The sequence below is a fragment of the Erpetoichthys calabaricus genome, chromosome 1 (assembly GCF_900747795.2).
Source record: "Erpetoichthys calabaricus chromosome 1, fErpCal1.3, whole genome shotgun sequence".
In the NCBI taxonomy this organism is placed as follows: Eukaryota; Metazoa; Chordata; class Cladistia; order Polypteriformes; family Polypteridae; genus Erpetoichthys; species Erpetoichthys calabaricus.
The window spans coordinates 159,000,541-159,144,719 of NC_041394.2; the positions used below are offsets into that span (position 1 = coordinate 159,000,541).

Genomic DNA, 144,179 nt, shown 5'->3' on the forward strand with positions numbered 1-144,179 from the left:
CCCAGTGACTCAGTCCAACAAGTCTGATTATGTATTTCATTGTCTGGGGGGCTCTGTGTGTATGAGGGCTGAGAACCAATGAATGCTCCTTCGGAAGTACAAAACATATAATGCATTGATGAAGCTTAAGGAACACAAGCATTTTGGACTTCACAAACAGAAGAGAGGCTTGTCTTTTTGATATGCCATCTTTTATGTGTAACAACAGAATGGAAGAAATAATGAAAAAAAAAACTCAACTTCCCAAAACTGTTAAACCTTTGTGCAGCACTGGCTCCCACAGTACATTACTGACTGTCAGAAAAAGGGACCATCGTGCTATTCTTTGAAAGTGTGGACTTGTGCTGGAAAGTCTTCATCAGTCATGTAATTTGATGTTTAGTCATATAAATGAACATACTCAAGTGATGAGATCAGCAACTTCAGTCTCTTAAATCTGACATCACCACCAACAGTAAGTCGTGTAAGGTGACTTTAGCTTAAGATTAACTTTTTCCTTGGAAGTAATGGATAGTCTTGAAAAAAAATGTAATGGAAGGAAATCAAATCTATTTACCAAACTCACTTATCTAATTTAGAGTTTGGGGGTATTCCAGGAGCATTAAATATGAGGAGGAAATAAACAGACACAGACCCAGGTAGGTCGGGCAGTGACATGGCAGGGATTGAGTGCCTGCTTCCAGTGGATGTGAGGCAGCAATGCTGATGAGAGTGCCACTGTTTCACCTCACTTAGCCAGTTTAATGTCACCCAACCTAATCTGTGTGTTTCTCATTCCAAATATATTTGGGCAGCTCAGACCCACACATAGATTCAGTGACATGACATGATTCTAATTTATAACACAAAACTGTAACTATGTACAACACAATTCAACAAAGCAAAGTATTGTTTCATTTCTTTGTCTAAATGCTATGATTCTAAAACTGTGAGTGTTGCTTGTGAATTTTTTTCAAAGGCTTTATCCTTTTTTTATCAAAGTTGCTATATCTCTTTTTCTTCAATATAGCTTAGCTTATTGTCACAAGACGGAATAAAAAACAATTTTAACACTGCCCCTTGAGCCCTAAATAATTCAGTTTCTGTGTGAATTAACTTCCATTAGATTCTTGTTTAAGTGTTTTGATTGGTGGTCTAGTGGACACGAGGATTGCGAGCATGAAAAGGTGGTGCAGAACAGACATGTCACACCAGAAGTCATAGGCAAACCAAAAGGGCTCAAAAAAGAGCAAATCTGATCAGGAGATGAAAAGCTTTCTTTAAGAAACTTCAAGAATTTGTACTCAAAAAAACAGACAGAGGTTTGAAATTAAAAATAAACACACACACACACTAAGGAAAAAACAAACATGTTATAAAGTTCAAAACAAGACCCAAAACTAGATCAAATAGCATACAGTATTTCATTTACCTCATAAGTCGGAGCTGGAAATGATGTCACACCTGAGTTGACTTTGTTCTAGTAAAACATCTGGAAAACCAATAGAGGCCTCCAGGAATACCTTTGTGTTGCTTGTTCTTTTGGAATATAGACAAGTACTGAACAAGTTGATAATAATGCATTACGTCTTATTTTGTACATTCAAAAACTGTAGCAACATGTCTGCAAATACAAATCGGACAGTACTGTGTGTACAACTGAATTAATGATGCACCAATAGACCGAAGTGCTACAGCTTTCACTAACAGTTGATGTGTGGTGCAGCCATCATGGATTTTGGGGTTGGGGATGATGAGACTCTCCCGACTTTTCTGAGTAGGAAATCCAACTTGTGTTGGCATTCCAGTTGAAACTTCCAACTTGGAACTTGGAAATTCCCAGTTCCAATGAAACGCAGTAGTCCAGAGCCTACAGTTGAAACAATTTCTAACTATGGCTTTTATATTGCTTTTTATTAAAAATCTAAATATGTAAATGTGTGGCAATGGTGCTGCCATGTTAAATAGCAGTGATGCTATGACATTACACATTTATAGTGCACCGATATGACTAGCATTTGGCATTGTTACCATTAACAATATGGTGGTGATTGTGTCTCACAATTGCAAGATGGCTTCCCCCATGCAAACTAAATGGTGATACTCTAGCACTGTAAAACAAAATGATAACAATAATAACTATATAATAAAAATAACAAAAAATAAATAAAATTACACTCTTAAACTATGGCAAACATTCCTTACAAGGAGAAGAGTTCATCAAGTCCTTAGCAAAGAAGGGGTAAGGTCAAGGGGCGATGTTAATGGGTTAAAATATCTTCTAGCCCATAAGGGGCAATCCATGGTCTTAACTTGAAAATGGAACCACGTCCACCCTTTCAATTTGAGGTCTAGATGGAGAGACCAAAGAACACCTCCAAAGGGCCTGTTAGGTGGTTGTACATGCCTCCTGACTGAGCAGTGCAGGACTTAAGTCCTGAAAAGAATAGCCTTACTGCCCTGGCCCATTCAGCACTCCAGGGGTTTCAAGAGTGCAGGTATCTCTGAACTATAATGACCTGCCTCTGATCCCAAGAAAGTAGTTAATCCACTGAACAGAAGTGTCTCAATGATGGGGGAAGATAAACTTGCTGCAATGATAGAACACCAAACATCTTGAAGTTTGGTGGAGGATTAAAGTTCTGAGGGGCAGGGAGAGTGAGGAGAAAAAGAAGTGCTTAATTTTATTTACCAAGTTTCAGGGGCATCAAATAAGATGATTTGTGTTTTCTAGTAAATAACATCAAGTTATGTATTTTACTACATTCTTGTAAACACTGTATCTGTACATTTGACAATACTAATACCACTACAACTTATATATGTAATAAATCACTTATTCTTGTATATTCTAGCTTCCTTGACATTTTCCTGGGTAGGAGAGTTACTATGAAAGCACAAACTCTTCCTAATATATGGGTAAAGGGTGCCCATTTAATCGTGCCACAGAAGGCTGCCCAGTTCTGAAGACACTTGTCTTAGAATGCTGTGCCTTTAGTTGCTGCCTGCTCCTTTTCATTGCTAGTCTTTGGAAATTATCATCCAGAAAAAATGCTGATCATACATATTTTTTCTGTCATGCCATAATATCCCATTTTTCTGCAGAGTTTCTCCAATGTGGAAATCTCCTCTTGTCTTATGGGAGTTTACTGGATGGACTACTTCAGTCAGCCATAGGATTTTAACCTTTCTGTTCTTGCCAGCGTTTTTTAGGACATTCAATTTCATTGTCTACTGGCCCTCCTTATTTTTACAAGATTTTTATAGTTCTTTCTTAAGCAACTCTCTGTGTCTGATTGTTTAAGCAAATTAGGATTTAGGCCTGTATAAACATTGCATCACTAATTTTTTAATGTGATTTTAATATTGTAATGTTTTACTTGATGTTTATTTCCCAGATTCCTGATTGTCAGGAAACCTGTAATTTAATGGGATACTGAAATGTCACTTTGAGAATATGTTACTATCTCTGCAGTGTAATTTGGAGGTATAAAAACATACATTAAGAACACACATTTTTAGGCAGACACACAATAGAAAAATCCAAGTGTAAACACAAACGCTGATCAGAACAGAAAACAAGCCTTCACCTTGATGTTTATTCATTCAACATGATTTATGGCATTTTTTGGTGTCAAGGGGGCTATCATTTGTTAAATTATAAAGTCCCTTAACCTTGTGGCTGCACCCTACTATTTTGTAGCTTTTGTTTGGTGTTGTGATCTGGTAATAGATACAAGATTGGCCTATTCACTAGATGAACAGAACAATATTTAAATATAACTAATTCTTAGTTTAAGAAGTAGATAATAGACAATTGTAAAGTATGAAGAATTTTCAACCTTATCAACAATGGAGAGTTTTAGACAGATCTTAGATAGAATTAAACAAAGTAGAGTATATACTCATGTATAAGTCGGGTCTTGAAACCCGAAAAATCAATCATAAAATCAGACCCCGACTTATACTGCCATTCAAAAATGTGACACTTAATTTATTTTTTTTTTACATCTTCTTGCCTCCTCCAATCTCGCACCAGTTTCTCAGGCGCATCGAATTTTGTTGCAGCAGTGCAGTTACCAATTTCTTTCACTACTTCAACGACGTTTAATTTAAAACCAGCTTCATATTTTCTTCTGATCGAACGCTCCATCGTAGAAAAGGGATGCTCTTATGATGAAAGTGTATGAGGGTGTGAGATACAAAAAACACAAATCAGTGCAAACATTGCTTCGGAATCGTTCAGGTATTACCGTGTGTTCACGAAAGCACAATAGAGAGAGAGAGAGAGGTTAGGAGCATGAGCTGATACAGCACATTGATGCACCCACACAGAAAATAAGGCAGCATGCTCCATGGTTACTCTCTCAGGTAGGTGTTAACATATCATAATCCCTCATACCAATAGTGTGAGTTTTCCGCATTCGACTTACTGTATACGACCGACATTACAAAATACCAGAAATTATACTGTAAAATCAAGTCCTGACTTATCCGCAGGAGAACTTATCCGCAAATATATACAGTATTGTAGATGTCTTAAAGATAAATTAGCTGAACAACGATGCTAGAGGCATTGAAAAACACAGCTTGTTGTAATGAACTACCCTAGACATCCCTGAATTTAACCTGCCTAAATGAAGAGCTATGTTGCAGGTTTTATAGATCAGTCTTACTTACCTGAGTATGTGAAGTCAAACATGAGTACCTGCTTAAACAAATTAGCCTCTAATGAGTATGAAAATTATCACAAAGCGAGGATAAAGAAGATAGCAAACTAATTACATAAAAATAAAACACACTGCACCACAAAACACTACAAGCAGGTGCAGATGAAAAAATGCTAAAAAAGTAGAGTCAAAAAAATAATGGAGTGACTGAGTGTGGCTTTCCAATAGAATTTGAAAGAGTCTGGTAAGGTTAATAATTTCCTTTCTTAGGGTACCCCATATATTCCCTCTTAGATCCTGGAAGTAAATGGGAGTTATGCAATCAAACATAACATGAAAAACAAAGAAAATGAAGGGAATTACGTAGCATTAATTTCAAGGTATTGAGAAAGCAGATGCTCAAGAAAAGAGCCCAACTTTTTAAACTAAGTCAGATGTCCCACCACAATTACAGCAGTTGTGTCTGCCAATATTTAATTATAGCAGTGAGCTTATCCAAAAAGCAGTGTGCATCAAGCATAGATCATAAAGTCATAAAGTTGATTTAGGTAAGCAACAGCATACAAATAAAACAAAGTGACTTATGCAAGTCAATTTTCTTAGTGGCAACAATTTAGCGTTAAAGAAGAGTGCATAGAACTTTGAGGAGCAGGGCAGGCAAGTAGCTACACTAAACAAACTCACTATTAAAATTAACAAGAATCATGTGAAAAAGTAGGTACACCCTATGGAAGCTGTTAACATTTACAATATATTTGAACAGGTAAACAGTAGATGTTCATGCAAAAAATGCCTACAGATAAAAATTACATACTTGAACAAAGGTACAAGCAAAAATTTCCTTCAATCATTTCTTCAACAAAAATATCAATGTATATAATGGTCTATTCTGAAAAAAGTACACACACCCTGGCCTCAGAAGCTAGTATTGCCCCCTTTAACAGAAATAACTTCTTGTAGAAGTTCTGCATAATGGCTCACTAGTCTCTGACATTGATTCTGTAAGATTTTTGAACTTTCCTCCATGGAAAATTATTTCAGCTACTAGATGTTTGTGTTTTATTTATTTATTTACATATTTATGTATTTGTTTATTTATTTATTTATTTATTCAATGTCAATGTCAATTTATTTATATAACACATTTAAAACAACATAGTAATGCTGTGGCCAAAGTGCTTTACAATAATAGAAAAAAAAAGAAAAAAAAACAAAACAATTAACATAAAAACATAAATAGAAATAAAATATATGAACATAAAATAAGATACATAATAAATAGAAGTAATATTATATAATCACAAAGAGGAAACCATCAGTATTACTGAAGGTCGCGGAATGCAAGTGAATAGAAATTAGTTTTTAATCTTGTTTTGAACAGTTCAATTGTAGACGACTCCTTTATGTAATGAGGTAAAGAGTTCCACAGACGAGGAGCAGCAGCTGCAAAGGCCCTGTCCTCCTTGGTTATACACTTGGTACGAGACAACTGACCAGAAGATCTAAGCACTCTGGATGGTTGGTGTAAAACACACAATTCAGATAAATAGGCAGGAGCAAGCCCATGTAAAGATTTAAAAACTAGCAGCAAAATTTTAATAATCAATTCGAAAACTGACAGGCAGCCAGTGTAAATAAGCTAAATTTAGGAGAAACAGAGTCATACATTCTTGCCCCAACCAGAAAGCGAGCGGCAACTGTAACCTGTGTATCAGAGATTTGTTAATCCCAGAATACAGTGAGTTGCAGTAATCGAGGCAAAAAAAAATAAATGCATGAGTACCTTTCTCAAGATCCCTAGAAGATAAAAAAGGCTTGATCTTACCTAATAGATGAAGTTGGAAAAAGCAACTCTTGACTACAGAATTTACTTGTTTCTCAAAAGAGAGGTTACTATCAAAGGTAACACCAAGATTGCAGACTTGAGGTTTGGAAAAGACAGAGAAAGAGCTGAGAAGTCCAAGACCAACTTGGGCTTTAGTTGATGGACCCACTATAAGCACCTCCGTTTTATTTTGATTTAGATCAAGAAAATTATTAGTCATCCAGGATCTTAGTTCGGGCGACACGGTGGCGCAGTGGGTAGCGCTGCTGCCTCGCAGTTAGAAGACCTGGGTTCACTTCCCGGGTCCTCTCTGCGTGGAGTTTGCATGTCCCCCCCGTGTCTGCGTGGGTTTCCTCCGGGTGCTCTGGTTTCCTGCCACAGTCCAAAGACATGCAGGTTAGGTGCATTGGCGATTCTAAATTGTCCCTAGTGCGTGCTTGGTGTGTGGGTGTGTGTGTGTGTGCGCGCCCTGCGGTGGGCTGGTGCCCTGCCCAGGGTTTGTTTCCTGCCTTGCACTCTGTGCTGGCTGGGATTGGCTCCAGCAGACCCCTGTGACCCTGTGTTAGGATATAGCGGGTTGGATAATGGATGGATGGATGGATCTTAGTTCAGACAGACAGTTATGGAGTTGATTTGTTGCAGAGTTGCAGACAGGAATATAGTATCATCAGCATTCATTCATGTACTTCATGAGTATTCATACATATACTTCCCATTTCAAATCCCCCCCAACTTTTCAATAGAATTAAAAGCAATGCTTTAACTCTTTTCATAACCCTCCATATCGAGCCATTCCTTACAGTGTGCTTCAGATCATTATTATGTTGAAAGGACCATAACCAGTACAACTTCAGCTATCGGACAGATGGCATCTCATTTTCATCAAGCACACATTGATATGATGCAGAACTCATAGTTGACTCGATGACTGCAAGCTGCCCAGGCTCTGATGCAGAAAAGCAACCCCAAACCATAACAGTTCCATCACCATGTTTCATAGTTAGTATGAAGTTCTTCTCCTGAAATGCTGCCTTCACTTTTCACCAAACATGTCTACTGTTATTGTGGTCAAACAACTCTGTCTTTGATTCATCTGTGTAGAGCACATTGTCCCGGAAGATCTTGCCTTTGCCTGTACACTCAAAGGCAAAATGTAGTCTTGCTCTATTGTTCTTTTTGGACAACAAAGGCCTTTTTCCTGGTGCACATTTCGTGCAGGTCAATATTGTGCAATCTCTATCTGATTGCAGATGCACGTTGGAATCAACTTTTGCAGTTAAATTTTGGGGTTCTTGGAAACTTCTTTTACTTTGAAACAGTCAGCTCTTGGGCTGACTTTGCTGGACAGATTAGCAATCATTTGAAATCTGCACCACTTGTAGTTGATTTTCCTTGTAGTGGAATGATTGATTTCAAATAATTTGGTGATCTTTTTAAATCACTTGCCAGACTCATAGGCACCCCCAAAACATTCTTTATGAGGATCTTAAGAGAGCTCTTTTGATTTTGGAATGATGGCACCCTGTGGTTTAAGTAAGACATACCCCCTAAGGAGATTCAAATAATTGGCACCTACTCTGGAACACCTGATTGTAATTTTATGAAGTGGTTATAAATGTAGAGGCGTACTTAACTTTTTCTACATGACAAATCTGCATTTTTGTTAATTTAGATTATGTGAATACACCTTGTCAATATTACGTCATTTCTTTAAATATATCACCATTATCAGCAGGCACAGTTTGCATGAAGATCTAATATTTGCCCATTTAAATATGCTGAAATTGTCAACAGTTTCTGTGAGGTATAGTTACTCTTCCACATGACTGTATAAGTTTGTGGAGCAGACTGAACACGTAGTGGGTTTCATTAATCCATCCATCCATCCATCTTCCAACCCGCTGAATCCAAACAGGGTCACGGGGGTCTGCCGGAGCCAATCCCAGCCAACACAGGGCACAAGGCAGGGAACCAATCCCGGGCAGGGTGCCAACCCACCGCAGGACACACACAAACACACCCACACACCAAGCACATACTAGGGCCAATTTAGAATCGCCAATCCACCTAACCTGCATGTCTTTGGATTGTGGGAGGAAACCGGAGCGCCCGGAGGAAACCCACGCAGACACGGGGAGAACATGCAAACTCCACGCAGGGAGGACCCTGGAAATCGAACCCAGGTCCCCAGGTCTCCCAACTGCGAGGCAGCAGCGCTACCCACTGCGCCACCGTGCCGCCCGGGTTTCATTAAGCCTTACTCAATTCTTAAGACACTTCAGCAAGCAGATGGGATGAACAGGCCTAAAAAAGAAAAGATATCAAAAATCAGCAACACAGGGAACACTCCAACATCAGATTTAAAGAGAAATTTCATTTTCATACAGGACAAGAGTCAATCTTCAGTTTGGTGAGGCCTGAACTCAATAATTGTTTTGTAGACATTGATACAAAGTTGAAATTGCACCCTGATTGTAGATATTTTTTACAGTAGCTTCTGTGTAGTGGATAAATGGGTTGTTTTTGAAGTAAATTGCAATAAGCAAAATCTCTAATCTATAAATAAGGAAAAATATTTTGTGCTGCAATTTTTACATGACAGTACAGTTCAACTGCCACAAAAGAGTCTGCTTCTTTGAAGACTTTAGAGTCTTGATTCCATACTCTTGCAAGAAGCAAATGGGTGCAAATTTTAAGTAAACAGGGTAGCACATGACCTGCTTTTAGAAGATCAAATAACAGTATTGGCGTTGAATCACAATGCTGCTCAAATTTGTACAAAGTTGTCGATTAGTTTTAAAAATGTGTAACTTTCCAACAGTTTACAGACAATAACACACACAAAGAATATACAAACCAAAGAAACACATGACTCATTTTTCACAGCAATCCAGGTAAGTGCAGGTTTAGAACAATGAAATTCATGACAGAATGCCATTGCCCAGGCACCCACTATGAAGTTAGACAGTGGAAAGGTCAGATGCACCAAACTTTCCTTCTTCTCAAAATATTTGTTTTAACTGAAATATTTATCTCTGCAAGTGAGAACTGTTTTTCATTATGCTTGGAATAGAATTTCATGCACTCCAAAAGAGGAATAAAATTTTACTTTATATACTTCTGTTAATGTGGGCATGGAACTGACACCCTGTTGAGGCATGGGTTTGTACTCAACCTATGAACCTGTCGTTAAAAATATGAGGACAAGAAATGGTTGGATTGAAAAATAATTCTGCTGTTATTAATAGTGCTTACCTAAGCATGTTAGACACAGCTTATTGAAATTCAAACATGAGAAGGCTTGTGTTCCTTTATGAGCAACATCAAATGGCCTAACTTTTCCTGTGCCTTTTGAACGCTGCATGGCTTCAGTAAATGCTTCCCACTTTGTCCAAGACACAGTACTGTAGCCAGACAAGCAAAGATGTATGTCCTTTTCAATTCTGACTATAGGATATAGAGAAGATTTTAGTTCTTCACTATCATCTATCTATCTTATCTTATGGTGCATCTGGGGTCATCATAAATGTCTTTTTTGACACCATTTTCTCTGCATCATTATCAAAGTAGACATCTCAGACATTTGTGATGACAAGTGTCCCAGAAGCCAGACATGTTGATCATTTGCGTCTATTGAGAGACAACAAGTAGGCAGCACAGATTAATAGGCCAATTGTCTAGCATCAAATGTAATATAAACCATCATAATCAGAAATAATCACTTTAACCTTCTGCTGCTGCTAGGACTGTAGGAAACTAAAGTTGCTAGAAACTATACCATTCCAAAGTAAACCATACCTGAACTAAACAATCTAGCCCACTATGGCTGAATCATGAAAAAGTGCTCGAATTGCTTTAGCAGAAATGAATTTAGTTATTTTTGCATTACAGTACATGGTTACTATAACAATGGGAACAGAAATTTTTGAATAGATTTCCTTTACAAAATAAATACAAGGTGTAAAAATAACCTAATTTGCTTATTCAGTGTGCTTCACAGCAAGTCACAGCCTACTTTGCTAGCATTGAGTGCATAGGAAGAAGGAACCCTGAGTAGGATAATAGTAGGGTGCACTTCCACACTCCCAAACTAGAGTAAGCTACAGTTGCTAAATACTTCAGAACACCCATACACACTCAGAGAAACTGAATAAACTCCACATCAGAGAATCAAGCTCAAGAGTCTGCAGTTATGAGGCAGCGGTGTATACTGTGTCATTGGGCCACTGGTATGAAAATATTAATTCCTTCATTCAGATTGTGATAGTAACATTATAAAAGACTTTACCTTTAGCACCAGCAGATTTCAAAAGTTGAATGCTCTTCACTAGTTATTATCCATCCATCCATTATCTAACCCGTTATATCCTAACTACAGGATCACGGGGGTCTGCTGGAGCCAATCCCAGCCAACACAGGGCGCAAGGCAGGGAACAAACCCTGGGCCAGGTGCCAGCCCACTGCAACTAGTTATTATGGATAGTGAATTCTTCTCCAGTTATGGGGTATTCCTCTGTTTATGTTTCTTTTCATTATTTTCAGATTAAATTTATAATAATTCCATAGAGCAAAGGAAGTTTACTTAATAAGAATATGTTCAAATTGAGTCATAATGAACAACCAAAGGAAGCCCATGGAACAGTACACTTGTACAGTGTACCAAATACCATAATACCAAATACTTCATAGTAGGATTACTGGCTTCACCTGTGCTCCTGCTATACTTGACATACAAGCATGGAAGAGAGATGATCTTCGAATAAGCTGTGGTGTTTTAACAGGGCGCCTTTTGTTTTATAATCTTGGGCCAGTTGTTTGTCATCTGGTAAACCATGGCCATGCGGAAACATTTTACAAGGAGGTCTTTCTCTCCCAGCTAAAGCAGGCATCTGATCATCCCACCTCCACATAATTTTTAGCCTGCTAGGAAAAAAAATCAAAAGTTCTTTTGTTCTAATGGTAGTTGGTGCCTTTTACCCCAGCCTTCTTTTTGCATAGCTTTTGTATTATTAAATGCTAAAAAAGAAGATCTTCAAGTAGACCAAAAATACATACACAATATATTTATGTAACATAACATTATGTAACAACACATTATTCTCAAACCCACTTAAAGCAACTCAGGTTTACAGGATACACATACAGGACATAAAATTAAGTTCTGTATTTTAATATATTCATGTTTATCACTGCACCGGAGAATAGTGATTTATTGCATGCTGGTTGAAGTGTGAACTTCAAAGTACTCTGTACATGTATAAATTCTATAACAACTACTACTACATATATGCAGGATAATTAGATTAGGCTTCCATATCATGGCAACATATTCATTACTAATTTTGATTATTTATCACCTGTAGCGAAACGTTCCAACTTTTGGAATTGATAAAACTCTTGAATTTTGACACATATAAAATATTCATAAAGGGATACTCAAGAAAATGGTGCATGTAGAATGTTGAGTTATGTGGTAAATCCAGAAGAATAACAATTATAAATATATATGAATAATTATATATATTGTAAAAAGAAAACAAACAAAGAAAGTGCTTTGGGGCAAATTTTGGCCAACCCCATAATATTAAACAAGTTGTAAATGAAAACAAAACTTGTGTTAACAAGGCAAAAAGCTGGGTCTTTCTGACAAGAGTTAAGGCAGACTGCAGAAGATGGCATTTCCTTGATTTAAGAGGCATTTGGGGAGGAAGAGGTGGGCCCAGGTGGACAGAGGAGAAGAGAGATCATTATTACACAGCACCACCTTATGTGTCGGTGCAGGCCCGGCCTTAGGCATAGGCGAAGTAGGCGACCGCCTAGGGCCCCGGCGTCCAGGGGGCCCTGGATCGACGGCGGCCAGGCCCCCGGCCCGCCCCTCCCCTCGCAATGCATTCCAAAAGTTTCAAATATCCCAAAAAATAAAAAAGGACAAAAAAACTAAAAAAATAAAAAAGGACAAAAAAACTAAAAAAAGAAAAAATACAAAAAAACTAAGCTGGGCTTAGCTACATACTGCCACGTGGTGCCCAGTGGAAACAATTCAAACTGGCTAAATTGTAGTAGCTAACTACTCCGGGCGAAAAAGGGACGCAGGGTGATGACCTCGTAACGTTACAAGAAAACGTCTCCTTGGTCAAATTTTTATGCATTTCGCAGAGCTTTCAGGGGGGCTCTGCCCCCCTCAGGGGACCCCTGGACCCCCCTTTCGCCTAGGGCCCCATAATACCTAAGACCGGGCCTGGTCGGTGGAGAACTATAATCACTCAAGCCCTCAAGCTGTTTCCCAGGCAGGCGTGTGTGACAATACACACACACACACACACATATAGATATATACACACACACACACATAAATGTGTGTATATATATCTATGTGTGTGTGTGTGTGTGTGTGTGTGTGTGCGTGTGTGTGTGTGTGTGTGTGTGTAAAAAAAAGAAAATAAACTGTCAGACATGCACAAGTAGGTAATGAGAGCATGACTTCAATATAGCCAGTACCATTCCTGAGCACGGCAGTGTGCTGTCAGTAACACCGTCTCTTCTTTTGCCTCTAGGACACATCCATAGCCAAAGTGATGTCACCTCCTCTGCTCACAACCCGTGTAATGCTTACAGAGTCTGATATTGTGAGATCTGAACAAAAAGTTAAAGACAAAATTGGAGCTTAATGTATATGGTTGTTGTCTTTACTAATGTACTAATGTGCAATTATCTAATATATAAACACAACAACTTGGAAGTTCCAATCATTCTATATTGAACTGCAGATACTGTAAAGGGCATCTATGCCAGAAGCTGACATTTATTCATGGAACCCATGTCTTAGTGTGAGGATGAACACACCATAAATGATCTTCCTCTTTAAAAATAAGCCATACTGTATTAGTTGTTTACATGACCTGTGTGGTTATTTTTGCTATCTGCTGCTTTTCTCTCTTTGCTCATTACATGGGGCATACCTTTGTAGCACCCCAACCCTCTTCCTTGTCTTTTAAATTTGATTACAATATATACTGCTTAACCTAATGGCTTAAAATTTGGTACATACTATATGTCAGCATTTATTACTTCTAAAGAAAACATGATAGGATTTAAAATAAAAATCATATTTCTTTCAAGAACATTTTCTGCAGAAAAAAAGTCCAGTGAATGCAAAATTTCTCTCTTAATTGGTCCTCTATTTTCTGTAGTTTTCTGTGAAGCCTGTGGCTTTATGAAAAAATAAATCTGTCAACAGAGACGATTGCTATGTTTTATATTTCATTTCTGTTTGGTTCAGTTTATTTTCTCTTCTCTTACTTTCTAACCATGAGGCATCAGAGCTTATTCCAACATCATCAGACATAAGGCAGAAATCTGGATGGAGTGCCAGTCCATGAGAGGGCACACACACTCATATCAGTCCTTTTTACAAATAACCTCACATGGACATCATAAGGAAGTGGGATTTACACTTACAATACAGTTCAAGTAAAACACAAAATCATTTTCTATAAAATACAAAAATTTCTTGAAGAATTAAAAAAACTTGCATGCGTGCTGATATTCCTCCAGACACTATTTAAAATTTTCCTTGAAAACAGAGAATTGTAAGACAGTGAAACTTGGATACTTGTGCTCTGTCTTATAAATAAGCCTTCTTGAAAATCTCTTGAGCACTGGCATGCTTTTGTAAAGGTCATGTTCATTCTCATGTGTCTTCCCCTCCTCCCCTACTAAACACAAATGTAATCTGAAACCTTAGGCTATATAGCCATGAAATGATCCTCTATAAAGAGTGTTCAAGACATGAGGCTTTCACATAATTTGACCCCTGCAAGACAGTTGATGATAATGCACAGATTTTTTTTTTTGTGTGTAATAATAAAAGTATTTTCTGGAATGAGACAGCATTACAGTATAGTATTTGGGACTACTGCTTAACAAATATATTATCCTGGATTCAAAACCCATTCCTGGTTAATGTCTTTGTGGAGTTTGTATGTTCTCTCTGTGTCTCTGTGAGGCTTTTTCGTCCACATTCTAAATTGGTCATGTTTGGGTGTCTACCCATTAGGTGGCACTAGCTCTAGGAGAATTTAGATCATTTAGACATAGTGAAATGCTTTTACTCTATTCTCCAAAAAGGGGTCAACTAATGGAAAACAAATAGTACTAAAGAATATTTAAGATTATTTTAAATGCTGATTCTCAACAAGTAGAACTGAAAGAGGCCTGTGGAGTAAATTTTCTTCAGCTCAAGCAAAAGATGTTCCAGGAGTTTCAATTTTGTCCATTGGCAACCTTCTGGCTTTTTTCCCAGAATCAATCAATCACATAAAGACACATCATTTAACTACTAGTAAGGGTATCCAGTTTCTCTTGTTCAGCCTACTAGCTAGAAACATCTAACATGTCCCAGCCTGCTAGAGTCTGTTCATTTATTGCCTTGTTGTAAACAGTATTAGGTTTTCAGTTAACATGCTTCATTTTATAATAATCCAGTTACAATTTGATATTCAAAATAAATAAATGCCAGTTATGCTTACAGATTACAGCAACATGTATAGTAAATTATTAACTGCAACAGGCTGTATGCACATTATGATGGTGTGGCACCTCATATATAGTTGGTTTCCACCTTACACCCAGTGCTGTCAGGGTAGGTTTAGGCCTCAGGCAGCCTAGAATTCAAATAAAGTGGGTTTGTGGACTTTATGTTGCACATTTTCATAAATCTATAATAGTCTGAAATGTGATCTAGATGAGAAGACAGATATATCTGCTTCTCTGAAAATGAAATTTCAGTAATTGTGGTGTCGGACACTGCCGTCATTATGAAATGGAGAGCTGCATAAGATACAGCACAGTAGACATTACATTAGTATCTGTTTATATTTTCACATTAGGTACTTGTGACACCCCGTGTAATGGGAAAAATGGCACCAGACCACACCCTGGGTGTCTTGTAGCTCAGGACTGATCGGGATCAGAATGGAGAGGTTTCAGACAGGGAGGCACAGACACAAAAAGATGGTACTGCAAAAACAAAGTGGGCTTTCTTTACAGGTGCATGGGAAAAAAGTATCAGGCAGGCATTTTTAACACAATCCTCACTGCAACTAACACATAAAACTCAAAGAAGCAATGTCCCAAAAAAACAGTAAAACTGTATAATATTTACAATGAATATTGCCAGTTCCCAAATGAAAAAGAAGCAAAGATAATAAATGGTATATACTTAAAAATTTGGTAGTCTTCCTAATAAAAATTCAGATAGGAACATACTGCACAAAAAAACAAACACAGCCCTCCAACAATACGATCCACCAAATTAATTTACAAAGGGAAAAATCAACGTATATACAAAAAGACAAAAAGGTGCACCACAAACCCTGCAAAATACCTCCACCAAAACTATACTGTAAGTAGGAGATATCCATCCATTTTCCAACCCGCTGAATCCGAACACAGGGTCACGGGGGTCTGCCGGAGCCAATCCCAGCCAACACAGGGCACAAGGCAGGAACCAATCCCAGGCAGGGTGCCAACCCACCGCAGTGTAAGTAGGAGATATTTATATCTATATTTACAAAAAGAAAATATATACAAAAGAAGGCACAAGAAGCTCTGCTTAATGTACTATAAGGAATTAGCTACACCAAACTCTCACTCACCAACCACGACCAAGTCAAAAGATGACCCCTGCATGCAGGAAATGCTTTTTATACTGGGGAGCATAAGTTCCAACCAATCCCCTGTCAAGCATCTCCCTTCCTTCAATTGCGTCTGATGCAGGCACACTCCATTTACATGATAAGCCCCTCCCCTGCAAGGTCTGTATTAAACTGCATGGCAGCCTCATTTGCAAGCGCAAGTGCAACCACGACATGTTTCATCCAGACAAGCCGATCTATTCTCCGAACTTAATAAAGTGTGATAAAAGTGTATGTGGGTTTTCTCACGTTCATTTTCTTACTTGTTAATTATTTCCAAATTAGGTCTGAGCCAGCAGAGATGGGTTCTAATTCACAATCAGGATGTGTTATACTTTGGATTTTGTTTTGCTTCTGGCAGCTATTTTGTATTCTGTTGTCTAGGTACATTTTTCTAGCACTAGTCGATGAGGTTAAAAGTTTGCCCAATTCACTGTGTTCTCGTCTGAGCTGCAGATAATAGACCTTGCTTTGTACCTAAAGAATATATTAATTTTGATATCTGGTTTTCTAAATTTAGCTATTTTCAGAGACTGATTTTTTGTTTCATATTTTGGTTTTGATGCTTTTTTTGTCTTTCATTTATGCTCCTGGTTGCCCTTTTAGAAAGAGTCAGCTTGCTGACATGACATACAGCTGTCATTTTCTGCAGTTGATAGTGCTACAGTCACCTGGGGGTACCATAAAAGAGTCTGGTTTGCTGTGGCTCTTCTCTGTGGCATTACTTTATTTTGCAATTGTGCTTTTGTCCTCTTTGCTGTTAGAGTTAACTTTAAGTAATGTTTTATTGCTTCAGAATTCTAGTTTATACCCATTTTTGTAAAGCTATTAGGTTGACTTGTGTTTTGTTCTACTTTTTCTGTATTCATTTCAAAAGTGTTTCTGGCCCTTGACCATTATTTTGAACTTAAGGTTTATAGTTTTGGATTCTTGTCTTAAGTTTTGAAAGATTATGTTAAGCCTCAAGAACGTCTGGCTCTTAAAAAGTAAGACAAAAGGATGGTCAAAAATACAGGTCTTAAATCATTACTAAAAAGTCTAAATGAACAAAACAAGACCAAAATGTGAGAAAAAATCTAAAAGTCAAAAAGGCAGGCAAAACAAGCGTAAAACAACTATAAGCCTTTTAGAAATGTCCCAATACTTGGATGACTAGAGTACTTAATCTTTAATATGCCTGCAATAATATCGTAAGTCATGAAATCACCAAAAACTATCAAGACACCAAAAAAAAAGAACATCTTTTAAGGGAAAGTGTACTTCAAACTCACACCTGAATGTATGTGTTAATTGTTAAATCAGATTTTTTATTCTTAGATGTTAGATGAGGAACAGATCACATTTTAGGAGTCATTCATGCAGAAAAATCAAAAGAGTTCACAAACATTTTCTCATTATCATTATGATTCCTGTCACAACAACACTTAAAAATGGAGTGTCTGCCTTAAAAAAGCATCAAAATCCAGACCTGTCTTCTTTGCAGGCATGGACTCATTGAGCAGTCATCACCCTAAGCAGCCTAGCCCCAAACTCAAAAAAGAAGCCATGTTCTGGACCAAAGGTTTTTAAAGTTCAAAAATGCTAAATTTCCACAAAACAGAGAGTTCAAAACCATAAAAAAAACTCTGGTTAAATGACATAAAGTTTCTTTGTTATATAAATATTTATTAAAGAAGATTCAAAAAGGATTGACAAAGTAAGATCAAAGAAATAAAGGAGCAAAAAGGAGCAAAAATCGGGTTGTCTGAATTGTACAACCTAAAAGCAAGCAATTCCAAAGATCACAAAATTGACCTGCCAAGGTATACCAGCAGATAGTCTCGCATAGCCAGACATGTCATATATGATTTGTGCTAGAATGTGGGTGGTAATAATGAGAAGGTTCACATTTCTAAACCAATCCAATATCTCATTGAAGGCAGAGCTCAAAGTAGGGGTGGTGATTTAAACACCAAAGAGCAATGGTGCTCTCTCTGCTCAAAATCACCAGACCAATACCAAGTCTATGGTTATGATAGATAAACCTTCCATGGCCTAAATGTCTCCAAAAAAGACCACTGTGAAACAAATAAATGTGTCTTGTGTGCAGAGAACACATTTCATGTATTAAAATCAAAAATAACCTGTTATGAGGGAAAAATCTTTCTGTAAAAACCACATTATAATTTAGCATTCAAGCACATCACTGCACTTGTAATAAAAGTGACTGATTCACTGCCTCTGACTGTATGTGGTTAATGTTGTTCACAATTATGATGGTACAGTCAGAGTCACTGTGAGGTTACAAGGAGTTGGCAGCTATATCTCTCTATTATAAAAAAAATCTTGGAAGGAGACAAGATGTGATTTTCTCAGAGAGACACTTTCACGTCCCACGAGATATGTCTTTGTGCTAAGAGATTTAACCATGTCCGGGTAAAACAATGGCGCGGTACACATTAGAGATAATGGAAAAAAAAGATAGTAAAGATCGCATTAGCGCAAACAAATGGAAATTATTACTCGGTGAAATAAAGGAACAGCGAAATGAGATTGAATATATTGTTTGGATTTAAACTTTAAGTCTGAGACTTGTAGGTCGTCTAATTCGTGTTGCCATTAGGGAAAAAAAAGTAGTGCTTCTTCCCAATGAAGAGGCGTATCCGTGAGAATTAAAAGATTCCAAGAACATTGGCACGGTACACATGCAGAGCAGGTTAGACATAATGGAAGTATGAAAATTCGAAAGTCTCACAAAAAATGATAGCAAAGATCGCATTAGTGCAAACAAACGGAAATTATTAATCAGTGAAATAACGAAACAGCGAAAAGAGATCAAATATATCCATCCATCCATCCATTTTCCAACCCGCTGAATCCAAACACAGGGTCACGGGGGTCTGCTGGAGCCAAACCCAGCCAACACAGGGCACAAGGCAGGAAACAATCCTGGGCAGGGTGCCAACCCACCGCAGGATCAAATATATTGTTTGGATTTAAACTTTAAGTCGAAGACTTATAGATTGTCTAATTCGTGCTGCCATCAAGGAAAAAAAGTACTGTTTCTTCCAAATGAAGAGGTGTTTCTGCAAGAATTGAAAGATGTGTTGTTTGGTGAAAGTGAAAGAGATCTGGAAAAGTCCTGCCCACATAACCACGTACACGGTTCAATCATTTCTCATTTGTGTGAATGCTATTGTCAGACACATTTCTTGTAGAGAGAAAGAAACAATATTCACTCACGGGCAGTTATATGTTGTGTTGTCACAATGTAATTCCAAATGCGGAATCAAAATTCAATGCGATATTAATAAAAAGGTAAAAGCAAAAAGAAATTGAATATATGGATATAGGTGATATGACAGAAGTGTGCCGTGTGATTTGTAGATCATGCGGCATGGCAGCAGCAGCAAGCCAGCAGCTGATCGGGCAAAGAGGAGGTAAAAAAAAAAAAAAAAAACTGTATTTGTTTCCCATTGTATCACCGTTTAAGAGGGGGTTTCAGAGGAGTGATCGCATCTCCTTGGGGTGCATTCAGCCCCCCTCTTCACAACGTAAGCGGCAGACACGTGAAAAAAACAGACTACAGATGAAGCTGCACAGCCTTCAAGAGTAACAAAAATAGGTTAATATTACAGTCTAATTGTAAATGTCAAACATGCCATAGCAGAATTTCGTGGCAACGCTTTAACATAGTACATACTGTGTATAGGACGTAATTAAATGTTGTTCTTAATACAACTTACTGTTAATGCTTTGCTTTTTTTGTTGCACTCCTGCCAGTTAAAGTGCATTGATTCGAGGAAACAGTGGGCAGATTTTTAGAAAGAAACCCTTTGGCCAGGGCCTTTTCAGCAGTGGATTCACTACAGTCTTTTTAATGAGTAGTCACTGGATGTGGATTCTTATTCCAGAGTCATGTCTGGCCCCTCGAGACTAATCAGACTTTTTAAGAATCTGCAAATGGAGCATAAGGCAGGCAACAAAAATTTTAAACTGAAAATAATTAATGCACAATACAATATTTAAGAAATAAAATAAAAAAAAAATGAAAGCAGAACATAATCAGTAAAACAAAATACAAAAAAAGATTAATTAAGGAAAAAAACATTTATGAGCCTGAGGTGAAATACAACAGTTATGAATGTATGTGAGTGTATGTAAGTAAAACATAAAAACAATTAGGTTCACAGACCAGACCCATACACTCAACATGATTATCCATTTTTAATCCTTCATACTTGTGTGTCAATGACCAATGGGCCTCCATTTCTGAAAGCAAATTACACATTATCATTGGGCTTAAAGTATCCCACAATCACATAAAAGATACGTCCTCATAAGGAAATGTGTCACCTTGAGCAAATTCCCTTTTGTTAAACTGGAAAATTACACCAAATATCCAATAAAGTCTGTACTACTATCAGCTTCTCATTGATTACACAGACCAAGTAGGTGTTAGAGTGTCAAATAACATAGAAGGCTCTGAAATCTGCAACCCCCTTCTGGATCACCTTAACAGTGACAATAACGTGCATTTGCAATGTCAGGGCATTTCCTTTTGTTTTAATTTTTTTTCCTTTTGTGTATTTCAGATGATCTGTACATATTTGCTGAAATGGACTGGCTCCCACTCTAATGCTTTTCTCCGCCTTGTGGCCGGTGCTGCTGATAGCATAGGCTCCAGTCCACAAAGACCCTGAACTGAATTAAGTGGATTTGAAAATGTTGTGCTATGTCTGTGCTTGAAGAGCAGGTCTTTCTCCATGATCGTCACTATACTGTTGCCAAAACCTAACAGGTAGTCAAGAAAATCATGCAGCCCTTGGGTTACTAGGCTTTATCACTAGGGATGTACCTTCAAGAGGGCCCTCCAGTTTAATCATACTTATTATCATTGTCACAATATAACACAGGTATTTTTGTGCTTCAGAGCTCTACAGTGCTGGGTTCAAATTCCACGCCCTAGCATTGACTGTTGTCTTAATTTTAGCATGGGATTTCATCACAGAGATGCACAGGTTAAGTATGAATGAGTGTGGGTCTGTGTTATAAACTCAGGCTAGAAAATGGATGAATGAATATTTTTTTACATACAAATATATAATAAGGAATTTGGCATTTCTTTTAAATGTATTACATTTGGCAATACTCTATATACAGTACAACATGTACAGCATGTTAAATGGGATATGAATTACATAAGAATACATTTACGTTGTTTCAACTGTGTGGACGCCTGTATGAACAATGTTGTTCTTTCCCACTGCCCACCCTAATCTCATCAGTTTCTGCAGTGTGTCATCAGGAATCCAGTATTTTGTTTTCTTCTGATGTTCAGCTATAACTGGACACTATAATACAGGAGACATCCCTAATCCTGTGATTGACTTGTTCACCTGATCTGATGATCTGTAACCCGCTGCTTTTTTTAATTTATTGCTGCCCCCTTCCTATACCCTGCTGGTAATTCCCGTTACATCTTCTAATTTGCCTTATTTCTATGCTGTCATTCATTCAACACTTGATCCAGTTCCAGCTCATCCAGCCCCTCTACATGGGTTTCAGTTTATCCTGTTGTTTATTTTTATATAAAGTAAATCATTTTCTATACCCCAGCTTCTTATACAGATAAGTGTTTTTTGATTTTAGCATGACCTTCCCAAAAAGGCGGTACATGGCTCCCCATTACAGATATGCAACAGTATTTTGATCTTGATGACAGTAGCCTTCTAAAATTTCTGTTTGCAGAATTGCCTCCTGATATTATGGTAATGTGCTCATTCATTATTTAAAGTTCAGTGCATTATCTGCTCTAATAAATCCTGCTGGTAATACATGAACTGTCTCTTGTCTGCAATCCATAACATGGGTGTCTTTCATTAACAAACTGCATGCATCAATACTCTGAGTGCCTCTTTTTAATGACAGCAGTCTTCAAGTAGACTGAGTCAAATGTTTCAAGATTTCCAACAGACTACGTAACCATTTGGGTGGCATGGTGACACAGTGGTTATCACTGCCTCCTTATGAATCCAGGGCCCTGAGATCTGTCACGGTTTCATGTGAGTCTCGCTCTGAGGGTTTGTTTTTTGCTTTCTTTTTATTTTGTTTTCTCTGCTTCAATTCTATTTCTGCTAATTGTCTCCTCGTTTTTTTTTTTGTTAGTTGAATTTATTTCTCTGCGTGTCTTGCTGATTGTTTTGTCTTTGATGGTGGTGGGATGAGACCCCTAATTAGATCATAGACCTCCAGGTGTTATAGCTGGTCTCTCTGTAGCACCTGTATGAAGTTACATATTACAGTAGCCACTGCTCAGTGCAATGATGTTAGCATCATGTTGTGTTGTTGCTGTGTATTTGGCTTAGAACTTTTGTCTTTGTTTTTTTTTTAGAATTTTGGCTTTAATATTGTTAATTATGTCACCAACAATTAATTAATGCACTTCAGAAGAGGTCATCCACCTTAAGGTAAGCATGTTTGGGCCCAGCCAGTACTTAGATGAGAAACCATCTAGAAAATGCTTGGGTTGCTGCTGGAAGAGGTGCTTACCCTGTGGTCTGCATGTGGATCCCAATGCCTCAGTGCATTGATGGTGACACTGTTGTGTAAAAATGGTGCAATCCCTTGGATGAGACATAAAACCAAGGTTCTGACTCTCTGTGGTCATAGAAGATCTCTGGACATCCTTTGTAAACAGCAGGGTCAGGGCCGGATTTATATGAAAAGAGGCCCTAGGCTATTCCACTTATGAGGCCCTTTCACCTTCCATTTTTAAGTTTGTAAATTACATGAGAGATAATAAAATTTTGCTAACAATTTGAATGTAGGCCCCTCTTGATCTTGAGGCCCTAGGCTGAAGCCTAGTTAGCCTATAGGAAAATCCGGCCCTGAGCAGGGTGTATCCTGATGTCCTACCATCCATGGCCTAGTCATTCTGGCCCCCTGATCATCCCTTGTCTCTGATTGGCTAACTATCTCTCACCCCTTCACCACCTAACAGCTAATGTGTGGTGAGCATACTGGCACAAAAATGGCTGCCATTGCATTATCCAGGCGGGTGCTACACATCAGTGGTGGTTGATGTGGCTCCCCACTCATTGAAGCACTTTGAATAGTGAGAAAAGAACTATATAAATGTAAAGATTAGCAGTATTTTTATTATATTTAATTCAAAAGCAGACACAGTAAATTAGTGTATATATTTCTCTCAGGATAACTCTTTAGAGGTATTCACAAAGTAACTGATGTGATGGTTTGTATTTCTGACCTTTGCTTCAATTTCAGCTTCTCTTTATGATTTGTCTTTTAAATTCAAGTCATTTGGTCTTTCTGTTTTTCTCCAGTACTGACCCTGCTTTCTCCTGACCATTCTTTGTCTTGCCCTTGTGTTCCATTTTAGTTCTTGCTCACACAAAAATCCTTGGGTGTTTCCATAACCATAATGTTCATTAACCAGAGAATCCTAATTGATTGCAAAATCTCAAAAAAAAACAAAACAAGTGACAGCCAAAAAACAGAAGTTTAACTTAATATCACCGAGGTTGGCTTACAGAAATCTGAAGGGGCTGTCCCACAGCTGTAGCATTGGGGGGTCCCACCACCTTAGGCTTATCCTGCAGTATGCAACACAGATAACATAAAGAACAAATAAACCAGTAACGCACAGTAATACAAAATTAATAAACAAAACATATACACAAAATAATAAGTATAAGTATAATAATAATTAATAGATAACAAAAACATCAAAGAACATATCTACAGCAGGGATAAAACTTAAAACTTAAATATATACTTTTTTTTTCGTTTTGCATTTGGAATTTTTGAAATTATTCTTTTGTTTTTCTTTTGGATTTTGTATTTTTGCATGATTCCTAAATTTAACATTTTGGATTTGCTTTTAATTTTTTTTTTCTTTATGTACTTTAAAAAATAAATAATTAAAAGTTTTGTTAGTGGTGAGAGTTTTGTTCTCCACTTGTGGCTTTATAGCAAGAATAACAAGTCGCCGTCTGAGTATTGTGGACTTTTTTTCTGAGTTTTGATCATTGATCATGATTGGATTGGTGCTAAGGACATGTTGGAGAGCCTGAGGATTATTGTGAGCACTAGAATAACAGAAGATGATCAAAAAAGTCAGAGATATGTCCTGGGACAACATCTGTCGTCCTTACCTGAAATATCTAAGAACACATTTGTCATAACCTAGTAACATAATAAAAAGTAGACAAAACACTTGATACCACTAATTGAAATCATCTATTAAATACATCATTAGAGGATAGGGGATAGTGAAAATATATCTAACATGAACACCAAAGGACTAATTCCAAAATAAAGCTGTTAAAAGTCACTGTGGGATTATTATGAAATGACATTTTGTGCCTTCTGACTTAATCAAGTCAGCAACCATGGATAGTGTTCCTTTCCCTTCTTTCAGTGATAAATACAGAATACTTAAAATGAATGAAAGGTTATTTGATGCATTACTATGCATTTGTTTTGTTCAAGTTCAAGGGTTTTTTGTTTAGCTATGTTTACAGAAGAAACATGAAATTTGCTTTCTCAGATACATCTATGTGCCCTGTATTGGCTGGGATTGGCTCCAGCAGACCCCCGTGACCCTGTAGTTAGGATATAGCGAGTTGGATAATGGGTGGATGGATACATCTAGTAACAGACAAAAATGAAACACATAGTCAAACAGGTTAAAAGTGACTCAGAATTAAGAAATATTTACATCAGTTGAAAAAACAGGGCTTTGTTAACTACTTCAAACAATTCAGCAGTTTTTTTTTTACCTAAAACAGTTACATAATACATGTGAAAAACATTACAGTCCTGGAAACTTTATTATCTTTGATATTCCTTATAAAAACTGAATTGCACTAGGATGAAAGGAGAGGTTTGTATGCTTCTTTAAAGCGACTCTCCTGCCCCTGATTTACTGAAGGAAAGTTGTACATGTAATGGATGTCTCTCATAAGTTGAGGTGATTTTTTCAATATTGCCTTCTGACACACACTTCCCAGATTATCTCCATTGGTTCCAATAGTGTTGGCTGCCTGTTGGATAACCTGCTGGAGCTTTTTATAAATTTTGGTTTGCCAGATCACTAAGCCAGCCCATGAAACTGAAAATGATGACAGACTGACATAAAAGGATAGCATGAGGTCCTTGTCTTCCTTAAAGTTTACAAAGAAGAGATTTGCGATGATTGTATTTAAAACACATACCTTTATGTTAATATTCAAATTTAGATTGTTGTCTAGGTGAGTTCCTAAGCACTTATTTTCAGTCACTATTTCTACATCCTCCCCCAGAACAATTCGGGTTGAACATGCAGATTTCTGCCTCTTAAAGTCAAGTATCAATTCTTTAGTCTTCTTGACATTCAGAGTAAGGGAGTTCTTATTGCACCAAATTTACCCAACAGTCCACTTCATTTTTTAAAAAAAGGCTTTCATTCTACCCAGATATATGGGCTATCACCATACTGTCATTAGCATACTTGAAAATTGAACAATGGTCAGTGTTATGTCTCTCTTTAGAGCGCAAATAATAACGGAGAAGGAAAACAACCTTGAGAAGCCCCCAGAATTTGAAGAAACGACCTTTGAAAAGTATCCCGTACCTTAACTATTTCCACACAATTTGAGAGAAAGTCTTGAATCCATTATGTAATGAGTGGGTTAGTATTATAATTTCTCAATCAGTATGGCTGAATGGTATTGAATACTAAAGAAAAATACAGAAGCCATGCTCTTACATAGGACCCAGTCTTATCAAGAAGAGAGCAGACATGATGTAAGATGACCATCTTCTACACTTCTGTTTGCACATACAGTAAGTCAATTGGGTGTTATCTTGAAAGAACCATACTAGGGTTCTGATATTGTGTAGTGTCAAAATATCTTTGAACACACTAAAACAACCCAATACCCACATATGACATAGACCTTCATCTACACTGTGCATGTCTGCATTGACAAAAAGTCCCTGAGGGGTTGGTAAGCCACTGGCCACAGAATTTACCACAGAACTGTAGTGACTGGTAAATTATTTGCTTTGTGTGCATGTATGCAGAATTCAAACTGTACAAAATGTAATTTTGATGCCTGCAGGTAAGCAACACAGCATGTGCCATGGAAAGCAGGTCTTTCATGCCCTCTAAGTTGGAAAATGGTTTTCTTCCAATCAGGGAATGAGCAGGATCCAATTAGAGTCTGCATTTTCAAAAATTTGCATTTTTTCCTGTACACATTACAATGCTGAGGCTGTACTTTCAGAACAATACAACTCTGAACAGCATTTTCAAAAATCTCTGTTTTTTGGGGATTGTAAATACCAGGGTACTGTGGACCAAAGGTGAAAACTGTGACTAATGTCTGCATTTTTAAACAGAAACATAGCAGTGTGAATTCTGACTTTGTCTGGCTTGTCTGAATGCTTTTTTACACTCTGGCAGTGATTCTACAATTAGCTAATGGACAGATATTGTTATTTGTTAGTTTTATTAATTACTTTATAGATTGTTTGTGATGTATTGAATACATCTAAAACCTCATATGTGATCTATTCTTGCATCTTGCCCAGAGAGATGTCATGGTACCCTTGCTGTTGTTCTTGCTTGTTTCAGGTCTACCACAATGTATCTCTTGGGTTTAGGTACAGACTTTCAATACGCCAGTCCAAAACTTTATTTCACCTATTCTTGCTTTTGTATTTTTTTTTTATTTATTAATTTTTATTGTAATCATTCCATACAAATAGATCAATTTATAACCAAACAAAATTGAAGACAAATCAAACCCCACCCCTGAGAAGGAGAGCTTAGCCAAAGGAGAATTGCTTAGGGCTTTTTAATAAGGCAACAATAAACAAAAGAAAGGGAGAAATAAATATAGGTAAATAAGAAATGGAGAAGGGAATTAAATGTGGTAATAGTTATTTCTCTTATTCTAAAATAATATTGATTAGATCCTGTCAGGTTTTGAAAAAATTCTGTACAGATCCTCTAACTGAGAATTTGATTTTTTTCCAATTTCAAATAATATAAAACATCGGTTTCCCACTGACTTATCAGAGGAGAGTTAGGATTCTTCCAATTTAACAAAATAAGTCTGCACGCCAAAAGTGTAGTGAATGCAATGACCGTTTGGTGCAGGCCCAGAACATGTGACCCAGTGAGGCAGGAGCTTGGTTGCAGCGTTGGATCTTGCCCTGGAAACATTTTGGACAGTTTTAAGTGACACAGATGAGCTCGATATATAATTTTTAGTTGAATAATTCTATGCTTTGTGCATATGGAGCTCGAGTGAATTCTCTGCTTTGCTACCTTCCATTCCTTTTCTGATATATTGATTAAGAGATCTTCTTCCCAATGTCCTCTTGGATCTTTGAAAGGTAGGGACTCTAATAGGATTTTATATAAAGCGGAAATGGTGTTTAATTCCTCGAAATTGAGTAGTATTTTTTCCAGCATTGTGGAGGGTACGAGGTGGGGAAAAACATGGATAAACATGGTAATTCCTAATGTATTAGTATAATGTAATAGTATATATGTAATAGTAATGTAATAGTAGAAATAGCAATAAACCAAGAGTATGATGTTAAACAGTCTACTTTAAGGTAGTAAAAAAAAAAAAAAAGACAAAAAAAAAAATCCTACTTTAATTACTTCCACACTCACGTCTATAACTATAATTAAGACATAAACATATGATGTCCAAGTAAAGAAAAGGATGTATAATTATAATACCAGTCTCTTTAAAAGTGGATCCGAGAGCAGATGATAGGTCCTTCCCATGCCTTGATAGAATACGGCTCCTTATTAACTTTCAGAAGAGTGTCGGAAACAGCTTCTTTAGTTCCTTTTCAGCTTCTTCCTTGCTTGAAAAAATATAATATTGGTCTTGAACTTCCACTTTCAGTTTGGCGGGATACAAGAGGCTGTATTTGATATCGGCTTTCTGTAGCAACGTTTTAATGTCAAAGTAGGCTGCGCGTTTTGCAGCTGTTAATGGTGAGAAGTCGGGGAAAATACGAATAAGATTATTTTTAAATATAATCTCTTGCTTGTGTCTGAGAAGTGCCATCACATCAAGCTTACATCGTAGTCGCACGAAGCGGACAATAAAAGACCTAGGTTTAAAGGTGCTTGATCTGTATGTGCGATAAGCAGCTGCTATCTCAATGTCGAGTTTAAAATCATCTCCAATTATTTTAGAGAGTAATTCTACTGCAAATTTCACTGGGCTTGAGCTTTCTCGTTTCTCAGGTATACCCTCAATTCTTATATTGTTTCTTCTGTACACATCTTCCAGGGCCGCAAGTCTGTCTCCGAGTTTTTGCATTTGGAATTCGCAGCTGTAGCTTTTTCATCAGCGTTAGACACCAATTGTTCCGCTGTTTCAACTCGAGCCATGAATGCCTGCTTAACGTCATCCAGCTGATCTGTAACGTCATTAATCTGGTCGGCAAGTATTTTCAGTTTGGATCTATTTTCTTCGATGTGTTCCTCTAATTTCTCCAACATGCCTTTAAAGTTCACGTCAAAACGTTTAAATAGACGCATTTCCCAGTCTTTGTTATCCTTTTTAATCTCGATGATATTCTTCTTAAGCTCATTCTTGTTATCCTTCTTAAGCTCATTTATGGCAGTAGCCATGGCGGCAGCCAGTGTAGCGATCATCTCTTTCAGTTCGGACAGTTCACTTCGGATTTCGTGCTCCGCGAGTGGAAATGCAGCTCCTGTTACAGCAGGTGCTGCGGGCTCGCGATGAGTAGATGAGAGCACATCCTGCAGGGCCTTTTCTAGTCTTGGATGATCCTCAGAAATCGGCGATCCATCGCGATCTGTATCACTTGCACCTTCGCTCCCATTTTCACTCTCGACTGGAGACGATACAATGGAGCGGGGTCCTAGAAAATCTGCACATTCGTCTGCTTGTTCCAGGTCAGTCTCCGAGAGGCCATACCTTGCACTCGAGCCAGATGTCTGTCCAGACTTTGAAGCAGCTTTAAGTTTCTTTTCCGGTTCTTTCTGACTTTTCTTCTTGTTACTCATGCTTGTATATTGTACTGGAAGTTCCTTGGTCGGGTTAAATACAGGATACTTCTAAATAATATGAAATACGTGGGAAAATAAAGCCGCTGCTAGCGGAGCTCTGCTTCAGACGTCCATCTCCTATAATGGACGAGACCAACTTTTACTCTTGTATTTTAATCATTGTCTTTCTATGTTACTCAAATAAGCTTCAATTTCAGTTCACACATGGATGATCAGACATTCTCCTTAAGAATTTTCTGATACACAGCAGATGACATGGCTCCTTCAATGGTGAGAGGTTGCTCAGGTGCTGATGAAGAAAGGAATTGTGTCACCATGTCTATATTTGACTGTTGGTAGGACGTTCTTAATATGGATTGCTGTATTTGTTTTACACTGGGCATATAGAGACCTATGTCATCTAAAAATGCTACACTTTGTCTCATCTGTCCACTGAATATTCTTCCAAAAGGCTTGGGAACCAACTAATCAAATGAGAGAACCATTTATGCTCTTCCTGGATAGTGCCAGTTTCCACTGTTGCTCTCCATTGAAGCCCAGTGTTTTACTCAGTGGCGTAGCCCGGGGGGGGGGGACAAGGGAGGACATCTGTCCCCAGGCGCAGCATCCAGGGGGCGCCGAATTAATGCTCCCCATTGCATTTTGGCAAACAGGAGGGGGAGTGAAATCTTCAGTTGTCCCCGGGTGCTGAAAACCCTAGCTACGCCTCTGGTTTTACTATTTGTAGAGCCATGAACACTGAATTTAGCAGAGCCAAGAAGAGTCTGCAGTTCTCTGCATGCTTTTATGGTCTTTTGTGGCTGCCTTGATGATATTATGCTGTGTGCTTGGAGTAATTTTGCCAAGCTGGCCACTCTTAGCGTAAATGTATATTCTCCACTATTTGAAGTGTTTTCAATATGATGTACACTGTTGTTCGTTCAAGTCTTCTACATGGTCATGCAGGCCTTTTCTAAATTGATAGATATCAACAACATTTTCCTAATATGTTCAGGAATTTCCTTTGTGGCATTATGGGCCTGTTGAATCTTTGTGCTGGCAACCTGATTGTATGGTGTGGCACCCAGACGGGGCTTATGCCCGGCCGGGACGCCCAGAAGGATGGGAGGAGGGCTCATTCCTCCTCCAGAACTCGAGGGGGCGTCTGCCCTGGTTGTATTGGGGGCCACCCCAATACCCTGTAGGGGCCCGTGGCCACCGCCAGGGGGTGCCCTGATGCCTTGGGGACCCTGGACCCCAGCGCTTCCGCCACACCTGGAAGTGCTGGGGGGAAGAGAAGAAGGGACACCCGGAGTGCTTCCGGGTACACAGCCAACACTTCCGTCACACTGGGGAGTGTTGGTGGAAGATTGCCGGGGAGCACCTGGAGCACATCCGGGTGTGTATAAAAGCGGCCGCCTCCCTCCAGTCATGGACAAGAATCGGGAGGAAGTATGATGACGTCGGGAGGAAGACAAGGAGGCGGCCTGAAGAAGGCATTGTGTTGTGGCCAGGACTTTGGGGTCTTTGGGGTTTGTGAACACAGTAAGACTGTAAATAATAATGTAAATAAACGTGTGTTGGGTGACATGAGTGTGTCTGCCTGTCTGTGTCCGAGCCAGTTCCCACAACGCATTAAAAAAAGTGAAGTTATATCGAGGAGGGCTGGCCTTAATCACATCTGGATAACTTTGATTATCCCTTTAACTGGACTTACAGTGTCACACACATTCGCTTAGGGGGCAGCCAAAGGGGCCAACAGGGAATGAAACTACAAGAGTTGAAGGGTTGGAAACAAGTACTAATACCTCTCTACCTCTTTCTGCAGACCAACGTCAGAATAACACCCTACTTCCTACCCGTTTCGGATGATGTCACTTCCAGTCCCTACAGATGACATCTCTTCCGGCTCCTGCCAGCAACGTCACTTCCATCTCTCCTGATGATCTCATTTCCAGAACAACTTCCTTCCATTCCCTATAAAAGCCTAACTATTGTTTTCTATTTTGTCTCTGTTTCTTATATAAAAGACCAGTATCAGTCAATTTTGATTAGATAGACAGATAGATAGATAGATAGATAGATAGATAGATAGATAGATAGATAGATAGATAGATAGATAGATAGATAGATAGATAGATAGATAGATAGATAGATAGATAGATAGATAGATAGATAGATAGATAGATAGATAGATACTTTATTAATCCCCAAGGGGAAATTCACATACTCCAGCAGCAGCATACTGATAAAAACAACATTAATTAAAGAGTGATAAAAACACAGTGCAAGTTAAAAAGTGCAAGGTGGAGAGTGCGAGGCAGGTATAACAGTCAATAACATTGTATGATGTTAACGTTTACCACCCTGGGTGGAACTGAAGAGTCGCATAGTGTGGGGGAGGAACGATCTCAGTCTGTCAGTGGAGCAGGATTACTCTGCAAAATCTGACATTATATGGGACGGCCACCACAAACCTTTATCTTGTCATTTGCCGTCTTTTTATTCTGACAACAGCAATACCTGCCCTGACTGTACAAGATGGCAGCAGCATAAAAAGGAAAAGGAATCAGGAGATGTTGCTTAGTCATAAATTTCAAGCCAAGTGTCAGAATCAAAAAATAAATAGTTAAGCAAACAGCACTCAGGACATACAGTATATCAAGAATTGAAGTCAGGAAGTGGTGTGGTAAAGTTTGGTAAACAAAAAAATAAAATAAGGAACATGTATCTAGAGCCAAAGTCATAAAAAATGGCAAAAAATGCTTGCAACAAGTAATTACAAAATAACAAAGAAGGAATACAGAGGCATTTTTGGAGAATCCAATCAAGGACAACCATGAGGTTCATGTCACAAACTTTATACTCTTGACCCATAAATGTTACATTTCACACACTTCTGGCTGACCTTATCGGAAACAACATAACGTCCATCAACAGATATTTGTGAAAATGGTGTCACGGGAAAATGCTACTTATTTTCATCATTACTAAAATCATGTTAAATATAAGCAAAGATGTAACCTCGAGATTTCTTGGCTTCTAGAACCTTTAAAATAAGGTCAATAAGTTTTAGATATCAAGGATATCCATCCATCCATCCATTGTCTCCCGCTTATCCGAGGTCGGGTCGCGGGGGCAGCAGCTTGAGCAGAGATGCCCAGACTTCCCTCTCCCCGGCCACTTCTTCTAGCTCTTCCGGGAGAATCCCAAGGCGTTCCCAGGCCAGTCGAGAGACATAGTCCCTCCAGCGTGTCCTGGGTCTTCCCCGGGGCCTCCTCCCGGTTGGACATGCCCGGAACACCTCACCAGGGAGGCGTCCAGGAGGCATCCTGATCAGATGCCCGAGCCACCTCATCTGACTCCTCTCGATGCGGAGGAGCAGCGGCTCTACTCTGAGCCCCTCCCGGATGACTGAGCTTCTCACCCTATCTTTAAGGGAAAGCCCAGACACACTGCGGAGGAAACTCATTTCAGCCGCTTGTATTCGCGATCTCGTTCTTTTGGTCACTACCCATAGCTCATGACCATAGGTGAGGGTAGGAACATAGATCGACTGGTAAATTGAGAGCTTCGCCTTGCGGCTCAGCTCCTTTTTCACCACGACAGACCGATGCAACGCCCGCATTACTGCGGATGCCGCACCGATCCACCTGTCGATCTCACGCTCCATTCTTCCCTCACTCGTGAACAAGACCCCGAGATACTTGACCTCCTCCACTTGGGGCAGGATCTCGCTACCAACCCTGAGAGGGCACTCCACCCTTTCCCGGTTGAGGACCATGGTCTCGGATTTGGAGGTGCTGATTCTCATCCCAGCCGCTTCACACTCGGCTGCGAACCGATCCAGAGAGAGCTGAAGATCACGGCCTGATGAAGCAAACAGGACAACATCATCTGCAAAAAAGCAGTGACCCAATCCTGAGCCCACCAAACCGGACCCCCTCAACACCCTGGCTGCGCCTAGAAATTCTGTCCATAAAAGTTATGAACAGAATCGGTGACAAAGGGCAGCCCTGGCAGAGTCCAACTCTCACTGGAAACGGGTTCGACTTACTGCCGGCAATGCGGACCAAGCTCTGGCACTGATCGTACAGGGACTGAACAGCCCTTATCGGGGGGGGCCGGTACCCCATACTCTCGGAGTACCCCCCACAGGATTCCCCGAGGGACACGGTCGAATGCCTTTTCTAAGTCCACAAAATACATGTAGACTGGTTGGGCAAACTCCCATGCACCCTCCAGGACCCTGCTAAGGGTATAGAGCTGGTCCACTGTTCCGCGACCAGGACGAAAACCACACTGTTCCTCCTGAATCCGAGGCTCGACTATCCGACGGACCCTCCTCTCCAGGACCCCTGAATAGACTTTTCCAGGGAGGCTGAGGAGTGTGATCCCTCTGTAGTTGGAACACACCCTCCGATCCCCCTTCTTAAAGAGGGGGACCACCACCCCGGTCTGCCAATCCAGAGGCACTGTCCCTGATGTCCATGCGATGTTGCAGAGGCGTGTCAGCCAAGACAGTCCTACAACATCCAGAGCCTTGAGGAACTCCGGGCGTATCTCATCCACCCCCGGGGCCCTGCCACCAAGGAGTTTTTTGACCACCTCGGTGACCTCAGTCCCAGAGATGGGGGAGCCCACCTCTGAGTCCCCAGGCTCTGCTTCCTCATTGGAAGGCATGTTAATGGGATTGAGGAGATCTTCGAAGTATTCCCCCCACCGACCCACAACGTCCCGAGTCGAGGTCAGCAGCGCACCATCCCCACCATATACAGTGTTGACACTGCACTGCTTCCCCTTCCTGAGACGCCGGATGGTGGACCAGAATCTCCTCGAAGCCGTCCGAAAGTCATTCTCCATGGCCTCCCCAAACTCCTCCCACGCCCGAGTTTTTGCCTCAGCAACCACCAAAGCCGCATTCCGCTTGGCCTGCCGGTACCTATCAGCTGCCTCCGGGGTCCCACAGGACAAAAGGGTCCTGTAGGACTCCTTCTTCAGCTTGACGGCATCCTTCACCGCCGGTGTCCACCAGCGGGTTCGGGGATTGCCGCCACGACAGGCACCGACCACCTTACGGCCACAGCTCCGGTCAGCTGCCTCAACAATAGAGGCACGGAACATGGCCCATTCGGACTCAATGTCCTCCACCTCCCTCGGGATGTGGTCGAAGTTCTGCCGGAGGTGGGAGTTGAAGCTACTTCTGACAGGGGGCTCTGCCAGACGTTCCCAGCAGACCCTCACAACACGTTTGGGCCTACCACGCCTGACCGGCATCCTCCCCCACCATCGAAGCCAACTCACCACCAGGTGGTGATCAGTTGACAGCTCCGCCCCTCTCTTCACCCGAGTGTCCAAGACATGTGGCCGCAAGTCCGACGACACGACCACAAAGTCGATCATCGAACTGAGGCCTAGGGTGTCCTGGTGCCAAGTGCACATATGAACACCCCTATGCTTGAACATGGTGTTCGTTATGGACAATCCGTGACGAGCACAGAAGTCCAATAACAAAACACCGCTCGGGTTCAGATCAGGGGGGCCATTCCTCCCAATCACGCCCTTCCAGGTCTCACTGTCATTGCCCACGTGAGCATTGAAGTCTCCCAGCAGAACGAGGGAGTCCCCAGAAGGTATGCCCTCTAGCACCCCCTCCAGGGACTCCAAAAAGGGTGGGTACTCCGAACTGCTGTTCGGTGCATACGCACAAACAACAGTTAGGACCCGTCCCCCCACCCGAAGGCGAAGGGAGGCTACCCTCTCGTCCACCGGGGTAAACCCCAATGTACAGGCTCCAAGTTGGGGGGCAATAAGTATACCCACACCTGCTCGGCGCCTCTCACCGGGGGCAACTCCAGAGTGGTACAGAGTCCAGCCCCTCTCAAGGAGATTGGTTCCAGAGTCCAAGCTGTGCGTCGAGGTGAGCCCGACTATATCTAGCCGGAACCTCTCAACTTCGCGCACTAGCTCAGGCTCCTTCCCCTTCAGAGAGGTGACATTCCACGTCCCAAGAGCCAGTTTCTGTAGCCGAGGATCGGACCGCCAAGGTCCCCGCCTTCGGCCACCACCCAACTCACACTGCACCCGCCCTCCTTGGCCCCTCCCATAGGTGGTGAGCCCATGGGAAGGGGGACCCACATTGCCTCTTCGGGCTGTGCCCGGCTGAGCCCCATGGGTGCAGGCCCGGCCACCAGGCGCTCGCCATCGAGCCCCACCTCCAGGCCTGGCTCCAGAGTGGGGCCCCGGTGACCCGCGTCCGGGCAAGGGAAAACGCCGTCCAAAATGGTTTTTCTTCATAGGAGGTTTGTTTAACCGCTCTTTGTCTCATCCCTCACCTAGGACCAGTTTGCCTTGGGTGGCCCTACCAGGGGCATAAAGCCCCGGACAACAGATCTCCTAGGATCATTGGGACACGCAAACCCCTCCACCACGATAAGGTGACGGTTAAAGGAGGGGTATCAAGGATATAATTTATAAAAAAAAAATCATAAATAAAAAGCCTGATCGTCACAATACTTTTTCAAATAGTGCCAAATCATGTTGGACAAGTTTGTTCATTCAAAAAATTATAAAGTAAAACAAATTTGTTATTTGTTGACTTGGGTGCTGTTTACTTTGTCTTGGATCACTCCCAAACATCTACCAGGGCTCCTGAAGAAGTGGAAATATATTTTTTAACTTCGTCTCTACGATTCCTTGTCCACTAAATCAACCCTAACCCAACCCTCAAACTCTTTTTCTGGCTTCATATCATACAGGCGGAATTATAGAAACCATCACCTAATCTTTTCGGCAGCCCATTATATATAGTGCATCCGGAAAGTATTCACAGCGCATCACTTTTTCCACATTTTGTTATGTTACAGCCTTATTCCAAAATGGATTAAATTAATTTTTTTCCTCAGAATTCTACACACAACACCCCATAATGACAACGTGAAAAAAGTTTACTTGAGATTTTTGCAAATTTATTAAAAATAAAAAAATTGAGAAAGCACATGTACATAAGTATTCACAGCCTTTGCCATGAAGCTCAAAATTGAGCTCAGGTGCATCCTGTTTCCCCTGATCATCCTTGAGATGTTTCTGCAGCTTAATTGGAGTCCACCTGTGGTAAGTTCAGTTGATTGGACATGATTTGAAAAGGCACACTCCTGTCTATATAAGGTCCCACAGTTAACAGTTCATGTCAGAGCACAAACCAAGCATGAAGTCAAAGGAATTGTCTGTAGACCTCCGAGACAGGATTGTCTCGAGGCACAAATCTGGGGAAGGTTACAGAAAAATGTCTGCTGCTTTGAAGGTCCCGATGAGCACAGTGGCCTCCATCATCCGTAAGTGGAAGAAGTTCGAAACCACCAGAACTCTTCCTAGAGCTGGCCGGTCATCTAAACTGAGCAATCGGGGGAGAAGGGAATTAGTCAGGGAGGTGACCAAGAACCCGATGGTCACTCTGTCAGAGCTCCAGAGGTCCTCTGGGGAGAGGAGAACCTTCCAGAAGGACAACCATCTCTGCAGCAATCCACCAATCAGGCCTGTATGGTAGAGTGGCCAGACGTTAGCCACTCCTTAGTAAAAGGCACATGGCAGCCCGCCTGGAGTTTGACAAAAGGCACCTGAAGGACTCTCAGACCATGAGAAAGAAAATTCTCTGGTCTGATGAGACAAAGATTGAACTCTTTGGTGTGAATGCCAGGTGTCACGTTTGGAGGAAACCAGGCACCGCTCATCACCAGGCCAATACCATCCCTACAGTGAAACATGGTGGTGGCAGCATCATGCTGTGGGGATGTTTTTCAGCAGCAGGGACTGGGAGACTAGTCAGGAGAAAGGGAAAGGTGACTGCAGCAATGTACAGAGACATCCTGGATGAAAACCTGCTCCAGAGCGCTCTTGACCTCAGACTGGGGCGACGGTTCATCTTTCAGCAGGACAACAACCCTAAGCACACAGCCAAGATATCAAAGGAGTGGCTTCAGGACAACTCTGTGAATGTCCTTGAGTGGCCCAGCCAGAGCCCAGACTTGAATCTGATTGAACATCTCTGGAGAGATCTTAAAATGGCTGTGCACCGACGCTTCCCATCCAACCTGATGGAGCTTGAGAGGTGCTGCAAAGAGGAATGGGCGAAACTGGCCAAGGATAGGTGTGCCAAGCTAGTGGCATCATATTCAACAAGACTTGAGGCTGGAATTGCTGCCAAAGGTGCATCAACAAAGTATTGAGCAAAGGCTGTGAATACTTATGTACATGTGATTTCTCAGTTTTTTTATTTTTAAGAAATTTGCAAAAAACCTCAAGTAAACCTTTTTCACATTGTCATTATGGGGTGGTGTGTGTAGAATTCTAAGGAAAAAAATGAATTTAATCCATTTTGGAATAAGGCTGTAACATAACAAAATGTGCATGCGCTGTGAATACTTTCCGGATGCACTGTATATATATTATTGTGTGTATTCCACGGTTATAGTTTTGGTAACATAACAATATGTCAGTGGTTTCTGTTCAGACTCGAGGTGTGTGTATAGTCGCACAGACCCAGGATATGTGAAGGGATTTGGTGTCATTGGAACCCACAGTATATCTCACACATTCCCATTAATCAGAACTCTTGTCTATTCTGTTATTTCTTTATCCATGATCAAAATATTTTCCACACATCCATGTCCCATATAATAGCAGCTGAAGCTGAAGTCTTATGGGGCTCTGTTGTTCAAAAAAACCTGTAAGTCACGCTCCTTTAATACTGTAGTTAGAGTTCAACTCCATAATCACAGTTTTGTCAGCTGTATTTGTTTCCCTAAAAGCTCAATGTCTGCTAGCTGCTCATTTTTACTAGCTTAAATGTGTTTCCAACATGTAGACATTCTTTGATAATGTATTTACCTTCTTCATCCATCCATTTTCCAACCCGCTGAATCTGAACACAGGGTCACGGGGGTCTGCTGGAGCCAATCCCAGCCAACACAGGGCACAAGGCAGGATCCAATCCCAGGCAGGGTGCCAACCCACCGCAGGACACACACAAACACACCCACCATTTTAGAATCGCCAGTCCACCTAACCTGCATGCCTTTGGACTGTGGGAGGAAACCAGAGCGCCCGGAGGAAACCCACGCAGACACGGGGAGAACATGAAAACTCCACACAGGGAGGACCCGGGAAGCGAACCCAGGTCCCCAGGTCTGCCAACTGCGAGGCAGCAGCGCTACCCACAGCGCCACCGTGTCGCCGCTAGATAATAGTCTACTGGTTTATTCTTGGATATCTGAAAGGGCTTCATTTTGTAGCTAATGTTTCTTCAAAGCAGCTCAGATCTAGAAGATAAATTGTCAAGATAGAGGATGAATCATTCACAGGTACAGCAAGTAGTGTCTCAAATTGACTTTATTACAATGGACTTCAGTCAACCTTAATATAAGGATAAATGGCTGTGTATCTTGTCTGTGTGTCCATCTGATTGCTATGTCTCTGTCATTTCAAAAGATGGGGCATCACACACATTTTTACATAAACTCTAATTTTACATTAACATTAAATCTACTGTACTTTAATGAATCCCATACCAAATGGCATATAACAGAGACATATGCATTGCATGGTGCAAATGTTAACACGGAGGTCTACATTGATTACTTAGATTTCATTCTATCTTAGATAGTTAGCACAGCTAGTGGAATAAATAAAAGAGAAGGAACAATATATGCAACATTTCATCTTTAAAAATGTTTATTGTTTATGCTTATCATTAGTTTCATAGCAGTCTTTTTCCCATAAATCATTTTTGTTTGTATTGTCAGGACCTTCATTGTGTTGTGCAGGAGTCCAAGCGTTGTCATGTCTTGTCATGTTGGTATTTGTAGTACTTTGCATGATATACAAATTTGCACAACTGGGTCAGATACCCCATCCATCAATTTGCTTGCTAAATTTATTTAAACCAGCCCCAGGAACATTAGGTGTGTGAGACAGAAAACAACCTTGGGTGAAGTTCCAGACCATTATTGTATACAGAAACTGTGCTTCACGTTAAAAGAATTCATATGAAGTGAAATCCAATTATTGGGATCTCATTGTTAAATTTGCAGTTTCACATTTCATTTGTGCTCTTTATGCTACAGCACATTTAGTGTGAATCCTAACTCGCACAAGTATTTCACCCAAATTACCATTTTAGCTCAGCATTGGTGATATTGTTTCCAAAATATCTGTGTGATTATTACTTTTTTGTGTTTAAATCTTTGCTTTCTAGAAAAAGTTCATTTGCTTCTTTCTATGATGATGAACTTTTATTTAAGAACCTCACCCAGCTAGGCAATAAGAACATGACAGCTGATGCATGAATTGCCTCCACAATGACCAGGTTTGTGCTCCATTGAAGGACTTATAGCTCAAATGTACCTGATCTTCAGTGTTTTCTAAGAAATGTCATGCATGTGTTCTGTGAAAGCATGTGGAAAGAAAAAAATTAGACACAACTGCTAACCTGTCTTCCTCCTCTGGCCCTAAAGTGGAGTAGGAGACCAGTGAAGAAGAATGAAGTCACTTCTGGATCACCCCAGTCGTCCCACCCCTATAGCTATAGAAAAAATGCAACCAGAAGTTGGTGTTCATTCCAAGGACCATGACTGTTGGAGCCAGAAATGCCTCAATAACAATCATTTTAATGACAATGACAATTTTTTTTTTTTGTGAATTAGTGTTGCTATTAAAATTTGGATCTCACTGGGACCTGAAAGCTTCACCCTGTACAACCTTTTTCTTCCTAACAGAAAGCTAACAGTTTGTTAAGTTATATCAAGTCAAGTGAAGCGGCTTTATTGCCATGCCATCCATACACGGTCTTACAGCTTACAGTAGTAAGAAATTACTTTAACTGGGACCGCATGACAGCATATGCATAAACACAGGACAAGTGCAAGACAAGTAAAGAACTATACTATACTATAAACAGATAAATAAGTAATAGGTAAGTAAATAGTAAGTGAAATAATATTAAACAGAAAATCCGCCTGTGGGTAACTGCAGCCTGTCCCAAGCCAGGATGAAGGAGGAGGGTTGGCCCCCTGCTGAGGGACTGTAAAAACCAGGCAAGAAATCAATGGCCACCTCAATAATATTTATTTTGCTAATGTCCGCTGTATCCAAGCACCAGCACTGAGAAACCTGGGTGCAGCCGAGAAGTAGGCTAATGGAACCAAATAACCATTGCACCAGTGACTTATCACTCAGAAATATGAAATTTGGCTTGCTGCATGGAATGTGACAACTAGCCATTATGTAGGCCAGAAGAAAATAATCGTGAGAGCATTATTAAGATATCAATTATCAGTTGCATTGTTATCAGAACTCAGACATACAGGATCGAGATCTATGATTATTCAAATACCAGACATCATGATGCTGTGGCGAGCACCATGAAACAGAGGTTGGCTTTGCAGTTGATAGTGTGAGAAGTGATACTGTCTTGCAGCCAATATCAAATCATCTTGCACTCCTATAGATTGTTGTAACTGTTGAAACGCACATCTTCTCAGCTACTCACCAAGAGAAATGAGCTATGTGAAGGATAACCTACGCCCAACTCCAGGCTACATTGGATTCAGTTCCTCAAAAAGATTTGGCCTCATGTATAAACAGTGCATACATCCAAAAATGTTGCGTACGCCCGTTTTCATGTTCACATTGCGATGTATAAAAATTAAACTTGGCAAAAAGCCATGCACATTCTCACACCAGCTCAATCCCTTGCATATGCACATTTTCGGCTCAGTTTTGCAAATTGACAGAACCCAGAGTCAAAGCAGTGCTTTTGTTCCAGTGTGGTTTCCCTTTATTTTTTAGATTCAGATCCCTGATGCAGTTTTATCAAATACACTGAAATTAACCGCATATCGTTTATTTGTTTAGGGAATCTGATTGTAATTAACCTGTAACAATATAATGGTCCACAGAACGGCCAAACTATTCCAAATACCATAGCTGCTTTAGCATTATTACTCTCAGTGTGCCACTCAGCGTATTTTAACCCAATCTATCTGAGTGTGGAATCACAGCTCTACAGCAGCTGATGGGAAAGAGGATTATCAGGATACAGCATCAAGCAGACACTACCTCAACCATGTGCACAGTCTATTTGAACTTCTGCCATATGGCAAATGCTTCAGAGTCTTTCCTGAACGAACCTTGAGGATCAAAAACAGTTTCATCCCAAGTGCTTCAAACGCACTCAATCAGTCCATCAAGTGCTCCTGGAAAAACTGTTTGTACTTATAAGTACAATTACCTCACTGTAAACTTGCACTACAGTTGTAATATTGTATAGCCTGAGCCACTTTTACAAACCATTTCATTATCTGCACTATATGTATATTGTACTTAGGCTTTCATATTGTATATTTTTCATTGTTTTTTTATTGTATTATTATTATTATTTTATCATTTTATAGGAAAATAACTTTATAGACGATTTGCATTTGTACCATACAAAAACAATAAAGAAATTCAATTCAATTCAAAGAAGAAAGCATGTATTTACAGATGATGATGACTGGCTTCTAAGTCGATTTCGATTTCCAAGCGCTATCTTCTTGGAGCTCTTGATATCATTTTTAAGATGAAATGCAATAAAGTATGTATATTACATTATACAGATAAATGTTTAACTTCATTTAAATAATGTACATTGTTAATAAATAAACATGTGAGGGTGCGCTGGCACAGCGGTAGCGATTAACTGGCGCCCTATCCAAGGATTGTTCCTGCCACTCGCTGTATGCTTGTTGGGACTGCCGCGACCCTGGATGGATAGATGGATGGAATAATTAAACATTGTAACAAGGTGCTATATAGGTGCCCGACCCGACACAGACTGACAACAGAGGCATGTGAAAACTAAACAAAAAGATTTATTTTTATTTGTCTGTGGGTTACGCCTTCCCTGTACCAACAGACACATCACAGTCCCAAAAGCACACCAAACAAAACAATGCACCCACAGAATAAGAACTCTTCCTTCGCCTCCATTCCTCCCGACTCTCACTCTGGAGTGGTGCCTGATGGCTCCTTTTATAGCCCACCTGGAAGTGCTTCAGGTGATAATTAACCTAATTAAGGCTGCACTTCCAGGTTTGGCTGCGTTACAGCCTCTACTTGATATTTGCTGAAATTCTTCTATTTTCCCTGTGCTTTTGCCATTGCCTTATCACACAATATGAACTTAAGGGACTATTTATATTGATTTGTATATTCAAAGAGGTGTAATTCTGGGAGGAGTCGGGATGGAGCGACAGGCGTGTGCACGTGCGTTACATTTCACACTGACTGGGATTTATGTAGTGGAAGAACGTGGAAGTTGCCGTATGCACAGATTTATGCATCTGGATTTTTTTGTGTGTACGCGCATTTCTGCTTTTGTCCATATGCCATGTTTTAGTGTAAATTCTACACACATACATGAGACCCTTGGTCATCACAACTGGTGATCTCAATGTTCATGGTGGCACTGCTTAGGCTGGCTAAGAACGGACATTTAAGGAAGTCTGGAGTGGGCAAAATCAACAATGGCCTTCGATTGCTATCACTGGCCACACACAACAGTGTCAAAGTGGGAAACAGCTTATTCTGGCATCCTCAGAAAGATCTGACATGGTGCAATTCATCAGGATAGGATTCTGCAAATACTCGACTATGTGCTAATAAGCTCCCGATTTCAATCATTGTTTAAAGAGGTTTGTATAATAGGTGGAGCAGACTGTGCTTCAGATCATCATATGGTCCATGCAGTGCTGAAACTCTGACTCCAGTGAGTGAAATGGAAACAGCCTCCACCTTGTAAGCTGAACTGGACAAACTTATTGACCTCAGGATGCAAGCATCTGTACAATCTTGACCTGTCACAATGATCAACTGAGGAGCCACTACCTGTTGCAAATTCAGTAAACAAAACAGCCGACAGTCAAAGAGCTGAAATCAGCAATAAGTTCCCTGAAGAATGCCAAGACACCTGGTGTAGACCAAATCACTGCTTAGCAATCAAGGCTGGTGGAGATGTTCTGCTCCAGCGACTACATAGTCTGCTAAGGCTGGTTTGGCACTCACAAAAAATCCTGTGACATGGAAACAATTGATCATTGTGCCAATACTGAAGAAAGGCAACAGTTGGGACTGCAAAAACCATTAAGGAATCAGTTTGCTTTCAATTACTGGCAAGGTCTTTACAAAAATTACTCAAACGTGCCTACAGAATCATTGAGAAGAAACCAGTCGTGAAAAGTAGGCAGGGTTTCAGTCCAGCAGGGGATGTTGTAACCAAATTTTTGTCATTAGGCAACTTAAGGAAGAAAGGACCCATTGTGGCCAGCCTATTGTGCTCGTGGTTATTGACTTTAAGTCTGCCTTCGACAGCATCCACTGAGCAGCATTGTGGAGATCACTGGAGAATGAACATTTGCTGCAGAAAATGATCAACCTGCTTGAAGCAATGTACCATGGCTCGACAAGTTGCATTCGTATCTGAAAAGAGCTGTCAGAAGACTTCTCAATCCAAACTGGGGTTCATCAGGGCGATGAGGCATCACTGGTACTATTTAACATTGTGATCGATGTCATTATGAGGAAAGCTTTCAGTGGCAAACAAGCGGTCCAATACAACATAAACTGTTTTATCAGTGACCTCATTTTCGCTGATGACAATGCTATCTTCACTGCAACCTTCGCTGAGGCCACTGACATCCATTACAATATTGACAATGTCACTCAGTCCTACGGCATGAAGATAAATGTGGAGAAGACCAAAGTCTTGACAACCGATGGCTCAGTGTTCATCTCAGTGGCATTTAGGTCGAACATGTCAAAAAATGTAAGTACTTTAGATCACTAGTCCAGGAGCAAAAAGTGGCATGCACCACCAAAATCACTAGCCAGATTGGCCATGCCACAATGGCCTTTGCATCTCTCAAATGGTACTTGTGGTGAAAGAAAAACATATCTATCAAGACCAAAGTCCACCTTTTCAGGACATTGATCCTTCCTATTTTGCTCTATGGATCATAGACTTAGACGATGTTTCAATCCAACATTAATAAACTTGAAGTTTTCTGGATGCAGTGCCTATGTCAAATTCTGGGTGTTTCACTCCATAACCGCATTCAAAATAACATTATCTGAATTTGATGCAAGCAGCAGCCAACAATCAAAGACTCAGAGACACGGACTGCTGTGTTTCGGACATGTATGCAGGATGGCTGACAGCAAGCTTCTACACAGGCTGCTATGGTGGCAATGACCACCACAATGGAAGGTGCAGAAGGCAGCACCGAAAAAGACCTGGATCAAACGAATCAAAGTGGACCTCAGAAATCACTGAATCAGCATCAGTGAATCAGTGAAGTTAAGAACATTGTACTAGACCAACATCAGTGGAAATGCATCATGAAAGAAATCTGTGACCTGGTGGCACCCACAGCAGCATACTGGCTCCGAGGTCACCCTTGTCCAGCTGTTTGCGAGGGACCAAAGAAGAATAATATTAAATAATAACTACTACTACTAATAAAAAACAACAGTAGCAACAAGTGTAACAATTGTACTGCATAGTAGGAGCAGATCTGAGGGCAGCACAGAGTACAGAGTCTGGACAGCCAAGGGGTAGAAGCTGTTGCAGACCCTGGCAGAACTGATTCAGATTATATAGTGCCTCCTGCCAGACAGAAGCGATGGGAGTGGTCTTGCACAATGCTATAGGTTTGTGGATGCAATGCTTTATAAAGATGTCTTTAATGGAGTGTAGGAAGATCCCAGAGATCTTTTCTGCGGTGTACACCATCTGCTGTAGGACCTTATGGTCACAATGCGTACAGTACAAGTGAACGGAGGTTATGCTAAAGCTTTATAACATACTGGTGAGGCCTCATCCAGAGTACTGTGTGCAGTTTTAGTCTCCAGGCTACAAAAATAAGACAACAGTCCCACAGAATGTCCAGAGAACAGCATCTGGAGTGAGATAAGAGGAAAGATTAAAATGGTTCAACATTTACAGTTTAAGCAAATGGAGATTAAAATGTGACATGACTGAAGTGTTTGAAATTATAAAGGGAATTAGTGCAGTGAATTGAAACTTTTACTCTGAAACAAATTCAAAGAGAAAACAGCAATAATACCTGGAACCTCCTTAAAAGCAAATTTCATACAAATGTAAGACGTTTTTTTCTTTGCACAAAGCAAGACAGATAAATGATAATAAATTAAGAGTGGTGTCGAGTAGGACTTTGGTAAAATTACTGTAATGTTTCTACAAATTCAGTTTCATTTCCTTAGCTCTTATGGTCATTCTTCCAATGTAGTTTAATGAAATGCCAACAATAGCAGCTTTTAAGGAGTTTATCTGAACCGTGCAGACTTTAAAATTCCTCCCAGTGGTCTATAATTTGGCTTCCAATCCAGACTTGCTTCAGCTTTGGCAAATCAGTAAGTTACAGATGAGTTCCATGACTGACAATTGTATTGTCCCCTCTATAACAGTGGCAAGCAGCTTTGTTATTGGTCACTGTACTCATTCACCTTTTAGGACCTTCCCCTTAGTGTATGGTAATGGAGGACACCGGTATGTAGTTAGTGATCCATATGGCATTTCTGCTTTGACTGTGTCAATGATGGCCGTCAAACTGCAGAATTCCTCATTCTGCACTGCAGTTGACAATGTGATTCACACAACTGATTCATACTTTTTTTTTCCAAAGTAGACATAACCAGTGCTTTTGAAAATGAAGCAAGTGGACTCATACTGAAGTATGCGCCGATTTATTTTACTTGGCAGTAGGCTTCACGGTCCACTGTATAGCTGACCTTTTGGAGCTTTGTCCTGGTATTTTATTTTACAGCTTCTTCTAAATCTAAAAATTACATCTGGCAAAAAACACTCTTCATAAAGTAAATCAGACAAGTTGCAAACGTGTAAAGATAATTTAAAACAGGTTTCTATAAATGGATTCTTTCACCATGGATCAGCTGTAACAGTCAAATAAGGAAACTGAAGTACCTGACGGAGCCACTGCTCACTTCAAGTATACCACTTCTCTTTTTATGTGTGCTGAAGGTCAAGCTGGTTGAACTTAACTGTTGTTTTGGGAGACTGGATAGACTTTCCTCACACTAAAGCTACCCTTTTCTATTCAGATGTGGGCACTGTGGTATAGCGTCTCCACAGCTCCCATCAAAGGCCAGTTTAAAATAAATAATCACCGCGCTCGCGCCTTAGCGAGGGGGTGTGGTGGTTGTGTGGCTGAAGCAGTTCTCAGGGCGATTTGCGGTGTGGGCGTTTCTCACCTAAGTGCACAGGTGAGAGACCGCCCGCATCCGTGATTGTTCCTGGGGCTGCTAATTTGCTACAGCTGCCATGCCCTCTGGATAAAATAGAAGCGCGAGCCGGCTGAGGAGAGAAAAAAAGAAAAGGAAAGAAAGAAGAGAACTGGAGGTAGCAAGAGAAGGCAGGAAGCAGGTGGAAAGAGCCGGTGTGAGGGAGAAGGAGAGCGAGCGAGCGAGCAAGAGCAGGCTCGCATGAGAGAAAGCAGGCAGCTGGGAGGTGAGCCCACGAGGGGAGTGTTTGGCCGACACTCGGTGGGGCTGAAGGAAGCAGTCGCTCCAGCTGAGCAATTTAGGAGCTGGAGTGACCAGTAGAGGAGATGACTGACCGTCGAAAGGAGCGGGAGTCGAGGAGGCTTTGGGCTGGTTTAGCCCCAGTATGAGCGCCTTGGCCGCTGGGGTAATAACACAAGTCTCGGTCTGGTTTGGAGCCCGACGTAGCCAGGGATTGGAGGGCTACCGGACCGGAGTGAAAGGCAGCTGTTCCTGCAGGAAGGCGACTCTCCTGTTGAGAAGCCCAGAGGAGTAGCAGGGGAGCCACCATGGTAAAAAGAAGACACCGGGATTTGTGTTTTTAAAGGGTTGCTTCCTCTGCTATTTTAACCTCATTGTTTTTAGAAGATTTTTCTATTTGATTTTTTAACCTCCACATTTCACAACTGTTTTTATGGATTATTTATTTGAAGATGTTTTTGAATGCACTGCACTTTATTTTGAACACCTTGTTTTTGTTCATTGTTTTAAATAAAAGCACCTTGCACTTTTGCACCACCCCTTTGCTACGTTGTCCCTCACTGCTAAGCTCATCGGTAACATTACTGATGGTGTAGGGTTCAAGGGCTCTCGGACAGATGATGGGAGCATGTAACGAACCCGCATCGACACAGGCACATGCTAAGGGTGAAGTAATTTCTCAATTACTGTATATACTCGCATATAAGTCGGGTCTTGAAACCCAAAAAATCAATCATAAAATCAGACCCCGACTTATACGCTAGTTCAAAAATGCAACACTTACATGTTTTTTTTAACATCTTCTTGCTTCCTCCCATCTCACATCAGTTTCTCAGACGCATCAAATTTTGTTGCAGCAGCGCAGTTACAATTTCTTTCGCCACTTTAATGACTTTTAATTTAAAACCAGCTTCATACATTCTTCTGATCGAATGCTCCATCATAGATAAGTGATGCTCTTACGATAAAGGTGTATGAGGGTGTGAGATACAAAAAACACAAAACAGTGCAAACGTTGCTTCGGAATAGTTTGGGTTTTACCGTGTGGTCACGTAGGCACAATACATAGAAAAAAAATGGCCGTGTGCTCTGTGGTTACTCTCTTAGGTGGGCGTTAGCATATCATAATCTCTTGGATCAATAGCGTCAGTTTTCCGCATTCGACTTATACGACCAACATTATAAAATACCGGAAATTATACGGTAAAATCAAGCCCTGACTTATCCATGGGAGGATTTAAACGTGAGTATATATGGTATTTTTATTCATTCGTCCATTAATTTTCAAATTCACTTAATCCAGTTTGGGTCCTAGGGGCTGGAGCTTATCCAGTATCATCAGGCATGAGCTAACACTGGTGTGTGTCTATCACTGGGCATAGCTGAGCACACAGCCATATTAGTTTAGAATTGCCAGATAGCCTAACATGCATGTCTTTAGGATTTGGAAAAGAACCAGAATATCTAAACCCACATATGGAGACGAGCCAATTCTGAACAGACAGTGGTCAGGCCCAGGAATCTGCAGCAGTGAGGCAGCATGGCACCATCCTATTTTATTCAATATTTATAATTCTCTAAAGGGTGTCTGCTGCTATTGAGAGGCAACATTATAGAATAAGAGGCAGTTCAAGATTTGCTTAAAGATCACGACAGGTCATTCTCAAAATACTCTTTGAAACAAAATGTCTCTACTGGTCAAATTAGGAAACAACAGGGGTCTAAAAATATTTAAAAAATGAACTTGTACTGACATATTGCTGACAGGTGATGAACAGTAACTCTTAAACCTGAAATAACAATATGCAACATTACTTTGGCTAGTGGATTATTAACTTATCAATTGTTGTAAGTAATCTTGGCAAAGCTCATGCAGATAGACATGCAGGCTTTAGCTCTCATGGTGTATTTAGCACAGAACATGTCTGCTCCGAAACACATGCTGTTTAGCAGTTCCATGGCTTTGCCTAGTTTGTCACCTCCTTTGGTGGCACCTTTGCCTTGCACACAGCACCATCTCGTAGAAGGCTGAACTTGGCAGTGGCACCACACTAAACTTGGGTACAGTTATCTTCGGCACAGGTAGGGTACGGTGCTAATATTCCCTATTTTTGCTTATTATCTTGTTGTCAAAGGTTTTGAGTGCCATGTGCAAACACTGCTTTTGGACTTCATCCTACTTTCAAAAGAAGAGGACAGTCGAAGAAGACGAAGTGTTCTGGGATGTTTAAAGCCAGACTCTCTTAGGTTCAATGATGTCTGAACATGTCATTCATATGGCTAGGGACTGCTCAAAAATTGAACACCTGGGCAAGAACTCAAAGGTCATGAGCATTCCAAAAGTATTCACACCCGTCAACTTCTTCACTTACTTCTTTTCTTATGTTGCAAAATTGTGCTAAAATCATTTAGATTCATTTTTCTGTTATAAACAACACCAAATACCCAAGAATGACAAAACAAAATGTTTTGTAAATTTATCAAAAATGAAAAACTGAAATATCACATTGACGCAAGTGTCCAGACCCTTTGCTATGACACTTGAAATCTGGCTCAGTTGCAACCCATTTTACTGGTCATTGCTGAGCTGTTTCTATCCCTTGTTTGGAGTCCACCGAACTCCACAATTCTTAAATCAAGGACGTTTGGAATAACCATGAGATGGTCAATGTGGGAGAAGGGTCAAGGAATGAGAGCTGACCAAAAAGCCAATAGCCACTTTGGCTGAGCTCCTGGGAATCTGTGTGGAGAGGGGAGAAACTCCCACACAACCATCACTGAAACTCTACACTGATCTTGGCTTTATGACCAAGTGGCCAGATGGAAGCTTGTTCTCAGTAAAAGAAACATTGAAACCTGCTTGGAGTTTGCAAAAAGATGCTTAAAGAACTCAAGACTGTGAGAGTAAAGATTATGTTGTCTGATGAAAACAAGATTGAACTGTTTGACTTCAAGTTTATGTGTCATTTCTACAGGAATCCCAGCACCGCTCATCACATGTGAAATACCATTACAATGGTAAAGGATGGCAGCAACAGGATTATGCTTTGGGATTTTTTTTTCCAGTGGCAAGGACTAGCAGAGTAGACAGGATTGAGGGAAAGCAGAATGGAGTAAAGTACCAATACCTAAATCCTAAATACAAACCTGCCCCAGAGCACTCTGGACCTCAGACTGGCCAAGGGTTCACCTATTTAGAGCACATTGACCCTAACCACAAAGAAAAGACAACTAGGTGTGGCTTATGGACAACTCTGGGAATGTCCTGGAGTTGCCCAGTCAGACCACCAAGGCTTGAACCTAAACATCTCTTGAGGGACCTGAAAACAGCTGTCCACTGACTGTCCTCCCCAACCTCATAGAGGCTGACAAGATCTGCATAGAAGAATGGCAGATAATCCCCAAATCCAGGTGTGTGAAGCTCACTGTGTCATACAGAAGAAGACTCAAGGCTGTAATCACTGCCAAAGGTGCCCCACTAAGTACTGAGGAAAGGGTCTGAATACCTGGGTCAATGTGACATTTCCATTTTTTTATTTTTAATAAATTTGCAAAAATGCTTAAAGTTTTGTTTTTGTTTTGTCATGCAGTAGTACTGAGTGTTACCTGATATGGGAATAAATGAATTTAAAGGCTGTAACACAGAAAAATGTAAAAATACTGAATGGTTCTGAAAGCTTTCAGAATTCACTGTATATACTAAATATGTCAGTATAAATGTTGGCATTTTTAATTCATAACCTCAGATGTTCCAGATGTTAGCTTATGTTTAGGCTGTTCCAGGATATGGCTATAGAAGTGTTCTCATTTTTCCCTGTCAACTCAGAAATACATCTAAATATTGTCTGGCTGTGAAAACAAACTCTGCTCAGGTATTGCCCATCTTTTGTTTTAATAGACCATACCTTGTATGTGATTGAATTTAAACTTAAGAGTACAACATCTGTTTGGTCGTGGTATGTTATTGATAATCTCACTAAATATCTAGACTAAACACCGGACTCTGCCACACCAATATTAGGAACGCCATTCATATGTTCATTGACTTCCCCTATAGGACTGAAATCTTGGTAATAGTGTAGCTTGAATTGTGAATTACCTTCAAGGTGGAAGACCACCAAATCTCTTCATTAACAAAGATCATGTAGAACATGCAGAACAGAACAGGAAGGAAACCAAAAATGTAGTTAAAAACTTTTCACACAAAAAAAAAACAAGCTTAAAGGGAAAATCTATACACATGAGTTAAAGGAAGTGATCAGAAACAACAAACACACCAATGAGAAAATGAAAAGAGCTGACCACTGATGACTACAGATAATGAATGCAGTTCCTTTAAAATCAAGTGTGATATCAAAATTCAACATGCTTAGCTCTATAATGATAAGAATAAATTTAAGTAAAAAAATATATATAAACACACACAAACACACATTACATATATCTTGCCTTTCTATCAGTCACAAAAGCAGTTTTGAGAACACTTTGCATTTCTTTCTTGTTTCCATCTAGTGGTCAAAATGTGAATTGTTCATTGAATAAACTGCTGTGGCACATTGTAGCAGGAAAAATGATCTATCATAGAATTTCAGTTATCCAACATATTTGACATGGTTTATATCCGTCTATATTCCAATGGTGACAATGCAACAAAGACACCATCTCACTGCATCATCATTACCCAGCCTAGAGAAGGTGCAGAGTTAAAATTTCCATTGCCTCAAGCAGTGATGCTCTACCAAGCTGTTTAATCTGACTAACATTGGAACTATTCTTTGACTTATGTCCAAAATAAAGGCCACAGCAAATCATGTAGGAGAAAAAGAAAATTAAAGAAGAGATAAACTGGCCTTTCAAACATGATAAAAAAACCTTTGTATAGAATAAAATTCAGCTGAAGTGGAAAGGAATTAAAACAAAGGCAGGAATGTGAAGACAGACTGAAGTGGGACAGTGGTGTGCGGAAAGAGTTGGCGATTCCTTTCCATTCAATTAAATGAATGGGTTCTATGCCCCCTTCAGATGGCAAGATCTGTTGTTTGACTGCCTTGTATGATTTTCTTGTTCTGCCATTTTTAAATAACAGAAAACTAACTTAGTAAAGCAAAGCAGAGTAACAGCTGTAATCCAAATGTTGTATAATCATTAAAGTAAAAGACCATATGGACAGAATAAAAAAATTACAGATAATAGTAATACAAAAGGAGATCTATAGGTTGTGGCTTTCTGTGACTCAGATTACAATAACTGTTATTCATCAATGTTATTCATGTTAATTGTATGTTTTTCTTTAATTCTATTATTGTAAAGCACTTTGGCCACAGCATTCCGATGTTGTTTTAAATGTGTTATATAAAGTTGACATTGACATATGAAAAAAGCACTTATACAGTATATAGGTCCTTTCTACAGTACAGTCAAATGTACACCAAGGAGCTCTACAAGCACAGATGTACAGTACAGTACAGTATCCTACCACTGCTTTGGTGCATCACAGCCCAGGCAGATTAAATGACTTGGTCTGCCTCACAAGTTATTTTAAAGAAAAAACATTAATTTTGTATTTGTCATTATGTAACATCATACAATAACTTAGAATAACCTTGAGCTTCTCACAGAATTAGAAAGAAATCAGTAGAGTACTAAACCTTATAAAACAAAGTAGATAAAAATACTATTTCTGTTTTTTATGTTTTATACTATTAATATATGCTTGAACTGTATTAAAAAAAGATATATTACTGAATATGATCTCTGGTAGTAGATCACACAACATCCATCCATCCAACCAGCCACATCCGAACCTGTTTATACCAGTTCAGAGGCAATTGGATAAAAAAATATTATTATTACCAAAAATGACCACAGACATATCCAAGCTAGAATCTTTACATTTTAATACTTTAGTGGTAACTGTACAATTTAACTCTCAGAGTTTGACTTTACTTTGCATTTTTGCATACAAATACAAACTAAAAAAATAACATATACATTTATTAAATATATCAGAAACATAAATTGAAAACATTAAAAACCTTTGCCCCTCCATTAATTTGATACAAATTGTCACCATTTAATTTTTTTAGAAGCCTTTATAATATTCTTTATATAGCTTATATAGTATATAGCATGTATTGGGCATCAAATGTCCTCTCTTTGGACTGGTAACTCAAAATGGCTGGGCTCCTTAAATATAAAACAAATGATTGATTTCTGGGCTTCATTAACAGTGAAATGCATGATAGTTGGTCCATCTATTGTCATGGACACATTATGGCTTTTGGTTGCCAACTGCTTCAGACTTTTTAAAACATTATTTTAAAAAATAATAACCACTACCACGGAAAAGCAAATAAAAAATGTTTCATAAAATAAATAAGATTTTATGAGACACCAAGGACAGTGGTTCAAGGTTGACTTACGCTTTCTTTTCCTGCTTGTAAAGTACTAGGGTGCTGTACCGTGTTAGCCATTATGAATTTAGAGAAAAGCCAAGCAAAATGACACCTTTTATTGGCTAACTAGAAAGATTACAATATGCAAGCTTTCGAGGCAACTCAGGCCCCTTCTTCAGGCAAGATGTAATCATTTTTATAAGGATTACATCTTGCCTGAAGAAGGGGCCTGAGTTGCCTCGAAAGCTTGCATATTGTAATCTTTCTAGTTAGCCAATAAAAGGTGTCATTTTGCTTGGCTTTTCTCTGCTTGTAAAGGAAATTGTTATTATTGTTACAGCAACTATTGATAATGTTCAACTGCCTGAATACCTTTATTTCATGCAGCAGCAGAAAGGCACTTAATTACTAAATTTAAAATATATATATAATGTGTAGTACTTAGGCATAGGAACTTGGAATAACCACGAGTGCTTGAACCATGAAATTGTTAAAATAAGAGGTAAATGGTAAAAACATTTAAACATTTGTGGAACCCACTTTTTAACAAGTTCTCCAAGAAACAACTGACAGGACTCTGCAGTTCTGCATGGCTATACCAATTGTGAACTTTACCAAGGACGGGTGCTCCTATACTCCTGCTTGCGCCGGACCCACTGAGCTGTAAATGGTTGTTCAATTACTGTCCAGGAAATATTCCCCTGGGGTGGTATCTGAGAACCTACATTTGATTTTTTTGGTGGATATGGAGTCCAGATTTCTTCAAACCCTAGTCCATTAGTAAGGGTTTTTGGTTGAGACAAGATAGATTTTAACTCGGTTGTATAGTTTACAGAAGTAGGAAGACAGTTACGAGGAGCTAAGGGCTCAGAATATGATTCATTATGTTTGGAAAGAAGGGGTGCCTCTCGATTCTGGGAAATGGTCTTCACTACTTCTTCCTCATTATGGACTTTGAGATTCAGAGGTGGCACCTTAGTTTCTTCAAGACACCTAAGAAGAGAGCACATAATTAGTTTAAGAAAATAATACTGTAATTTAAAAAGAAACAGTATAAGTCACAAATGTTGTCTTCTAATATATACAAAATAAACTTTTAGGTTTAATTAAGCAATTTTCTTCTTGAAGAAGGTGTGTTAAGAGGTCCTTGGTGAAGTGCTATCTGAATAAATAATCGAGTCCCAGAGTGTGCAGGCCCTGAAGGGGTGCAGGGGGGACCTGTGAGCGTTCACGCGCCCCTCCGAGGTTGAGTGGGGTGATTGGCTGATCGCACATTCACATGCAAATGCAAGTGGGCCTCATAGTAGGTGGAGAATAGCACCTGCACTCATCCAGGGCCAAATAGGGATTCTGCAAGGTAGAGAGGGAGGATCTAACTTAAAAAACAAGAAAAGATCAAAACAAGTGAGAAAAGAGAATGGAGGTTAAGGGAGAAGAAAGAGGCAGGACAGGTAGAGCCCATGTTGTGAGGAGTAGAGGCAGGTGGTCGGGAGTATGCCCCAGGGAAGTGAATGGCAGGCCTGTGTTGAGTGTAGGGCTGGAGAAGGAACTCTCTTATTGAGCAGCGATGTTGAAGGACTGGCTGAGGAAGACGTGGTTGACTGCACTTGATAGTAGGCATCTCCTCATGTTGCAAGGTCCTGATTGGATAGGCTGAGGACACTGGGGTTAGTAAAAGTTTTAAGAGACAAATCTTCTAGAGATTGTTTTTATTGGATTATTTATTGATTTTAATCTTCATGTGACACCTTTGATTTTATGAATTATTTATTTACTGAAGACCATTGTGTTGAAACACTGCACTTTTGGAACATTGTTTGATTGTTTAGTTTTAAATACAAGCAGTTCAATCACTTTGTACCATCCCCTTGCTGAGTATGTGTGTCCTCATTTGCAGGGTTCATCCTCAGTAAGTTATTGATGGTTCGGGGTTCAACAGGCTCCCAGATGCAATTAGGGAGTGTGGAGCCTACCTGGGCTTTCACAGATGGTTCAATCTCCCATAATCTTGTACAATGAATAATCATACTCAGCTTCATTCATGGTCTCTCTGAATACCAATTATATTTAAAACTTCTGAAATACTACTTAACAATCACCTTCAATGAGGGCAAGTGACTACAAAATTCAATGTACTCACTACAATTTTTGTATAAAATGTAGCAAAATGAAGCTTGTAGACTATGGCATTGAACATAATCCTTGATAACCAGCATACCCCAACTGTAATGGGAGCAAGGCATGAACAAAATCCAGACAGTGTGCCAATTCATTGCAGAGCACTGTTACACATATTTCTTTAGAGATGTAAGAGGATATTCAGGCCATTAGAACAATATTGGTGAAAACATGCCATTCAGCTCAACAAGCTTGCTAATCTTATTAACCTATTTTCTCCAAAAATAACATGGAGTCGAGATTTGAATGATCTCTGAAATCCTACTTTCTACCAAACTTCTTGGCAATTTATTCCATATGTCTATGTTTCTTTGTGGAAAAAAAAACCTTTCAAAGTGTGTATGTAATTTATCCTTACCAAGTTTCTATCTGTGCTCCTGAACTCTTGTTGAAGAATTAATTTTAAAGTACCAGCCTGGATCCACTATATTAATTTGCTTCATAATTTTAAAAGCTTCAGTCATGTCATCTCTTAAATTCTGTTTGCTTAAAGGGAAAAGGGTTTCTTTCAGTCTTCCCTCATAGCTCATATTCCTCAGTCCCGAAGTCAGACTAATTGCTCTCCTCTGGACTTTCTCTAGTGCTGTGTTTTTGTAATGTGCCTCACAAATGTGTTATGTAACTTAAACATAACCTACCTTGACTTGTTACTCCACATATCAGACTATATATCCTAATATCCTTTTAAATCACTTTTGTTCACTATCTGGATGCAGACAGTGATGAGCCCACTATGATTCCTATGTCCTTCTCATAAAGAGTATTTTCAAATATCAAACCTGTACTAAAATCTAATATCATTACTTTATATTTACTTACATTAAATTTAAATAATATGAAAATTAAGTAATTTTGCAACAAATCATAAAAAATTCAGACTGATCTATTAAAAGCTTTTTATCCAAAACAGCTGTAAAAGTTATTATATGCAAAATTTCCATGAGTTTAAAAACTGCACAATTTAGTATACAGTATATAAGCCATTTCAAATATTTTTTATACAATTTCCGCATCATACAACTTACTTTGAGAAACCTGTGTTATGGGCTAGAAATGTGGTTAGAAACATAGTGTAACAGTTTAGTACCTCTTTAGTACAATTCAGATTTGCAGGAGGATGAGAGCTAAATGGCTAAAACTGGCCCAAACAATGGAGTTCCAGTAGTGTGTTTCTAAACATTCCCATATTCACCTGGTAGCACTGCGATCACTGCCACCTAAAGATCCCCGCCGTTATGCCCTGTTGGAAGAGCTGCTTGTCTGTAAATGAAAAGACCGAATATCTCGAGCAAGGATAAATAGTTACAAGCTAATCTGGAGGTGCAAAAGGAGAGGATCTGGAAGGAGGATTAAAGAAGGCGAGTTATGGTGAGCTCAGGTACTGTGATATTTGGGTACTATGGAGAACTAGCTTACACCTCTTATTTTCAGACTGCATTTTAATGCTGGATGGGTTTCACCAGACTGAGTGAAAAAAGCAGGAGGAGAATTGGAGAACAATCCCCCATCTCCAGACATACACAAAAACTTTTGTTTTGGATAACAAACAGCTGCTACTGTCAATACAGTAGGAAGTTCTTCAGAAATCAGGCACAAGAGATGCAACCTTGTTCCCATGCTACTGGATGTCAATTTGTTACACATAAAATTAAATTGCACAAATGTGGTAAAGAAAAAAAATAGAATTCTGATATCTTTTTAGCAAAACAGTTTAAAAAAATAATTGGTCAAATCTTAAGAAGCAATGCCTCTTAATTTCATATAAGAAAAGATAATGCAGTTATTGTTTTTGATGTCTGTGGTGAGAGAAAACTTCAAAGGGGTGGAAATAGGAATAATCCAGAAAGCAGTTCTGGAAAAAATGGCAGTTACTCACATGGGGTATTTGTAGGTACCATCAAAAATCTGGACTGGACCAATTATCATCATTAATAAACCTAGACTACAGTAATCCCTCCTCCATCGCGGGGGTTGCGTTCCAGAGCCACCCGCGAAATAAGAAAATCCGCGAAGTAGAAACCATATGTTTATATGGTTATTTTTATATTGTCATGCTTGGGTCACAGATTTGCGCAGAAACACAGGAGGTTGTAGAGAGACAGGAACGTTATTCAAACACTGCAAACAAACATTTGCCTCTTTTTCAAAAGTTTAAACTGTGCTCCATGACAAGACAGAGATGACAGTTCTGTCTCACAATTAAAAGAATGAAAACATATCTTCATCTTCAAAGGAAACAGAGAGTAATGCAAACAAATCAATAGGGCTGTTTGGCTCTTAAGTATGCGAAGCACCGCCGGTACAAAGCTGTTGAAGGCGGCAGCTCACACACCCCCTCCGTCAGGAGCAGGGAGAGAGAGAAACAAAGTCAAAAATCAATACGTGCCCTTTGAGCTTTTAAGTATGCGAAGCACCGTGCAGCATACTTAAAAGCTGCACACAGAAGGTAGCAACGTGAAGATAATCTTTCAGCATTTTTAGACGAGCGTCCGTATCGTCTAGGTGTGCGAACAGCCCCCCTGCTCACACCCCCTACGTCAGGATCACAGATAGTCAGCGCAAGAGAGAGAGAAATAAAAGTAAGTTGGGTGGCTTCTCAGCCATCTGCCAATAGCGTCCCTTGTATGAAATCAACTGGGCAAACCAACTGAGGAAGCATGTACCAGAAATTTAAAAGACCTATTGTCCGCAGAAATCCGCGAACCAGCAAAAAATCTGCGATATATATTTAAATATGCTTACATATAAAATCTGCGATAGAGTGAAGCCGCGAAAGGCGAAGCGTGATATAGCGAGGGATCACTGTACTTCAAATGTTTTTGGACATTGTGAAGTAATTAGATAAATTAGGTGATCTCCCAAAAGAACCACGAAAAATCAAAAAATGTGCGGTAAAGCTAATCCAGATGATAACTGCTTATTTTTTGATTTTGATACACTTTATTAATCCCCAAGGGGAAATTGTCTTTTTGCATGACCTTTGAAGGTCAGATGCAGAGTCAGCCATTGTACTGCACCCGTGGAGCAATTTTCAGGTTAAGGGCCTTACTGAAGTGCTCAGCAAAGATGAATCCCTTCTGGCAATAATGGGATTTGAACTGGCAACCTTCCAGATGGCAATGCAGTGCAGATCCTTAGCCTCAGAGACACCACTTCACTAATGATGTATGCAGCAACACTACCTACTGAGCCATAGTGGTGACCAACTATCCAATAGTATCCTGATATGTGTGGCTTTATTTTCTATCATGCAGGGTAATAATATCAGGGATTTATACAAAACCACCATACAGACCGAAATTTTGAATGTGAAATTCTACGAAAGCTATAAAGTTACATTTAGCTAAATTATAATGGAGTATGATGGCATTAAATTCTACCATTTAAGAACACTAATTATTAACTTCACTGTCTTGTTGCTGTGCAGGGATGCACATGATTTGAGTTGATCTACAGACTGGCTGTATATTACCAGTTTGGTATAAACTACAAAGTGGGCCTTACAGAATTGCTTGTAAGATATTTAATAACTATAAATTCGTCTGGTGTGAATGAGTGCAGCTGTATGCACGAGTGTGACCTGGGATGGTCTGGCACCCCATCTAGTGGCTAGATTCTGCCCTGTGCCTAGTGCTTAGAATTCACTCCAGGGTTCCATTTCTCTAAATTAGTTGAATGAAAAATTATGTGATGAACATATGTTTTTGTGTCCATTTTCAGCTATACTATTAGAAAACGAAAGTGCTAGAAGCTCAATTCAAACAATTAAAATCTGCTACACAGATTGAAATTCAATTCTCTTTTTAAATTTCAATATTATGCTGTTAAATAATCCTATGAGATATTTTGGGATGGTGCTTGCTATTTATGAAGTTAAGGCTGGTAGGTTTACCTTTAAGTTATGGTAGAATATACCCAGAGTATCACTGCATCCAAAAAATTGGGAGATGATGAAATACATAAAAACAACTACTTTGCACTAACTCACCCATGTCTTTGGTTTGTAGTCGTAGTAGTAGAAGGATCCTGATCTGTTTTTGAATTCACTGGCAGTACTGTGGCTGTAGCTGGGATTAATGTTTCAGAGCGTGTTTCAATTGGCTTGAAGTCCTTCAACCCTGCATAATAACATTACACGTACTTTTGTAGTTAACTTGTCTAGTTGCAGAAAAACTTCTTTTTCACAGATTTCATTGAAAAGGCATCATATTTTAATTTCTGAACTGAACTATGTTGTAGTTTGAGGGGTTAGGTAAATATTTAAAATGGGAAATCTATTCAAATACAACACAGTAAAGTTCTGAAATACTGCACATTGTCTAACAGTGTTTCAGACTATTTCTAAAAATTAAGCTTTTTGAAATGTAACTTTTATTAGGTTTTAGGAGATAAATAAAATATGCTGCAATAGCCGGGGGATCAATTAATTAAATAGGCTTCTTCACATATTTTATATACACTGGAGTAATTGAATCTAATTGAAATGAATTCAAAAGTGAACACTACTTGACAATTTTCACTTAATTGCAAGTTCACCTATGCAATGCTGGGATGTACTCTCTCCTGTGAGACATGAATCTACATTCTGTGGAAGGAGCTGTTGGACTAAGTGCATGTGACATGCATACTTAATTATTTATTACTGAATTTTCTTCCAATGATTTGGCAGTAACCTACATTTTTTCCATCTAGTGTAATTATTTTAATATAAAAAGCCTTACATAGAGTACTATAAATAATACTAAAAATCCTAATAATTTTGATGGCCATCCCTATGTTACATTTAAAGCTAGGATGGGGTTTTGGCTGTCTCATGTTAAAACTCTATGCTCTTTTTTGGTGGTTAACCCTGATATTTGGTTTCCTTTTTCATTTCAACAATTCTACTCAATTCTAGTCACTGCTACTACCACTAATGACAGGATAAGCTGTGTGTGCAACCACCACTGGCTACAGATACTACACTCACTGCAATGCTGAACACTGCAAGATACCCTTCTTGGAAGGGGATTGATTAATTGTGAGCCATCAGCTTCAGGCCAGAAACTCTTGACAATTTTCAAATCAGTAAAATGGATTCTATCCTAAGCACTCTTAAACCAAAGAACTTCAATGCAGGCCGGGAGATGGTAGATATCTTTTTTTTCTCCGTTTAATTTAAATATTGATATGTCATTTTGACTTTTGAAAAATATGTTACATCTGAGAACTTAACAACTGAATGAATAATTTCTTTACAGCAACCTACAGTGGTGTGAAAAACTATTTGCCCCCTTCCTGATTTCTTATTCTTTTGCATGTTTGTCACACAAAATGTTTCTGATCATCAAACACATTTAACCATTAGTCAAATATAACACAAGTAAACACAAAATGCAGTTTGTAAATGGTGGTTTTTATTATTTAGGGAGAAAAAAAAATCCAAACCTACATGGCCCTGTGTGAAAAAGTAATTGCCCCCTGAACCTAATAACTGGTTGGGCCACCCTTAGCAGCAATAACTGCAATCAAGCGTTTGCGATAACTTGCAATGAGTCTTTTACAGCGCTCTGGAGGAATTTTGGCCCACTCATCTTTGCAAAATTGTTGTAATTCAGCTTTATTTGAGGGTTTTCTAGCATGAACCGCCTTTTTAAGGTCATGCCATAGCATCTCAATTGGATTCAGGTCAGGACTTTGACTAGGCCACTCCAAAGTCTTCATTTTGTTTTTCTTCAGCCATTCAGAGGTGGATTTGCTGGTGTGTTTTGGGTCATTGTCCTGTTGCAGCACCCAAGATCGCTTCAGCTTGAGTTGCCGAACAGATGGCCGGACATTCTCCTTCAGGATTTTTTGGTAGACAGTAGAATTCATGGTTCCATCTATCACAGCAAGCCTTCCAGGTCCTGAAGCAGGAAAACAACCCCAGACCATCACACTACCACCACCATATTTTACTGTTGGTATGATGTTCTTTTTCTGAAATGCTGTGTTCCTTTTACGCCAGATGTAACGGGACATTTGCCTTCCAAAAAGTTCAACTTTTGTCTCATCAGTCCACAAGGTATTTTCCCAAAAGTCTTGGCAATCATTGAGATGTTTCTTAGCAAAATTGAGACGAGCCCTAATGTTCTTTTTGCTTAATAGTGGTTTGCGTCTTGGAAATCTGCCATGCAGGCCGTTTTTGCCCAGTCTCTTTCTTATGGTGGAGTCCGTGAACACTGACCTTAATTGAGGCAAGTGAGGCCTGCAGTTCTTTAGACGTTGTCCTGGGGTCTTTTGTGACCTTTCGGATGAGTCGTCTCTGCGCTCTTGGGGTAATTTTGGTCGGCCGGCCACTCCTGGGAAGGTTCACCACTGTTCCATGTTTTTGCCATTTGTGGATAATGGCTGTCACTGTGGTTCGCTGGAGTCCCAAAGTTTTAGAAATGGCTTTATAACCTTTACCAGACTGATAGATCTCAATTACTTCTGTTCTCATTTGTTCCTGAATTTCTTTGGATCTTGGCATGATGTCTAGCTTTTGAGGTGCTTTTGGTCTACTTCTCTGTGTCAGGCAGCTCCTATTTAAGTGATTTCTTGATTGAAACAGGTGTGGCAGTAATCAGGCCTGGGGGTGGCTACGGAAATTGAACTCAGGTGTGATACACCACAGTTAGGTTATTTTTAACAAGGGGGCAATTACTTTTTCACACAGGGCCATGTAGGTTTGTATTTTTTTTCTCCCTGAATAATAAACACCATCATTTAAAAACTGAATTTTGTGTTTACTTGTGTTATATTTGACTAATGGTTAAATGTGTTTGATGATCAGAAACATTTTGTGTGACAAACATGCAAAAGAATAAGAAATCAGGAAGGGGGCAAATAGTTTTTCACACCACTGTAGGTGCACTTTCAGAGAGTGTCTGTTCATTTCAAAATGACTTCCAGTAACCAAATGGCCAAGACTACTCAAATGCCCACAAATTAAGAATCAAAGCAATAGTGCTGTGAGATTCTGGTCCTCATTAAGGCAGCCCAGGTTCCTGGAAGTGGTATCTAAAATGATTATTATGTTCATTCTAATATCTTTGCCCTGCACATTTCATTTATTTGCTCTCTCAATCTTCAGTAGCCTTTAATATTTTGGCTATCATCTTAGGATAGCTACACAGTAATGTGCAAAATGAAATAAATTCAATTTACTTTAACACACAATGATATAGCATTTTTTCAAGTGCATGTCACTTTAATTTGTAGTGCTATATTGAAAAAAATCCTTAGTAATTAGTTTTAATGGAAACAGATTTACAATTCCTTTAATTGAAATATACCATGTGTTGTCTCATAGCATCTTCTATTATGCAGAATATTCTAAAGCCATGCTGCAGTGCTCTGTTGCACAAAGAGTGCCCTTGTGGTTGAGAAAATCTATTACTGTGCTGTATCATATGCATGATGCACTTTGGGATTTTTTTTGGTGATGAAATGAAATATCAAAAAAAGAGTGTTTATGTGGTTCACTGTTTTTAAGAAGCTAGATATACTGTATAACAATCACAGAAAACAAAATTTCCAATAAAAAAACAAAAACAGATTTATAGTTTAATTTATACTATACTAATTTATACTTAACAGCACAACAGACAAAAAAATGAAAGAATCTGAAAAAAATGCATGCATTAGTGTTTAAGAGTTTTTGAAATATTTTCCCAGAAGTTCTGTGTTACCTTGCTGTCTAGGTGATGTATTTAACCTGTAATTGCTGTACCGACTGTAAAGATTATCTCTGGCGACCATTCCTTGTTGGCTGGGAGTAATACTGTGAAGGAAGAAGGAGTATTGGTGGGGGTAGGGTTGGGGGATAGGATCCAGAAGGAGCAGGAATGGAAAAGAAAGAGAAGCAAACAAAATGGACACGAAGCAGTGCAAAAATTATATTACAAAAAAGGAAAAATAAATTTTGAAATAAAAAACAAGCACAAAAAAATGACACAGCAGAATATGATATGAAAACCAAAAGTGAAGTGCAATTTCAAAAAAGTCAAGTAAGTAATTCGTGACTCTTTCAAAGATAATATGCAAAGTTGATTTTTTGTACTTTTCCTATTCTGAGCTGTATGGCAGTGGCTGCGAGATGGGAACCAACATTGCATTTGGATTTAGTTCACTTTAAAGAATAGGATGTGTTCATGGGGCATCCTAATTTTAAACTCAAACAAATCAGCTGGCTCCTCTCAATCTGGAAAAACAATGGTTCTACTCCAACTTCCTCTTGCATCCTTAACTTATCATGCTGAACTCAGCAAACCTGCAAGAGAATCTCATTTTGGCTATGTGTACATGTGCTCTCATGCTTTTGGTCACATCCTAAATTTAAGAGATTATAAAGGAGGATGGGGTATAGATTAGATTGAAGACTTCTTTACTTATTGATAAAGCATGAACATTTCTGTAAGTCTGCTAAAATAATGTTCTGAGGATAGATTTGGATTAATATCTAATTTTGCCATTGCTTTGACTCTGCTACCATAGTACAATGGCATTGTTTTGATGGCATATACAAAAGTTTGAGAATAACATAAATTGTAGTAAGAATTTACATTAAAGGATTTTAATTTGGAGCATCAAGCAACTCTTTTAATAGTTTTGCTACTTTTCACAAAGAACTGGCTTTAAACATCTAAGTCTTTCCGAACTTTTGCAAAGTATTACATGCAAATCACAATCTGTAAACTATTCTGTGCCTCTTACCTGACCCTACATCTGCAGACTTCTTAGGACCATCTGGTTTCTCCTTACATGGGATGTGGACTGGCCTATGTGTCAAAACCAGGCTAGTGATCTTTGCTGCTGACCATTTTATTGAAATGTTTTTTGTTAAAACTTTTGTAAGATGATCCATTTAGAATAACCGTTATTAAAATGAGGTGAAATATGAAATGCTGATTTTTAAATGGTATTTAAAACCATAAATCTTAAAGAGAAAAGGACAACATACTTTTGACAGTAAGAAGTTGTTTTTAGTTTTTATTGCAACTATTTGCAAAAATGAATCAATAACTGTATTCTAATTATAGTATTAACAAAATAAGATTACTGGTAGAGAAGCAAAAGAAAATCAGATGACAAAATTTTTTTCTTACCTATAAAAATACAGCAAAAGTAACAAGTTGGGAATTTCTTTTTGTGGGTTTTTCATAATGAAGAAATTCTGTATCACATACTTTAAATACACTTAAAATTCATAAAATAATGAGACACAAAATGTCTTTAATTGAAAGCTACACATATTATCTGTATTTGATGGCATAACAACTCATTTGTTAAAGCTGTTCCAACATTTGAACTGATATCTTTAATCAAAGTGACTTTGTACTTAATACTGTGCATCCATAAAGCATAACAAAGTAAGCACATAATGTAGACTAAAAAATACATCTAAGAAAAATGTATTCAGCCACAGTAATCCAAAGTTTAGACTTTTGGGTTAATACTATTTGTTTGAAGGAGAACAGCGCAGTATGTAAAAGGTTAGGAACTATCTTGAACAATTAGCCTTTTAAAAAATATGGATTTTTCTGTATCAGAACATTAATTATTAAGTGATCAAAAAACAAAAATGGTATACATATACGTGACTATTTCACGGAAAATTAAAATAAACAACAAATATATTTAGAAAATAATAAAAAAAAATACAAAATGTTAAACAGATTGCTGCAAATTTATCATTCAAAGAGACTTTGACAGGGGGTTTCAGAAATTGGCACTATGTTACAGAGATGCAAAAGATCTCCTGAATAACTGGATGCTAGATACAGTTCACTGACACTGATACACTGCTCAGGTTTTATCAATTCGAAATATGTTTAATACGATAGATACTTCAAAAGGAAAATAATAATAATAATAATAATCATCATCAAGCTAAAATAAATTATAGAAAACTTAAAAAAGGTACAAATATAAAAGTGCAAATCAGATATAAAAGCAAGTGTGAAAGAAAAGCAACAAATAAACAAACAAACATAGGTTTATTACTTTCAATATTTAAATAAATAGGAGTCCTTCATAATTATATTGCCTAGGTTAAATTAAAAAAATATATTCACAAGGATGGAGAATTATGCAAAGTCAATTAAAAGAAAACTGGGAACGGTTGAGTGAGCTGAAGGATGAAAGTAAAGGATGTAAAGGATTTTGGGAGAAAGTTTACACAGAGACACACAAAAACACAGGAGAAAAAATAGTTAAAGAGGAGCAGCTGGCATAAAGTACCAATAAATGTCTGTAACTAGTAAATTAAAATGAAGAACATTCAGTATATCTTTTAATTCTGCATCTGAACACTCTAACAATGCCTACTGACATTACTTTGTTGATTAATACCTTTTATTTCTTGCCAAATATTTAGATATTAAAACAACACTTTTATCAGAATACAGCTTCTTGTGGAATGTTGCTCATAGGTAATTACAACAGTAAAATGCAGTTTACATAAAACACCTCAAGAGATTTAAAAGCAGCAAGAGATGTGCAGTTTTTTATGTTTTGTTTATGAACCAGAACATTTGTGTATTACTCTATAGAATTAAACTCTTTGATTTGCTTTCTTTACCCGCTTATTCCAATACAGGTCACAGGCAACAAGTATCTGGCAGCACTGGGTACAAGTTTTAAATTAACCAGCACATCACATATATACTCATTTAAACACTCTCACTTACTAACATTGGACCAGTTTAGAGTCACTAGTCCATCTGCAGTAGCCTGCATGTCCTTGGAATGTCATTTTTATGCATATAAAACATAGATGATAAACAACAAGCAGTTTGACAATGGGTACATTAATGAACCTTTCACACTAGTCACACAAGGTGACTGAGAACAGCAATATGTTTTCTTTTGTAAAGTACATGATCTGTTTCATAGCTAAACATGTAGAACAGTTTCTGCAAGAAAGGGAGAATGATGAAACCTAAAGAGGTGCAGACCACAAGCAGTTATCACAGTGCAAATGTCTGTATTGTGACAGACCATGGTGTGATTACATTATTAAAAAACATTGAACACTGAATTTCTTCAAATGTTATGCTTTCGTTATAAAGTCTTTGTTTGATCAAAACTAGTGTTTACTTTTTCAAAAAATTGGTATTGTACTGGGGAGAAAAAATCATGCTTTATAGATTGTTAAATAAAACTAATATTTAATTTTGTGGAAATTAGGATTATTTAGATATGATAGATAGATAGATAGATAGATAGATAGATAGATAGATAGATAGATAGATAGATAGATAGATAGATAGATAGATAGATAGATAGATAGATAGATAGATAGATAGATTGAAGCAGCTTTTAAGTGAAGAGAACCATGTAAAAAAGACCATATTATAAAGTTGGTAGGAGAAAAAGAGAGACAGAGTATATTATGATGCATACAAACAACTTGAAGAATATTGGTAGATATGCAAATGTAAAAGCAAATACTAAAATAGTGTGATAATTAGAAGACTGTATAAGATTTAAGCTCAAATAAACTAACCAGTGCATGTATGCTCGTAAGAAGATATGAAATAGTTACATGGGGACCTTGTAGACTACATGTTATTGTATTTAACTAAAGTTAGCTTTATTGACAGTGAGTGGGAGAGGGAGAGAGCTTGGGAGCATGCACTGATAATGTGTTGCCCAACCCACCACATGATGAACCACCTGGATTGGGGCCCAAGTGCAGCGGGTGACACCTCAGCAAGCTGGAGGACCTGTTTGCAGGGCTGGATGCAGATTACCGTCATACCCAGGACAAAGCAAAGTGACAAGACCACTGGAAATTATCAGTTGTCTGATTTTGGCAGGTGTAACTGTTCTAAAATCTTTACATAATCAGCCACCAAAGAACTCTATGAAGGAAAGGACTTGGAAGCATTGTTTTAGAAACATTGCAAAAGGAGAAGAGAAAGAGAGATACAGTAACATCATAAATAACAACAGGGAAACTTCTTTGACTTCTCTGTCAGCCTAGCCCCCTTCAGCATACAAACATACTCAAACATCTTGACTGGCCTAAGAGGAAAAAGAACACCTCAGCTGGATTAAGGAGATAAAGACTGCAATAGCTAAAAAGCCTTCTGATGTGAAGCTTGTTGTATGGACTTTGATTAGAATCATTCAGTCTTGTGTTATCTTCTGTGCTAACTTGTAGTGGTTGATATTCCTGGTTTTACTACAAATAAACATAAGTTTATACTGAAGTAAAGTTTGTTGTTATCTTACTGAAACTGCATTGTTTTTTTACTGAAAATAGCATTTACTGGAGGGTCAGAGGGACTGAGATGCTTATCCATGTTCTATAGAATCCTAGCCCTGGTCTTAAGTGTTAAAGGGTGCAGTAATGCAATGAGTTGTGCTTGCTCAGGTTAAATACTTTCTGAGGTAGTGAACTGTCAGCAAATACCAGTCTGTGATATTGGCAGAAACAGGCTCCTAACCTTTGTTAGGATATTTAGAGCAATCCTTTCAGTGTTGCTAGTCCCATAGGAAGAAATTATGGGAAATTGTACACTGGAATTGGTGTTAACAACTATTGAGAAAAAGCATTAATCTATAAACACAGTATTTACCTTTTAACAACTTAGTACAACATCACTTTAGGTACCAATATTCAATTATAACCCAAAACTCCTGGTCATTCAAACCGACAAGGGATAAGAGGGGTGCTGTCCATAAGTGTGGCTCCCCATTTGTAAGGGTGAATCTCAGTACACTGAGAATATGTCCGGTTATGTAATGATAGATTTTTAGGAGACCCACAAAAGCATTCCACTTCCTTGTGGTGTGGGCCATATGTTTAGCTCTAAACAACTAAGTGAATGCATCATTTTAGAGGTACACAAACTAAAACAGATAGCCACAAAACCTAAAAGGCTTATAGACAATTAGAAAAGGTTGAGAACCCCTAACAGACAACCACGTAAACCAACCAGTCAACTATCAAGGGGGAGACAGAAGGTGAAAGCACAAAAACGGGTGGAGAGTGCAAACACTTCACAAAGTATGTAGACAAGTGGGAGCTATGGGGGTTTAACTCTAACTAAAAAAAAAATTAAAAACATAACCTGGTGTCAACTTTTGTTAAAAAAAAAAAAATCACAAAACCTAGCCTGGAACATACAGTAAGTGCGAAAATATGTTTAAGGTTTTGTTTATATAGTGTGGGAGATGGCTGGCTGTTCATCCCGGCCAATACCCCCAGGCCGCTAGATGGAGCCCTCCCTGTAGCATGGGAGTGCCCCAAAGACCAGCAGGGAATCACGGACAATGGAGTTTTTATTTCCGACCCTGCTGGACACCGTGGGGCCCACCAGAGGACGCTGCAGGGAGGCTCGAGGACTTATACGTGCCCTATAACCCGGAAGTACGTCCTGATCACATGACCAGAAGGAACGGTGTGCTTCCAGGATGAAGAAAAGGACTTTTAATCTGACCTGGAAGTGATAACAAGTCATGGACTGCAGGGTTGGAACCACTTCCGGGTCAGGGACTATAAAGGACTGTGGGAAACCCCAGACGAGTGAGCTGAGCTGGGAGGAAGGGTGGCAACGCGTCTGGGAGTGGAGGAATTGTGATTGTTTATTGATTATATGAGTAGTATGGAGTGGAGGGTGCTTTGTGCACGTTATTATTATAAAAATAAAAAGTCTTGGACTTTTACCTGGTGTTTGGCGTGGTACCTGAGGGTTCAAGGGAGCAATAGCACCCCCAACTGTTACAACAGTGAGTTCTCTAGTCCACTTACTCTCTATTAACAAACATTGGTTCTATGGGCACCAGCCACTATTCCACTTACCTCTCGTGCTCAGCTGCACTATTTCTCTGCCAAGTCTAGCAACTCACCTACAGACTCCAAGCTCAGCAAGGGCTGAGGCTACTTTGTACCTGAAGCATTGGCAATTTCAGGAGCAAAGCCTGGAAACATTTTTGTGGTCTGCTACTCTAGATTTGCCCTTTCACTTGAACCTCAAAGACTATTTAAAAGGCCAACAATAACATTTATGTCTATAGCACATTTTCATAAAGAGTATGTATTTTAATGTGCGTCACAAGAAGTCAAAGAAATACTTACAAAAAAAAAATCAGAATAAAAAATAAGAATAACAATAATAATATTAATATTACATTTTATTTATATAGTGCCTTTCCCATGCTCAAGGCACTTCATAGAGTTTCATAAAGAAACAACAGGTATATGTAACATTGGATACAGATGTTTCCTGAATAGAACATTAAAATAGATAGATATAAGATATACAAAGACATTAAACAGAATAAAAGACAATACACCAGAGTAAAATACTAAACTCAATACTAAAAGAAAGCCTAGCAAATAACATTATTTGTGAGGTAACACATACACAAATTATATTGAGCACTGGACAGAGAGGAAGACTGAAAGAGGAGGCAGAATGTCAGGTAGTGCTAAAAGCCTTCCTGCATAGATCAGTTTCAAGTTGTTTTTTAAAAGACTGAATTGAGTCAGTTGATCTAATTCATTTAGGGATGTTGTTCCACAGTCTGGGTGCTATACAGCTAAAGGCCCTGTCACCCATTGAGTGCAGGTTAGTGCGGGGCACAACAACATTGCCAGAATCAGAGGACCTTAGCGGGCAAACAGGAGCATAGTGTTGAAGAAGGTCACTGACATAGTCTGGTACAGGGCCATTTGAAGCTTTGTAGGTTAATATTAGAATTTTATATTCAATTCTGTAAGATACAGAGAGCCAGTAGAGGCGAAGCAGGATGGGTGTTATGTGCTCACTGTTGCTGGTCTATGTTAGGCCTCTTGCAGCAGACTTTTGAATCAACTGGAGTTGTGATATAAGATTAGAAGCAGCACCTACCAGTAGGGAGTTACAATAATTGATGCAAGATGTGATAAAAGCAGGGACATGTTTCTCAGCATTAGAAAATGGGAGGAATGAGCAAACATGGGATATGTTATGGAGGAGAAAGTTTGAAAGTTTCTTAATGTGGTTTATGTGGGCAGAATAAGAAATGGTGGAATCAAAAATGACATCAAGATTCCTTGCATCAGACGAAGGTCTGATGAGATCACCATTTAGAGTGACTGAGAAGGAGCTCATTTTCTTAAGTTGTGCTTTAATGCCAATTTGCAGGAGTTCAGTTCTGTTGCAATTAAGAGTTCTGCTTCATCCAGGTTTTAATTTCACTGAGGCAAGTGAAATCAGACTGAAAGGGTTTCATAAAATTATTAGAAGTTAAGTATTTGGTGAGTTGGGAAGCTACAACACACTCAAGAACTTTTGACAGGAAAGGTAAGCGAGAGGCTGAAAATTGTTAAGGCTGTCAGCATCAAGACCAGACTTTTTTTAACACTGGGGTTACAGAAGCGATTTTAAAAGTAGCTGTCACAAAGCCAGTGTCAAGGGATGTATTTAGTGTTGTTGTAACAGTTGGGATTATGGCACAAAGGCAGAATTTATGAAGTGTGGTGGTGATGGGGTGCAGGATACAGGTAGTGGGCCTCATCTTACAAAGCAGGTCATTAACAAATGCAGATATGACTGGTGACAATTTAGAAAAAGAGCTGGATGGAGTGGGAAGACAGGGAAAGATATAATGGATGATGTATTTATATTAGCTGAGTTATTTAGATCAGTGGTTCCCAAACTCGGTCCTGGGGACCCACTGTGGCTGCAGGTTTTGTTCCAACCAACTTCCGTTTTTTCAATGGACTCTTAGCCTACTTAGGTGAGTCATTATTTCCCAGTTTCTATGTTTTGGAGTCAATGTAGAAATTACAAACTAAGTAATTACTAATAAGCAGTTATATTGAGAATATGTAGTTTTTTTAAGTCAGTAACAGTATTTTCAACATAATTTTCATTCTGCTTTTCCAGGTGTTCTGGTTAATTAATTGATTATTTATTAATTAGCAGGTCTGGCACTGCAGTCGTTGCTGCATTCATCATCCTGGATGTCTGCTATGCTGGTTGTTAATTGTCATTATTAGGGTCAAATGAATGGAGCAAACTACACAGGAAAAGGGAAAAATAATAGGAAAATTACAAAAGAGAGTTAAGCATTTATAGCTTTAGAAAAAAACAGAAATATTTCTAAATGTCTTATAAATGTAAAAAACATACTGTTGTGTTTTTCTGAATGCAGAATAAGAGAAGAGTAAAAAAGAAAAGCTAATACATGAGATCAGTTGTTATCGATTATTATCACCGATTATAAATCTGGTTGGAACAAAAACCTGCAGCCACAGTGGGTCCCCAGGACTTAGTTTGGGAACCACAGATTTAGATCTTTAATTTTATTGAGGAAAAAGTGGAGGAATTTTTCACAGACTTTGGTAGAGGAGGTAATTGGTCCAGATGCAGGTTAAAGTAGCTTATTAACTACAGAGAACACAACTGTTGGGTTATCATGACCACTTTCTATTATTCCCCCATAATGCATGTTCTTGGCTGCAGTTAGTGCCTCCCTGTAAGCCCTTTGATGGTCAGAGAAAACCTGGATGTGCATGGTGAAGCCAGTCTTACGTGACATTCTCTCAAGGCGCTGGCTAGTAGCTTTCATAGGCCGTAACTCTGAATTGTACCATGGAGCGTAGTACTTTAAGGAAACCTACTTTATTTAAAAGACGCTGTTTTATCTAGTGCTAAAGGAAAGGCTTTGTTATAGAGATCAACATGACTATCTAGTGTTGATGGAATAGGTGAAGGCAGAAAAAAATCAGAAATGTAACTAGCAAGAAGGAGAGATATTTTTAAGGTTTCTGAAAGAAATTTAACATTTACAGGTAAGAGGAGGGAGGGGTAATGAGAAAGTGAAAAGTACTGCTTTATGATCAGAGAGTCCCAAATCAATGCTGTAAGTGTTGCAGACAGATAAGCCAGACATGCTGATCAAGTCCAATATATGACCACCAAAGTGGGCAGGATAATCAACATGTTGCACCAAGTCAAAACAGTCCAGTAAGGATAGGAATTCATTTCTCAGCTTGCATGTAGTAAGGTCAATATGGATGTTGAAAACGCCAAGAAGAATGAAAGGGAACTTAAGTGGGTTAATAATTCAGTTGGATCAGATAAAAAAAGATGCATTGTATTTTGGGGGACGATAGAGAACAATGAATAAGACAGGACTTTGTTATTAGCTTAAAAGCCAGACACTAAAGAGACAATACACAGTCAAATGGGATTCTTTTAATGTTTAGTTCAGTTCTAACAATTACTGCAACTCCTCCTCGTCTTGAGCTGCGAGGCTCTGTGAAGTAAATGTATCTGGATGGTGTCGCCTCCATGAGAGATGTAAAATCGTTTGGTTTTTACCAAGTTTCTGTTAGGCAAAGCATGTCAAGGTTGGAGTCTGTAATGAATTCTGATAGTACCAGCTCTTTGCCATTAAGAGATCTTGAGCAAAACAATGCAATATTAGCTGACGAGGGTTCACTGTGGACAGATCCATGAGTTTTATTTTAACAAATTGTAGATTTGGCATACCAACACTCCTATTTCCAAAGCCATGAATAGGACTGCACATTCTTTATCAAATGCTGCCATTAAACTTTTCATCCGCAGCCTGTCACTGCCGGTGACCTGACCCGCGATGTAAATATTTTGGGCGCTGTACAATACCAGTGTCGTTTAGGACATTCCAGTCTGACCGTTTGCTCTGGATAAACTGTTCAGTATGAAGGAGTTTGTCACAAGAGTGTTTTAGCATAGTGCAGGGCAATACTTATCTGATAGTTTTAGAGAAGCAGCACAGCACAGTGGAGAAGGTAAGACAGGCAGGGTGGAGAGGAGAAGATGAGCAGCAATAGCAAGCAGCAGAAGAAGCATAGTAGTAGATATTACAAGATGCACCTGTAGATACCTAGAAGGATGGAGAAAGTGCTGCCTTCGGTAATATCATAAGATCAAACTGGATTTATTAAAGGCCGACACTTAGCTTCCAATCTTCGACACCTGTTTAATCTATACTAATAAAAGGCAAAGCCCTCACTGACTCACTCACTCACTCACTCACTGACTGACTGACTCACTCATCACTAATTCTCCAACTTCCCGTGTAGGTGGAAGGCTGAAATTTGGCAGGCTCATTCCTTACAGCTTACTTACAAAAGTTAGGCAGGTTTCATTTCAAAATTCAAAGCGTAATGGTCATAACTGGAACATATTTTTTGTCCATACACTGTAATGGAGGAGGCGGAGTCACGTATCGCGTCATCACGCCTCCTACGTAATCACGTGAACTAAAAACAAGGAAGAGATTTACAGCACGAGTCACACGCGGGAACGAAGGTAAATGACGTTAATTTTTGACTGTCTTTTAATACTGTGTAAGCATACATATTAACACATGTGCAATTAAACGTGTGCATTTACGGGGTGATTTCTCAGGCTTAAAAGCTCACCTTTTATCAAACGCGGGAACAAAGGTAACTGACGTTGTTCACTGTCTTTTAATACTGTGTAAGCATACATATTAACACATGTGCAATTAAACGTGTGCATTTACGGGGTGATTTCTCAGGCTTAAAAGCTCGCCTTTTACTAAAAAGGTAAATGCAAAACTATTTTCAATCAGTTTATTGAAACGCTCCGTTAAGGATTGCAATAACATATTCGCGACATAAAAGAACGAAGTAGGGGGAAATGGAGGAACAGCCGCAAACAGCGAAGAGCAAAAAATTAATTAAACAATTGAGAACGGAGCGAGTGAAGCATACAAGCATGTTCATAAGGGAAACAAAGCACGGTGTAAAACGTAAGTTTAAATTAAGTTTATAGAAACGCTCCCGCTGCGGATTGCAATAACATATTCGCGAGATAAAAGTTTAATGAGAAGACACAAGGTATAAACGAACCACACGCCGTGGCGCAACGTTAGGGGCAACAGTTTCAAACATTCTATGATCTGCTTCTCGCAACTGAAAGACGGCACATGGCGGATGTTAGCCGACTTGCTGACCGCAACGTTAGGGGCTTCAACTATGGCGCTGACGCCACATCTCAGTGCCAACACTTTGCAGACTCTACTTAAAAGACACGCCCTCCTCACTGGACAGTTAAAAAGACCAATGAAACTAACGATGACATCAAGTATTACCCAATCAAAAGTAGGAAAGGAGGCATCTTCATAAAATGCGTGTGGGATGATTTGCATCACACGCTGCTTTAAAAAAAAAATTATAAAAAAAATACGGGATAAATCCCGTCCAGTATTGATTCAAAACGGGACACGCAATTTCATTCTCAAACGCGGAACGATTCCGTATTTTAAAGGACGGGTGGCAACCCTACAGTGCCAGGTAACCACCCATACAATCAGATTGTGATTCACACTAGGAATGCAATGAATGTAATTACCCCGATCTACATACAAGGCGAAAGTCTTGCAACATTCAAAGATGATGGTTTGGGATAATTAGTACTTATTAAGTACACCATGGAACATAAAAGAGCTTATGAAGCCTTGAACCGAAAAAAGCAAGATCTCAGAGATCGTAAAAAAAAAAAAGGAGGTAATGTCGTTTTACTCGCTGTAGATTTTAGTCAAACATTACCAGTTATTCCACGAGGGAGACCAGCAGATGAACTCAACGCGTGTTTAAAATCCATGCTTCTCCCACGGTCGGTTATATGTCGCATGTTCTCGGGTAGGTACACCAAAAAATGTATACATTTAAGCATGTAATGGGCAAAGAAAAAATGAGGTATACCCGAAGGCACTGCAGTAGTACTCAATGTAACTTTACTTCTTAAATGTTAATGTTTTACTGTTTAATAATTTATACGCTTCTTATATATTGTTCAAATTCTTTTATCAAAATACCAGTGACAGCGCAATGCACGATAACATGGAGTGAATACACCATACGCATCTGCCCACGGCCGCCCTGGTGTGCGCAGATAGGAGTTGATTCTAAAATAAAATAAACATAAAAAGAGTAATACAATCATCACCCATAAAGCGGATAGCAGGCGTGACGTATTATATGTGTACCAGATTTCAAGTCAATAGGTGAAACGGTTTGCAAGCTACAGGTGATTTTAAATCCTGGACAGACCAATGAAAAGCCACAGTAGCAAATTATAGAAGAAGATTTTACTGTTTAATAATTTATATTTATATGAAATGTGCTTCTTATATATTACTTCATATTCTCATATGATAATGATGTTAATGTTGTTTATATTGATTTCTATGTTATTGTAAGTGCATCTATGTGTGTATATGTATGTATGTATGTATGTATGTGTATATATATATATATATATATATATATATATATATATATATATATATATATATATATATATATATAAAAAATATATATATAAAAAATATATGTGTATATGTATATATAATATATCTGTATATGTGTGTATATGTGTGTGTATATGTGTATATGTATATATATATGACAGCAACACTCATAACAATGACAACACAATTACATTGACAATCATGTTACGTTATTTTTAAAATGTTTCCTTTACTTTTTCATAACCTCTTTAACACACTACTTCTCCGCTGCGAAGCGCGGGTATTTTGCTAGTGTAATATATTTACCAGCAAAGTCAAACTCCCCAGAGATATTATTATCGTTGAATGCAGAAAAAGCATTTGATATGATTGAATGGAACTACCTTTTCACTACATTAGAGAAATTTGGGTTTGGCCCGAGCAAGCTTCAGTTTGTATTAACAACATTTGTTCAGACTACTTTAAACTAGAATGTGGTATCAGACAAGGATGCCCCTTGTCACCACTGCTATTTGCAATTGCCACTGAACGACTGGCAGTTCACTGTAGAAATGCTTATCAGATAAAGGGGATTATCAGAGAAGGACTTGAACAGAAAATTTCTCTATATGCAGATGATATTGTATTGTATAAATCAGACCCACAAAATACTGTACCTGCAGTCTTAACAGCACTTACAGAATTTCAAAAGATCTCTGGTCTAAGAATTAATTTAAATAAAAGTGTAGTCTTTCCAGTGAATTCACAAGCATACAATACAAGATTGGACACCTTCCCTTTTATCATTGTAAATCAGTTTAAATACCTAGGGGTAAATATCACAAGAAAACATAAAGCTTTTTATCAACAAAATTTCGCCATCTGTATGAAAAAAATTAAGCAAGACTTGCATCTCACTCTAGCTGGAAGAATTAACGTTGTTAAGAATATACTGTATATCCTTCCTAAGCTTCTCTTTTTATTTCAAAACATTCCAATATGCATTAATAAATCATTTTTTTAAGCAATTAGATTTAAACATTTGGAGTAACAACTACATTGATTTTTTAAACTTGTTAATATAAATTACAATCTTTTAGATAACCCATCTGAAGAGTTTTAAAACACTATGAAGTGGAGCTATGAATGTGATACTCAAAGCTAAAAGACTGAGGCATCTGTGAGCACTTGTGTCCAGTCCTAAATGATTGCTCATTTAGTATCAAGAATTCAACATAGAATCATTTAGTTGTGAAGCAAAAATATGTGGAAATATTATAAATAAACATTTTTAATGATCTGGTCTTGGATAATGTATAAGGGAACTGCACCAATATATAAAAATCTGTTGAAACACAGCCATGTTAATAATCATTTTTCTATTTTATAAAGCCTTCAAAGTAATGTAATTAAACTAAAAATTTCAGAAATTTTTGCTTTAAATATAGCATGTTAACCTATTTAGCTGTTTATTCATAAATTAGTGAGCATTTTCAAAAAATTTATGATGAAGACTTCTTGGATTACTGCAAATGAGGCCATGAAATTTGCATTGTCTTTATTAAAGTACATTAAAATTAGAAATAAAAAACTACACGATTCTAAACTGTAAAAACTGTTGACACTTGCATAAAGTACTGTAATAGATAACAGGCATTATTCTGGTGGGCCTCATCCCTGCAAAGGTGAGTCTGTCTCCTTTTCTGTGGGCATTGCTTGGTCCTGTCAGTGTCCTCTGCCACATCAGCCTGCATACAATCCTATTGTTTACCATACCAACTATCAAAGTGTTATTCACAAACTACAGTAATCCCTCCTCCATCGCGGGGGTTGCGTTCCAGAGCCACCCGCGAAATAAGAAAATCCGCGAAGTAGAAACCATATGTTTATATGGTTATTTTTATATTGTCATGCTTGGGTCACAGATTTGCGCAGAAACACAGGAGGTTGTAGAGAGACAGGAACGTTATTCAAACACTGCAAACAAACATTTGTCTCTTTTTCAAAAGTTTAAACTGTGCTCCATGACAAGACAGAGATGACAGTTCCGTCTCACAATTAAAAGAATGCAAACATATCTTCCTCTTCAAAGGAGTGCGCATCAGGAGCAGAGCATGTCAGAGAGATAGAGAATAGCAAACAAATCAATAGGACTGTTTGGCTTTTAAGTATGCGAAGCACCGCGGCACAAAGCTGTTGAAGGCGGCAGCTCACACCCCCTCCGTCAGGAGCAGACAAAGACAGAGAGAGACAGAGTTTGTTTTAAAATCAAAAATCAATACGTGCCCTTCGAGCTTTTAAGTATGCGAAGCACCGTGCAGCATGTCGCTTCAGGAAGCAGCTGTACAGAAGGTAGCAACGTGAAGATAATCTTTCAGCATTTTTAAACGAGCATCCGTATCGTCTAGGTGTGCGAACAGCCCCCCTGCTCACACCCCCTACGTCAGGATCAGAGAAAGTCAGCGCAAGAGAGAGAAAAGTAAGTTGGGTAGCTTCTCAGCCATCTGCCAATAGCGTCCCTTGTATGAAATCAACTGGGCAAACCAACTGAGGAAGCATGTACCAGAAATTAAAAGACCCATTGTCCGCAGAAATCCGCGAACCAGCAAAAAATCCGCGATATATATTTAAATATGCTTACATATAAAATCCGCGATGGAGTGAAGCTGCGAAAGGCGAAGCGCGATATAGCGAGGGATTACTGTATAATAAACAGTTGTTACTAGCTTAAGGTGCATAATATATGTAGTGGATACCAAAAATTGATGAAGCCATCATTATGTTCCAAAATATATTCTACCTGCATGTGTTTTTAAAGAATTACTGACAACCATTGGCCCCAGGTTTGGCTCAAGGTTATTGACTACCATAAACAGCTCATTAGCAAATGGTATTGTTCCTTCTTGTTTTAAACATTCCACATCTAGGCCCAACACTTCCCAATAAACAGTGACCAATTTTTTAGCTTCCTTTTCTTTCCAAGGTCCTCATTATCTCTAGCAGAACAGTATCTTTAATAAATGATACAGTACTGAATCAACACTCCTTGAAGTTACGAATGATTTGCTGCTAATGATTGACAGTGAATGTAACATAGTTGAAATTTTACTTGACTTTAGTGCTGCTTTTGATACAGTCGATAACAATATTCTTTTGGATGAGCTTAACAATGCTGTAATAGTAACAGCATTAAGATTGGTTTAGTTTCTTACCTGATAGGAAGATCTTTTTCAGTTGTTATACTTCCTCACACCTGTCCACATTTAGCTGTGGGGTATCAAAAGGAGTTATTTTCTGCCCCCCCTTTCCCTTTACATGTTTCCTTTCAGCCTGACCGGTAGTCGCTACAATATTCAATTCTTTTGATATGCTGATGATGCACAGCTCCATCTTTCATTAAAATCTGGCGATCTCTCCTTTCTGACAACTAATTCTAATTGTCCTTGGGATATTAAAAACTACATGGAATTTAACTTCCTCCAGCTTAACGAGAACAAAGCTGAAATACCATTTTTTTGGTCTTTCAGCTTCACTAAGAACCTTAAAGTTCAGTTTGGACCCCCTTCTGTATGTCTCCGTCCACATGTTACAAAATCTTGGCGTTATCTTTGACAATTTGTTGAAATTTGCCAAACAAATAAGTGCAGTTGTGTCTCACCCAGGGACCTAGAGACAGTCATGCATACATTTATCTCAAATGGACAATTGTAGTCATCTATACCTGGGGACTGCACAGTCCAAAATACTGTGCCAGACTTTTAACAGGCACAAAGAAAAGGGACCATATTTCCCCAGTGTTGGCCACATTACACTGGCTATCAGTAAAATTCAGAACTCAGTTCAAAGTTTTGTTTTTAAAGGACTCTATGGTCTTGTCTCTCAGTACACTTCAGATCTTCTCTAGCTAAAGTCCAAAGTTGACTGTGCTTTTTCTTTTGCTGCACCCAGGTTGTTGGATGCAATACCCTAACATGTCAGACTATCCCTGTCTACTGACATTTTTAAATCTCGTTCAAAGATGTATTTTTATTCAATGTCTTTTGATTCTGCTTAATCTCATATTTTGGTTTGTTTTTACAGTTTCTTTTTTAATGATTCTTTCTTAATTGTTTCTATTTTTATATTTTATTTTGTTTTTTCTAATTGAGTTTTATATTGTTTTTATTGTCTTTTGCTATTTCTAATTTATTTACTTTTTGGTCTATTGTATAGCACTGGTACAATTGACACTGTTTAAATAGCACTGGTACAATTGACACTGTTCTTTTTAAATGTTCTATATAAAAAAAATGAACTGACCTGACATAAATCTTCACATTTAATTGAAAATTCAGCTTCCATTGATATAAATTTATATAAAATAAATATAAATTGATATAAATGTGAATTTCCCCTTGGGATTAATAAAGTATCTATCTATCTATCTATCTATCTATCTATCTATCTATCTATCTAAAGACTGAAATTAAAATAAATGTCAGACCTATTTCACCTTTAATAAACATAATAGTTAAAAAAACAATACTATAAATGGAGAAAACGGACAATTTTTGAGTAGGATAATTGGCAAGAGGCGAAGTGGTGGCTCTAAGGTTAGGGATCTGCACTGGCAATTGGAATGTTGCCGGTTCAAATCCCATAAAACGCCAAAAGTGACTCTACTTCATTGGGCCCTTGAGTAAGGCCCTTAACCTGCAATTGCTCCGTCCTGGGTATGACATTAATCTGCATGCAGGCCCTCCAACCTGCAGGGAAAAACCTGGGGGCTGGTGGCAGAACTTGCACTCCAGCCACCATAACAAACCTTACACTGTTCCATTCCATCTTTACTAGTATGGCTGCACTCTGGTCCTAATCTGGGATCCTGAGTTGGTTTGTCATGTGGTGGGTGCAGCAGTGCGCTACATCATTGCATGCTCCTAAACTCTCTCTCATAATTAGCAAAAAAAAAAAAAAAAATTTCATGAGCTTTTCATAGCTGCTCTACTTATTAATATTTATGGCATGTTATTATTTGTATTTTTCGCATCTCCACCATATGCTGGTATTTACTTTATTAATACTACTTTAGTAGTATTTTTAATGTCAGCTGCAGTTGCCATCCATAGACATTACATTAAAATTTGAGCTGCTTCTGCCTGAATAAACTACTTCTGGATCAATAAGGCTATACTTGCAGTGTTCTATCATACAGTATGCTGAAGTATTACAATCTCCCAGATTTAAATTCACCACAATTGGGGAAGATTTCACTCTTCATAATAGCTGGTACAAAACATCTCAACTTTTGAAATTTGCCAATGCTGAAGATGAAGTATTACGATATTACTTATCATTACCTCCCACAATCATAAACTGAACAAAACAGATGAGGGATTCATATTCATATGAGGGACTCATATTTTCATACCAGTGGACCAAAGACACAGTATTTACTGTTGCCTCACAACTCCAGACTCGTAAGCTTCTGGTAAGGAGTTATCTGTGTGGAGTTTATTCAGTCTCAGTTTCTGCATGGGAGTTCCGAATGGATTCTAGTTGATTAGCAACCATGGCTTACTCCTGTTTGAGAGTGTGGGACTACACCCTGCCAGTACATTATTCAAGCTGATTTAGGCAACCCAACTTGCAATATACATGTATGTACCCTATTAAGAGCATGGTTTGTAGTGGCTAGCGCTACTTCTTCAAAGTTCCAGAACACCGCCCAGTTAACGTCTATGTTGTGCCTGTATCTTTTCCAAAGTGTGTCAGTTAGAGCCCTGCATGGGTCTCTCTGATTGCATTTGACCTGGGCCCAGAAGAATTCTGCAACCTGTCCCAAAGTCATTCACAGATATTATTAAAGACAAGTGCAGGATAATAGCCATTTGTAAATGTACACTTAGTGTAAATTAATAGTATAAAATTACCAAAAGCCAATGTATTTTAAAGGTGAGCAGCAAAAAGTAATGTGAAAGTAGTGATCATTCTGAATTAGCTTACACACAGTATATTGCTATACAAACACAACACTCCTCTGCCTCTGTATTAGGATAGAAATAGGAGGAAATTGCATGAATTTTATAAATTTATTTCTCTAAATAACTTTTTTGTCTGTTTTTCACATTGTATTACTGTCACTATTCTCTGGAATACATGCAAGTAACGATTTCATTGTAAAATGTACACATAACAATAAACTTGAATTTTACCTTCAATACAAGTAAAAATCTTTATATTCACATACACAGTACCATAAACAGTCCCTTTGACTTGAAACTTACATATTTTAACAAACTTAGTTCTCTAATATCAATGTTTTTATTTAAACATTTAACTTAGTTACATTATTCTTATTATACAGTACATTATTATACCTCTTTGGGGTTTGTTAAAAATGTGACCCTGTTGCACTCTCTTGTTTATAGCCCTTTGTTCCACCAGCACTGACACAACCTGACATCTTGAACTAATTCACAGTTCACTCTGCTTCATTTGAAACTGACTGGTGTCACCTCACTTGCATGACAGGGTCATGCTAATACATTATTTAAACCTGAAATGAAGGTTTTCATTCATGCCATATTGCATACTTTTCCAACCACTTGCTCTGAAAATTTTTGCATGGGCACACAGATCATTCCTTCACAATACACATAAAGTTTATTTATAAAATTGAAACAATGTTTCTGATGCTGAATTATACTTTATCAGTGGTATATTAACTTTGTGGCTGCCTGGAACTTTTATTGTTAACACATTATTTTTCAAACAGTAATGACACCACAGCATGATTATAAATTCTCAGGTGTTTGTGCCAATGTACTGAATAAAACATGATGTAAAGAACCTTACTAGTTAGTAAAAAATGCATAAGTTTTCTCATAGCTAGTATAAATTGTTTCTAGAACTAAGTTTATTTTTTAATGTCTGTTAGGTAGCACGGACTCCTTCCTGAATAATTCCAACTACAGTACTCGAATAATTAAGGCATCAGAATTTCTAAGCCTCCTATTTCTATGCATCTCTATGTAAAGCCCCTCTTTTATCATGTTGTTTTAGTCCACTGAAGGGATGTCTGTTCTTTATATTCAACATTTGACTGACTCAACAGATAACTGAGGAATAGTCCGACATTGTGCTTACATAGCAAATTGACTTTTTTTTAATCATTCGTTAGGAGCTCGGGACAACTTTCCATTTCATGGAACACTGCACTGACTTGCTACAGTTGCTTACATTAAAAGTTTCTAACTCCAGAATATAATTGTTGTGAATATTGATTGCGGGGTAACTGGGTTAAGATCAGTGTTAAAGCTGATTCAAGTTTAATTTGTTTATTCAATATTTTAAAGCTCATTTGTTTAATAAAAAATCAGTTTAAAGAATTACTTTTCATCAGTTATCATGTACAGTGCCTAGCATATATAAGATTTTACTGAAAAGCAGTTGCTAAACAAAAGAGGAATGGCTTAAGATAAAAGAAGTCATAAGGTTGACAGGTTTTAACTGAAAAATATAGAAGTTTAACAAATACAACAAAATGCATATGTATGAGGATAAAATGGAAATCTGTTCAGACAGCATACATTTCTCAGCTATTCTGGAAAATAGTCATTTATTCTTACAGCCATTTTCTTTTATAATATTACTATAATTTAACAATTAAACATACACAGGTGTATGAAAAAATATCTAATCCTAAACATAACACATAAAAAACGAGAGTTAAGATGCATCTGAAATCCCACCCTTACTCAGTGTAGAAAGCACTGTGATATAAAAATGCCTACTGTATTATAGTTCCTCATTTTAATTAAAATACTAACAGTTAAGCAGAAATATACACAGAAAGTCAGCAAACATATTTTAGAAAAACACTAATAAATACTTGTCAAAGTACTCAGAAGGTATCTCTTTTTGTCTAGTTTTAGGTCATTCAATATTCTGTTTCCATTCAGAGTTATGGAGGTGTATTATAAATGTTCCAGTTAAGCAAAATTAGTAGGCACACTAACAACATTGTATAAGAGATCACTGTGAGTTTAATGCTAATCTAATCCATTCCAATGTTTCTCCAGATTAACAGTACTGTATTGCTGGAGGGTATGCAAGCTTCAGACAAGTCCTTTTGCTCCTCTCCCCAAGAAATGAGTTCTCTGGAGTATTAATTAATAATGGGAAAATTTTGGTTTAGGGCTTTCTAATACAAAGAAAGCAAAGATGAGAACATTAGAAACAAATTGACAAGAACAGGCCATTCAGCCCAACAAAACTTGCCAATATCATCCACCTAATTCCTACAAAATAACATCAAGTCAAGTTTTGAATGTACCTAGAATCCTGCTGTCTACCCCACTATTTGGTAACTTACTCCATATCTCTACAGGTCCCTGTGTGAAGAAAAACTTACAAATGTCTGTGAAACATTCCCCTGTACGTTTTCAGCTATAACCCTGTGTACTTGTTCAACCTATTTAAAGTAACAGCCTCGATCCACTGTACTTAAATCATGTCACCTCTTAATCTCTGTTTGCTTAAACTGAAAAGGTTCAACTTTAATCTTTCCTTGTAACTCATCCCTTGAGGTCCTGGAATCAGCTTATTACTCATCTCTGACCTTTTTTGTAGTCCCGAGATCAAAACTACTCCATGTGAGGCCTTACTAGTGTATTATAATGTTTAAGCATACTCTCATTTAACTTGTACTCTACACATTATGCTGTGTAATCTAAAATTCTGTTAATGTTCGTAATGGCTTCAGTGTCTGGAAGTTATTAGTGACAAGTTACTGTAACTATGACTCTTAAGTCCTTCTCAAAAGCAGTAATTTCAAGTTTCAGACCTCCAACTGTGTATTCAAATGTAACATTTTTACTTCCTATATGTAACACTTTACATTTGCTTACATTAAATTTTATCTGTCACAAATCTAAGCCTGTAATGCTGTACAAGTCTGTCAGTAATGATTCAATGGATTCATAAATTATAAAGCTCAAAAAAAGTCAATTAAAAGTAAATTATGACATATTCATTTTTGTCAATTACTCAAAAAAAGTCCAAAAGATTGTTTGACAGGATCCTCTTCTCATAAACCTATTGCTGTGTTTTAATATATCATTGTCATTCAGGGGTAATTTATTTCAGATCTGTAAATTCTGTTATGAACACCAGATAGGCTGGGTGTCCAGAATGCTTATTTGACCAAAAACAATGAACTGGAAATGGAAAACAGGTTTATTAAAATTACCAAAGGAGCCCAAACTAAAACACAAAAGCAAAAATCTTAGTCAAAATAATTTAAAGCAAAAGGTCCTCCCTGACTAATGCTAAACTTCATAGTAGCATTGTGTGGTATACTGATACTGAAAAAGTGAACTGATTTTAAGAACTCATATTAGGAATTAACTCAAGAACTTCAATGATAAACTCTTGATCATTCAATTTCGGTGCATATATTTTGACCAGACTTAATTTTAGTTTTTCCCAAAACTGTAATATAGCATCAGGGTCCACTTTTACCTTAATAAATGGGATTGCATTGTGAATGGTGATGGCAAAGGGGATTACAGTGTGAAACAGAATTCTTTTAATTTTTTAATTCTGTTTGTTATAGGTACAGTGAAACACTCAACCAATCAAATCTCTTTTCAACCAAATCTGGTCACTTGTAATTAAATGGGTTTCCTGCAAAAATGTTATACGTGGCCCCAAAAAACTAAAATGTGTGAATACTTTTCCACATGGAGCTCATGGCTACAACCTGTGACATTTCAGTTTACTAACTTTAATATACCATCAGTGCTATATGGTCTTTGTTTTTCAGAATCATCTTCCAATATAGAAGAAGAAAATTAAGACCTCCTTAGATTTTTAAAATTTTCATCAAGATTCCATATGTTCTAGAATCAGTGACTTGGATAGAATATATGCTTGGGCAGATTTGTAGAAGATGAAATGTAATCTAAGAAAATGTAAAAGTGTTTCAAGAAGGAAGTAAAAAAGTTTCATTCGAATATACCATGTCTGAAGCTTGAATTTACACATATTAAAAGCAAGAATTCATAGTGATTTGTCAATATCTACATCAAGACAGTGTACAGATGCCATTAAGAAGGCTAACAGAAAGTTAGGTTACTTCGTATAGCTCAATGTGTAGAATACAAGTCCTAGGTTATGCTTAAAATATATATCTCACTGGTGGGGCCTGATCTGGAGCACTAGAAAAGCTTCAAGAAAGAACAACTAGACTGATTCCGGGACTGCAAGGTATGACTTATGAGGAAAGATTGAAGTAGTTGATGCTTCACTGTGTCAGCATCTTAACGTAGCAGAGTGATTTGCATGATCAATCAGGAGGAGTTGTGGATTGGGGCACCCATGTCAGCAAAAGTGGACTTAGACTGACTCAATGACCTCCTGCATCCCACAAAGGATCTATCCAAAGTGTTGCAAGTTCCTGCTACCACTCGTCATCCTGTACACAGTTTGCCACTTGGAGTCCCAAGGAAGTTAAGTGGTATGATTGAGGATTGTGCACCCTCACCATTACTAATATCAAAAACACCTTTGTGCGGACTCTTCCTTCCATCCAATTTGCAGCGATGGGCAGGAGATGGACAGAACTACCACTGGGCGATGGTGTATGTTCTCAGCATGGAACCTGCACATATGGTGATATTGGTGTGATGGCCATTCAGAGGCAAACCTTGGACAAGTGCCTTGTTTATGTCCTGCCGGAGTGATTAGGCAGCCTTTTTTTAAGGATAGCACTGCCTACCCCTAACTGGGAGGGAACAATAAAAGGTGCCCTAAACAAAGTTTGTCCCACCTGTACTTGGCCAGGCAACCACACCTGGTGAGTCATCACTATACATGAGGTTGAAAAACTTCAAAATCTCTCATCCTCACTTCTTAAAATATCAGTACACTTATGGATTTGATCACTACAGATTAACTACCTCAGAGAACAGAGCTCCAGTGTTACAAAGTAGACAGACATCTTCTCCCTCAGTAAAAGAGTCTCGCTAATGAAGAATCCATCACTGAAACCATAGCTGGGAATGCATTCTTCTGGAAAGCACACCCACTATTAGTGTTCTAGATCCATGGAATTAGCCTTGCTGTCAAGAATGAGCTCCTCCTGAAAATCACGGAGTACCCTGTGTGCATCAGCTTACTCTTAACACTAGAATTACCAGAGCCTACGAAAAAACCTGCAGATCCGGCCCACCTTAAATCCGTTCGCACCTCTCCCTCAGCATCTTTTGTCCTGTAAATGTGCTGATTAAGACAAGCAGCAAGCAGCCTGCTATTCCATCCCCCCACTGACTTAGAATGTGCACAAACTTCTCCCAGCTCATGCCTTGATTGATTATCTGGGAGTGAAGTGCTGGAGTCTTAGAGTGGAATAGATCGTTATTTGGAACACATGCATTTCATGTGTGTTCCATTTCTACAATAATCTGTGTAAACACATTGTTAAAACAAACGTTTTTCATATTTTAGTAGTAAATGACAAAATGTTGGCATAAACTATAGAATGTGTGAAGCCTGAAGAAGATCAAAGATCAAATAAACACTTTCACAAAAGGTACGCATTTGTTATGACCGCTTCGGTGGCACAACAGTATCAACTGTTGACTGAAAATCAAAACTTCACGGGTTCGAGACCGGACGAGTCCGTTTCGTTTTGAGAAGTGAGCTGCTCTTATTCTTACTATCTTAGAATAAAAACATACATTTGATTTCAGTCTGTAACAGCCGGTGTAAATTTAAGAAACTTGTAAAGCTTAGCTTTGTTTTTTTTTTATTCAGTTTTATTCTCTCAGTCGCGTTCACGATTCAACACCCCAATACCTGGACGGTGTATGTGCCCAAAAAAGAAGTCTGACTGCATTCTCGCACCATTGCTCGCGTACTGAAGTGTCAGAGTGCACTTTTCGTAGCATTACACATGTACTTTTTGAGCATGCCCGTGTTGATTAAACACAGGAAGCTCTGCAGTCTACTTGTGACTTTACGCTGTAGGAAGTAACTAAATCCAAATAAATAACATTCGTGATACCACAAAGGCAGCTCGAGACGCTTGCTAGGGATTGCGTGCTTTGTAGATGAACCGTCATAGGAGGAGTCTGTCACTTCAAACAACAATGGACCCATCAACAAGAGGAGAATAGAGTAGCAAGACATCTTTATTGACATCAACCTTCTGTACCTGGGGGACAATTCCCCTGCCCATCATGCCCCTGTGTCTGCATTTCCTGAATTGGGCTGCCTTCCCACAAGCAAACACACAGGATTTGGAGTGCCAAAGATGGATAAATGGATGGGAAGCGTCATCATCAGATGAAAGGATAGTCATGACTAATTGAAGAAGTTGAACCTTGCCTTTTTAGTTTAAACTAATGGAAGATTAAGAAGGAATTAGTACATTGGATACAGGCTGCTACTTTAAAGGGGACAAAGATTAAAATGTTTTAAGTGTAAATATCACATAAATATTAGGAAATTTTCCTCTACAAAGAGAACCATGGACACATGGAATAATTTACCAAATAGTGAGGTAGACAGTAGGAATTTAGGGACCTTCAAAACTCAATTTGATTTTATTTTGAAGAATTTTGGAGGATAGGATTGGCAAGCCTGTTCTTGTTGAAATATTAGTAATGTTCAAAAATATATGACAAATTGCTGAAATTTGATTAAGTGAGGAACAAATATTTATTGATGACGTATACTTGCCAAGTTATCTGGAAGGTGAAATGCTGGCAGATGTAGTTTGTGCTTAAGATAGAAAATGTAAATACAAGCCTCTAAAAAATAAAGCTGAAACACTGGTATCAGACTTGTCAAGAAAAAATTAGATATTATGTGCAAGGTAGCCCACATTGCATTTTCTTTTGAGAAATAAGTTATTATTGGAAGAGCTTAATTTTTGTCATTAAACCTTTCGCCAAATTTGCACAACATTTCAGTGAATGGAGTCCTTGCTGGCCAATTATAATTGGAACCAGGGTAATAATGGGCTATTTCTGGGTTGAGGTACAACAGCAGCTCATGGATTATATACCCACACAAATCGAAAAGCAATAGACAGCTGTTTGGAAAAGGATGTCCAGAGCTGTTCTGTTATGCCATCTGGTCCCAGCTGCCTTGTTGGTTTTGGCTTGGCATAGAAATTTTTCCCCTTCAGCTATGTTGATATCCACAAAAATGTTACCCATTTTTCCACAGCATTTCCATTTCCTTTTTATTTTCTTAAATTCTGCCAAAACCAAAACGGGTGCTGTGCAGTGTCATCACAGTGATATAAAGTAATGAGACATATGTGTTTAATACTGTAATATGTTACATTTTTGGTTAGGCTTTGGTGATTTAAGAAATCAGACTTCTCCTTATTTTGACACAATAGCAGCATTGATTTGATCTGTTGTTATGAATGAAAGGATCATAATGGCTTGTTATTGCTTTTCAACATTTCACCATTATCGTACAGTTATTAAGGGCATGAGACCCAGTTCATCAATGTCATACTACATTTCATGACTATAATAAAATTAAGCTGCCTCTTGTGGAGACTCCTGCACAACTACACAAACTTGGTTTCTTCTTAAAAATGAAGTGTTTTGGACTTCTTTTAGATGCCTAAAAATATCCCTAACACTCTGAACTTTGTTAGTTACTGTATATTTCTAACAGAAAATAAAATGTTATTCTGTCATCAGTGTAACATCACCAGAGACAGATGGTTCCAAAATAAATTATTTCCTTTCCTCTCTTTTGAGTTACTGATTCTTTCTGCACATTAGCTTTGCAACACAAATACAAGAGGAGAAGCAAGACACAATTGCACAATCATGCACACACTCATACTCACATTCACCCAATTAAAGTAGTAAATTAATCCAACACACATCTTTAGGAAAGAAAAAAAAAAGCTAAAATAACTACATTATTATAAATCACAGCAATCAAGTATTCTAGGAAAAGAGGAATAAAGGGAGGCATACCTGGTACGCCTCCTTTCAGAGGCAGAACTGAGGTGATACTGTTCTCCATTTCGGAATCCTGGTCGAGGCCTCTGTAATTTGATTTCTTTGAGGGCTGCAGTACACTCCAGAACACTCTGTGTCCCATTAACCCGGTTTGGTGATGCACCCACACTAAGAGAGCGGGTCAGAGAAGGAGACTGACTAAAAGGCCAAGGAAGGCCCTTCTGCTCTTCCTTCAGGGCTAGATAAACACAATAACATGAGCTTTCAGCCAATGATCTAAAAATGTTTATGTACTATACTATATTAGCCTTTTGTGTCAATAAAACAATTATGAAAAGACCCATAACAAACTTATAAAATTAAGTAAAGGAGGAAGCACACATTTCTACTTACATATTTGTTGGCTCCTAATGTACTTAAGTGTTCCTTTTTATCATTAAATACTTATTCAACCAAAAATAGTTTTTACTTTTATAAAAGGAAAAGCTTATATCCATTCAAATTCAATATACTGTTTAAAGGTGTCTATTTATATATTTTTCTCTTTTTATGGCACACATAAGAACTTTGCTCAGCCAAAAATTAACAATAGCTCAATTAATGAGGTAACTTAACCATTAAAGCACTCAAGTCATTCTGTATTTGTTAACTATGGCTGGTACGTTGTTACATGAAGTTTATAGAAGCAAAAAAATTAGGATTTTAATAACTTACTTTTAATTGACAACTGGCTGATAATACCACATTATAACACTAAGCCTAAGAATTGCCTTGGGCAAAGCTGCCAAACATATGAGTAAAGAAATGTTCACCTCAGGATACATGGAAAGTCCAGCTTTAATAGCTTAATGTTCTCATATACAATACCATGGGAAGGGTAGCATAACTACCTGTAAATGAGACCCCCTATGACTGTTGCAGCAGAAACAGTTTTTAAGAGGGCTCATTACAGCACCACCCTCTAAAACTGAAAGCATGCACTTGAACTGGTTTTTCAATAATTAAAAAAAAAAAAAGTCATAATGCTTCTACGAAATTACACACCACCCTACAAGCTCAAAAGCAAGAATACTAATATGCAATAGTGATAGCCTCCCAGTTTACAATGCTCTTTTATATAGACTTGTCTTGAAGAAAACTCAATAACTCTGCTATAAGAACTTGTTCAAACAAAAACCTCATTCAGCCAGGATGTTTCAGCTAAGTACCCATTTGGTGCCCGTCATGGAGTAGCTCCTCTAGGTTTGTGAAGCCGCAAAATTACATTTTTAAAATAAAGACATTTTTTGGCTTATTTTTTTAAATTACATGTTCATGTGAGAACTCTGGAAAGACTGGAAAGGCACAGAGATATAAACCAAATGGTAGCCACAGACAAAGAAATGTAGGGATGTCTTGGTTGCAACTTCTACAGTCCTAACAGAAGGAAAGAGGGGAATCACAGTAGCACAGCTAACAATGAAGAAAACAGAAATGTGCTTTGGTATTCGTACAAAGCTCCATTGTGTTGCATCCTTTAATCTGTTGTTTGTGAAAATATTAACTCATTACAGTTTCACTAATTTTCTTCTTGAGAACAGATTGCTGGTACTCAAGACCGATAACAAACATATGTGTAAAACTGGCATATCCATTGGCTACAGTTTTTTGCAGTATCCCAAAACAAACGTTTAAAATATTACACTTGCTAAAAATTTGCTCAGTATCTGGTCTTACTATAGCAATATATTCTGCATAGCAGTAGAACCATGAAATACCCATGTCTTACTTCAAAATGCACCTTGTGTCTAAGATCCAGCAGCCATAAGTGTTCGTAGCCTGCTATTTCCACAGACTGTATTCTGTACTGATGCTACGTCTGTGACGGTGACTAAATGCATTTGATTAATGATTTTTGAGAACTATTGTTATTTATTAATAAACAAAGTCCACATGAATTGTTTAGAGTCACATCTATTTACCTTTTACTGTTTTTTAGCTTTGTGAGAGTACTGTTCGCATTTTCAGAGCAATTAATATAGGCAAACAATCACATCTGATCACAAAAGGTAAGATGAGCAATCAAACCTTTGTTGGCTCTACAATAACATACTAGCTTCTATTTGTCAGGCTAGTGTTAATGTTTTCTAAGAATTATTACAAAAAAAATCTTTAGTTTTGCCTCAACAAGCTTTTGATTAGCTTCCATTTTGCTGCTAAAACATTTTGTGCCTTCAATAACAAATTTTACTGTTAATTTCTTGCCCCTTTTTCATGGCAGTGGAAGAATAATCAGTGCAACCTTACAAGTTAATCACTTCCAGTTGATATCATTATCCATGAAGGTGGGTATTGACATTATAAATTAGGGAAATACAATAGTAAAAATTGGACCAATACTTGATTAATAGGGGATGCTGTAACTATGACAGGGAATGCAATACACATGTAAGGTATGTAAGACATTGAATGGTCTTCTGTGGGTTATAAGGCCACTTGGTTCATAGTTTGGTTACGGTCTGCCATTAAAAATCTGTATACGCTTTCATGATCTCTTTTTGTTTGCATTAGGTTTTCCTTTAGACTCCAATTTCTTAATACACACTCTTAGATTTATTGGCCCAGTTCAGATATTTGCTTGAGTGTACCTTGACATGGAAAGGTATTTCAACTAGCTTTGACACTGACCTTGGCTTGAAATAGCTGAAAGGACAAAGTGTGAACAAAGACTCACAAACCTGGCTATAATTTAAAGCTATTAAGTGGCAAATTTGATTCTTCCTTCAATTTTGGCAACCATAAATTACATACATTTCTTATGGTTTCCTTATTTTACCAACAATGTTTTTATTATTTTATAAGGCTGCTACGTTCATGCCTAAGGTTTTGTAGCTACAGGTCCTCTGGCTTCAATACAACATAAGGCTTCAATATCTTAGCTGCTTTTACCTGTAAATATATTTCTCAGTTAAACTTGTACATAACTTAATTTGGTTATATACCTTTTAGCCTTAAGTGGATCTTTAAGAATGAATTTATTTTCTTGACAGATGTTCTCTCCAAAATTCCAGTATGGCCTCGTTACAAGCAGAGAGTTGCTAATACTGAAACATTTTAAGGACTCCAGACAATCAACCCAACCCAACCTACACCTAACTTAATCTGGAAACAAGAAAGGTACTTAAGGTACTCATAACAGGCCAATGTAAAGTTGGTGGTTAACCTAATCAGCCAGTATGTCTTTGGGTATGTGGGAGGAAAACCAAAGTACCAAGAAAAAACCCCTATGCATATGCAAAGAGAACCCTTAAAATCCACATGGGCAGTAACAGAGTGCAGGATTTGAACCTAGAATGCTAGATCCGTGTTGCACCACCACTAACCACTGTACTGGTATTCTCCCCTCATTCTTTATTCTAGTGATTAGCAGGTTTTTATAATTATCTACTGGAGAAGAAAGACTAATAAATAAAAGTTAGAAAAGACAGCCAGGTAGAAAAGAGTAGAAAAAGATCTTACCCTCTCTTTCAGTAAGTGAATAGGGTTTAATTTCCCCTTCAGTTTTTTTGGGTGGTAATTTCCTGACTGGAACTTCTGACACAGTGTAAACAGAAAAAGGGTAAAGTAAAGGTAAATACAGAAAGAAAAGAAACCAAATGAGCACAGTAGAAAGTGAAATGGTTAAAATTGCAGCATTCTTAGCTATTTCCATTATACAGTAGACGTGCAGTTCATGAATTAATAATATACAGTAGTATATTGTACTAAGTATATTTCTGAACAAGAGTTATTGGTTACAGAATAGTAAATACCACTAATCTTAAAAGTGTCTGTTAAAATTGTTGCATTTTGTCACAACCATTCACATTAAGGGAATTACAAAATTTCTGTTGAGCAAATAAAAATATTGTATGGTAAGAAATATATAATATACTAAATCTTCAGGGGTGGGGTTTGATTTGTCTTCAATTTTACTTTTTTTTTGTTATAAATTGATCTATTTGTATGGAATGATTACAATAAAATTAATAAATAAAATAAAAAAAAAAAGAATATACTAAATCTTGATTTGAGTTTTAACACTAATTGTATTTACCCAGATTTTGGCAATCCTTTATCCAAATGAGTTTTTAATTGCAGATTTTTTAATGGTCTTTTTATTATACTGTAACTATTATTATGTCAAAATTAATGTCTGGAATCAGCTTTTAAAAAAGTGTGCATCATATTCTGTGAAGTGCAGCATAAAAATCAAAGAATACAAACCAAAATATACTGTATAAAAATAATAGGAAGAAAAACTGTCTCTATTCTGCACCATTCACAAGATATACAGTAGATTTCCTTGTCCAAGCATGTCTCCTGCCCTTCTGGGATAATCACAGGTGAACATATAAAATTCTACTAGTTTGTTCCAAGCCACCCAGTTGGACTTGTCAAAGTGTAGAATGTTTAGTACACCACCCTTAGGAGGCTCTAAAAGGGCATACCCTCTATAGCTCATTGATTTTTCTTTTTTGCTCTTGGTGAGGCAGCTCACAGGTGACCATTAAACAGATAGTCAAAATCTGTGCTCCTGCTCTAAAGTCTTTTACTGATTGTATGACAGACTTATTGTCTATAAAAGCACCTCCTTGAGAACACTAAAATCTTGTTTGAAAATCAGCCTCGGAAATTTACAAGGAATTCAATCACTAAATATTGTTGAAATGACATGTCCTTGTCAGCCATTTTCTCACATTGAACTATGAACATGTAACTAATGTCAGGTAACAATTACTGTATTCAGATTTTAGAAGAAAAACTGAATTACTAGTTAAGATACTGCATATTTTAATTTTGTTGGCAATATAAATTGCTTATTAACACACACAAAGATAAGAGAACAACTGAGTAGTAAAGTTAATGGGGTCTGTTCTGTTAAGCAGACAAATTGAAGTTCTACAGACTCCACTAAGTCTATTGTGGCAAATCAGTAATTGTATTATTAGGCAGCAGCTACTGTACTTAAAATAAAAATTGATCTGGTGATTTCAGAAAGAAGAAAAACAAAATATAACCTTTCAAAAAATGTTTTACTCACCTAATCTGTCACGAAAAAATCCCTCAAATACCACAAAATTGTTAACCTAGAATAGAAATGTCCCAGACTGAAATAATTGCATACACTAAACAAGTAAAAGATTGTATTGCCATAGTAGAACTGACAAAATACCTGAGGAACAGAGGCAGAAAGGTGATAGTGTTTTCTAAGGAATGAAAGAAACCTCTGGGATGGTCGGTCAAATGCCAGCTGATGTGGATTAACACGCTCTTGCTTTAAAATATTAAAAACAAAAGGAAAAACAAAACCAATGAATAATGTGCAAACTGTATTTCATTTTTTAACGAACTTAAATATGGCTAACATACTGTTTGACTTCCTGTTTAGTACTTCCATTTCAGATCATAAAGATCCTAAATACTTAATTAACACCTTAAGACAGGGTTAACTTTAAAATCATGTTTTTGGAGTAAAATCTGCAAGATAACTAAATGAACTTTTAAATAAAAATAGTCATAAATATCATCTGAAAATAACTAATCTCCAGTGAGCACATATACTAAATAACATATAACCTCATGGAATTAGGTCCTGAGATCAGATTTTCACAGCTCATATCTTGGCATTGCAGAATTTCATAAATTCAGACAATTGTTTGGCAAATGTTCAACTGTATTCTCAGTTGTGTCCTCTGTCTATCCAGTTTCCTAGCAAAGTAATCTGTGAACTGATGCAGAACTTGATGAACTTTATTGTCATCTCAAACAGGACACTATATAGTTTCATTCTCATTGGCAGTTGCTATCTGTCTGATTCCTCTGACCAAACTCCTTCAGCTTGAAGGGACCTCTAAAAATTCTGTTTTTTTCTGGATTTTTTCAATACTCTTAATTATAAATGTAGCAGTGGTTCTTGAAAATATTCTACATACTGAATATTTTCCTAGATAGTTCTAGATATTTTTAAAAATACTGTATTCACACCCAAAATCAGGAGTTCTATTTCTATTACAGTTGGCATTGACAGTAAGTGCCTCTAAGTAAATCTAAAATTGTAAATGGCAAAAGCATTTAAGTTTATTTATCGCCTGTATGAATACTTCTTAATATTAAAGAAAATGTTTAGGATTTTAATACCATGACATACCATCTACCAAGTCAGCTTAATCCCAAGCAAGGTTGCGAGGAATTTAGTCATTAATTCAATTAAATTAACTTTTACTTCATTTTCATTGCAAATCCATCATCATGATACATTTACATGATATACTTTTGAATTTTAATAGTTTATTTTCAATATAGGAGCTGTTATAAAGGAGAAGATGGCCCACAGTTTTCTTTACTCTGCTAATTCTAATTTAGTGCCATGAGGGCTATAATTTGATTCCAACATTATTGAGTACAAGGCAAGAACCTGCTTGCACGATAATTCCTGCCTTGAACTGAGTATTGCCAGGAAAGGCTACAGCACCAGCAACCCTGAGCTGGGTTAAGCAGATATGAAGCCGGGCAGAAGATTCTATTTGACATCTTTGGATGACAACCTTTTTGCTGTCCAAAAGATCTGTTACCAAGTTTGTGAAGGTTGAGTCTCAAACTTCAGCATGCACTGTAGCTATATATCAATCTATAAATTACAGAGGGGGAAAATATAAATATAGAATTTCAATGGGGCTTCTGCAATGCATGGTCCCTCATGATAAATAAAGCTAACAAGGAACAGCAGCCTTTCAGAACTCCCATCGAAATCCGATTAATCTATTCAAAGCATTAATTATATTTTTCAAATACTTTTTAAGAAAATCACTATTATTATTAGTTACTACAACCTTCGAAAATAAAGAGAATCCCCTAAGTGGAAAATTGTATTTGTAATTACACTTACCAAAAGCATAAAATCAAAGATTTCTTTTCCATAACCATGCCGTTGCACAGACTCATGAACATAGAAATCTAACACACAAAGTGGTTCCACCTCAATGTGTGTTCCTCTTTGGTCCTAGAATATACAAAAAAAGACATATTTATCACAATTGTACAGTATGTGAAACATTATGGGTAATAAGTGAAAAGTGACAGCTCAACATAGCAGATGCAGCAATTTTATTTATGATTGGTTTTTAAATATTAAGCATTCATGTATTTTGATTAGTTTACAGAAAATAACAAGCATAATATTAGAAATATTTAGGAAATACATAATATGTAATAAAGTACTGTACTCAAATCACAGCCCAATCATTACCTTTGTGAAATTTGCATATTCTCTTTCAGTTATCATGGGTTTAATTTCAAACTAAATTACAAGGTTTTCTACTAGAATTGGTAATTATGCCAATAATTAATATTCTTGATTTTTTTTAATTGGCTACCATTTATGTTAAGAAAAAAAAAAGCCCCCCCCATTTAAAAAAAAGTCATAAATGGCTTTGTTCGCCATTACACAGGTATTACAGAACTTATTAATACCTATACTACAATGAAAATAGAAGGTGCAATCCACCTTACAATTTCCAGAATAAATAAACATAGCATAGGAGGGAGAGATTTGCCTATAGGACTCCTAGTACTGCTACTGCCAAGACTGGGCATTTTACTATTCAATAATTGTGCCTGGCATTGTCTAATATGCTGTTATTATTTTTCATTTATTTTCCTCTTTCTTGTTTCTATCAATAATACATTTTGCCAGTGAAACTTTGATAACAATACAGTCATCGCTCTTTATCTGACTTATCTTTATCCAATTTTTCGGTATAATGGCTGTTGGTTTTCCATACAACGAATTCAATATCTGGACCTTTTTTTGCTATGAGGCACATTTCATCTGTCACGCCTCATGTGAATGTGTGAATGTACTTATGTAATCAAGCATAATGCTATTTGTGTCCAAGCCTTTTGAGCTGCCTCCTGCTAGCCTTGTGCTTTTGTTTACTTCAATATGATGCACTTCTACAGTGGCTGCATTTATCACTAAATATATGAGCAATCTTAAGAAATTGTTCCAAAAAGGAATAAAAAAGGGTGTGGAAAAAAGAGAAAGCAATTAAAAAAGTAGCATAATGTTTTTAACAATGTCATAACTACATTTTGCAGTGAAACAAATTACCTGCTCTCATCACTTGGGAGACAAGCCTTCAGTTCACAAAAGATTAGTAAACACCCACTTTCTTTCTCTTGTATCCCAAACACAGACTAATATACAGAAACATTTTCATTAATGACCTCATTAACAGTCACTTAATTAAGTAACTGATAAATAAACTTTTATATCATGCAGAAATCAAGGGTTTATTGTTATATACAGTAGATGTTTATTAGTGTTTAGTGCTATATGGGACAACACGCTGTGGATTTTTCCAATTTTTACCATTTAATATAATGAGGAATAGTTTTTCAATATCTAGTTTTTCGAATAGATTAAAATTTATTAACGAGGAACTTTTTGTCTGTGCTATATTGGCTATGTATCTGTTGGTAAAAGACTGTGAACTTATAACGTATTGGAGACATTACCATCACAATTGACAGTTCCACTGACTGACGTTTGTTTTATTCTTTTTATAGCAATGAAAACTAACCAGAACCACTATACACTGTACGAATGCAAAGCAATTTGTCCCAGACTTTGAATATACCTTTATTTAAGGGCTGAAAGGACTTACATGGACTATACTGTGCTTCATATCTGTTACCATCATTCTGTTTTATGGTTATGTACTGGATGAATCTTAAATGATGGGAGGTAATAATGGGAGGTGAGGCTTGAAATGTACCGCATGCATTTTCCTTTTTTGTATTAGGATGGCTTTCTATTTTTTCCCCCATAATGCTGTCTTGCTATGTACTCTGTGTCTCTCACTCCATGCCAGAAGCAGAAGCACAGCAGACAGAACAGAGATAATGAAGTGGTGTGTGGCACGCAGATGATTCTTCCTGTTTCTGTTTGTATATTAGCCCTTCTGCCTCATTTCAACTTGAGAAAAACAGAATAAAGTATAAAGAAATCTGAATGTTTTTCATCAGTGAAATGTATTAAAACAGATAAGACCTATTCATGCAAGACTGTGTCAATGTCAATGTCAATTTATCTGGTCAGTTCTTAGTTCACACACATTTGTGCTTGCCTTCCAAACTCCAAGAAGTAAGTGATCCATGCAGGGGATCAACAGTGAGAACGTATTCACAGAGATCAAATATTTGACATGGTAATTAAAGCATACATTCTAATCTCATAAGTATTAAATATGCAAAGGAACTCTTCACAAAAACGTGAGAGGCTAAACACAAGAAAGAAAACCACTCACTTAGAATGCTTTTCTTAAATTACTAAGAGGCTAGGGCTGAAGCTTAGCGCTAACATTTTTTTTAATTTCCTAAATAATTTTTATCTTTAAAGTGGCTAAGCATTTAAACAGTTTTTAATGAAATCCTTAATCGGTATAGTCTGCAGTTTATCTTCTCACGCTATCAGCTGGAATTAATAGCCTAATGTTGTCCACTGTATCAATTCCTTATCTTTTTCTGAAGCTATAAAACTTAATTAAACAATACATCTCTAGTAGTTTTATGGTCTAGAAACTGCAAAGTAGATGGGACTGATTAACAATTCAGGCCTTTAGCCTTATGACATTTTATGATGCACGCTGACAACAAGAACAGTAAAATAGCATGTCAAAACGTGCAGGCTTACCACTGAACAGCATTTAGACAGGTTACCTAACGAAAGAGAGACCATAGGGCTCTTATCATTGTTATTGAAGAATGAGATATTCTCATAATTAAGTGACTCACACAGTTGACATGCAAAAGACAGGAGTAATAAATGATTTAGGCAATTTGTGAGCATTGAATTTTGTAGACAAGTTTTTCACTTGTGAAGACTAGCCACTCAGTGACACAGGAGATTATTGGGAACATGGCCACATTCACTTAAGCTTGGTCATATTTGGAAGGATACCTTCAGAACAGTTATCCTGCAGTTCAGTAACTGATGACAGACCCTTTTCGGCATTCACTTTTTGTATCAGCTGCTGAGTGAACGCTGAGAATTCTCAATTACTAATAAGTATACCTTAATAGAAACATGTATGAGGAAGCTTCTTATTTTAAACTAGCTGTGTAAGCCCGTGCTATAAAAGGCCCGGGGTCCTAGAAACTATTGAAATTGTCAGAAAAAAAATTGAAAAGTACAGATGTCTGGTAATTGAAAGGAACTACTCTGGGCATCTCTCTCTTAGGAGATTTCCTTTTGCCGACGTGCTCACATTGCTTGTGCATTAGCGGCAAAGCGACTTTGTCTTTCTTTGGAGGTTTTGTTTTGCTGATGTGCTCACCTCACTTCTGTATTAGTGGCAAAGCGACTTTGTCTTTCTTGAGAGGTTTTGTTTTGCCAACGTGCTGGCCTCACTTGTGTAATAGCGGCTAAGCGAATTTCTGTTTCCTCAGAGGTGGAGCCCTTACCCCGATTCTACCTCTCACTTCCAGGGCGGACAGACAGACACATACATTTCCACACATAGATTTTTATATATAAGAAGTGTCTGAAAATTAAGTTTAATGCAATAGCACACATGATGCTATGAGGTTCCAGAAAATAATAGTTAATTAATTTGTCTGTCTAATGTCATTCCATAGTTGACTCATATTATTATTTCTTTTATGATGACAGATTATTCTCCTTGCTTACTTGTAGAAACAGAAACACTAAGTTTTGCAGGAAGCATTCTTTCTTTTGTTTATTGTATATATCTTTTCACATTCTATCTTCAGTTATTCTTACCAATCTGTAAGTTATTTTGTGAGTTGACCTCACATTGTCAGAAATTGTCATTGAGGTCCTCCAATTTATGAAAGCAGTGACACTAACCAAAAAAACAACTATAGCCCTTTGGATGCAAACTTACTTATCTCAAAAAAATGTTATTGTCATATTATCTGTCTAGGACGGATTGAAATCTAAGTAATCAACATAGACCTTAGCGTTAACATTTGCAGTGCAGCATACAATGCATTTGTTACTATGTATGCCATTTAGTATGGTATTTGTAAAAGCAGTGTTAATATTTTTGAAGCGCAAACTATTGCAATGACAGAGATATAGCAACCAGACAAACACACAGACACTAATCCCTTTAATAATGTGATTGAACAAAAATGTTACTAACAGAAATATTTTGCCTGAATCTGCTGTAGAAATGATTTGACATCTACAGAATATTCAGCAAGTGTCACCAAAATCCAACTAAGAAGTGTCAAGACCTTACTCACTAAGCCTGACCATGAAAAGTTAATGTGTAGTTTTACCTGAATTTCCCTAAACCATTGTCATGCACGTGCACTTGGGAGGCAACTAGAAGAACCAAAAGAAGGAAATTCCATGCCAGGCCAGGGGGTGGCGAGGTGCAGTAAACCTGTCTCTTTTATCTCTGCACACTAGACACAGAAAATTCTGCCTGGTTCCAACTATGCTACTTGCGACTCCAGCCCCGACTCCAGCCCAAATATGCACAGAGGATCTCACTTCCTTTCACAGCCCGTGGATGTCACTTCCGGTGCCCACACCAAGGATGTCACTTCCAGTTCTGGGTCGTGATGATGTCACTTCCGCCAAACTGCTTTAAAAACCAAACAACCTACACTTGAATTCAGTTCCGTCTTGGATTCAATCCTGTACACAACTCTGCTTCAATTTTGCCTTTTGCAGCCAGGAATTAAGTATATTTGTGGCTGCCTCAAACCTTTTTTGTGTGTGTCAAGGCTATTCATTTCACACCATGTATGTCAAAAACATCTAATCATAAATATGTATTGAGTCCAGAGTTTTGAAAAATGTATTAACATGTGTGTACTCTACCACTGACAGTTTAACTATGGGAAAAATATGCAGTAATACCACAAAAAGGGAAAAATAGAAATGTATATAAAGTATAGAAAACTACATACTGGATGGAGCTTGTAGTTCTACATTTAAATGCAACTGTCTAATCCTAAATTTCAGAAAGGCTTTCCTGTGGTAGCATGCACAAGGGTCTAGACGTTATTTAGAATTGTTTTGTATAGTTTCCTACAACTAAAGAAAAGATTTCATAACTTGTGTGTACTGTATGTCAAAACCTTCTGAAGGATTTTCAGTCTTGTCTGATCATGTTATACCATTTACAGCATTGAGGAAATTCAAGAATAATATTCTGCTTTGATCTAACATTTCTTCAGGTGCTTCAAAGTATGTAGACATTCTTGCGCTTTTTCAGTAAAGTGGATTGTGGATTCACTACAGGTCACCACAACACCTGCCACTCAAGGTATATGAAGATGGTGTTGCTCTACTGATGAGAATAATTTCTATTCTACTTTTACTAGTCCAAAAATGAAGAATGAAAGTATGCATATGCCAAAAAACAACAAACTGTGTACATCAACAAAAATCTGACTTATAAAAACTGGTGTGCACATTATGATGCAAATATATCATGAACTCTGCCCTGTTGTCACCCATACAATCATAATGCTAAAGACCTTCATTGGTTGGTACAGCAGCCTTCAACATGACACATCCTGATATCGCCACCTGCATTTGAGGAGTCCTATGGTGTGTTCCTGTACCATTGTAGCACCTCTCCTCTCCAATCTGGGGTCAGGGAAAGACATAAGGCCTCAGTGTCTGGGCAGATAGCCACTACCACCTGGCACATGTAATGACACGGTTGGTTTTACACTTAATAGTATAGGCTGTATAAAAAAACTGTGGGTTAAGCTGGTTACATTACAAATAAGTCAGCCATCATGTACAACACCATCAGCAAATCGTTTAGCAACGCTAATTTGCCCCAGAATTAATAATCATAAATTGACCCATGCCACAGGACTACATTTGTCAGTTTCATTTTGGTATTACAGATGACATGAGCATTAATACAACTGAATTGCTTACGGCCAACAAAATCTCCATCATGCTTACTACAACAACAACAACAACAACATTTATTTATATAGCACCTGCCCGAATGCATTAGGAAAACTGGACACTGGTTCAAATTGACTTTTTATGTTGGCAGTACACTCTCACCTTACAGAAAATGAATGTGGCACCTCATCAGTTGTTTCATGGCTTTGACACAGCAGACATTATGGAGCTGAAGCTTGTCTGAGATATCCCTGATCTGTCTACCAATTTGCTCTGGCAGGTACCGATTGCCAGAAAGCCAACCACTGTTAAAACCTGTATATGAACAGGTATAATCCGATTTTGGGCAGTGTGTTTTTCTAATGCTGTATCCAGTTCAGCATATTGTTCCAAGAAAAATGGCTCTTGGGAGCCTAAATGGGCTCAGAAGTCAGTCATCATCATGAGACAAAAAAATAAAATCCTGAAATTCCACAAATGCTTGTTCCCTTTGTATATGAATATTCGCACAGTCTTCAAGTAGTGTCAAATAAGTCATGTTAAACCATTAGGCTATGAATATGCTAAAGGGCATGAAATTTGTGGCTTTCTGTACTCAGGGAGTGAATGACATCTATATTTTAACTTCATGCAATTATTCACAAGGGATTGCATTGGTTTCTAATCCTGATAAGTGACAACAGGTAGTTAATAAAAAAAAAATCAGGAAAACCCAGATGAGTGTTTCAGTGCAAATAAATGCATTGGTGCCCTGAAAAGACAATTAAATATAGTCCGTACAATATTATACAATATCTTCATCACTTTTCAGGTTTTATACGCTTGTCAACACACATAACACTGGTTCAGTGATATGAATAATTATACTGGTTTGTCACCATATAGCTGGTATGGCAGCATTTCCCTACTTGATCAAGGGTATCATCATCTCCCACTTTCTCCAAAATGTTGCATACACATTGGTCAAAGTTTCTGTTTACATACATTTTCTTTTATAAATGCAAACTTTTGCATGGAATGTTACATATGCACATTTCAAGCCTATATTTTGTGCATACAAAACATACACCAAATAAAAAGCTAAATAAGGAAGGTTCAAAAAGAAGAGGTACTTGCAAAAAAGATTTTGATTTGTATACACAAACTTGCACACTGTTATAAACTGAACACTCGCATAAATAACTTAGTCATCAGTACAACACACCCAAAGATGCCACACCACCTAACGATGACAAGCATGGTCATGGAGATCAATACACATAATGGTAGAACACACTAAAAAAAACAAGTTGACATTGCATAAATTGTAAAACATGATGATAAACCAACATAAGAAGCATAAAAACAAAAGCAAAAATATTTAAACGTGAAAATGAAGTGAAACTAAACTTTAAAGGATCCAAAACCTCAGAAAAAATAGCAAGAAATAATTGTGACTAAAACAATCTTTTCTATAACTCCTTTGCATTTATTCTAGATTCAGACAGCAAAAAAGTAAAATGTTCTGTATGTGATCTTATACATAACAATAGACAATATTAAAATTTTGCTCTCAAAAATACATTTACAAATGATGTACATCATGAAACTGTGCACAATTATAGCTATCAGAGAAATCTGAATAAATATGTTAAGGAATTAAATAACATTGATTTAAATATCTATAGTATGTGCCGTTCATTTAAAAGTAAGGATGTTAATGATTAAGCATTGTTAAAAAAAATGTTAAGAGTTTAAACAGACTGTTTTTATTGATTAAAAAAGACCTTAAGACATGTTACTTGAATAAATAGTTAGGGTCAAATTTAAACTTTATGGTAGATTGCTTTACTTCAGAATGTACACTAGTTGACTTCAGTGAGAATGGAGCATGCCAGACATAGCTAGGTTTCAGAGCATTTTGAGTCAAAATGACAGAATGTCACAGGTTTTGGGCACACTCAAGTATGTTCTGTGCTGGCAAATGAAAAATAAACAGAGTATCTGTTTTCAACAACTAACAGTTATTAATGTTTTTTGAGATTACATTTTTATTGATAAAATGAAAAAGGAATACTGCAAAATAGAACTAACAATAATAACTGATTTTAGGCTATATAGACTAACAGTTATTAATTGATCAAAGAGGATCAACTACTGATTACAAAATCTGATAAAATTTTCATTGCTGATTATGAGCTTTACTTGCTTGATCATTGGTCTGATGTTGTTTATTAAGAACTTAACTTCATGTGAAGTGGATTATATTTATAAGAGAAAAATTAGATAACAAGAGAATATAAGACTCACCAGAAGGAAAAGCTTCTTGTATCCCACCTTTAGGAACCCAATTACAATTCCACGAGCACTGAACAGAGAAAACATTAGAACATTAGAAAAGTTTTGAGAAGAATAGGCCATTCAGCCCAGCAAAGCTTGCCAATTTTAATTTAGAACTTAAATAACATTGAGTCGAGTTTTTAAAGTTCCTAAAGTCCTACTCTCTATCTTGCTACTTGGTAACTTATGTCATGTGTCCATGTGTTCTCTGTATGAAGAACAACTTTCTAATGCTTGAGTGAAATTTAACCTTAAAGGGTTTACACATTTGTCCCCGTGTTCTTGTTGAAGAATCCATTTTAAAGTAGTCACCAGGATCCATTGTACTAATTCCTTTCCTAATTTAAAAAACTTCAATCAGATCACCTCTTAATCTTTCTCTCTTAGCTCATACATTGTAATCTTGTAACGAGGCTAGTTGCTCTTCTATGAACTTCTTCCTAGTGCTTTTTTGTCACATGACCTGAACTACACACTTTTTTTCCATAACATAATATAAATAAGCATAATCTCCTTTGACGTGTACTTTATGTATATACTGTAGTGCTAAGTAACCTAACAACAATAAGGCTTCTTAATGTCTTCTGCACACTGTCTGGTTGTAAGCAGTTGTCAAGTTCAATGTGAGTCCTTGGTTCTTCTTGTAAGGTGTACACTTATGTTTTTAGCCACTCATTGTGAATTCAAATCTGATGTTTTTACTACATAATACTTCACAAATTCACATGTGAATTTCCCCTTGGGATTAATAAAGTATGTATCTATCTATCTATCTATCTATCTATCTATCTATCTATCTATCTATCTATCTATCTATCTATCTATCTATCTATCTATCTATTAATTTAAATGAAATTTTGTTTGCCACAAATCTACCCAAGTATATATTTTATTCAATTCCATCTATAGTGATTCAGCTAGATTTTGATTATATGTCATTTCACCTACTTTAGTATCATCTGAAAACTTAAACAGCTTATTATTTTTATCCTTATGAAGATCATTTATGTATATTAAAAAGAGTGGTGTCCCAGCACTAATACCTGAGGGACATTACTTTAACCTTACCTATTTCTGCTATTGTTTCTCATTCCATAACCCTTTGCTTCCTATATTTACATAAATTTTGGACCTATATACGCTACATAAAGCAGAAAGATATCTTTTGATTACCGATAGATGTTATAAGAATGTTACTAAGTTAGATAAGTACTCTTTTTTTTAATTCTTCACAGCAATGTATAAACACCTAACCTAAGATAAACTCTACCAAAAGTTTTTATCTGTTCCCAGTAATTGGTTTTGAGTAACGTGCAATGGTGAGCTTTTTATATCACATGTATCACATGTGTCATTCACGATAGCCGAATTTAACTGTGGTCATAAGTTCCAAAGAAGGAACATTAGCACACCATTCATTGGGTGAACTTACTTGTGTGTAAAGCTTAACAGGTCTGCTGACTTTATTTTTCAATAAAGTTTATAAATGAATAACTGCAGTACAAATGTGGATGCAGGACAATAAACAAAAAGTAACATTTCTGCTCTTGGATTATTTAAAACAAGCACAATACATTAAAAACCTTAATATCAGAATGCAAAATATGACACAATTTTGATTATATTGGCACTTTCATAAAAAGGATTAGAACATGGTAGGTATGACCAGAATATGTCCTTTTAAAAAGCACCAAAAACCATTCATTTTTCTGAACCATCTTTCTTTTTCTGTTGGAGGATGGCATGGAAGGTGTTATCACTCCACAATACACAATAAAACAACTTGCATATTTTTTCATTTGTGTTTGCTTTTTAGTAAGTCTAAAAGATTGAAACTCAGTATATAAAACAAAAGAAGCAAATTGTATTATTTATGGTAACGAGTTAATTGAAGACCTTGTTGCCTAAAAGCATATTCTTGAAAAAGTAGCCAAGCCAAAAACAGTTGATGTAAAAAGAAGACTCCTAAACTTTAAGGACTTTACTAAGCTACCTTGCACTATGAAATCAAAATTTGATATACAAAGGATGTGGATCAATGTCCACCAGTGAGCGTTTTCTTTTCACCTTACTGCTTGCTTGGAGGTTCACACATAAACAAACATGCTCATGTATCCATGCCTACATGAAAATTAAAATATCAAAATGAATGTTGGTGTTATCATTAAAAAACATATTATACAAGTAACCTCCACATAGAAAGTGGTCAGCCTAGGAAAGTGCCCTGGTTTCCAGGGCTGTGAGATAGTAGCACTAGTCAGAATTTTAATTTGAGGTATCTACAATATATTTAGGATGAAACAAAACTGCAAAATTGTAGCAATATTTAATTACACAGCTTAAATGTTTCAAATTATGAACAGCATCTATACAGTGGATACAAGCTGTTCCTTTAAAATTGACTTCTTCAATAAGAACACAGAGGCACAGGTAGAAATTTGTATATTTTGGAGGAATTAAGTTGAATAGACTTGACAAGCTTTATTGGGCTTAATGGCCTATTCTCAACAAAACAGTTCTAATTTTCATCTAGATTATGTTCGAATGTGTTTCAATGATGTGCTTGAATTAAAGATATCACAAATCAATAGATTTCACCAGTTTGCAGTAATCAAAATCTAACTGAAAATATCTTGAATAAGAATTATAATCAGAGTGTTTCTATAAGTAGTAATCTGACTGGTGAATATGTAATTGCAGATATCTAAAATTGGAATTTGTGTGAGACATTACATTTTAGAGTAGCTTGCCATAAATTTAAACTATTTCATTTTACTTCTTCCAAAATTGAAATACAAATATCTTAAATTGAAAGAACCTTATAAGTCAATAGGAAATGTCCCTCAGGTGTACACATGGCAATGTACAGTATACTATAGATACTGCTGAGAAATTCTACATCAACTTCTACTTAGCAAACACTAAATTGAATATATATTTAATAGCCATTTTGACTGGTGTAAAATATAGTGTAAAGACCTCAAATCCAAATTGTGACAGTCAAAACTGTATTTTAGAAAACCTCAAGCCTCTTTTAATGTTCTGGAAAACCTATCCAATTGATCTTCCCCTCTAAGGATAATTCTATTAAGCACCTAGAGTAATATTGTCGGGATTTTCACAGTTTTGCTGAAAGTAATTAACATGAAAAGGGTCCATTGAATTTGACCAAAATAATTAGACCAACAGAAATTCTTGCTGCTTCACTCTACCACTAATTATAAGCATGCTTTGTTTTGCAAATGTGCTATTGAAACACATTAAAATTTCTTAGAGCAGTATTTTCCTGAAGCTCACTTTCATATGTTCTTTAAATAAAACTGCTGAATGTTTCCTACTATCACCATAATGACAAAATACACTTTGGACCATCTTAAAGATACTATAAGATCTATTCTTGTTGTCTCAGCAGATTTAATTGAGAAACAATGTTTCTGTTTTTTCAGAAATGCTTCGACATTCACAGAATGTTCTGATAATTGTTTTGGCAACAAAGTAATTTAGATGACTCCGCTAAAAACACAACTATACTACTGTACTGAATAAAATTGAAAATTTTAAATGTTGATCGTTAAAATTATCTGTGGACTTTAACAACAGTTTATTATCTTGTTGGAATCAAAATGGAATTGGGATGCCAACTAACTACAAAGCTATTTCCATCCATCCATTTTCCAACCCACTGAATCCGAACACAGGGTCACGGGGGTCTGCTGGAGCCAATCCCAGCCAACACAGGGCACAAGGCAGGAACCAATCCCGGGCAGGATGCCAACCACCACAGACAAAGCTATTTACATGCTTGAATTAAATTCAACATTACACCATTTACCCATTAGCCTTCTCATCCTTCAGAAGATAAACAAGATGTCTGCTTGATTGTAGCTTGACTGCACTAGTAACTGGTGCAGTCAGCCCCTGAGCCTGCAGCACAGAAAAGAATACAGATAATGTAAGTCATTACACTAATTTAATACACTAATTTAACTGGATTACAACATTGAAATACCAATGCTGAATGAACACAAAAAATAAGAAAAACAAAACTACCGAAATTTAGCAGAAAAAATGTATCCTTTGCACTATATAAACATACATAAGTAACACACTATACACACTATACATACTTTGTATAGTGCCTCTCTGTAATTAGCTTACACACCTCATAATTATCTCTACAAATGGTCTCCTGATACTTTTGTGATCAACAAACTGCTGTATTTCCATGCTACAGATGTGCTCTTATCGGCGTCAGGTACTAGTGATGAGGATTACATTAAAATATTATAATTATTATTTATTATTATTAAACATTCAAAAGAGTTATGAAAAAGTAAGTTGAAAGGTTACTTCTGGTATATACTGTAAAGTATAGGAGAAATATAGGATCCTAAAAAGACCCAACACATTTTGGTTCGGATTATCTGTCGGCCAGAGTACAATTCTTTTATAAATACTTTTTTCACTTAAAGAGAATGAATAGTCCCTGAAATCCCTACACAGAAAGTAATGAAGACAAGAGGTAATATTAATAAATTCAGATCTGAAGCATCATTCTTTCACCATACCTTGCTTCCCAATTATGCAGATACAAGGGGGAGTCAAGCTAAAGTTAGAAAATGTGATTTATTTGAAAATGGAGTGAACCTTAACAAAATTGAATATGTCGTTTCTCAATGTACTTGCGCCACCTGCCTGGAAGTGCCTGGATTCCAGCAGGATAAGAGGTTTTGTCTTGTCCTCGCTACTACTCATGCACTGTTTTTTTCACGTCATCATCAGTCTTGAATCAAAGACCACCCAGGTGATTTTTTAGCGGTCCAAAAAGGTGTAAATCACACAGTGCCAAATCTGGTGAATAAGGAGGAGGTGGCAATACCTCAAGCTCCCGTTTCTCCAGACCAGCCCTGGTATTCTTAGCAGTGTGTGGGTGGGCATTGTCTTGCAGCAAAAGGACTCCTTGAGACAGTAGGTGGCAGGTGACGCAAGTGCATTGAGAAGGGTGGAGACGCATTTAGAAATGACATTATCAGTTTTGTTAAGGTTTGTTCCATTTTCTAATAAATCCCATTTTCTAACTTTAGCTTGACTCCCCCTCGTAATACAGAAGAGTTGTCACTCATTATGCGCCCAGGCTTTTCCTAACTGAATTAATGCAATACTCACAAAAGCATATAAAATAAATAGTCAGAGGCTGGACAGTATTTTTAAAGAACGTCTCATTGTAGTGCAGTTTCACAGCAGAGCATAAGCTGTATATAATACACATTGTAAGAGATCTTACATTAGAACTGGAGGACATCCACAAAGATATGTTTACAATAGTCAGAATGAATATAGAATGGAAGAAACAGGCAGCATCTTTCTGAACTGGTAGTCGAGCAGTTTCTTAATTGAGGATGATGCCTCTGTCTTTTTACTGATACATTGATACATAACGTACCCAGAGGTTCTCAATTGGATTCAGGTCTGGGGAATGTGTGGGACAGTCAATGGCATCAATGCCTTTGTCATCCAGGAACTGCCTACACACTCTGGCCACATGAGGCCAGGGACTGTCCTGCACCAGGAGGAACACGGAGCCCAATGCACAAGTGTAAGGTCTGACAATGGCTCTGAGGCATTCATCCAAGTATCTAACAGCAGTCAGGGTACCGCTGCCTAGCACGTGAAGGTCTGTGTGATCCTCCAAGTATATGCCTCCCCAGATCATCACTGAAACCACTGCTAAACCAGTCATGCTGGCTGATGTTGCAGGCTGCATAACATTTACCTTGGTGTCTCAAATGCTTTCATGTCTGTCACATGTACCCAGTGTGAATCTGACCTCATCTGTGAGGAGAACTAGGCACCAGTGGCAGAGCTGCCAATTGTGGTATTTTCTGGCAAATGCCAATCGAGCTGCACAGGGCTGTAAACACATGTCCCGCTAAAGGACTATGGGCCCTCATGCCACCCTCATGGAGTCTGTTTATGACAGTTTGGTCAGAAACTTGCACTCAAGTAACCAGCTGGCGGTCATTTTGTAGAGCTCTGGCAGTGCTTCTCCTGTTCCTCCTTGCAAAAAGGAGCAGATATCAGTCCTGCTGCTGGGTTGATGTCCTTCTAAGGCCCTGCCCAGCTCTCTTTTTGTAACGTCCATCTTATGGTATCAACTCCATGCTCTTGATCTGCCCAGTTGCCACCCTGGAACAACCATATAATGACTATGCTAATCAATCTTATACATATGCAATCACAATGCTATAGACCTTCATTGGCTGGTAGAGCAGCCTCCCACATGACACATCCTAATACTACCACCTGCATTTGAGGAGTCCTATGATGCACTCTCATGGCATCATAGCACCTTTCTTCCATTCTCTGGGGTCGGGTAAAGATGTAAGATGCATGTGTCTGAGCGGGTAGCCACTATCACATGGCACATGAAGCATGATTGCTGTTACAGTGAATAGCATATGCCATAGGAAAAGCTAAGGGTTCAGCCAGCTACCTTACAAACATGTCAGCTATCACATACAGCACCATCAGCAAGTCATTTGCAAATGCTGCTTTACCTCAAAATAAATAAATCATAAGTTGACCCAGGCCACCGAGCCATGATGTTTGTTAGTCTAATCTTGGCATCACAGGTGACTTGTGAGGAGTAAACCCACCTCCTCTTTTCCACCACCTTCGCTTATTGACTGCATTTCTGAAATTAAATCCTGGTTTTCTTCGAATTTTCTTAAACAGTGACAAAACTGCCTCATTGGTTCAAAATCATCATTATCCAAAACCAATAATCTTTCTCTTATTATTAATAACTCTGTTGTTTCCCCATCATCTCAGGTCAAGAGTCTGGGTGTCATCCTCGACAGTACTCTATCTTTCTAATCTCACATTAATAACATCACCTGGTCTACTTACTTCCACCTACGTAATATTAATCGCATTCGCCCCTCCCTCACTCATCATACCACTGCCATTCTTGTTCATAGTCTTGTCACTTCTCGGCTGGACTACTGCAATTCACTCCTCTTTGGTCTCCCTAATAAATCTCTTCATAAGCTTCAGTTAGTTCAGAATTCTGCAGCACGCATCATTACTCGAACCCCATCTATTCACCATATTACTCGGGCCCTGCAGCAGCTTCATTGGCTCCCGATTAAGTTTTGAACTGATTTTAAGATTCTGCTATTAACATTTAAGGCCATTCATAACCTTGCCCCTCCATATCTGTCTGACCTTCTCATGTTGCCATTCCCTCCCGTAACCTTAGATCCTCTTCCTCCACCCATCTGACCGTCCCTCCCGCCCGTCTAACCACTATGGGGAACAGAGCTTTCAGCCATTCTGCTCCCAAGCTCTAGAATTCATTACTTGCGGAGCTCAGAAACATCAAATCATATTCATTCTTCAAATGCAAACTTAAAACGCATCTGTTTAAAATGGCTTGTTCTTTTTCCTTATGATTACAGTGGTTTTGTTTGGTTTTAATTTTTAGATTTTCTAATGTTTTAAGTTGTTTATAATTGTGTCTTTTATTTATTTATTTATTGTTTGTTCGGTGTCCTTGAGTTCTCTGAAAGTCGCCTTGTATAAATAAAATGTATTATTATTATTGATGGAATTTAAACTGCTTACGCTTAACAAAAGCAGCTTAATTCTTGCTAGGTGTTCTATTGTAATATGAGAGCAGTCAATTGCCCTATTGGTAACAAGATAAAAAAGAGTATAGAGAGAGTAGGTTGATTAAACAGAGACAAAATTGTGAAAAAAATATTTTCATCCGTCTTGCTGTGCTCTAAAAACAATATTGGCCCTTAGTCATAACTAACTAAATGTGTTTAATCATTATATTATTTTAAAGATAAGACAATAGTCTTTCAGTAGCTTCTGAAAGAAACACAATTTTTGGCCACTTATCAGCTTACTTCTCAACTCATTTTTTATTTGCGTGCCAGCTAAGAAAAAAGTAAACAATAGTTTTGAATATTATAAATCAAAACAGTTAAAATTAAGGCAAAAGAAGTATGTTACATTAGGAAACAGTAATTGGTTACTAGTTTAAAAAGTGGTTGGAACTAAAACTTGAAGCCAATGCAGCCATAGAGGATCTGAGTTTAACATCCCAGCACTATAGTAACAAGATTTACTTCAGTGCTGTTCTTTCCTTCTCAGATTCTTTTTATTTTGTTGTTGATCTCCATTTCTACTTTCCTCCTCTCCTTTTCTCATTCAACACTTCATCAAACTCATGCCTTACCCAGTTAAACCTTTATTGGTCACTGCGCAGGTCTTGGTGTCTCTCTCTATTACATGCCCCTTGATGTCAGCCAAGAGAGACGAGATTTTAATGCCATGTGGCCAGTGACAAGTGACATTTTGGCTGCAGTGTTGTTAGGCCAGCTGTTATATTTTCTTGGCTAAGGGTTAATGACGACCGGCTGAAGTCCACCAACACTGGATTAGAATTTTCCTATTTTTCACATAAAATGTTATTAGCAAAATAACGTAATTGTGAAGTTAATTTATGCTAACAAGTGACTGTTTGCTGCAGGTAACTCCTCTGTAACTTTGACTTTAGTAAATTGTTTTTCAATCTAAAATAAGCTAAATACTGTTAACTTACATGAAGGATTTGTTTTGTTTGAACTAGTATATTGCTTGTTATTAAAAGGAAGAAAACTGATTATTTATACTGCTTAATATGTACAGTAATTCTTACAATTTGACAAAAATATTTTAATGCAAAAGAAAGGAAATCTGAACCTACATATTGCTTAATTTGTAATGTATTAGGATATTAATAATTAATAAGCCTAAATATGTTACTTTCACTATTCTCGTAAGATAAAAGGTCATTCTACATATTGCACAAATGCCTCTATTTATTCATAAAATACCCATAGATTTAAAGCAGTGGTGGCAAAAATGTCTCCAGAAAAAAAAAATTCCTTCACTGAGTTACAATGTTTCATTTGTTTGATATTAATAACCTAAATATCTTTTATTCACTATTCTCATAAGAGTAGAAGGTCTTAAGGCAGTGGCGGCAAAAATGTCACCAGAAAATAAAAAAAAAATCCCTACACTGGGTTACCAATGTTTCATTTGTTAAAATCTGTTTGAAAAAATACAAAGTTCATATAAATGTACATGGTACAATATACATTTTCATTGCAGTGAACTACAGTATATGTACCCCATTAATATTCTGATTTTACCAAAATATATATACTGTATATAAAAACTTCTAAACAAAAACTATTCAGATCCGAAATAGTAATAAAAGTTCATTTTAATTAATTATTGGAAAAAAAATATTGTTTGCTTTTCACAGTTTTTAAGGCCTTTTGTTGCAGCCTCTGGGAATTTTACATTTCAGGCAAACATGAACTTTGGACAACCATGCTAGGAGAAAATAAGCATACAGCCATATGAAAAAATTTAGGAACTCCTCTCAGCCTGCATAATAATTTACTCTACTTTCAACAAAAAGATAACAGTGGTATGTCTTTCATTTCCTAGGAACATCTGAGTACTGGGGTGTTTTCAGAACAAAGATTTTTAGTGAAGCAGTATTAGTTGTATGAAATTAAATCAAATGTGAAAAACTGGCTGTGCAAAAATCTGGGTATACTTGTAATTTTGCTGATTTGAATGCATGTAAACTGCTGTGGCAGATGGCCCGGGCCAATGCCTGGCCAGGACGCCCCCTTCACTCTATATTCAGGGGAGCAGCCCTGGACGGTGCAATACCTCCCCCTGGACTCTAGATGTCCACCCCCCCTTGGTTGGAGCGGTGCCTCAGTTTCTTGCAGGGCTCCATGGGAATTGGAGTTGGGTGCAGCCTGTTGGGTTCCGCAGGCACTACTAGAGGGTGCTGCATCTGGGGACTCCTGAGCCCATATGGGCAGCGTATTCACCACCCGGCGATCAACCACATGGAGCACTTCCGGGTGGACTATAAAAGGGCCCAGCAACAACCACTCAGAGGCCAGAGTCGGGAGGAGGTGGACAAAGCTTGACGGAGGAGTGGTGGAGGAAAACAGTGTTTAGAGTGCTTGTGTGTATTTGTACTGGGACTGTGTTGTGCCTGTGGGGTCACGGGGAAGACGTGCCCCACAGGTGAAGAAAAATAAAAGTTTATTTTTATACGTGCCTCCAGTGTGAGTCTGTGTCGGGTCAGGCGCCTATATAGCGCCTTTGTTACACTGCTCAATACTGATTGCTTGCAGCACCAAATCAGTTGGACTAGCTCGTTAAGCCTTGAACTTCATAGACATGTGTGTCCAATCATGAGAAAGGTATTTATGGTGGTCAGTTGCACGTTGTGCTTCCCTTTGACTCTCCTCTGAAGAGTGACAGCATGGGATCCTCAAGCAACTCTCAAAAGATCTGAAAACAAAGATTGTTCAGTATCATGGTTTAGGGGAAGGCTACAAAAAAGCTATCTCAGAGGTTTAAACTGTAAGGAATGTAATCAGGAAATGGAAGGCCACAGGCACAGTTGCTGTTAAACCCAGGTCTGGCAGGCCAAGAAAAATACAGGAGCGGCATATGCGCAGGATTGTGGAGAATGGTTATAGACAACACCAATGATCACCCTCCAAAGACCTGCAAAAACATCTTGCTGCAGATGGTGTATCTGTACATCATTCTACAATTCAGCACAATTTGCACAAAAAACATCTGTATGGCAAGGTGATGAGAAAGAAGCCCTTTCTGCACTCACGCCACAAACAGAGTCACATGTTTGTATGCAAATGCTCATTTAGACAAGACAGATTCATTTTGGAACAAAGTGCTTGGACTGATGAGACAAAAATTGAGTTATTTGGTCATAACAAAAAGCGCATTGCATGGCGGAAGAAGAACATCGCATTCCAAGAAAAACACCTGCTACCTACTGTCAAATTTGGTGGAGGTTCCCATCATGCTGTGGGGCAGTGTGGCTAGTTCAGGGACAGGGGCCCTTTTTAAAGTCGAGGGTCAGATGAATTCAACCCAATATCAACAGATTCTTCAGGATAATGTTCAAGCATCAGTCACAAAGTTGAAGTTACGCAGGGGTTGGATATTCCAACAAGACAATGACCCAAAACACAGTTCGAAATCTACAAAGGCATTCATGCGGAGGGAGAGGCACAATGTTCTGGAATGGCCTTCACAGTCCCCTGACTTGAATATCATCGAAAATCTATGGGATGATTTGAAGCAGGCTGTCCATGCTCAGCAGCCATCAAATTTAACTGAACTAGAGAGATTTTGTATGGAAGAATGGTCAAAAATACCTCAATCCAGAATCCAGGACACTCATCAAAGGCTATAGGAGGCATCTAGAGGCTGTTATATTTGCAAAAGGAGGCTCAACTAAGTATTGATGTAATATCACTGTTGGGGTGCCCAAATTTATACACCTGCCTAATTTTTGTTATGATGCATATTGCATATTTTCTGTTAATCCAACAAACTTAATGTCACTGCTGAAATACTACTGTTTCCATAAGGCATGTCATATATTAAAAGGAAGTTGCTACTTTGAAAGCTCAGCCAATGATAAACAAAAATCCAAAGAATTAAGAGGGTTACCCAAACTTTTTTCATATGACCATATGCAAAAGCTTGAAAATACTTCTACTGAATATAGAGAGCAATTTCCGCTGATTTCTTTCTTCTTTACTTTGTCTTTGATTACATCTGTTTGTGACCTTCACGGTTCTAAATTCAGTATAAATCAAACTTTAATGTTCCTGCCAATGGAGTAGGAGAGACAGACAGTCCTAGTTTTTTAGTGTAACAGAGTACTTGATTTTCAGTTAATGCTTGCAACCTTTTTATTTCATATTATTCTTTTTCTTTCTTGAAATATTAAGAAAAACCAAAATAAACTAAATGCTAAACTTAAACATGAACAGAATATTTTGTACAAGCATCTCAATGGTAATGCTAATGTCTGGGTAATGTCATCTGTGGGAATGTAGGTACAATGCATTTTGATGTGCAAGTAACAAAAAAAATAATTTCTTCTACACTCCCTCAGATGACACATCACAAGCAGTACCTGTGAAGACATTTCTGTACTGGATGATAAATTCAGACACTTGTCCTGTGTATCAGTAGATAACTGTATTTCATGATGAGAAATAAGAACGTTGCATTTATTTTTCCCAGACCCTCTGATAACAAGCAAATGAAAGAGCAGAAGCAGATTCACTGTATATCTTCAGTTTTACTGATTCATTTTCAAGTAAAGCTAAGTACTGTGCATTTAAACATTTGCCAAAATTAATCTTACTCTATATTGCATGTTCTAAGATTTACAAAAAAGGGAATGCATTTAGCAAAATATTCCTCATTGTAAAACTAAAGCTATACAGTCAAATAATTTGAATAAACTTTATTAGGTATATACATTATATTATCATTAAAGTAGCCCCTGCCACAACTAATTTTGTCAAAAAGAAGTCCCACATGTTAACATTTAATTTTTACGGAATAGCTACTGTAATTAAAGATCACATTACCTTGGCAGATGCTCTCCTAGTTCATCTATTACAATACTTATTTGATGTGAGGGTCAGGTCTGTGGAAACAGGGAAAAAATATTTAGCTATTAGCAGTTTCTTATTATAATGTAAAAAAAAGAAAAAAATGTTTAGTTAAAAACAGACAAATGTATTTGCTGGAGACAAGTTTGCTTTATTTTAACTAAGTAGGATCTTCAAGCCATGTGCTCCACATTCTAAGCAGTTATACATGGGAATAATGTATTTTTTTTTTCTCTTTTTAACAATATTTTCATCTTGCCTTTCATTCTATTTTTCCGGTTGTTCTAACAGTTTCAATTAATTATTATTTCTAATTAGTGGGTCTAATGCTAAAGTGGTTGTAAGCCTTTCATGATTTAGTGTTGTTTGCCTGGGTGTCTCCTCTGCTTGTTTTTATTATTCATTAATAAGATACAATGAAGGGAGTAAATTGCACAGAGAAAGGGTGAAATATATAATGAAAGCAACAAAAGTGAGTTAGAGCATTTAAATCTATAGCAAAAAATGGACATATTTCTAACTGTCTTATAAATATAAAAAATCTTGTCCTCTGTGCTTTCTTAATGTAGAATAAGAGTTGAGAAAAAATACAAGCTAATTAATTGTAATCAGTGTTATCAGTTGTCCACTGATTATGAATCTGGTTGAAGCAAAACACTTTCAGCACAGTGGGTCCCCAGAACCGAGTTTGGGTTTCCCTGATTTAGAATATGAGCTTCATCAATGATCCAAAAGCTTTCAAAGAAAAAAGTCAAATATGATGGAAATGTCAAAAAAAGTTTATACAAAGCATAAAAGAGAAATCAGACTAACTATAACTATTTTATCTTTGGAAGTGTGTGCATACATTTGTTTCAGATTCAATATTTTACATAACAAGCCACAGAGTTTGTTACTGATTCCATCTCTATGGGAAATTAGTCAGTCTCCAGCCTATAAAGCAATCTCCAATTATAAATATCACCTCTGTCACCTTAAAAAGTCTATAGTATGTTAGAGACTTACAAGGACTAAAATATATTCAAAGAAAGATCAGAAGAAAGATTATCTAGAAGAAAAAGTGACAAAGAAAAAAACAAACCCATTCAAACACCAAAAAGTTTCCAAAGCTTAGCAATGTCTTTTGTAGACAAGTGGCAATTTAACATTTTTCCACCAAACTGTCTAAGTCTGGGACATATCCCAAATTTAGCTCACCAATTCTCAAGTCTTTCTACAAAAAGGAAGTTTATGCCAAAGTAGCAAGAAAGAAGCCAGACCTGAGAAAAATGAGAAAAAATAAATAAATAAAAATCACATTATCCATCCATTTTCCAACCCGCTGAATCTGAACACAGGGTCACGGGGGTCTGCTGGAGCCCAATCCCAGCCAACACAGGGCACAAGGCAGGAACCAATCCCAGGCAGGATGCCAACCCACCGCAGGAACTAAACTTTATGCATGCCACAAATCAAATAATGCACACAAGCCAGATTATACCATCTCCTTTGTCCAGTATGTTTATAGTAGAATCCTGCTGTAGAGGTGCTGTTAAAGATAGAACACTGGAAATAAACTGGGCTTGATAAAGCAAAAATTTTGCTAAAAAAACCTGAGCCTCTAAAACTGGAAATGTGGAAGACATTCACTTTTCAAAAGGGGACATGGATCCAAGGCAAACTGCCAAAACAACACTGCAGGGGATTAATGCAGAGAAAAATCAATGGCCTCAAGCAACTGAGACGCTTGACTTTATTTCAATTCAAAATCCATGTTAAGACTTTAAACATGCTGTCTACTACTGTTCACTATCCAACTTGACACATGTAGAGCAACAATGTGAAAATGAACGCTGCTCTTTCATGATACGTAAAGCTAATGAAAATTATTAAGAAAGATTACTGGTTTTCACCATTTAAAAAATAATAATGAACATGATACCTTTAAAATAAAGGAATATTTATGTTATAATCTTCAAAAAGACATTGGTACACAAGATCAAAAATCCTCCAATCAATGGTATATAGGATAATTATACACACAAGCTGAGAAAAATAAAAAATTTCAATAAGAAAGGCCAACAAAAAGGCTGCAAAAATGACACTAAATATATGAAAAAAATGAAAAACAACAATATAACAAAGTAAAAAAAAAAAATTATATGAGAAAAAGTAATATAAAATATACTGTATAATGGGAAACATAGATTAAAGAACAAAAAAATTGAAGATACAATAAAATACAGTAGGTGGCACGGTGGCGCAGTGGGTAGCACTGCTGCCTCACAGTTAGGAGACCCGGGTTCGCTTCCAGGTCTTCCCTGCGTGGAGTTTGCATGTTCTCCCCGTGTCTGTGTGGGTTTCCTCCAGGTACTCCAGTTTTCTCCCTCAGTCCAAAGACATGCAGGTTAGGTGCATTGGCGATTCTAAATTGTCCCTAGTGTGTGTGTGTGTGCCCTGTGGTGGGCTGGCGCCCTGTCTGGGGTTTGTTTCCTGCCTTCCTGGCTCCACCAAACCCCCGTGACCCTGTAGTTAGGATATAGCGGGTTGGATAATGGATGGATAGATAAAATACAGTATAAAGAAACCAAAATATAAAACTACAATGATGCATAGACAAAAAGAAAAAAAAACAACATTCAAATGTAGAAGCATGAAAAATACATATACAGCACTTAAGGGAATCTGAGGAAAGGACAATGCAGATATCAGAGTGATACAGTTAAGAGGCAAAGGTAAATGAAAAGATGCGGAACAAACTTCAAAGTATTCTACTGCATCTTACTGTCCTTCATCCAATATGGTTCTCATTTAGTTCAGACCAGGGCATAAGCTCCACACAAATGGAAGTGGTTAAAACAAAACCAGCCAAAGTGTTTGGACGATGACCTCTTCATCAAGGAGCCTGTTCATCTAATTAAAAGAATTTACCTTAATATTAAATGTCATACAAATACATGTAGAAATTGCAAGTCTAAGTAAAACTATAAATAAGGTAGTCATTATTTGTAAAAAGTTAAATTTCCCCCTGGGGACAATGAAAGTATTATCTATCCATTTTCATAATTTTTTATGTTTCAAATAGTTGGTTCTGCTTATTACTCTTTTTTATCAATTTTATTATCTTTATAAGGAGTGAATATTACTTTAGTAAAAGTTATTAGTACAGTTTTTTATAGCTGCAAAAGATGACTCAACAAAGCACTGTCTAGGGCAAGATATTAATATGATGACCCCCGACATTTTTAAGTTCACATTTATCATCATTACAGATGGATACTGAGATTCTTTTTTGCATGTCTCCCACAGATTACTGACAGTGCTAAAAAATAAAAGAATGCATCATGTAGTGTTGCAGGAATTTACATGTGGGAACTTGTTGTTGCAAACAGAGTGAACACAGAAAGCATCAAGCTCTCCCTGGAGAGAAAATGTGAATGCAACTAAATAAGACGTTATTCTGCAATCCATAAACACGAAGATGTTCTAACCTGTCCTATCTTCATCACAGCTGCTTCTGTACTGTCCCAGGCTTTTCTGAGCTACTACCTGCATTCTTGTTTACATATTGATTGATCTGAAATTAGATAGTTCAAGTTTTCAGTAAATTATAAAAATCAATGGTAATTCTAAGGTTCTGATTAGGAAATGAGCAGATTTTTTTCATTCTTTAGAATTTTCTTGCGGTCTGGGAGGGGCACCAGGAAGAGTAATAGGTACACAAATACAAATTTTCCAATTTAATGTATCAAAGTCTCAGGGTATCAGACAATAAATTATTTTGAAATATAATCAGGGAACCAAGTAGTTTTTCAAGGCACTACAGGGTACTTGTGAAGTACAATATTAGATGCTAAAGAATTCAAAAAGAGGCCAATGGCTGATAACACACAGTGACAAAGAAATAATAAGCCTTTTGAAAAAAAAAAAGGAAAACAATGAAAGAAAATTCATTATGTGAAACAGTAATGTTAAAGGTAGAGTTCCAGAAATACTTTTGCATACAGAGAAAGGCTGTTGGTTGTCAGAAGATCTGGAGTGAACTGAATCCAACAGAGTTTGGACATGAATTTTTTAAACTGCACACGTACCAACATAAATAAATAACAATGCCTAAATTGTACAGTTAACACGATTAGGTTTCTCTTGGCCCGTTCTGTTTACCATTTTGTTTCAACGATAGTTGCCCATTCTGAATCTGCCAGTTCTGTGCATGTCTGTTCTTTGTGTCACATGTTCTGCTGTAACATACAATGAGGACAGTAGCAGTATAATTAAGTTATTTATTATTTACTGAAGCACTTTTGGCGGCTATGAACAACTCCTTTATTAACAGCTCTGTTTTCAAAAGACTTGCACCTATTTGCCAGGGCACACTTTTCATTTTATAATTATTTGTCGAGTATGATTCTATGCATCAATTTGTTTTACAATCCTACTTTAATCCAGTACTGTGCACCAGCAATTGAAATTAAACTTGTTAAATAAGGCTTAGCTATCAGAAATGGCTTCAGTAAGAATCCCCTCAAGAAAATGAAATGATTTTCCTACTTTGAACATCATTAGGCAGGAAGCAAGTGCAAAATGAATTAATATCAATACAGTTTACATTTGCAAATTACTTCAACATTAAAGGAAAAATCTACAAAAATAATAAAAACAATTTCATATAGTATCATACAATCGTAGAGTATCATGCAATTTTCCTCACTCTTTACCATCATCACAACTCATGCACAAAAGCTACATCATCAAAAATCAAACCAACATGTACGGTACATGTATAATAGCCACTATAGCTGTTGTGGAGAATGGACTTGTTGTCTCTTCAAAGTAAACACCTGGAATCGAGAGATGGGCAAGCAGAATAGACTTTACTGCAAAAGATGCACAAGCCGTCTCAGTTCAATGAAGTGAGTGCCCTTCATTGGGCAACTCTTACATTTATTACTATTTTTAATCCATATTACTAACCGAGAATGGTAAACCGGATGGCATGGACGCAGGTAACCGGATGGCATGGACGCAGGTACACGGCGATGGGACCATGAGACGTACTGCGCAGGCGCGTACTGCTCAACTAACGGAAATAGCAGCAGGCGTCACCGCTATATTGTGAGTGGCACTACTGCGGAGTGAAGTTAGGAATAATGTGCTGCTTGGGATTGTACAAACCGCTGAACGCTTTACACCAAATTCAAACACAATACAGCTCAACGATACACACACGAGCCTACCTGGATAAGATCAATGAACGCAGGTGCCTACAACGTGCGTCTGAAACTGCGGAAGCAAAGCAGGCATGGGTTCAAAACGAACGAGCTCGACTGACGGATATAATGACATAGCCACACAGAAAAGAGGATTCTGCACTGCACCCCAGAGTCAAACGTAACACACTACGGGGTCCGCAAAGGTCCACAAAGATAGTACGGAATATGTAAGAGCACACCCATCGAAAAAAAATCAATCGTGTAAAAGCACATAGTACACACAAACCATGTGCTCTCAGCGCTTATAAAGCGTATAAGGACAATATGGAGAATAGAGACCCAAAGGCACTGGAGAGAAAAAAAGGCAGATAAGAGATTATGAAAGCAGTGGAATTCAAAAAGCTCAAACAAACGATGGCGCGATACACATGCAGACAAAGGTACAGAATATGAAAGCAGTGAAATTCAAAAGTATTGTAGCGTCCCAGACAGGGTGAGGGCTTTTTTTTTTTTTTTTTTTTTTTTTTTCTAATTCTTAATTAATTACTGCAGTAAAAAATGTAATATATACTGTATATAAAAACAAATGATTGGTATGTTGTATGATTTTCTTATACTTCTCACTAATTTCACAAATTGTTCACATCAATGCTAATATAGAATAATAATTATTATCATTATACTTAAATTCTATACTAACATTAACGTTATAAAATATGCTTATAAAATATAATAATAATAATAATATTCTATAATATTTTTATTTTATTAATTTTCATTGTAATCATTCCATACAAACAGATCAATTTATAACCCAACAAATTTGAAGACAAATCAAACCCCACCCCTGAGAAGGAGAGCTTAGCTAAAGAAAATTGCTTTAAGCTTTTTAATAAGGCAACATTAGACAAAAGAAGGGGGAGAAGTAAATATCTATATAAATAAGAGATGGAGAAGGGAGTTAAATGCAATAATAGTTAATTCTCTTATTCTAAAATAATATTGATTAAATCCTGCCAAGTTTTGAAAAAATTTTGTACAGATCCTCTAACTGAAAATTTGATTTTTTCCAAGTTCAAATAATATAAAACATCAGTTTCCCACTGACTTATAAGAGGAGAATTAGGATTCTTCCAATTTAACAAAATAAGATCTGCGTGCCAAGAGTGTAGTGAATGCAATCACCGTTTGTTTGTCCTTCTCCAATTCAAGTCCATCTGGAAGGACACCAAACACAGCTGTTAGTGGGTTAGGAGGGATTGTGATACTAAGGCTGTCTGAGAGGCACTTAAAAATTTTTGTCCAAAATGATGTTAGTTTGGTGCAGGCCCAGAACATGTGACCCTGGGGTGAGGGCTTTTTGGTTTTAAGTGACTGTTAGGTCCGATTGAGGGAAGGCGGAGTACAGCACGGGAGGACTGATAGCGGGGTATTGATTTGATGCAGTGGGGGGGGGGGGGGGGGCATTGGAGAGGGTGCTAGAAAGTTGTGTTTGGGGTTAGGAAGTCAGCGATTGTTCAAGTAAAACTTTTTGTGACACTTTATCATGTCAGTCACTACAGTATCAAAGAAAAGATAGAAACGATTGCATTACCGCAAACAAAAGGTGATTAATCATCAGAACCAGGTGTAATTGAAAAACTACCAGGACAAACTGAGGTCTGAAAAAAAGAGTAGACAACAAAGTCTTTTCGCATTCGCATCATTCAATGGACAAAACGTGGATTTACACAATAATGGACCATATGCTATGAGAATCTGTGGTCCCACATCAGTTAAAGGAACGACAAGTTAAATTTCAAAGAGTACACAATTCGGTCGGGTGTATATTGATGATCTCGGAGAAGCGATGCAAATTTTAACAGGCAAAAAGAAAGGTGATGTATATATTCCGCGAATAACATTACACACCAAAGGAGATCGTGATATGCCATTCATAGTAAAATGTTTACAGTTTACCGTGAGAATAGCTTTTGCTATGACAATCAATAAATCACAGGGACAAACAGAAAAACACGGATTATTTATTACAGAAACAGAAACAATATTCACTCACGGGCAGTTATACATTGCGTTGTCACAATGTGTCTCCAAAAAATATTGTTTTTAATGAAGCTTTGAAGTAAAAGTGAAAATAATGAAATTGAAACAATTCCAAAAAAAAATGTAAAATTGTATATCCAATTAACCAAGCACAGGGGTTGGTGAGCGAAGCAAGCAGGGGGCGAAGCCCCCTAGTCAATATCTATTTTGCACTTGAATGTTTTTCATCATAATCTGACTCTAAAAACACACATACTTCATTTCTGATGTTTAGCAATACCACCAATGTTTTCTCGTGCTTTATCAGAAATAATTGCTTTCTGCCCCTAGCTGCCACAATTATTTTTAGTTACCACATGTCCCTAGGAATGACCTTCCCTCTGTGCCCACTTAATCACTTCTCACATTCCTGACCTACAGCTGGAAGATAATGGTGGCTTTCCAAGTATTAAGAAAAATAAAAAAATATGGGCATGAGTCTTTAATAGTTTAAATCTTTCATAACCTAAGGCTAGCTAGTACAATATGTCCCATTTTAATTTAATACAGATTACATTAATACAAGTTTTAAATCCCCTATATACGTAGTGCAGTGCCTGGCACTGTCCTTCACCCCACTGTACTTAATAAACATCTTACTTAATAAAAAGTAAAATAAAATAAAACCATGTAGCAACACAGCATCCAAAAGCTCTGAAATCGGTAGCGCCCCATAAAACCAATCACACAAAAAGCACAGACACATAAAATGGCTGTCAGATGACATCAATAAAATACTGCAATGTCTCTCTATTAAATTAAAAAAATCCTGGGACAAGACAAGACTTTTTCAAAGAGATACAGTACTTTTAAGTCCCGAGACTTTGAGACGAGACGAGACTTTGTGCCAAGAGATTTAACCACACCTGGGGCCGGAAATAAAAGACAAAGAGTAGATGATAAAGTAGAACGTCGTAAAGAATCCAAAAACGTTGGCACGATACACATGCAGAACTGGTTTAGAGATAATGGAAAGTATGAAAATTCGAAAGTCTCAAAAAAATTATAGTAATGATCACATTAGTGCAAACAAATGGAAATTATTACTCGGTGAAATAACAGAACAGCGAAAAGAGATCAAATATATTGCTCGGATTTAAACTTTAAGTCAGAGACTTGTAGATTGTCTAATTCATGTTGCCATCCAGGGAAAAGTAGTGTTTCTTCCCAATGAAGAGGCGGTTTCCGCAAGAATTAAAAGATTTGTTGTTTGATGAAGTGAAATACACATACACAAGTGGCAGAGATGCGAAGTGGCTGCCGGTTGTAGCGCAGGCCGGGGGGTTGGCGAGGAGCGAAGCAAGCAGGAGGCAAAGCCCCCTAGTTAAATCAAAAAATAAAAATTAGTAACATGTACTGAACATGTACAGCCTTAGAAAACAATCATTAAAATGCCACTCTGCATCTTCCTGTTCATGTCTTCTCTGTTTTTTAATTTAAATAGTCAGGAAAGTAAGCATATTTAACATTTAAACTTAACTGTACGTATTAGAACTGTTAATGGGTCCAATCCTTGATCCATGACTATGCAGAACACAAAAGCTATAGATGAAGACTTAAGCCTCTCCTTTCACTGTGCTACTAATTGTTAAATAAAAAAAGTTTAGCTATTTAAAAAGACAAAATATATTTACTGCGCCTTAAATTCAGGGACTGACCCCAAAAAAGCATTAAATATAGTGCCACCTAGTGAGAGATAATGGAGTTCCTTATGTGTGTCTTCCTTAATACTCTTCTCTCTCAGTATTTCACAAAATATACAGTATGCACTTGGTTATGGGTGTAGAGAATAAAACATTGTTTTCTAATGCAGGAAGCTACCTGAACGGATTACCATCACAGAAAAATAGTAACATGCCATGACCTATAAAACTGCTTTTAATTGCAGGGTAACCACTACTTGAATGACGATGAAACTTGTGGGTCACATGACATCCTTTTAACAAAAACACTTGCCTGCAGTGTGCTTTACTTAAAAAGGGGCTAAAAATTCATTTTCATACTCTGTTTTCATACACAGGCCAGAGTTCACAGAATTACAGTTATAGGACAGAACAGAAAAAACATTTCACGGTGAAACTATCATATTTATTACCTCTGCTAATTTCATGGTAGGGCTGAGTTTGGAGGGGATGTCAGTTGAGAAATTATAAGAGGCCCCTGCCAACAGACTCCTTTCCTGTTCTCTCTCTATGCTATGTTGTGAAATGTATTTCAAGATACAGGATGGCATAGTGTTAATAAATACAGGAAACGTGATCTGATTCATTATGAACACATAGTACAGAATGCATTTTACAATTATCTATCAATATTGTGTATTTTATTTCAGACAAATGTTAATGTCAGTAGATTTGCACAAACATTTCAATAATATTTTCTGTATGCTCTTCAATAATATTTTCTGTATGCTCACTGCAAGAAACAACAAATCTTAGCCTGTGTAATTCTTTATTTTTAAATTCTGTGCCACTCACAGCATTTTGCTTTTAATTTTGCATTTGTTCTTTAAAGTGAAAAAAGGACTGCCAAATGCGTGCACATGCTAGCATTTTCAATCTCTGATTTGAAGAGGTCTTGCTCAAAAACTTTCTTCACAGCTATCAGTCCTATTCTGTGATTAACCCCGGCATTTTGGTTATGAAATACTGCCCAGAACTCAAAAATGAAACACAAATTAAGAAATACTGAAGAGAAATGCAAAGAAGCAAAATATGGAAATAAATAAATGGCTACCAAAATGCGCAAGTGATGTGACTCAAATAAATGTACTGTATTTGATAAATATAATACTCCTGTCAACATTGATATTTGTCTTTAATATTATTACCTCGCATTTCAACAGCTCTACAAAAAAGCACGTTAACATTTCTGCTTAAAATACACTGCAGTCTTTTTTTTAGGTCTGCTTATCCAATACAGATTAACGGGTATCTGGGCAACAATGGGAAGATTGCAAGAACCACCGAAGTGAGAGAGTACACCAATCAGTGGTAGGTTTCAGTTGAGATCTTTTTAACATCAGAGAACAAGGCATGGGCACGCAAACTTCACAGTTAAAGCACCCCTGTGCGGCACTAGATAATATTGCCATCACAAAAATCAACACTCTTCTTTACCTGTTCTCACTTTAGCCAAGTTTTACTTTACTAAATAACAACTGTCAGAAACAAATGTCACCTGAACGCGCCAGTTCGTCTGGGCCATTGTTAGGTTCTCAAAAGGCAATCTCAGAATAAACCGCGCCCATCTCCGAGTACTGTACTACTCTGCTATTAACTGCTATATTGAACGGTTCCCACTTTTATGCCCCATTCGTGGAAAAAGATAACAGAATAAATTCAATAATGAGCGACCACGAACAAAGGTTTCTATTTTTTTTAAACGCAATGCTGCAGCCAGGCGGGGGACAATAGTCAGTACTTGAATTAACTGATACCGCTGCCATCATGCGAGACGCGAGTGCTCATTCTACACCACCATACTAAACCGTTACGGAGATAAGCATTTAGAGACACCATACGTACAGGATACATATGTATCAGTATTGGATTCCGTTTGTCATTACTTGGCGAAATATCACGCTGCTCTTATACATTTGTGAATTCAGCTCCAGCTATAAAGGTTAAGGGCATTCATTCTATACAGTGGAAATATTTCCATTAAAACTGAATCCATTTTAACAGATGCACATAACAGCAGGCGACGGTTTACTGCTTCAGTACCAGTAAAGTGTATACTGGTAACATCTTCGTGTTAATAGTAAAATAAAATAAATACAGTAAAAGGGTACACTTACCTTCCCCAACATTTTCGAGGATTAGAAAGGTTCTGGTCCAAGACGGTAATTCGGCTTAAAAAATAATACGTTTATATCGAAAGGGAAATCCATTGCTGAACACAAGAGTCTCCCACAGATGCCAGGAGGCTCGGATATGTCTGGCACTACCCTACCACTTGGTACCCACTCGTCGTCAGGCTCGCCTACTATTAGCTGTCAGGTCAGCCTCTCTCTGTCTCTCTCCCAACACTCATCTCCCAGGAAACACCAAGCCTACTTCCGGCAGAAAAGAACCGCCCCTTAGCAACGAATGCCAAGCACAGAGCTCTGCATCGACTTTCTCGCTTTCTCTTTTGCACATTTTACAAACCATCAAAAAAGATTTCTTTCTTGGTAGGCGCAGGCGCACACTACGTACATCCGTTTTTATACTCAACGCTTCTAATTGTACAGTACTCTTCGATTTCTCGTTCAATTAATTGCGTATAGTAAAATTATATATTATTCAAGACCTGCTCGAATAATTAAGGAAATTGTTGTTTTCGTACGTAGTTTCTTGTTTAATGGTAAGGTTAATCGCCTAATAGATTATGTGCATAATAGCATTGCTTGGTTAAATGCAGTACTTTTCTTTATATACATTGATACTTTTTAAAGCAAAACTGTAAGAACAAAAAAAATCCGCAATAGTTCGTACCCTGAACTTGAAGCGGGTTTGAAAAATGAGAGGGTGAGCGGATAGGAAATGCTATCATGTTCGTTGTGTAGAGGTCTACAATTTCAAATTAACGAAAACATAACATTTTAGGACATTTTGCTGGTTTTTGGTTTCTACCTAAACAGCACTACTACGTGTTTAATACAACAAAATTTATTCCTATAGCATATTTTCATATAAATGGTGTAGCTCAAAGTGATTTATATGTGAATGAAGTTGTGACATGCAAGGAAAAACAAATTCAATTTTGATAAGGATAATAATGAATAAACAGTATACAATGGATAAATAAATAATGCACACTACCATAGGAAAGATAAATAATTAAAAGAAATAGAATCCTTAAAAAAGAGTATTTTTCTTTTTTTTTTTGTTTCTAAATGACAGTCTGATGATAAGGTCAGATGGCCAGTGTGGATAAAAAATAAACAAAAAAAGCTGAAGGTCACATTTCAGTCTTCCCAGTATAGAAGCAAATACAACCTTCTCCACCACATCTACCATTCAACCTGTACTCCATCCATTAAACATCTGTGAAGAGGATGTGTGTCCACTCTTTAAGATACAAAACACCAAAAAAGCAGCAGGTCAAGAGTGTCTCAACTTTATGCTTGAAAATCTGTGCTGATCAACTGGCTCCTGTTTTTACACAGATTTTCAACAAATGATTGGTGCTGTGTGAAATTTCCTTATGTTTCAACCCATGCTCAATCACACCAATCCAGAAAAATCCTGTATAATAGGGCTGAATAACTACAAGCCTGTTGCTTTGACAGCTGTGGTCATGAAAACCTTTGAGAAACTGGTGTTAGCTCACTTAAAGAACATCACTGTTCCCCTATTGAACCCCCTTCACTTTGCCTAAAGAGAAAACAGATCAGTGGATGATGCTGTCAGTATAGGTCTACACTATATCCTGCAGCATGTTGACAACACAGGGACCTATGAAATGATTACGTTTGTGGACTTCAGTTCAGAATTTAACACAATCAACCCTGAATGCCTCCACTTTAAACTCACCCAGCTTTATGTCCCTGAATCGATATGTCAGGGAATTATTAACTTCTGGACAAACAGAAAACGGGGTGAAACTAATGAAATTCACCACTACCTCCCAAACAATCAACAGTGATGCACTCCAAGGATGTGTGCTGTCCCCACTGTTCTTATCCCTCTGAACTAATGATGACTGCTCCTCTAAGGACCCCTCTGCCAAACTCAAATATGCAGATGACACAAACATTATTGGAATCATCAGAAGTAGTGACAAGTCTACCTACCAACTTTATTTGTGCATGTTCCATTCATGGACACTACAAGCTGGACCTGCTCTATTCAAATGTTAGTGACTTTAAATATACAGTAAATATGTGGTACAGTCTAAGCAGGTCTGACCTCATCTTACTCCCACCTACTGTCCTGTTATTTACAGCTGCAGCCCTTTGTTATCCAAGTCAGAAGTTCTTTGTGGGGAGGGTTGTTGTCTGGTTTTATTTAATATATATATATATATATATATATATATATATATATACAGGTGCTAGTCATAAAATTAGAATATCATGACAAAGTTGATTTATTTCAGTAATTCCATTCAAAAAGTGAAACTTGTATATTAGATTCACTCATTACACACAGACTGATGTATTTCAAATGTTTATTTCTTTTAATGTTGATGATTATAACTGACAACTAATGAAAGTCCCCAAATTCAGTATCTCGGAAAATTAGAATATTGTGAAAAGGTTCAATATTGAAGACACCTGGTGCTACACTCTAATCAGCTAATTAACTCAAAACACCTGCAAATGCCTTTAATTGGTCTTTCAGTCTAGTTCTGTAGGCTACACAATCATAGGGAAGACTGCTGACTTGACAGTTGTCCAGAAGACGACCATTGCACAAGGAGGACAAGACACAAAAGGTCATTGCTAAAGAGGCTGGCTGTTCACAGAGCTCTGTGTCCAAGCACATTAATAGAGAGGCAAAGGGAAGGACAAGATGTGGTAGAAAAAAGTGTACAAGCAATAGGGATAACCGCACCCTGGAGAGGATTGTGAAACAAAAACCCATTCAAAAATGTGGGGGAGATTCACAAAGAGTGGACTGCAGCTGGAGTCAGTGCTTCAAGAACCACCACGCACAGACATATGCAAGACATGGGTTTCAGCTGTTGCATTCCTTGTGTCAAGCCACTCTTGAACAAGAGACAGCGTCAGAAGCGATTCGCCTGGGCTAAAGACAAAAAGGACTGGACTGCTGCTGAGTGGTCCAAAGTTATGTTCTCTGATGAAAGTAAATTTTGCATTTCCTTTGGAAATTAAGGTCCCAGAGTCTGGAGGAAGAGAGGAGAGGCACAGAATCCACGTTGCGTGAGGTCCAGTGTAAAGTTTCCACAGTCAGTGATGGTTTGGGGTGCCATGTCATCTGCTGGTGTTGGTCCATTGTGTTTTCTGAGGTCCAAGGTCAACGCAGCCATCTACCAGGAAATTTTAGAGCACTTCAAACTTCCTGCTGGTGACGAACTTTATGGAGATGCAGATTTCATTTTCCAACAGGACCTGGCACCTGCACACAGTGCCAAAGCTACCAGTACCTGGTTTAAGGACCATGGTATCCTGTTCTTGATTGGCCAGCAAACTCGCCTGATCTTAACCCCATAGAAAATCTATGGGGTATTGTGAAGAGGAAGATGCAATACGCCAGACCTAACAATTCAGAAGAGCTGAAGGTCACTATCAGAGCAACATGGGCTCTCATAACACCTGAGCAGTGCCACAGACTGATCGACTCCATGCCACGCCGCATTGCTGCAGTAATCCAGGCCAAAGGAGCCCCAACTAAATACTGAGTGCTGTACATGCTCATACTTTTCATGTTCATACCTTTCAGTTGGCCAACATTTCTAAAAATCCTTTTTTTTGCATTGGTCTTAATTGATATTCTAATTTTCCGAGATACTGAATTTGGGACTTTCATTAGTTGTCAGTTATAATCATCAACATTAAAAGAAATAAACATTTGAAATACATCAGTCTGTGTGTAATGAATGAATCTAATATACAAGTTTCACTTTTTGAATGGAATTACTGAAATAAATCAACTTTGTCATGATATTCTAATTTTATGACCAGCACCTGTATATATATTTACTGTGTGTAATGTCATCACACACGTGCACAAGGAAGGCAGTCTAAGGGCTTAACTGAGGGTAAGATGAAAAGCCAGGGGTTGATGAAGTTGATGAATGGTACTAATGCTTTTTCTCCCTCTTCCACAGACCACCAGCAGAAAGCCCAGCTAAGATTCCACCCACTTCTGCTGCTACATCACACCCTTCTGCAGACCTCATTTCCACCTGAGATCCCACCCCTTCCTGTCCTCCACCTATAAAAACCTAAGCTTTCACTCTCTTACTCAGTCTATTTTTGACTCAGTCATGAATGATTACTCATTGTTTTGGCTGTTACCATATTATACAGGGAGGACTCCCCAAATTGTTATCTTTGTCTTTTGTTTTGTTTACTATATATATATATCTATATACCAGGGGGCTTGGCGTCCTGCTCATTTCACTCGCCATCCCCCCTGCCTGCGCTACACGGCAGCAACTTCGTGTCTCTGCTGCTCGCGTATGTGGATTTCACTTTCAACAAACAACAAAATTTTTAATTCTCGTGGATTCTTCATTGGGAAGAAACACTACTTTTCCCTGATGGCAACACGAATTAGACGATCTACAAGTCTTCGACTTAAAGTTTAAATCCGAACAATATATTCGATCTCTTTTCGCTGTTCCGTTATTTCACCAAGTAATAATTTCCATTTATTTGCGCTAATGCGATCTTTACTATCATTTTTTTGAGTCTTTCGAATTTTCATACTTCCATGATCTCTAACCAGTTCTGCATGTGTATCGTGCCAACGTTTTTGAATTCTTTACAACGTTCTACTTTATCATCTACACTTTGTCTTTTATTTCTGGCCCCGGGCGTGATTAAATCTCTTGGCACAAAGTCTCGTCTCACGGGATATGAAAGTGTCTCTCTGAGAAAGTCACGTCTCGTCTCTCTTCCCAAGATTTTTTATTATAATAGAGAGATATATATTTGAGATTCTGTAAAATTTTAATTTCCCTTTGTGGGAAAGCAAAGTATCGTCATCATTATCATTCCACCATAAAAGAGGCATAGCTGCAGATTTACTTCCTGTGACAGCTGACGGAGTTCAATCTACCACAGTAGCTGCAGATTCAGTTCCACACAGCAATTATAGAGTTTGTTCTCAGCTTGTCCATCTCAGTGTGGTTTATCAGCATCTAAATATGACAAGAACAGGATACTGTAGTCAGATCTGAGAAAAAGATCACTGGCAGTAATATGCCCAACTTATAGGACTTGTCATAGCTAAGGTGTAGTTAGTGTGTATTTCCGTATTTCTTGTACAGACTTGCACTTTGTATGCATATGTTTGCATTCTTTATTGTGTGTTTATCTCAGGTGTGCAATGATCAATTGTATGTATATCTGTCCTGTAACTATATTGGTAAAGTTATCAAAAAAATAAAATAAAAGAGTCAGATTCCTTGACATGGCCAATAAGTGACCAATAAATATGATTCTGATCCTAATTCTGATTCTGATGAATGTGCTGTGCAGTTGACTGGCACCACAGGACTAATATATGAAGATGGAGAAGCAACCCAGGCCTTTGAAGGTGACGTGCTTGTGTCCAATGTACAGGAAAGTGAAGCAATAATAGGTGCATAGATTACCCAGGAAAGTGGAACATTGATAGATAATAAGTCCAGATCAAACAAGTTAATATAATGGAAAGATACAAGATTAAGGAAGTTAGCCAGGAACTTTAAGTGTTAGCATGGCGAGAGGTTATCTTCATTTTGTAACTGATGTCACTATAAAGAACAGGATAGTAAGTAAGCAGCATGAAGCAGCCAAGGGAAGAAGTGTTCAACAGTAGCTAGATTAAGTAAGGATGCTGAAGCACAGGAAGGGGAGCTATCCCTATGTTGCCCTACAGGAATGGTTCTGAAGGTGGGAAAATGTAGTGTTGCCAGAAAGAACTGATATAGGTGCAGACCAGGAAGAAGGTGGCTGCTTGGGTTGATGACAAAATTAGAACAGCAGATCTCAGGATGGTGGTTTGGTGTTTTACTCTTCTGGTATTCATAGTCAGCAGCACTGGCATGATGATACCTGCAGCTGCCGTGTGTGAAACACATGAGATCCATCATGAGGAGAATGAAGGCTTGCAGTGAAGAAGGCATCAGCTACATGATGCAGTGTGTGCAGAGTCTGAACAGGTGAAGCAACCAGAAGCAGATTCAGTGTTTTTAGAAAGTGAAAGTTACCCGGGGCCTTGACCATTCTAACCCAGACTCCAAGCTGATTAAAACTTTTGTCTTAAAAGTTGGTCTCTATTGAATTGGCTCACCTGCTTACTGACAGTATTATTGGAGAAAGCCTTTTGAACAATTGCACACTTCAAGAAGGATAAATTTGAAACCAGCAGGATTACACTAACATAATCTCAAGTTTTTTGTGCAAGGGTTTTTGAAAATATGAACTCAATGAGTTTATTAGTATGTAATTGTTTTGCATTTTGTTTGTCTTGAAGAACATTATACAGCAAGTCCAAAGTGCTGGAGACACACCAGGCTGTGTGAGGAATTATGAAAACTGTTGTTATGAAAGTTTCATTCCTATTGTTAATGTAATCAGTAAGGTGATTAAACAATAGGTATGTCAGTTAAGGCTGCTCCTTGTTATGCCTGTCATGCCACTGACTCCACCTGTCTGTTCAACATGTAGCTTGTGCAACAACAAAACCTAGCAGTGTTGCCAAGACAATGTATATTTAAAATGAACATAGCAATATATGATATTTAACAAATAACAGCAGAGTATTCAGTCCATCAAATTTCTTTAGTTAGTGAATACCTAAACTATCCCAAAATCACATGTATCTGCTTATTAAAAATTTTCAGGTTTCTGCTTCTATTTCATGTTACAGGCCTTTTTTTATCAAATTCAGATTACCCTTTATGTGAAGTAGGACTTGCTCCATTCTGTCTTGAAAGCACTTTCATTTATTTTCACTGATGTCCTGAAATACTTTATGTGATACACCTTCAAAAGTTTGGGTTAGGTCCTTGTACAGCCTTCTTTTTTCAGCTCTAAAAAGGATCTACTGTAATTCTTCTACATCTTTGAAACAGGTCATTCCCTTTACTCCCTGGACGCACTTGTTTGATCTTTGCCGCACAACTAACTTCTAGAGCTGCTATGTGTTTTTGTAGGATGGTGAAAAGAAATTCTCACAGTAATCCAAATACAGTCTCACTAGTGTATTACAAAGTCTGAGCCTATCATAAATGGAACATTGATGTAAAAGGCATATTTTAAAAATGAAAAAACTGCTTGTAATTGTGTAATCCTGTGTCTGAGCCAATTTTGTACCCATCTACAAACAATATCTTTGACTCCCACTTCTTTTAGTCTGATGCCCAACCTCTCTTCAATTGTGAGAGTTGAGAAACTTATAGATTGCGTAGATGACAGATGGGACACTTGGATTTCAGCAAGCATTGACAAAAGTGTCAAGTATTTGCTTTCTCAATGTAACCCATTTTACAGATATTCCTGTGCAATGTCATGTACTTCAGCTGTTAATGTGTAATGGATAGCACACATGGACTGGCATCCTTCCTGGGGCCAAACAAATATCTTTACCCAGCCGGGAGGCTAGTGCAATGGAAGGACCATGGGAGATGAACACTGATGAACATTTTCTACCCCAATTCACCAGATGGCAGCATCCCTACATTGGGATTTCCACTCAAACACCTGCAAGGCATGCTGGGATATGTAGTCCCATAGGGCAGCCCTTCTGTGTTATGTAGGGGCTGCCAGGGGGAGCTGTTGGGATTCATAGTTCCTACTTTCAGGGATTTCCAGTCAACCTGGAAGTGCTTCCAACGGGCCATGCCCTAGCACAGGTCATAGATTAAAGAAGTCGATCGATCTTTGTTTCACGAGTTGGAGTCTGGACAACACTCCCCTGGGAGGAGTTGAAAAGAAAGAAGAAAACATTTGCTTTTCTAAGCTGTATGGGGCTGTACTAAGAGAAAGGAGCCTGTCAAATTTATTTTTGTGTAAATAAAAAACATTTATTTGCACCCAGGACTGTTTATGTGTAGTTGTGTCTGTGGTTTGGGGCTTGGAGGCTCCCCATGATGGTCAAAATGTGTAGATTTGTAAATCAGTTGTAGAACCGCATGTTAGGTAGTATGACGTCAGACAAAGACACAACCAGTTGATAAGGTCTTGTTTAACTCTTTTCATCCAGTCGATAAAACTGAATTTGAATGGTCTTTAAATTGTTGTTTTAAGGGTTATTAAGTGTGTAAATTGGTGTGAGCTATTCACAGGAAGTAATATACATTTATATGAAATAATTCCCCCTACGTTGATTAAAAATATTCCCCACAAAGGCTACATTCCAATAGCAATAGGCAATAGGTTGGGTAATCTTCGTAAAGAGATACTTTTTGTTCTGTTATTTTTGAAGAAATGCTTTTATAATATATGACATGTTACACTGACTAGACCCATAATGAGTCAAAAGAGTTGTTAAACATATGTGACACAGCTTTAATGGTTTTATTACAAAAAATCACATACATTCACAGGTTTTCGGTCCTGATATGTATTTGACCCAAGTGATTTTTATGGCCTTTTACATACCACAGCTGACCTTCATTACAGCTCTGCTTAGAGAGCTGCAGTGGTACCTTTGGAAACTTAGAAATCAGCCTTGATGTTATATTTCAGTGTAGGGACAATGAAACGGTCAACCTAGTAAGTGCTCAGGAAAGTTTACTATTTTAACCATCTTCCATCCATCCAACTTCCAAACTTGCTTCTCCTAGGCAGGGTTGCAGTCTATCCCAGCATGCATCAAGCACAAGACAGGAACAATCCCTGAGTTCTGAGAGGAAGCCCACACGTACATCAAACTCCATGCAGGGGGAACCTGGGCCATGAACTCCAGTCTCATTGGTGTGAGACATTGGCACTACCACTGTGCCACCGTGCCACACTTCAGAAAACACATAGGACAGAAATGACAATCAGAAGATATTAGATAGATAGATAGATAGATAGATAGATAGATAGATAGATAGATAGATAGATAGATAGATAGATAGATAGATAGATAGATAGATAGATAGATAGATAGATATTAGAAATATTTTAGTTTCAGTGCCACATTTCCAGTTCTCATGTATTCAGTTTATTTGTTGAGGAGGCAGCAACAATTGCACAGCTATTGAAGCAGCCCTTTATTTTCTTCTCACCCTTCTCAGAATACCACACTTGATCTTGGCCAAATGGCTGGCCCCACAAGACCCTTCTAGTTTTCAGATGACAAATTATTGATGGTCTCCAGGAAAAATAATCTTGAACATGAGGAGAATAGCTATGGTGGTGCTTTCACAAAGAGAAATTTATTTTCCACTCTTGAAATCGTTTATTTTTGCTCATTTGCTCAAAATGAAATAGTCATGCAAAAAATTAAATCCAGGCAGTAGATTGCTAATGGAATTTAGCCAGTGAGAGATTGTGAAACTTTACAGTCCACTTAAAGAAGCTCTATTTTATACTGTTCTTTCCAGGAAATGGAATGTATGAATTAAATTATGGATAAAGGAAACATTCTTCTTTTTCTTAAAATTCCCCACCACATATTATACATTGGTATATTACTTAGCAAAATGTATATAAAGTTTCTGTTGTAGGCTGCAGTACCTTTCACCATGTCTCCTTTGTTTGTTTGAGCAGTGTCCACGCCAGAGTTATACTTAATTTTTTTAAATCTAAACCTACAGTAGTCTTTCACTTGTCACTCAAAATTTTTAAGTCTCCACCTTCTTGTGTTTCCAGTTTTTGAATCTCTTGCGGTTCTGATCTTTGGCTTTTGTATATTCCATCTCTGTTTTCACTTTCCCCATTGAATTAATTTAACAGATTGTCCAGGATTTAATTTCTTGGTTAGACTAACAGCCACATCCTACCTTTTCCTTTTTGCTTGTATTTACCATTGTCTCTGTGTGACTCTTACCTGTTCTCAAAACTCCATTCCCAGGGTGCACAATTCATCACTGTTGTCTGTCAAATTTTGCAGCCTGGAGCAATAATGGAGAACAGTGAAAGGGAGGCTGATACACAGCTTGAGTTACTTATGGAGTAACAACAACATCCTGATTAACAACAACATTCTGTCAGGATTTTATAAAGTGATTACATCATTCCTCCATGATCTGTTTTAATTATACAAATCTAAAAGTTGATGCACTATGAACCCTAAAGAATTTCTTTCCTTATACTCAATACGTATACAAATGCTGTAGAACAATTATTTCCTTCATTTTGACAGAGACATTCTGAATTAAAAACTCTCTAAAAAAATGTGCCAGCAGGTTTGACTTTACCAATTGCAATTTATTAAAGCACTGGTGCACATTTTAGACTGCTTATCTAGTTCAGTGTCATTTGGTGTCACCAGTCCATTGCAGATTTATGCAATGCTGTATTTAAAATATTTCCTGCTTTGTGCCTAATGCGAGTCACCGTCAACTGGGCTATGTGGATTTAGAAATGGGTGGACTCATGAATGGATGGATGGATAATCTAATATGTATTTAGAATGTTAAAGTTTTTTTTGCTTTACAACAGTATATATTTTTGGATTTTTACAAATCTTATGTTATATACATACTGTACATTTTAAAGGTGCTGACTGTTGTAACTGCTGTGGAAGGCAGGAACAAGAATGACATCAGAAATGAGTCAGCAAAAGAAAGCTGTATCAGCTGATATTCAATTTTTTAAATGAGCAGCATCAGTGCCAGCCTCATGGTGAGTGTGCCATAGTCACATGATCACCATTCTAGTGTGGCAAAAAGCAAGCAGTCATTCTAAGGATTATAAGGTAATTAAACAAGCAGAAACCCATTGGTTTAGCACTAATAATCACCATGCCATCATTGCAGAATCTCCAACTTCTTTCGGGCTTAGGGACCAATATGATAGGGCTGGACCAGGGACTATGACTTTCCACAATTACACCTAGTTCCAGCATACGTTTGATCTCAGGTTCCACTTCATCATGTTTTGCATCCATTAGGTGGTACAGGCCACTCACGAACAATAACCCTGGGGTCCGTTATGATATCATGTTCAATCAGTGAGTTTCAACCAGGTTCCTTGCTTACCACCTCAGGTGCAGACAGGATAATTTCTTTGAGCTCCTGCTTCTGTTGGGGCTTCAAATTACGGCTGAAGTTAAGGTCATTTTTATAAGCAAAAAGAGAATGGGGCTGGCCAGAGTAAGGATCGGGTTCCCTGTCCCTATATGGCTTCCGCAGGTTGAAGTGATAAATCCGTTTGCTCGGTCAGGAATTTGGTTGTTTCCCCATATAGACAATGAGCCCTTTCTGCTTCTTAAATTCACATGGGCCCAGTGAATAGGCCATTAGTTTAGAGTGTGAGGTAGGCACAAGGACACGATCTCCAGGATGGAACTCACAAGTACCGTTCCATGATCGTAACATCGGGCCTGCGCTGCTTGAGCATTTTCTAGATTCTCTTTTAATATTGACCGTAAGTGATTTGTTTGATACCGGTTTTATCTTCCGACCTCTCTCCTGTGATCTAAGATCATGGGGAAGGGTGGAATTTGCATCACCACCACCTGTAAAGCCCTTAGGGAGTTGTCTAAACCAATGGTACAGCTTAGACTGGTCTATTATTTAAGTCATTGCCGCGGTAACACATAATAACGAGCTACAATGGAAATGTTTTTGCCGGTGTCTATTAGAGTGGTAAATTGTGCCCGTTAACTACTACCACTCCAGTCTAAACGAAAGTCAAGGAGTTAGCGAAACCACAGTACCTGACATCTCGAGTCCAGCTGCAGTCCATTGGCCTGCTGAGATTCAGGCAATTCAGGATAGTATGCCCAACCTCCCAGCACTTGAAACAACACAGGGTGGCTGTTTGCTTCTCCCTGGGACAGGCCTTGGCTTCTGTAATGCAAGGTGTAGGATCTGAAGGGTCAACACACTCCTGTCAGCTTCAGCGCTTAGGCTGTTCTGAACTTTCGAGCTGGGCTGCCACTCTATGCCTTTCAATGATCCAGTAAGGGCATCCAAGTTTTTAAACGCCTGTCAGCGGACTAGCTGGGTGAGAAAATTGGGGAGGCTATTTAATAGGAGTTCGCAGGCTACCTGTTCGATCACCTGCTTTGCGCTGTTAACGTCTGGCTGTAGCCAGTGCCCTGCCCTACCTTACCCTACAACTCAGAAGCCTGCAGTCTAGATGGCCTTTCAGGGTCGAACTGGCATTCTCAGCACCACCTCGCCTAATGGTCCAAAGAAGCACCATACCTCTTAAGGATTTCGGTTTTTAAAAGATGAAAGTCAGCGCCCTTCTCAGACCCAAAGACATAATAAGCCCTTTGCGCCTCCCCCTTCAGGAACGGTGCCAATATGTTAGCCAACTCCTCACGTGCCCAACACTGTCGTTGTTGCATATGTTCACATATAAGGAGATATGACTCTATATCATCGTTCTCTTGCTGTGGTACCAACACCTGGGACGGAACCTTGGCCTGATCCAGTGGGAGAGTGATGTGGGCTCAAACTCACTCCTCCAACTCAGCAAGCAGTGACCAAATCTCACCCAACTGCATTTTAATCTTGTGAATCTCAGTGGCCAGGATAAAAATAGCTGAGGTTAGGTCATGTTCTACAAACATTACGAGCAAAAAAAATTCTTCAGACTTTGCCAATGTGGTAAAAAACAATCAGCAGACAGAAAAAGGTTTGGGGATGGCCACCCTGTAAACTGAAAAATCCAACAGAATGAAGCTGCAGAACACAATACCTCTGACGCCAGACACGGAACGCCCTCCATATCACGGAACACCCATAGCGTCAGTCACGGAACGCCCTTGAGACTGCAACACACCCATTTGCACAACACACCCATGTAATGACGCGATTATCGTGATGCCCTTTCCCAACGTTACTCAAATCATGCCCTCTGCGAGACAATATCGACATGCTTGTTGCACAGTATGTTGCAGTTGTACAAATTACAACAGTTTCTATTTGGACAAACATAAATGACTTCCAGTCTCACACTTACGCTATCCAACCATTCTAACACTTTGCTGATATAAAGTAGTTTTTTTCCTATTTTGAATGGTTGTTCATTACGTTTTCTGCTGAAGCATTACATTATAGTAAAAGTAACAAATCTTATTACTATTCAGTGTTTCAAGCAGAATGTACCTCATGAAATTCATACCTAAAGATTTTCAATCTATAAATGTATTTCATATTCCCACTACCAAATTATACACATGTGAAACAATATTAAGCTTAATTAATCTTTAAAAGGTTTGCAAAAACAGTGCTACATATAAAACTGGTTTTAAAATTGACAGGGAAACATTTTAGGAAACAGTCATTTATTTATTGATTTGATCCATCAACATTTTCATTTCTAAAACTGTATGCGTGAAACACTGTATGTCATGTCCATATCAATTGAATGGCATGTGACAGCCAGGAAATTTATGTAAATTTACATTTTTGAATAACTTTTGAGTTTGTGACAATTGTGATTGTTCTTAAACCTTTTTCGTGCAACATTTAAGTAGATTGCAAAGATCCAGCTTAGATCAACATAAAAACAAATTGTCTTTGAGTCGTTGTCTTTTTTATTTTTGATAAATATCAAATACTATTCCTACTAATAATACTAATAATAAATAGTGGGTCAGTTGCAGTGTGCATTCAGCAGGGAATCATCAAAAGATGATCTCATCATTAAACATATTGTATTTATTGTCTTGTGCATACAGTAGAATTATATTGTGTGGTAAACAGACCAGACACAGACAGGCAGACATCGTTTTTGTCACCCAACACACGTTTATTAAATACTATATACAATGGTGAAACACGCACAACCCAGTGCTGCAGCACCAATCACCCCAAAGTCCAGGCCCTCAAAACAATGCCTTTTCCTCTCTTCAACCCGCCTCTTTCCTCTCCTCCCGAGCTCTGTCCACTTCCAACCAACTCCAGCCATTGAATGGAGGGAGGCAGCCCCTTTTATACACACCCGGATGTGCTCCAGGTGCCTCCCAGCAATCTTCCACCGGCACTCCCCCGTGTGGCAGAAGTGCTGGTGTCCCCGACTGTTCAGTAACTCCACAACTACAGGTAAAACACTTTCTCTGAAGCCATACTGATGACCACTGGTTCTTTACTATTTGCCAGAAGGCAGGAGTAAGATAAACAGTTGTGCAAGATGGCTGAGTGTGTAATAATCTTATCAGAATGTCTTTTAGATATTCTGGATAGAAGGCAGCTGGGTACCAGAAATATTTTGTGGCTTTCACCACCCTCTGCAGTGACCCAAGCATGTGTGCCCTACCAGGATGTGATGCAGCCAGCGAAGATGGACTCCAGACAGCACATGAGACATTTCAGGAAGGCATTGGTGAACTTGGAAATAGATAAAACATGCTGTTCCCTCATCAGTTCATCAGTGATTGTTACTGTACAAAATGTAAACAAGCTCACCATTTCCACAGCACATCACAAAAACAAACCACAGCTTAATCCATTCTCTGAAGTCCATGACCTGCTCCTTAATGGGACCGCTGAGTCAGCAGATAGACCTCTGGTCTGAAAGCCATTTCATCATTGTTGGTGATCAGGCCTATGACGGTGATGTCAGTAGCATTTTTAGCAGTAGCTGGTGTGCCTGGTTTGCGGGTGAGCATAGAGCATATGATGCTGGCAATTGCAAAGCCGAGTTCTGTTCGCCCCACTCGGAAGTGTTGACGGAAGGAATTCCAGGAACACCTGGAGTGCTCATGCGGCACTTCCGCCACACCAGGAAGTGTCGCCGGAAGATCATCAAGGAGCACCTGGGACACATCCGGGTGCTTATAAAAGAGGCCGCCTTTCTCCACTCCAGTAGCCGGAGTCAAGAGGAGAAAGACGAAGGCTGGGAGGAGTGGAGTAAAGGCGGAAGGAATACGGAGAGTGAAGGAAAGAAGGGATTGAATTTGGGCAGATTAGAGCACTGTGTTGTGTGCAGGACATTTTGTGTAAATAAATAGTGTGATTTTGGACATTCATATATACTGTAAAAACTAGCCCGGCCACAGACAGACACGACACAAATGTCCAAAACACACTATTTATTTACAGAACTATTTACAGTTGGTTCCATGCACTCACACACTGCTCCTCAATCTCTATCTCTCTTTGGCCGCCTCTCTCGAAAGCTCCGTCTTCCTTCTCCTGACTCTGGCTCCTCGAAGGGAGTGAGGTGGCCTCTTTTATCATGCCCCGGATGTGCTCCAGGTGCTTGGTGATGGTCTTCCGGCAGCACTTCCTGGTGTGGCAGAAGTGCTGTCCTTGCACCCGGATGCATTCCGGGTGTACACAGTTCCTCAGGAACCATCCAGACAACCCCTTGTTTGGACCACGGACCCCCATAGGGTTGAGCTTCCAAGTTCTGTATCCTTGGCCCTTGATGGAAATCAGGGGGCTGCCCTCTTGCGTCCAGGGAAAATATTGCCCCTTTCCCGGTCCTTCCCTGATCCAAGCATCCCGGTGAGGCAAGGTCCCTGGCCACCTGCCACAATACATACATACATACAAACACACACACACACACATATATATATATATATATATATATATATATATATATATATATATATATATATATACATATATATATATATACATATATATACACATATATAGACACACACACCCAAACACATACACTATAGTATATATTAATAATCCTGATTTCGAGTGAACTATAACATGAATTGTTTGATGCAGTGATTCTCACATTCACTCACAGGGGCTGCAGATTTTTGTCCCAACTAATTTTTGCTTCTAAT

General features: G+C 38.0%; 1 protein-coding gene across 2 annotated transcripts; it reads right to left on the reverse strand.

Moving 5' to 3' along the window:
- Positions 1-53,474: 53,474 nt before the first annotated feature.
- Positions 53,475-117,417, reverse strand: atat1 (alpha tubulin acetyltransferase 1). 2 transcript variants are annotated; one of them, XM_051920633.1, is made up of 11 exons: positions 117,356-117,417; positions 108,676-108,767; positions 104,814-104,871; positions 96,504-96,617; positions 94,791-94,892; positions 94,659-94,704; positions 93,095-93,169; positions 89,612-89,834; positions 63,062-63,153; positions 59,359-59,488; positions 53,475-54,185 (listed from the first exon to the last, which is right to left on the reverse strand). In XM_051920633.1, exons 4-11 carry the CDS (start codon positions 96,510-96,512, stop codon positions 53,804-53,806), a joined length of 1,059 nt encoding a protein of 352 aa, XP_051776593.1. In that variant the 5' UTR covers positions 96,513-96,617; positions 104,814-104,871; positions 108,676-108,767; positions 117,356-117,417; the 3' UTR covers positions 53,475-53,803. The 2 variants fall into 2 exon arrangements, with proteins under 2 accessions (XP_051776593.1, XP_051776596.1); XM_051920636.1 differs by lacking the exon at positions 93,095-93,169.
- Between the last annotated feature and the right edge of the window lie 26,762 nt (positions 117,418-144,179).

What these genes read in the sequence shown, in the direction of transcription:
- atat1 (XM_051920633.1), bottom strand. An exon ending in ATTTTTTCGTGACAGATTAG is followed by an intron (nt 93,170 to 94,658) that starts GTGAGTAAAACA and finishes ACACTGTGTCAG; the next exon opens with AAGTTCCAGTCAGGAAATTA. An exon ending in TACATCACCTAGACAGCAAG is followed by an intron (nt 59,489 to 63,061) that starts GTAACACAGAAC and finishes GTTATTATGCAG; the next exon opens with GGTTGAAGGACTTCAAGCCA.